Here is a 144179-nt window from a genome sequence, read left to right on the forward strand (position 1 = left end):
ATTAGTGAGATTAAGAAAAAGGCCGACGCAGCGAATGTGTTTGATTCCGGTGCTGTCATGATAACGTTTTACAGGCAAGGTGCCTGTAAAGCTGCCACGGTAACGCTTTACAGGCAGGGTGCGTGTAAAGACTAATTTCCCGAGTTAGTCCAGACGACAGTAAACGAGCTTTAACAAGACAAGAGGAAGTAAAAATCATTAACTGACGTTCAGTTAACGTTAGTTTTCTCATAATTTTCTTGGCGATGCGTAACATCGGTTGCGAGCCACTGGTCTGTCCTGGTCCATACGCAGCGCATAAATTTCAACTGGCTAGCCATATTTTTTTAGCCTTACACTACATCTATCCAAACTAATATACGTGTCCTTGTAAAAATGTTGATGACGTAATCACAATTTTTTTTTATAATTCTCCGCTACAAAAATGTAATGAGAAAAAAAAACATAACAGGCATGCCGTCGTCACGTTTCCGACAGCGAGGGAAGTACTGTCTAAACTCTTTAGACCAATTTTTTTAGCAGAGCAAAGTTTCACGGAAAAATCGCAATAGTATATTTAAAATTTGTGTTGAACTCTTTATGGATAGATAAACAAAAGTCCTTGCTTAGTCGTGACATCAATAAAATTGAATTTTTATCTAGAGTGTTCCATTAAAAAAACAAATTAGCAAAGGTGGTAAATTTAAATATCACCTTTGCTAATTTGTATATAGAACCAACTGCAGTGAAATTATTATATTTTTGTAAAAACTTATGATTTCGAGATCTTTTCGTATTCAAAAGACTTCAAAAACTGTCAAAATTTTCTAAATTTTGGAAAGATCAAATAATTTTAATTGTATCTTTTTTGCTGAGCTAATTCTTTTATTTAACAAAAGTATTATTTTTAATAAAAAAAAAAAAACGTTATCCTGAACCCCATTATTTCAGTATAGGACATTCGTTTCACTGAATTTTTGTACTCCCAAACCGAGTCATTTTGCACAAAATAAGGAAAAACATTTTTAATTATTAACAAAGCCCCTCAAAAAATAATGAATAACCAAGTATAGAGTACGGAGTACAGTGGGATAAATTTCACTTATTAGTTACACTTTTTTGGGTTAGGCGATCAGTTACATTACTTAAGCATTTATTTAAATTATTGCAGTAACATTAGTCGTAATTAAGTACATTACATCGTGATGAGTTTTTAAAAACGCTGAATTCTTTTTTTTTGCAATTTTTCAGCCAAAGACTTTTAATATTTTATTATACGCCAATTAAGCAATACAGTAATAACAAACAGCACAAATAATCTAACACTTTAAAATTAAATTTTGACATTCCTTTTTGAATGCGGTAAAAGAAACTCGAAAATAATTCAGGCTGTTATGTTTATTGGCAATTGCCAAAATTGTGTTCAAAGGAGAATGCAGTGCATAATTAAATTTATGAAAAGGTGTATGAAATGAACGTGTACCGCGAACATTACGAATAGGAACATTAATACCAACTTGACACAACAACTCAGGAGCATCAATTATCCCATTTAACAGTTTAAACAAAAAGCACAACTTATGATACGTTCTACGTGTTTCTAGTGATAGAATTGAAAGATAAGATGCTACAAGATCGATTTTGTATAACTCAACAGCAATTCAAAAGTTAAAATACTAGCAATGTTTTAATAAATCTAAAATTCTGAAATAAGTGTGGTGTATTTAAGTAATAAAAAAGTTTCTCATTAAATTTAAAAATTATTATCATTCACGACGACTTTTTCCCCTCGGAAGAAACAATGGAGTGTTATACTTTCACTCAAGAGAACACTTTTTCTTGAGTTGTATGTTGTATATATGTAATTATAAATAGTTTTGTGTTAGCAGAGTAAATAAACTACTCCTAAAAGAGCATTTGTTTGTAGCCTCTCTAATGTATTTAAGATCAGTCACCACGTCTTGCTCTTATGCGGTTTTCAATGCCATTGAATCGAACATAAAAATACAAATTGTAACTATACTGTTGTTGATGCAAAGACAGAATATTTTAGAAATTTATTTTTCAATAGATACAACTAGTAAAGCTAAAACCTCGTTATGGTAATGATGATGGATCTGTTTCTTATTTTGAAAGATATTATAATCTGTCGTCTGGTGCAGCAGGTAATATTTAAATAATACCACTGAGTCTTCCCAACTTATTTTCTCAGACCAGGTAATTTAATACCGTGAAAAGGGTTGTAAAATGCAAATTGTTGGCGATTTCAGCGATAACAATCAAATTAAATCTCGAGTACATCGTGCCTGCTGAGACTACTGCTTAATTTAATCACTATTTCCCAGTTTTTGAAGAAGGTCCCGATTTTCACAAGTTCTCGGAATTTCCAGGAAAGCTGGGTTTACTTGATGACGATTAGGAAGAAAAGGCGCGCAAATGAACATTTCCACCCTTTAGAAACCAACTTGACGCAACGATGAAATGCTATTCGTCAACATTTTCCATTATTTGACCTCTTTTTCACACCATTGAGAGGGAGATAGAGCTCGTAGCAACCAGTAGATTAAATGAAAATCTGAAGGGGCAGTGCATCCACTGTTGCACGCACTAAATGCAAAATGTGCGGTACATCATTGCACATGCTCTAAAGCTCTCGGGGATGGCATAATCTAACTTACAAAATAATTGGATTAGTTGTGTGGTGACTGAGTTAGAGAAAACTACACATTACTTGCGAAACCTATCGCTAATCAACCCTTAATAAACCGTTACAATCCGTAAATCTGAGCAGAGAGCTCTGAAAATGTTTGTTTTTTCCTAAAGTACAGGTGTTGCTTAGTCGTAGTTTGTCACTTTAAATAAATTTTTGTCTTTTGATGTCATATTACTGAAAGCTGCTGGAAGATTTGTCATCTTTTGCCTCGCATCAAGAGCGCAACAGGTCAAAGCTGTTGTGGAGAAAATCAAGTTCAAGGTAAATGAGGCATCGATTCGACTGGAGCCAAGGTAAAACTAACGGAAATTTTGTGGATAACTGCAGATGAAAATTGCATGAATATCTTCAAACAGAAAAAGTATTAATTTAACAAGTATTTCAATATTACATTACTGCATGAAATAAATGTCAAATATCAGTTAAAATATATTTCAAATCTTTATCAAACTACGTGTTTTGCATGATTCAAGATTTCCTCAACATTTAAAATATATATATAAAATTGTATTTGCATGCTTATGTGTTCATCGGGAAGACAAGTGGAGCAAGACTATGACAGAAGAATAAAATTTTGTCTCTACTACACACAATTGTATACCTATAAAAAAGTGTTTTGTTGCTCAAGTAAGATATTAAAATTCACTTATTAATGCAAAAGTTACCTTTGTTCTCATTTCTTTAAGTTTAGTTTTCTACTGTGAAATAAAAAAATGCTTTTTTTCAAACTTGCAGGAAATTCTTCGACTGAAGAGTATTATATTTTTAAGTGCTTTAAAAATAATTTTGTACAAATGGTACTTAATATTAAATAAAATTCTAAAAATGATATCTTGTTTAATCATTTATCTTTCCCTCGAAGTACCCTTTTTCATAACATTAATGCAAACATTATTAGTGCTAAAAAGTCTTACTACATTCGTTACATCAGAAACTTTTAATTAGACATTTTCGTTCAGTTACAATAGAAAGCAACAATTCCCTTGATTAGGAGAAAATTCCATGTCTATATAATAAAAACTTTCTTGTTTCTGTTCGGAAAATTGTAATAAGCGTATTAACTGTGATGGTTTTTTACAACGAGCGAGTGGACAGGTGCCTCTAGAAGAAAAAGACTGATAATATATAAATAACAATTTCATTTATAAAAAAAAAGTATGAAATCTAAATTTTCGCAACTCAAAATTTGTTTGTATAACTAAAGCAATAGACGATTCAAATAATACAGACATAATTATTACCGAGTAGAGTGGAAGAAAAGAATGCCCGACAAAAGCTGTAAGTTTTAATTTGCGCGGTGAAAATTCGAACCATTTGTCTGATGTCACATGGTTTTCTGTAATTTACAGTAGAGACGAGAAATGTGAACGTTGACTTTCTGTTTCCAAAAGTGTTTATTAGAAACACTTGTTTGTAAATTGTTCAAGGTTATAACAGCGATGATTTACAACACTTGGTTGTTAAAATATGTTCAAGCACGTCTGATTTAGAGAATTATCATTATGATAATAGTAACCGATTTATTAAGGACTCAGGGTGGATTTCTCCAACCTTAGTTAAAGTTAACCAACAGTTAAAAACAATCGTTATCATTAAAATAATCGTTTCTATGCATTTATTCTATCGTTAACTTTAACTGAGGTTGGTGAAATCCACCCTTATCAGTGTTCACTAATTCCTGGTTTCTACCTGAAGATTATTTTTGTACTTATTACTTGAGTAGTTTATTGCCTTAGCTGTACCTACACGCCCATTTTAAGTTACAATTTACAAGCCGTCAGATTTTCTCGTGAAGTCATTAACTTTTATGGAATGGTTGTTAGACTTTTCAAAATTTAATTCCCTAACAACTTTTAAATAGTTTTGTTTATTTTTACATTCGAGCGTTTCTTGGCCGCATCCTCCGCACCACCCTAAAACAAGACCTCGTCATGAAAAAGCAAAGTACATCGAAAACTTTAGTGCGTTTACGGCTTTGACTTCATACGAGTTTTATGCAAGAAATGGCTCATTACTAGGGATGTACCGACTAGTGGCCGACCGGTCGGATAAGCCGACTATTCGGCCGTTTTTCATCTTCGGCTGGCAGTCGGCGACTGGTCGGCTAAACAGCCGATCAGTCGGCTTTTTTTTATTAAAATTAAAATACTATATAAAACAATTAAACCCGGTTTACAGAAAATATTGTATAAACTGACCCTAAATTGTGTTATTCTTTGTTTTTGTACTGAGTTACTAAAAAAAATTAATAAATGTTAAAATTGTCCAAACAAATTTAACACATTTTTTGGGAAATAAAGGAACTTTGGTTATTCCTTTTATTAAAATAAAACAAATTTTTTAGGTAGTCAGAGAAATAGAAAAAAAACACTCTCTGTCGCATTTATAAACCGGTTTTAGCAAAGCCGAACAGTCGGCCGACTAGTCGGTTTTTACTGGCCGAACAATCGGCTAGTCGGTTAGTCGGCCAGACCTACAGTCGGTACATCTCTACTCATTACACAGACGGTTGAATAGGCCAAGTGCCGTATTAAAATAATTTTTAATAACAATGCTACCCTGCATTACGGTGGGGAAAAGTCTTCTCAAGCAAGCGGATTTATTGCACTATAAGAGGAAACGCTACAAGTTGAGTAGCAATTAAGCCATAGCAGCATTAAAACTTTGGACGAACTGAACATAAAATTTATTTTAGTAAAATTTTTTGTACAACAAAAGGCAATAAAAAATTGAACGCTTGATAGAATAGGAGCAAATTCTAAACTTAATTCCTTTTAAAAAGGAACTGATCGTGCTATCTGCATTTAATCTTTCGTACTTTTAATCCTATAATTATTGCAGTGATTCTCACTAAATCTTCATTATAGGATATCGACCGTTTACTGCTCATTTAACTTAATTTGAAAATTTGATGAAAGCTAAATTATTTTAAGTTTAACGTTTTACTACGATTTTTTAACGTTTGAAATAAAAAAAAAATGGGATACTATTATTAAAAATAACTTTTTGAAGCGTGTCATCATCAGCTACAACGTATAGGTACCGGTCCTTCGCATATACAGAATAAAGGGATAATTTTTGTTTGGTATAAGTTATCGTTCATCCAAGAGATAACTATCATTGATTTATATGTATTTAAAAGATCGAAAAATTCACTACTGAATGTTGGCAGAAAATTTAAATCCGTTCATAAAAACTTTCGTTAGAGCAGGTGTACCAGACGGAACACTGTTTCCAGGATGGATGGCAATAAAAATAACTATTTAAAAGTTAGTTTCCGAGGTCTACCCATTTAACCAATTATCTTGTAAGCAATTTTACAGTTTTGAAAGATTTTACTTTTCCAATATGTTCTAGCAATAAGGGTGCTTTACATCGAACGAACGATCGATTTATGTATTTCATTTCAACTTTAAACGCCAAAGTGCTACACAATTTATGGTTTATTTATTTTTTACTGTTAACAGTCGCCTGATCTAAAGTTATTAAACAACAAAACAAGTTGTATGATATTAATTTAGCGATACATTTTTCTGTTCAGCTAGAAATAGAAAGCCAATCAGATCAATTCTTGGTGATGTGTACGACTTAAGCAATCAAAGTAATAGAATGTCGTCACTGTAGCTAAGTCCCGCCTTCATAAATATATTAATTATTTTTAATAATTTGATAATCACTGTTTTATTAATAATTTATAAGTAACTTATACCTTCGAAATCCGTGATCGAATAGTAAGTATTGCAAAAAATATTTGTCAGTGAAACCCATGATTTATAAAAACCAAGCAACACCGAAAAAGTAATGATTTATTTTCTTAACTAGCTAGCACTACCACAAAATTTGTAAACTTAGCAAAATTTTGAAGAAAATTAGAAATAATTAAATGTAAAATGGTTTTTAAAGTGGTGAAACACCGAAACTGTTTGAAAGAATAACATTAATAAATTGGCAAAATGTTTATCTTCCAGGTTAAATTTCTCTAGTGACAGTTATAATCTACACTCATTTTTTTATTGTCAAGAGTTATAACAATATGATTATCAAAAACTTGTTTATTTGAGTTGTTCGTTATTTTAAATGCGGAATAGACAAATACAGGGTTATTCAGCCAAGATGACCCATTTATGTTTTTAAAATAAGCAATCCAAAATACCGATTCCACCTGAAACTGGATTGCAAAAAATGTTTCAAAATTGAATTGTATCAAAGTTCAATTTTGAAATATTTTTTGTAATCCAGGTTCAGGTGGAATCGGTATTTTGGGGTGCCTATTGTAAAAACATAAATTGGTCAGCTTAGCTGAATAACCCTGTATAACTGAATCAAATATGAAATAAGATTTTTGGTTTTTCAAAGTAGAAGTACCCAAAACGACTTTGAAACCTGCATTAAGATTATAAAGATAAGATGAAGAAACTGAAACCGAGTAGGTTACAGGTGCAAAAAAAAAATAGTAAACAGCAATATTAACAACTAACCCGGTAAAGAAAAATGAAAATTACATTTGGTCTTCGCAGAATTCCAATTATATTCTGTTTATCATGTCTGTAACATTTTTATTCGGAATCTGTATCTGCCATTGCAGTAAAACAGTTAGATATTCGAAAAATATACTCTCCACTGTTTGGGTACAGCATATCTCTTATTTAAGTACTAACTGAATGGTACTCGGCATTCGGCCCAAATTTGTGGCATCTATAAGCTGTGGTTAGGGGTTTATTAAGCGCTTGAGGCGTTCAGCTTATTGTTACGTCCCCATGCTTTTTGGTATTGAACAATAATAAAACTCCTTATACGCTAGTACCTGGGTTCATATAATAATTATTTGAATTTTTTATTGCCTACTTTACCAATTTTAACTTTACTTCAATAAAACTTTAAAATTGATACTACTAATGCTAGATTTTTTTTTCAGTGGGGATATATTTTCTGTATACCCGTTCATTTTTAAATATTTATTTTTTTCTTAACTGAGATTTATTAAAAATCAGAATCATATCTACCTGTAGATGTTTGCAAAAACAAAATTAATAAAAAATGGTCACAACTTCGTCGTGCTAAATATAATGAACCACCACTTTCTGCGTTTTGTAGGTTTTTTTTTAATTTGTTTTTGCTTATAATATGCTTGTATCATAGGAACATTATTTAAAATAAAACAAAATTGCTTAAATCGTTAAATTTAAAAATCGCATTAAACTGACTACTAAACTTGTTTACAAAAAAATTGTGTATCAACTATTTAAATATAGATACTGAATATGCACTTAAAATAGTTATTTTTGTAACAAGTTCGCGAGATGTACGTGCATATATTGCATCAGAATGAAGCTTTATTGGCAAACCGCTAACTGAGTTATTTGAATGCGTAAAAGAGCTTTCAGGAATGAGTTACACACGTTACACAAGCACAAATTATTATTATTTCTAAGGTACTAGTACTAGGACCGAAATTAAAAAAACAATCATTAAAATATCTTGTACTTTCGCATGTCTATTACTCCCTTTTTTGACTGCTGTTGAAAATAACTATAAGACATATCAATATGAATAAATTCAGTTTTTTTGCATAACAGAGTACCCAATCATGCCGTGTTAATGATATAGAGTAGTCAGTGACAATTTTCTATAGTGTACCTAATTTAAAAAAAGATCTATTTGATTTTTGATCAAAATGTATTTGCTCATCCCCCCCTAAAAAATTGATGACGTCACCCCATAATTTTGCTGAATAAATCCTATCTAAAATGTACAAAATATGACGAGTGTGTACTTGTTATTTATCATTCTACTCATATTTTTTCGATTTGCGTATACAGGCTGACTCAAAAAATTATCATTGTATTTCAGTAGTTAGGGAAGGAACTTTCGGCCAATTTTTTCTTGTTATTGTAGAATTCATAAATACATTACTCCCATATATATTATATAGATACCGCCAATAGAAATTGGTGCCCTAGTGAAAGTGCGAAAAATCTACGATTTACACTCATTTACTGTTTTACTACACCCTGGTGTGGTAAAATAATTCGAAATTTTTTAGTGTTCAGATGCCCTTATGGATATTTTTGTATTGGAGATATTATAAAGATGTTTATGCCCTTCCGAGGTCGACAAGTTTGTAGAGACAAGGGCTTCACTCGAACTTCAATCCTAGGGCATGTAACGCGCCCGAGGGCAATAAACATCAAGTAATACCGATATAGTTTGATTCAACTTAAATTAAAAATTTTAAATATGTAATGTCAAAATATCTATGACTTTGTCATTAAAATGTCATCATAAGCGGGCGATAAAAGACAGAAACTCTGGCATCGGGCGTAAAACTTAAAAAATGTACGCGGGCATTATGGTCCACCTAATATATCTCGTTTCTAAAATATTAACAGCAGAAATCTAATGATTAGGTGAAAGCAGTAAAAAGCGCGATCAAAGAGAGCCATTGATTTTTGAAAGTTTTTCTTTGATTGTTGCAGTTTCAACTCAATCGTTCAAATTAACAGTAATCAGACATGGTGAAAATTCTATCTTCGTTCTCAAAAATCTTCAAAAATCGATGGCTGTCTTTGATCGTGTTTTTTATTGCTCTACTAGTAATAAATACGTAAGTTTTTGTTCAACAGGACATTTGAAAAATAATGAAAATTAATATTTTTTATGACAGTGAGAATTATTTTGACGCAACGCTTACCACAAAATTGTTTAAAGCAACGCAGGTACTCGATGAATTACAATAATAACAAGCAAGGCTCGAATTTGTAAGATTAGTATAAAGTAAAAATACGTAGAACAACAAATTTAATACATATTACTTGTGCGTTCGGCATTTTACAGTGCTCGGTTTTGTTAAAACCATTGATTACGTACATATGTAAATATTTAATCAATGTTAAAGCACTCCGCTTCGCGTCGTGCTCCAAAATGAAAACCTCGCCTGTAAATAACCAATCAACCAAATAACCAACCTACCGCACTAATAATGTAAATATTATTGTAAATAACTATTGTGGTACCAGGACAGTAGTCGTATAGATGTTAACTTGGGACTGCAGGTAACCTATTTAGGTACAAATTGAGATAATGTAGACAGTAACAATTGAGTTATAAAAATGTATAAAAGTGTTTAATTATAATAATTATCTCAGTCATTATATCGCTATCAAAAAATGTCCAAAAATGTTTAGTTACAGTAGTATGGTAGTAGATATAGTAGTATAGTAGTATATTCCGGATATTGAGTAGCAATCAACCCAGCATTTTTTGCTGCAACAAGAGTTTACTGACTGGTGAGTTTATTATAAGGAGTATCACCTTTTACAAGGACGATGTTGTAAAAATGAAATAATAAGGGTTGGAAAAGTGTATTTAACAGGACACTTTTATTTCTAAGGGAAATAAATATCTCCGCAGGATTTTCAGTTTTTACGAAATGTTATAAATATGGATTTATTACTCTATAGTAATCCATCACACTTATCTTTAATTTTTTTCAGGTACTTATCCAATGTTTTTTTTATTTAAGCGCTATTAAGTACAGTACCGCTGTTTAAACAGTTTGAACAAACGCTCATTAGTTTTTCGTGTGAGTTATGCAAGCGTATAACCTCATTAAATCGCGTTCGTCGCGATCTTCCTTGTATGTAGGAATTTGAAATGAAATCAATCGAAAAGGAATCTGTGCGGAATTGGACAATTATAACGTACCTAAAAATTATGCAACCAACACAACACCAGCGTACTTTATTACGTGGCTGTTGCAGAAATGAATAATTACGCTCATATCGGTCATTTTTAAAACAATGATAATCGAAAAACCTCAAATCGCCCTACGATCGTCCCTTCGATGCAACTCAGCCCCAAAGGACCCCATCCAGACCGAAAAATAAATTTCTAGAAAGACAGTTTTTCATCTAACTGACATCAAAACAAATATAACAGTATCAGACAGTTTGCATGGCAGTGCAGGAGGTAGAAAATTGGGTGGCGTTGTAATGACAGAAACTGGGCAAAAAGGTAAGTTATCACCCCGAAACCCCAAACCGAAGCGAAATTTCGGAAAAGAGTGTTCGAAAAGGCGTATTTGTGCGTGCGGTCGCGAGGCGGGCGTTGTGTGGCGGCGATCGGGGGCATAATTCTCGCGAGAAAAGCCCAATAAAATCCACAATGGCGGTAAAAGGTGACAACGAACGTGGTTTTGTTGGCTTATTTGTGCGAACGCCATCAATCCCCATCACGCGGAGTAAAGCGTGATTGATGGGGCGGCGGGCACGCCGTTCGGGGGCGGCGGCCCCCGGGCGCGGGCCTAACTGTACTTCCCGCGAACGCGGTTCCAGGTCAGATAACACTACCCGCTAATAGAGCGCTTTGTAGGTAACTCGTAAGATGGACCAGCAATTCTGCCTGCGTTGGAATAATCACCCCACGAACCTCACAGATGTCCTGAGCAGTCTGCTTCGGAGGGAGGCCCTTTGCGATGTGACGCTGGCGTGCGATGGGGAAACCTTCAAGGCTCACCAGACGATCCTGTCGGCGTGCAGCCCCTATTTTGAGACGATATTCATCCAAAATGCTCACCCCCATCCCATCGTATTCCTCAAAGATGTCAATTACAACGAAATGAAAGCGCTGCTGGATTTTATGTATAAAGGTGAAGTGAACGTGTCACAGAACCTCTTACCGATGTTCCTAAAAACGGCCGAGGCCTTGCAAATTAGGGGCTTGACCGATAATAATTCGTTAAGTAGTAAAAATGATGATATAGCTGAAGTGCCAAGAAGAGAAAAAGAGAGAGAACGACTCATGGAGAGGGACTCGCCACCCATCGAGAAACGCAAAAGGAAATCGTCTTCAAACTGTGATAATATGACGTCAAACTCAATTTCTGAACGATATAATGACTCTCAGGTACCGGGATTGTGGTAGGGGGTTGATTATGTTTGCTAGTTTTGTCCTTGTAGGCATCATCTCAAAGCAACTATAAAGCAAGTCCAACGCTGCCAAAGTTAAATCCAATTTCACCTGTCGACAGAGAAAATCTGAGTGCCGAAGATATGAGGATGTCATCACCACATATTAAACAAGAACCTGGTCATGATTCGAGTCCGCATGTCGATTCTTTTCACTCGATGTCTGAAGCTTTACAAACAGTAAGTAATCACCACTCTATCAAATCTTAGACTACATAAGGTTTTCTAAAAGAAGAATACAACTCGTACACTGTCACGTCCAAAATTTGTTATGGTATCTCCGTAATGTCTTTTTTGTTAAAAAAAAAATAATAATAATTAGAAAGACTCATTTATGCTGTTGATTGAACAGATGATGCACAGTTTTGGGCCAGTAGGACACTAATGCAGTGAAAAGAATGTTAGTTTTTCTGTTGTTATTTTATTTAAATAAACCTATTTAGCCTGTTTATAAACGGACATTTAAAAAAGAGTAATGTTGCTTCATTATTTAAGATTTAAAAATCAAAATTGTATTTTAGATTGATAGTGCTTTTGTATTTGGCGTAAATTTGACTTATATTAATAATGTATCGGTATTTTTCGTATGTGAAAACAATAATTTTAAAGGTCCAAGTGATCATGAGACGGTTAGTGGTTGAAATTTGAACTGTATTTACCTCACTGAAAAACAAATTATCATGTGGAACATTCACTACAAATTGGCTTACCCTAATAAGTAAATTTGGTTTCATTTTTATAAGTTGTTAAGGCATTGCTTTTGTTTAATCAAATATTAGCACAGCGGGGCCTAACAGCAAAAATTCTACAAACTTGGCAAGGAGTTAGAGAAAAATCAAGTTCATATCACTGTGTTATTGTCCTGGGTCCTAAGTTCGTGAGTTATTTGTATACAGTTGTGGCTTGAAAGCAAGTGTAGAAATCCGTGGTGATTACAACGAATTTTAGACGTGAAATCTGAGATACTTCTAAATAACCACAGTGTTAAATTCTCCCAGTCTGTTTTTAAATAACAGGTTGTATTCACGTCTTTAATCGCATTTTACATTCGCAGTTGTGTCCTTGAGCTTGTCTATTTTATTACGGTTTTATTTGTAGTGAAATTATGTCGGTGCTGATTAATTATCTAAATAAACCTAAGAATTTAATCTTAGCATTGCTATCAAATCTCAGTACCTACATGTAATACTGTCGTGTAATTGTATATACTGAAGCAGATTGAAGCCGTAATAATTTTATCACGTTTTGTTGTACGACATTTTTATCAAAAGAAGATTGCTAAAAAAAAAAAACAATGTGATATTTACAACACTGAATAATTAAAATATGTTAATGGCTGGTTTGATACGGCACCAATTTTTCAATTAAAATTTTTCCAAGAGAAAAACGTGCAACTAATGCCATTGAAAACCGGAAAAATTGTTTAAAAAATATAAATAAATGTACATTTTTATTTATTTATTTTTTTCTATTTGAACAACTTACTTTATGATTTAATATATATTTTTTCATTTTATTATAGCATTTTGTTTCATAGTGTATTGTCACTTCATTTTTTTACTTGGATCAATATCTAATTTTACGTTTTCTTGGCGTTCCGCAATTTCTAGAATACAAAAATGTCAGTTTCTTGTTTCCGTTCGTTATCGATAGTTGACGAAATTCTTAGACAGCAAATAATCTGAGAACTACCGAAACGATTACTTTGATATTTTAGATCTACTTTTTTATCGTCGGTCAAATGCTACAATGCTAATCAAAATTTCTATATTCATCCCGTCGGATACATGATTGATTCTTAAAATACTGTGTAGTTCAAATCACTTTATCTTGTTTATGTTCGTTTATTGTTGTTTAAGCCGATTTTGATTTTCAATTTTACATATACAGGCTCATCAGATTTAGTCTTTACAGTGTTACAGTTTATCTTAAAGGTAATGTCACAGACTTCTTTAAAATTTTATTGTAACACTACCATTGATTTGGAAATTAGAAAATATAAACTAGACTTTATTTATTCATTCTAACGATTGTATCAAAAGCTGTCAACATAATTTCCATGTGCTTTTGGTAACACAGTACTGTTATTATTGTCGCATGTCGTTATATTGTTAAGTTGTATGTATATGGGGGGTATCAAGGTTCAAATATGTATCCCTATCAAAAAGTTAGTGATATCTCAAATAATATCTAATAAATCTTCATTGAAAGATACGTTTGAGATATGATATTGTGTGTGTTTCAGTGATGTTTTTATTGTTTAGAAATTCTAGGAACAGTTACGTTATCATTAGTGATGTACTATATGTATCATATATTTATCACTACCAAAAAAATTGATGACGTCACCTCAAAAAAATTATATACATTTTTTTTTAAGTCTGCCCGTAGTCACAGGCGGTATTGTTGCTGTATTGCGAGATGCGAAGTTGTTTGTTAAAAACAGATTTTTTATGCTCTCACCACTTCTGTAAATTTTTGGACAAAATTCCGGTTTAAGATTAGTGTTGTGGGAACAGTTGAATCATTTACAACTTGTTAAAACGTATTTTATAAAACAATTCTGAAACCTTTTACAAAAAATCTTGCATAATATAGATTTTCCAAAGTTAACAGATATAAAATAATAAAATCATGCACCTTTTTTAGATATTTATTATAGATTCAGACTTGTCGTTACATCTTAACGTAATGAATAAATCAATTACGAGACACATTTCAAACTGTGAAAACGACAATACTCAAATTGTGACAAATATCTTAAATTTTTTCGTTTGTTAACTTTGAGATATTTGAACACTGAAATTTTTTTTGTAACATGGAACAAATTGATTTAATTTTTTAAAACCGGAAAGTATGGGACCAGATTTTCATTTTGTACTGTTTGTCTAATTTTTTTGAGAGGTTAAAAAAGTTTCACAGTGGATTACCCTATGTCTTATACCGCGGGATCAGAAGTGACTGAGTCTGTTGGCAATCCTGAATTTTTAGTTGAAATTGGTATCATAATGTTTTGTATAATAGGGTTGTCAGCTGTCAAGATTGACAGATTGTTGACATTTTTAATTTGCAAAATGTAGAGTCCCTAGATATAGTATATCTAGGGATTCTAGCAAAATGTATTCAAAATTTAACCTAAATTTAACACATGTCACGACTGACATATTTGTCACACAATTACTTCCGTTATGCCAACATAAACGCAAGAAAAGTTCAAATTTTTGTTTAAAAAGTACTGCCAACAGAGTCATTAAGTTCTAATCACGCGGTAATATTATGGTAATTCTGATCCTTAATAAAAACATTTGACACATATTTGATCTAAATGACGCCTTGTTGTCAATATAATAGTTAAATTTAAAGATTTTGTTAACAAAGAAACTATTGTATTGAGTGTACCTAAGGTGAGTTAATTTATTTCATCACCTATGTGTGTGTATACTCGATTCAATTAAAACACATTTTCGTAAGTAAAAAAAAGACGGAAAAATGCCGGCACACGTTTGGAGATTTGATGGTAATAATATAAAAATTCAATGTTGCTTCAGTGACTTCACGCATTGATGGAATGATGACATTCAAAGACAAACTTTCCAACTGCAGTTTATAATCGTGGCCTACTCTAATTTCTTATTTATTGCGAAATATAATGTGAGTTCACTGTTCATGAAGAGATACATTATTGTCGAAAAAAAAAGATTGTTTTGAAGTGAAGTGAATTCAGTCCTACTACTAAACTGTGTGACTATTTGAGTTAAAAATTACGTACTAGCAAAAGCGCGCCAAATTTGGGGCAAATTATAATTAAATCTAAAGCAACTTCCAGATGTTATTTGCGTCAAGTGATTTCTTGTAAAAGACGTAAAAAATTAAAATATCAGAAACAGGTTCGAAAAATATGTGAATTCATTTTTACAAAGGCATAATTTTCGCAGCGTTTGATTCGTCTACATCTTTTTAGAATCCCTGTATTAGCCAGAGACTTATTTTCCAACTATAAATAGTTAAGGGAAGTATTATAATGGAGGTATTTTGATCTGCGACAAATGTTCTGCATCTTTTTTTTCAAAATTTCGAAAATGCAGGTCTGTCTGCCTGTCTTTTTTTTTTTAGTTTAAGTTGTTTCCTGAACCACTTTTTCTTTTACTCTTGAAATGTAAACATATTTTTATTTATCGTGAAGATACTGAAATGCCAACCAAAATTGGTAGATTCTTTCAAAAAAACTAATGACGCCAGCACAACATTGAGTTAAGTATATACATATATGAGTTCAAGTATGTAGCTCATCATGGTCTACGAAAATTTTTAACTTCATGTATGCGGCTTATTGTACGAAAAAATAAAAAATTGATACAAATAGTGTTAAAAGTCTTCAGTTGAAATGATGGGATACTGCTTGTGGTTGAGTAATATCTTTTCATTTTCCTATGATTTTTTCCAGAACCGTTTAAATAACACCAACAGACTGATTTATTGTATCTATTGTTTCGGAAATTTTTTTTAATTACCATGAAATTTTGAGAATACATTAATGTTGTGATTTGTCTGACGTTCAAACAAAAATTTATATTTCGTCTGCACTAAAAGATGATGACTGATGACACTTAAAACATTATTGATTCATATTTATTGAAAAATATGTGTCAAGATCCATCCTGTAGTTGTACTTCAAATCTAAGTACAGTTCTGTATCAATAACTATATATTTTTTATTTTAGTAGGTCGCGTATGATGTATAGTGTGCAACATGTTTTGTCTTGATCCAATGATCAAAAATTATTATTACATAAAAATTAAGGCAGACAGCTGCCCTGTTATGTTGATAAACAACATGTAGTTAAACTCTGTGTATATGAAATACATATTATATAAAATATAATTCAATAAAAACACTGTTTTAGAACTTCATAAAGTCGTTATTTTCAGTTTGCGGACAAATTTATCATGGAATTTAATTTGAGTCAAAGAAAAAAAAATATTGATCGAAAAACCTACACACAGATTCTAAATTCAACCCAAATACAATGAAGCCACCTATTTTGGTTTGTATTACAAAAAACATTAAATTTTGTTGTTATTAGATAGTTGGTGAAATTGGGGAACTTACAGCGTACCGCAGTCTCTTTATTTACATTAAGAAAAGTTTATCTGACAGCGGTATTATTCGGTTTTTTATACCTTCTTGTATGCCATTTTTGATGCTTTTTAGTAGAAATTTGACTTTAGGTTGAGAGTTCCGTAGTTTCACTAATTGTCTGTTAAAAATTTTTGTGGGTATTTTTTCAACTAGCAAATAAAAAAGAAACTTATTTGGTTGTTTGTAAAATTCGAATATTTTTATTGTCTCGTATTTTGTTATTTTCCGTCGTTAAAAAATTAATGCGGACTTGATTCTGCTCGTTGTGAAACATTTAAACCGCTTTTTAAAAATCGTTTTAAAAATAGTACCTTACGAGGAAAAAACAGTGTTAATATTTTCCTGTTCAGTATCTAATAAGTTTAAGGCAAGTTTAAATTATTTTGTATTTACAGAATCAGAGGAATCAACGAAAATTTCAAATTTAAATATTTTCAATTGTTACAAAGCTGAAATGTATACACCACGTATAATATATGAGTGCTATAAAGTTCGTAACGCGTAAAATTCTTCTTTTATTAAATATTCTCTATTTTAATATTTTTATTAACGTTAACATTAAAGTTAAATTTTTATAACAAGTTGCAATATGTGATTCTGCATTTTTCCTGTACCGTTTTTTAATTGTATTAAATTTAATTTTAAGTAATGCAGTAATTTTTCAATTTTACATTAATTTTTTTTATAACGAACATTTTGGTCATGTTATCAATGTGTCGGTTTTGCTTGCGTCCATTGTCAAAATAATATCGGCAATTTTGTCTTGCTGAGCATCAATGAAATTTTTTGCAGTAACGACCTTGACTGCACGTGTCAGTCTAGAGCATGAACTTCATTGTAGAAACCTCACTAATCAGCATTCTGAGTTTATGAATTTAATAATGAAAGACTTTAATGAAATTCCACTTAACAAAATCGGCAGGTGACTAAATTCGTTGCAAATTTGTGGTGATGCAGATTCATAGATGTTGCATTATAATGAGGTACAAGTGTTATTAAAACATAATTATACCCTCGATAAATGCATGAAAAGTGAATTACAATAATCGTATTTTATTAATTTGGAATTCAAACATTAAACTAGTATTAATTAAAATTATATTATGTTACTCCAGGATTGAATTATGTGTTTATTAAACGAAGCGATGCCTAATTATAATATGTTGTGTTATGGAGTGGCAGTTTAAAATTTGTTTTGTATCGTTTTACGACTTTTGTGTTTCGATGATGATGATGATGTAATAATCAAGTAAAATGAGCGAAATATTTACATGCCTTTGCTTTTACTCATTTGTTTTCAATTCACGTTTTTATGCAGAACCGGTGTAGTGAAACTTGTAGGAAATACAAATAATGCAAAAGTAATATTTTTTCGGTAACTTTTAATCTTCTGAACGTAACAGGATATGTGTTAATGCAAGTTCGTGGTGAGTGTTTGTGTTGACATGAGTGTTCCATTGATAGTATTCTCCCCTACTAAAGAAGGAAGGGATGCAGTTCTCTCATTCAAAATTCAATCTCGTACACTTCGTGGTAATTACATTGTCAAAAAATGCAATTTTCACGATGCGTGCTTTAAAAGATAGCTGTGAATTTGAGCATTCACACATATCCTTTCCTTCTTTGTTAACAGAGTAACAAGTGGGGGAGGGACGTGGTCCTCGAAATGTTGCCATCGAATACTACGTTAAGACAGTACTTGGAAGCACCGACGTCCACCATGCAGCAAACGACTCAAGAGGAACACGCAGACAGTTCCATCCACAGAGTCTGGACGGATAGAGATTTCCAACACATGCAACAGACTTGCGACAATATTAGTATCTCTCCAGTGAAGACCTCCACGTCGCAGGAGTGCTCCGTCATTCAGACAGCCCAAAAAACTACCAAATCCACCCCAGTGAAGCCCAACGTTGGCAGGAAGGGCAGTCGTTTCAGGACGACGTGGCTGGAGTCGTATTTCTGGCTGCAGTACGACGAACAGGAAAATTTGATGTATTGCAAATTTTGCAGGAAATGGAGCGCGGATATCCCGGATATTCGAACCTCCTTTGCGGAGGGAAGCACGAATTTTCGTCTGGAAATTGTTAACCACCACGATAAATGTAAAGCGCACAGGCTGTGCCTGGCCAGAGAATTTGATTGCGAAAGTAAAAGAAATCTGCCGAGTAACTTTGAGTTGTTAAACTAGAGCTGGTCTGTTTTCAACAGCGTCCTTGATTTTATGGTTGTCTTTGTTGTGCCGGTGTCTGTGTTCTTGTTGTGAAACAGATGTTGAACAAGTGCGACGATGTTGATGACAGACTTATTTTTAAAATAGGGAAGTTTGCAATTTCGGGCCTTAGGAGCGTTGTGATAGGTTGTGATTTGATCGGTTGTCCAAAGTAAATGAATACGACAGTTAAAAATTTTGTTATTAAAAAGGCTAGTGTTACTCGTTAAGGAGAAGTGTTTAATGTTTTCGACATACGTTATTTTTGTGAAAATTCAATGTTGAAGTTATAATATATCATGTCTATGCTTTTATAGATTTAATCGTATATTGTTTATAGATAGTTTACTGTTGTAACAAGTGATGAATAAAAAGCTTCGAAAACGGCAACCTTTTTATTTCCTGCAGTCGCGTAGTGAGAAATATTATCTGTTGACATGTATCCTTTTATTTATGATGTTTTTTCGCTAGGGTGGAAGTGTAAGCGTTCATCCAGAAGATATTAAATCACTGGGCCCACATTCGTTATCAGATCAAACTGAATCAGATGGTACTCCACCTATACCTCCTCCCGAAGCAACAGATACTATAGATGGTAAGTTGTGCAGAGCAGTACTAGCATGCTTAGCTTTTTGTAAAAATATCTCGATTTTTCTTGAAGAAATTAATTTTCAAGTGTAAAGGAAACTTGAAGGTTGGTTTATCGTTGGCATGTTTTATTCTTTGATTTTATGGGTATTAACATTTTCCGCTTTTTGTACATATTTACTGCTTTTATTCTTTATTACACTTTAATAACTAAAACCGAGCATATCACGACAAGTGACTTGTGACAAGTGAAGTGTTGTCACGTCGAAAATTGTAAATTATGTTTAAATATTTCACTTGGGATTCAAAATATAAGTTAAAATAAACGAATGTAAGTATAAATGATTATTGATAAAAGTTGTTTTCCTATTTTAGCTCAAGAGAGTTTTAAGATTTAAAATTTATTTGTGCAGGATGTTTCTGCAAGTTATGTGGGCAATTATTTGTAACTATAACTCTTTTTGCAGTCACTTTCAGCAACATTCTGCCCAATTGTTTTATTTTTTATTTAAGGCCGGAAAGTTGTAGTTTTTAAGATGATTGAAATAGTATAAAGCAAATACATATATAGAGTGCCATCACAGCTAACTATTTGAAATAAGAAATATAAAACATTCGGGTGCATAAATAGTAAACTATACATATTTTTAGCAAACATGTTTTATTAAAGTGTTAATATTTTTACAAGTGGTTAAAGTTGTTTCAATATATGCTGTCTTTCGAATCGTCAACCGAATGTCGCATCTCAGAGTTTGTTTTAAAGACAATATATTGCTTATTAGTGAATACTGGTATGTGATAGAAATTACGTTTAGTGACGCATTGAAATATGACAGTAATATCAAACATAGAACTGATAGACATATTGATTATGTATACATTATATATTTTTTGCAGCAGTGATTTTACATAATAAGTCAATTTGAATGTACATATATATTATTACTCTGTATATTTTCTTTTGTTTTAATTCTATATGAATAATTATGGTCGTGTGGCCACGTGTAACGCATATTGTGAATGGTTCGGTACATTTTGACTTTCAAGCAGTAGTTTTGTATGACCAATTTTCGAAATTTAACGAAAGAGATTTTCTTGTAGATTTCTACCTCTAGAACTTAATTTCCGACTCATTTCGTAGATAGCTCCTATCATTTTCCTAAAGTCGCCGATTGAAATATTGCATTTTTTAAATTTATACTTCAGTTAATTTTAAATTAGTTAAATATACAAAACATATCAATTACTAATAGTACAATTTCTACTACTACTGTATCGATATTTCATTCAAATAATTTGTCAAAGTGCTAAAAGTTTTATATTTATGTATCAGAAGTCAATATTACCATGCGTCTATTTTTTCAGCACAAGTTTATGAAGATAATTTAAGTTTTGTTATGTTTTTGTTCTGATAAATTTATAGATTGAAGGGATATTTTTTAATAACACGCCTTCCATAGAAATAGATACTTTTGTTAATTATAAAATAAAAACTTGAGTTCTAGAGGGCTAGATAAAAATTAAGCATAGAACTTTGAAACAGTTGCTAGTATTACACTCTTTATCTCAATCTTTGTACCTTTTATAAAACATATGTTTGTTGCCACTCGATGGTTTGAACCAAGAGTAGAATATTGGCTTAAAACAAGATTTGAGAAACCAGGTTGACCTATTTTTCCAATGACAAAGAAGCTTTTACATTTTAAAATATATAGTAGTATACGGTTCTAAAAATTCTACACTTCAGTTTATCAAGTTAGTTGGCAAGAAATGTTATTCCGGGGACGTATTTCATCAAATTTTCGTACTATTGTTTAGTTTTGTCCTGTTTTCTTAATTGTTTAACGTGAAATATTTTTTCGTATGTAAGGCAAGTCGCGATCGAAACCGTAAAGTGTTCTTAGCTATTTTTTTACCTCTTGCACTTTTCTGCTAGAAGCTGCCGTTTTCTTTTAAAAATAAAAATGACGAAGTCATTTGGCAAACAATTCGTCGTTGTTGAGCTTCGATTCGAATCACAATACGATTTATTTTCGCTCAGTTGGTTAACACAAACTTAAATAATAGGTAGTATGGGAGATTAGTACCAAGAAGTAACAATACAAATGTTTTTTAACAATTAACTCAAAAATTGAAGTCTTCCTGGTTGTTGGAAGAATCTTAATAAATTATTTTGTTTAATAAACAGTTTGTCGATTTACTAGAAACAGTAATTTTTAGCAAAAACGTCCAAGAGATGAAAACGCAAAATCAAAAGTCTTTATTATAATCTGTGATGTTAAATCCTTGTTTATTTCATTTACAAAACTTCTTGCATATTCAACATATAAGAAGTTAATCCTTTAGAATCTTTATGAATATTTCGTGAAGTATATGCCTTGCCACTAGCTACTTATCCAAATTAGGTATTAGTTTAAACCGTTTAAATGTTATTCAGGTTATTGCTTATCATTAGTTAGAGAACATACTTGACTTAATAAATGATTTTTATTCTAGGACATTAAAACCTTGTAGCACTGATATACTAGAGCATTTTTTTTTCGCACGTGAAACGTTTTAGTGTAGACTTACATTTCGTCTTAGCAGTCCAGTAAAAATTATTCTCGACAAAGTTATGTAACGAACTGTAATTTTCTTTAAAACTATTGGAAAACAAATTATTGCGTAAATGACGTACCAACTGTTATGTAGGTATGCATTACGTTTTAAACTTAACTGATTAATTTAACTATATTTAACCGCAACATACATAAGAAAATAATTTTAGTTGGTTTTCTTTGAAGAAAACGTAATGTTTAATAATCATTGTTTTTTGTTTAGAACGTCTCATTTATTGTTAATATACACAATACATGAACATTGTATACATTGTTTATTTTTTTATTATTTCCGCAGAATCACTGCGAGCATAAGGTTTAGATTTCTCCTCCAATTTTATACCTTATTTCACCTCAACTGTTATTTGCCCGTATTCAGTTAACAGTGAATGAAGTAGTCACGTGGATATATTGTAGGATAATGGTAACGATTCCCAAAGTTAGTGTCTAATTTAATTTCATGAGCAGAGAGCGGACTAAACCGGGTAACTTCAAGTGGTCCATAGGCTGCCACCGTAGCTGCATGTAGTAAGGTTCGATTGCAGTTCAAGTAACTAAATGTTTTTTTTTTTTTCCTAAATTGTCGTCTGTACAACTGTGTTTGTAATGTTGGGTTTTATATCTAATGTGTAAAATCGATGCCGCTGAATATGCGTCAATTTGAAGGAAAAACTAACCTTTCATTTAGCCATCTGAAAGTTAAACGGTCCGACGGGAGGTTTAGGTGCGTCATTGTACTGGTGGTTTGCCGGGTCACCCCCTGAAATCCGCTGTTTGTTCGTGACGTTTCGCGACCCTTGGGTATTCTCTGTTATGACGATTATAGTTCGTCTTTTTAGCCGCATTAATGCATTGCAGGTTTGAACGATTATCTTGTTCCTAAATTTCTCATTATTATTTATGATACTCTAATCTTTTGATTTTTTTTGTTTTTCGTTTTTTTTTATGATATCTTCATTGTCACTTTTTTAGTGAAAGTTCGTTGTTGAAACAACTAGATTTTATGTGACTTAAAAATAGGGCATTTCGATAAGTTATGTAAGTTATATTAGAGTTGTGCAGCTCTTGGTTTTGCACACTGGCGATCTTTTTGGTCATGAAGATATACATGTAATATATAAATACAATATTGATACTTAAAGTTGATGCATTGCATCTACAAGTACAAATATCATGCATTTACAAAGATTGGATTCAGTAAAAACTATATGCAGCTTTCAGTTGTTCACCTAGTTTGCCAGGCATAAAATGGTGACTTAACTATTGTTAGCATTTAAATCACTAGTTAATAAAAATAATTTAAACTTCTTATTCATTAGTTTTACTACTTTCAACATGCCTAAGCAAAAAATTAAAGTATTTATAATTTGTCGTTTCACGTTGTTTAATAAATTTTCCTAGTTGCACAAGAGTTTCATTGATTGATTTTTTTTAATAAAACTCTTGAATTATTTTGTATTGATTTTTTTAAGTTAAAACTTAATAAAGCTGTTATTTCAACGTCACCAAAATTGTAAAATTTTTAGGACCTTATTTAAGAGGCAGTATAAATATCGTTATAAATTTATTTCAGTCGTCACTTGATATATTTAACACACATTTCCAGAAACTGCTTTTACAAACTGTACACACATCATAAGAGTAATGTTTATTTATAACATAACGAAAAAATGTATGCGATAAATCTCGCAAAACACTAACCGCTTATGCATTGAATTTTTGCTTGCAGTCAGTTGCAATTGAAAAGACAATAGAATATTGCTGTGATATTGCTATTGTTTTGGTAGATGGTGATGATGGGTCCTCTCTCTGTTCCAGCTACGTGGCAGGAACAGGGACAGGCGTACCAACCATCATCTTTCTATCATCCAGAACAAATGAGCTACGAAACGAAAATACCGACGATCGTAGAGACTCGCGCGCCGGCCGCCGATTATTGCGAGATGTTCGACAAGATATCGGATTCGCCTAGTCTGTACAATTGTAAAATATGTGGAAAAACAGTGAGCAATCGTTGGCATCACTCTTCCATACATCGTCCGCAATCGAATCGGTGTCCATTGTGCCAGCAGTCGTTCACGAGAAAAGACAATATGAAAGCACACATCCGACTCAAACACGGACGCCCTCTGGTGCTTTTCGAAATGTTGGGCGAGACGAAGTCTGAAAGCAAAGACTATTATTAGTGTGGAAGTGATTGAGATTTGATTGAATGGAATCGGGAGTTTTGGCTGTGAATGTTAACGAATACGGCAATGGTAAAAGTTACTTTTTGTCAAGTTTGTTTCGTGAATATCAGTATTGTAACGAGTTTGATTAATATAATCGAATAGTATTGATATAAAGGCATTGGAAATACCATTTCCTCAATTCGTCGTGTAGGACATTTTTTATTTTGAAATTTATGTGTCTTTCAATTGTTTTGATTGAAAATTCGTGTATTTAGGACAGTTGAAAAGGTGCTATAGTTTTTCTCCATTTGAGATTTTTCTTCAAATAATACTCCATATTTGTGATTTATTTATGATTCAAGGTTACCTTTTTTAAATATACATATTTTTATTCGTTTACGGTAGTTAATTTTTGTGCGAAAATTAACTATCATTAGTGTAAAATGAAATGATGTATTTAGTAGAATATAATCAAACTGTAACTGTAAACTTTAATTTATATGACTGTAATAAAGAAAACATTTTGCCTATGAATCAATATATTTTTTTTAATTTTAAAATATCAGATTTGCGTAGAAGTCTGTATAACATTTTTAATCTGTTGGTATTATTATTAGTTTTTCTTTTTTCGCTTCAGTTGTGATAGTATATTTGATTTTCTAACACACTTGACGTCATAGTGCCAGTTGGAATTTTTCATTTCAAATACCAATATCCCCAACGTTAATTAAAATTTGAACTATTTTTTCAAGTGATGCAATTATTGAATGGTTTGAAAGAAAAGTGGAATGTGTTGGAATGGGCGAAAGGCTATATATAACACGGTTGAATAAACCTACTTACGCTAAGAGAGAGCATATTCGCAAAAGAGGTGAATATATACTGATATATATTGATTTCGAGTAACTGCTGTAGTTAATTACAATAATATAGCAAATGTTAAATTGCATACATCTTTGATTGATTCGTGTTCCATTATTTTTATTACAAATAGTCGTATTGAAAAAAATGATGCATCTACGAAAATGACAAGCTTCACTCGAAGTTTATGAAGTTTCTTTGCATAGGTAATTATGATTACTCGTCGCTGCTAAACACTACGACGTCACTGAAAGGTCTTTGAACGTTGATATTCGAGAACCGTTTTTATAGGAAGTTGCATTTTTGCCAAGAAATCTTTTTGTTCGGAAACATATTTTTGAGAATGTCATATTATCAAAATTTCAGTGAATATAGTCTTCAATAAGTTCTATCAAAAAGTGATTCACAAAAAATGTAAAATGTTGTTAATAGATCATCATTTCTATGAAATTAAAATATTAGTTGAGTCACAAACCCCCGCTACATAAAGATCAAAATTGCATTTGTTGTTGATTTGAAGAAAGAAGAAATTTACATTAACTGTTAAATAGACATGAATGAATGGTGACCGAAAATCCTAGCGAATCAATGATAAATTGACTTGCATTTTTTTAAATTGTTTCTTACATGTGTAATAATTTTGAAAGAAGGACAAATCAAATTTTATAGACCACAAAATTATTTACTATACGTATAATGAATTCTTAATTTAATGTTGTACTCGTATTTTAGATAATATTTAAACTTTTTTTTTTAAGGTACTAAATACATGTAGTAAATAATGTATAATCAAGCACTGATTAGTTTTTTCCTTGCTCATTATAAGCCATTAATTAACCAGTAATTATAAATCGATAACATTAGGTTGGTAAAACAATCCAAGTTGACATTCCTCAGCTAATGACTGTCATTAACGGGGAGAAATGATTAACTCAAAATGTGGGTTAATAAAAAAGTATATATGCTTATTCATTTCTGCATCTTAAATATTATTGTCAAGTGTCTATTTATATTTTTAATCATAATAGGGAATGCATCCCTTGTATCTAGAAAGGACGGATTAAAATTGTGTGATACTATTTGTAAGGATGTTTGTTCTTTATGGCGAATTCATTATTAACAGTGAAAAAAACTGTAATAATCTTGAAAAAATTGGCATATTACCAAAAAATCGTCTTGTTTATAAATTGTGTTTTACATTATGAAAGAGCTCAGTTCAGTTGTACTAAGTTTACTTTTTGCTTGTAGATTGGGGCTTCGATTGAAAAAATGAAATTGTCAAATCTTTAGCGTAAAGTAGAAAGAAGGCTGCTCATTGCGTGTTTCTGAAAGGGCCGAATGTGTCTAGGATAGTCGCGTGAAGGAAATGCCCGCGCTTTAATTCCACTTTTCAAATTAAGAGTGGAATTAAGGACAAATTCGTAGTCGAGTTTACGTAAGAGATTGTAGAATTAAAAAAGTGTGGAAATTTGTCAATACCAGAAGACTGCTTACTTCATTGATCTGCTTTCGGATAATTATAAAAAAAATACTGATTGATTAAAACAAATCTGAAAGTAATGGTGGCTGGACATTATTGTCATAAATTTATTTAATTAAAATTATGTAATTGATTAATAACTTCCAAAAATTCCATGTAGTTGTTTGATGTAGCGCAGGATACATCACTCCTGTGGTTTCCCATACAGTGTAATCATTATTATGTTATCATAAAATTTAAAAATAATTAGCAGTTAAGACATAACAAATGTTATACTTCTTTAACGTTTTGTTGGCTGCGCACAAATAAATCGGCGAATAACTAGTGAGATTAGTATGTTATAAGTTATGTTACATACATTGTGCAAGTAGTAGCTATGTAGATTTTTTTATACACGGAGAGTTAGAGGCAAAATCACGATTTCTAAAATTCATAATGATAACAGTAACACCACTAGTAGTGTATTTAGTATTGAATCAAAGATTATGGTAAGTGCTTTTCATCTGTATCAAAACTAATTATAATTTCCAAGTTTCATTTGAATTTTTGTTTTAAATCGACAATTTTTATGAAAAGTCAAATGCTAGTTCGAAGATTAGTCTGTATGAAGTTTTGTACTTTGCGAAAATAGTAATAAAACGTTCGTAAAACGAGTGTTTCTGGTTTTCTGCTTGCTGTTATTTTTACTAAGGTTAGGACTACAACAAATTCCCACTACTTTTTCGACAAAAAAATACAGAACTTGTTTTATTTTTGTAGCAAATAAATTTCCCTAAAGATTTGCATAGAAAGTCATTTAATCACACTGGGTGCCAACATTGATGGTGAAGCAGCAGATAGTTTATAGACACAATTATACAGTTTGTCAAAATTTCGCTGGGTGTTAAAGTCGAATGCAGAACGAAAGAGGCTAAAGGCGGGGCTTATGATGCGTGGCGTCTAGACCATAGTGGCGAGATGATTGTAGCATAAGAAGATTACGGAGTTACAAAAAATATTATACTCTATTCAAGTGAAAGAGTCAACAATAAACGCGTGATTAGCACGTGCTCAACTGCCCATTGGTAGACAAATTTGGGAATGGGTTTTACACTGTACCGTATTTCCTTGCCGATGCGTTTCATTCAGAACTCCCTTGTCTAAGAAAATCCCGTTTTTGTATTTTTCTCGTTTATAACATGTTGTGGGTTGCTGTCATTCTGCAGAAAACCGTCCATTTGTTGTGACGTAGTTCAGCACTGGATTTGAAAATCAGATCTTAAAAGTTGTCTACAGTGTAACACGGGCTAGGCGCAGTAATTTTATGCGCACTCCGCTCCAGGATGCATCACGCAGGTTTCACGTGATCACTGACTCTTTCACTTGAACAGAGTATATGTACCTTAAAAAAATTATAGTGAATTTCAAAGATTAAATAAAATTTAAATTTTTTAATCACATTCTTAAAACTATTAATATTATTTATTAAATGTGGCAGAAATAATATGTTCGGGCGAACAATGGACTCGACCTAAATAAATTGACACTATGCGCAGACCACGTGATGGTTTCTTTCGTTTTGCACTAAACTTTATAGGCTGTACAGAGTAATAATACTGTCATCGTCTTTAGATATTCCTTGCTTTAATTTTTATTTAGGCGCCTACATTACGCATATGGTGTTGTCCAACTCGAACACAGCAAAATCTAAATTAAATTAATTCTAATCATTTTCGCCGAACAGCTGTTTGCTACGTCTTACTTAGTACATTTAAGAAACGCCAGAATAGATTAAAGCAGTTTTTGAAGAGCGCACTTATTTATGCCGAGTTGTTCGTATAATAAAACGCACATTTGTTGATTATTTGAATTGGTTAAATGTGTTTGAATGAGTGATCGTGTGAAGTGTGGTTTCTCGTTAAGTAATATGCTTTAGCTAAGTAGTTATTTTTAGTGTTAGTATGACCTTCTTGTAAATAGCATTTAGTTGTAAGAATAAGAACAAATGAAGACGATATATTAGTCTTAAGGAATAGTGTTTTGAACGTGTGGATGTAAAAATCGAATTGGGCAGTGTTTCGCGTGATAATTTTTTGTAGACAGAAATGCAGCCTAAGCTCGTTTTTTCCCCGGCGTTGTATTAAAATAGGTTTTATTGTACATATAAATAACCAGATAATAAATGTGTAAATAAAAACTATCGATGGTGTTTTCATTGGTGCAGGTTCTGAACCTCTGTATTACTTTTAATTATTTAATTAGTTTCTTCACTTTGCATGTATTCAATTTCTGAATTTCCGCAAATAATCTTAAATAACTAAAATGGCTCGGCAGCTTCATTAGATTTTCAGTACTAGACCGTAACACGAGTCGGCGATTGTGCCAAGAACAAGATAAAAAGATGCGATTAAAAAAAAAAAGATTTGAACGGCGCGTTGTTACGTGCCATCTGGTACTGAAAAGCTTCACTTGCTCTGGGGTGCACCATTGTCACTATTCTGCTGTCACAATTAATATTAACACTTACCATTAACGTTGCGTTAAACTACTGTTTTCGTTTGCAGGTTCAAAAACCTGGCACATGCGGCTAACGTTTGACAAGCTGCCAGGTGGCTGCAACCTGCACCGGTGCAAATTGTGTGGGAAAATAGTGACGCACATTCGCAACCACTATCATGTGCACTTCCCGGGCAGGTTTGAGTGTCCCCTGTGTCGAGCCACGTATACACGCAGCGACAATCTGCGCACTCATTGCAAATTCAAACATCCGCGCTACAATCCCGACACCAGGAAGTTCGAAGCACCGTCGATTACCAATGATACAACGGCTGATTGATTTTGGCTCTACTATTACTTGTACTACAGGGCTTTGTGCTCCTCCTAGCTACCAACGTTCTATTCTAGCTAATTGTTGAAGTACCTTATTAAAACAAAAACGAAACAAACGCAGTGGCGAGACTGCTCCCTATGTATGTACTAAAGACTTGCACAGGATAATTTCCTTGGACCATTGTATTTCTAGTGTTAAACAATTTCATTTTGATGGAACATTCAAGCTACGACTGAAATCTCGGCAAGGTATTATTTAATGCAATTACTGTAAAATGGATATTCATGTAGGTAGTCTTTTTAAACATTTTGTACCATTTTCGTGCAAGCATGTTTTAATCTGTCACCTGGTTGAACCCCCACTTCTGCTATAAGCAAAACTGTGAAACAGTTAACTTTATTACAGTGTTTCTAGTCTGTTAGGTCCCGCTAAACGTACTTCCACTCTACCAATTGTTAGACAATTTAAAATGTGTTTGCATTCGAATGACGTCATCCTGCAAAATATTACGACCTAAGATTGTAAAGATATCTGTGATGTTATATATGATGTAATATACAGGGTTCCACCCAAGACTGACCTACTGTACTTACGAATCAAAAAATTTCTGCCCCATTACTGTGAATGTTATTCCTACTACGTTACGGTAGATTGGTTTTGTATGGAACATGGGTTGAAAAAAATTTACATAATTTTAGAAACTTTGTGCAATTTTTAAAGCTTTCATTTATCATCTTTAAAAAAGGTATAAGTTAAAGTACGTTCGTATAATATAATCTGCCCGGTATTTCGTGACGCCCCCTGTATATGTATAACTTAATTTAAAACAAAAAAGAGACTCACATATTATTAGTTAAAAACTCATGTATAATAGCTTAAAGCCCGTCCGTTAATAATGGGTTTGCATTAGAATTTCAATGTAGAGCGGTTACAAGTCAGATCTTTTTGTATTAAACTTTATTTATCTTATTTAAATATTGCCAAACTAACTAGTGTATAATTTAAGTGCAATTTAATTAAATAACTTTGATATTACCTCATATTCTCAACTCGTTTTTAACACTAAGATTTATTGTAGAGAATCTCTTTTAAAATTTTGTACCTACATTAAGGTATCGGCGGCCTTTGAATAGTTAATTATGTAAGTTTAAAGAACTAAATTTTAGGATTATTTGTCTGCGGAACAAATTGTGAAGCTTTTGGTTTAATGATCTGTCAGCTAAAAAAAACAACCATCTGTCCGTAATTTTTACAGGAATGGATCATTGTATTCAATTCATTGAATTGCGTGATATGGTACCTTAGTTTATATAAGTTGGTTCAATTTGGTGTTACAGGTGTGGTGTTTAATAAGGGTATTTGTTTTTTTTTAAGAAGATTTGCTTATAATATATTCACAAATGTTTATTTTATGATATAAACCTAGTGCATTAACTTAGGTAAGAGCATGTTTTTTTATCTTAAAAAAGCGATACATTTGTTGTTAGTTTTTATAATAATATACTATATACTAAAGATTTCTATAATATATTGGCATTAAGATATAAAGAAAAGTTGGGTGAGCAACTAGAATGATTGTGATAATATAGGTTTGGTGCTAACAACCTTCTACTATTTGAAATAAAATATGAAATGTGCAATATTTAGTTGTAACTGTTTTGTTGTTGTACTATCCTTGGATTTAGAAAAATGAAGTGAGGATCATGTACAGTTTGTAAAAGGCGTTGTATATTGAGATTTCATAAAAGATAATTTTGTTATTGTTGATTTTAGAATTACGATTCTTGCAACGAGTTATTTTTTATATAATTACAAAACAATTTAATAAGGTTGCGGTTAACTAGGAGAAAATATATTTACGTGTAAGTTTCTTTTGTAAAAACTCATCGACAAGAACCATACGTTTTTGTAAAAATCGGCTTAAATCATATTACTCAAAAAAAAACAGAAGTTTGCATTTTATTTTGTAAAATTTCATTGTCTAATATGCTCAATGATCAAATATTAAAATATCTTGCTTAATATCATTTTTCACCACCATTCAATGTTACTTAAAATCATTAGTATTTAAGTGATGTAAAACATTATTTAAGATTGATATGCATTCATTAAGGCATTTATTATGTATTTTATTAATTTTTATTAAAAATGGTGTGTTTTACTTGACGATATTATTTATTTCCCGTTCCATCGTTTTACGTATAGTGAAACTGTCAAAGTGTGCGATAACTTGCTAACTAATGTTTTTGATAAGTATCTAGTGTCATGCTTTTGTAACGTTGTAATGGCACTACTATAGACACTTTAGTGTCATAGAGCATGCTAGAAGTAGCTCATCATTTACGATGGAAACCCAGTATATTAAACCGGTAATACTAACACTTTAAAATTTTGTGCATTTATTAACCAACTTGTTTTTTGTTACAGATATAAAATGCTACAAGGTGTCGCAATTATTTGAAAGAGTCGGATCGATGGATGAACGAAGGAGATGTGTACTATGTGGAAAAATTGTGAGCAATACACGTAATCATTATTATGTACACTTCCCAGGACAGTATTCTTGTGCGCATTGTCCAGCAGTGTACACACGTAGTGATACTTTATTACTGCATATGAGGACAAAACATCCGACGGTTGCTTAGCTGATATTTGGTGATTAGAATGGTTTGATCGGACATAGTCAAGTGAGTCTTCATATTCATTTTGGTTGATACCAAACTGTGCAGACGGTTTAATTCTAGCGAGCCAAAAGTTAGATTAGTTAATACTCATAGTGGAACAATCGAAATCAATCGAGTATTTTTAAGCGATGCTCATGCATATTATAATGAAAATCAACTCAAGTTAGTACAGTCAGGAGAAAACTTTCTAGTCTTAATTTTTTAAAACGAAAACGTGATATAAGTATGCCAAACAAGAAGCAGTACACTCACTGTGTGAACCCCAGTAGCAATACTTGGTCCTGCTTATTAATGTAAATTTCTTTTTAAAGTTTAAAGAAATTTCTCTAAAGCGATCGTTTAGAAAGGATACTAGTCAAAACTAGACGTAACTTTTGCCAAAAATATGTCCAAATATTTTTAAAGAGTAGTGCAATTTCCATTATAATATCTAAAGAGCCATTAAAAGTACAATTTATTATTTAGAAGTAATGATTGAGTTAATTATTTAGTAAGAGTAATATATATTTCAACCTTTGTTGTGCCTTTAAGGTCACCATTAAATGATTTTTTGTTATCACTTTCAGTGCTGGTATTAACCAAAGACTTGTAGATGCATAGTAGTTAATTTATTCTATAGGTACAAAACTTCCATTGAAAATTTTATTTGTATCGGAAGTGCACAAGTGCGTTGGCGGTATCAAAATCTGGCTTCCAAATTGAACCGAAAGCCGTTAAGCCATTAATACTTTTTTTACTGCCGCATTCACCACATTTATTACCAATCGAGATTTCGTTGGAATGTCTTCCACTGTCTTCTTGTAGGTTATATACGTATTTTTAGTCGTTAACGCAACTTGGGGTGCTACATAGTCTTCCTACGTCACCTATTTTATTAATTTTTTTTATTGCAACGACAATTTCTTCGATACTCGACACACTTGTGCACCAGAGAAAGTATGAGTAAGAAAAAACGAACGGCGTAAGCTCTAAATTGATGAGCAAGTCTACCTGTAAATAAATGTTCTCAATTTTTCATACTTCAAACGTTATAAGTACAGCTAGGCATAATACTGTATAATAAAATTGTAAATTGTACAATTCATTATCCATGGTCTTGTCACTGTATAAATTAAAACAATTTGAAAATAATAAGTAATTTTGTGACTGAAATATAATTTTATATTAATATTACAAAAACGCAGCGGTTGTCAGCTTGACGTTTTTAAAGATTTATATTTTTAAGTAAATGGATGTATATATTATAGTAAAATTACAAAAAATCAGTTCGGAGGTTCAGTAGATATTTCGAAATCTTATTGTTTTCAAATTTTTTCAGAGTACCATAGTAATAATTGTCACTAGTCATAAGATAGCCAAAGCCAAATTGCCAAAATGTTAACTTAGCTTTTAATTTTGCTAGTCATAATTTAGTTTAGTAACATGTTTATTTTCAATAAACAATAAATCGTCAGCTATAGAGTGTAGATTTAAATTTTAAGTGAGTGTAAAAATTTCTATCTGGAACGGGCAATGTAAATTGTAGAATCGTGTTCAAGTGAACTTTGAGTTTTTCTTCGTTTGATTTTAGAAGAAGGGTGATGTTTGCTGCCATATTACGTTTAAAGAGCATTACTTTATCTGTTGGTTCCTCTGACGACTGCAGAAAACGTATTTTATGCTGTACATATTTTATCATTTTTCTTGAACATTCGTATGTAAATCGTTCGAGTTTTAGTCGTCAGCCGTAGAACCTACGATCAAAATAGCAAATCTGAATAATTTATTATTGTATAAAGTTAATATTTTATAAGCTGAATAAATTTATAAATATGATATTTGTAATTTGTCCATTTGTCGAGTCTAAATTTTCACATTACTCTTTTATATTCTCTGAATATAAATATGACACAATCGAGAACTTGTTGCTCAGGATGTTGTAATATGAAAGACTTATAACTTTCCGTTTTAGAATCACCGCTACAAATAATGTCTTGTATATTTTCAAAGACTGACAGTCACAGACTTACTATGAAAAGTAAAACACAACGAACTGAAAATACAAAGATTTTGAAACGGAGGGTACTGCATAAAGACGTGTATATAAACAATATAAATCTGCAGGTTCTCGTGGGTTTGCAAGTACTGTAAATACTAGTTTTGAAACAAGAAGACGCCAAATATTTTCAGTTGACATTAACCAAAGCATCCACCACTTTTATTTCACTGTCAAAATTATAGATAATCAGGGTATATATTCCATTGTTTGGTTTTTATATATAATTCTTGTATCTATTAATTGTTTCATTAAATTGTATATAAAATACAAATTTGTGTTTTACTTCTTTTTCTCAATCTTGTCAATTAATGTTATTACGCGTTTTTGCACGTTTTATTAACGAAAACCTGTTTCAGCAGAACAGAATGGAGGTCCCAGTCTCTCATACAATGAAATGTTTGAACCATCAGTTTCCAATCTTCTGTTATGGAAATGCAAGGCTTGTAGCAAGGAAGTGACAAACAGATGGCATCATTTTCACTCACACACCGCTCAAAGATCCTTTTGTCCTTATTGTCCTGCTACATACAGTCGTATCGACACTTTAAGGAGCCACATGAGAACCAAACACAGTTTTCTCATGAAATGTAACAATATGTAAAGCCCCTCTGTACCTAGACCAATGCAACAAATACGATATCATTTACTGTATTCATAACTTAAATAACAATTTGATATTGCTGTGATGTAGAACATACTGTACTTAATAATGTTTCATGCTGATGTATTACTAAGCGTTATGGAGTATGCTTTAAAATGACATGTGATCAAATGTGATTTATATTTTTTGTTTAGAGAAATTATTTAATATTATTTATATATTACAATACAATTACAGAATGATAAAGGTGTTTTTTTTACGTATAACCAGTCTGTACACAATAGAAACGATGGGAGTGCGAAAAAAAGTTAACACAATTTATTTGTTAATAATGAACTTAAAATAGTTTGTATGTGGCAATTACGTTGAATACCTAAAACTAATGCAAAAATTAATATTTCAATATAGTTCAAATTAAATTGTATATCATTTACTGTCTATATTTTTTATAACACTTTCATTACTTTTTTCATAAAAAAATATAAATTATTCTCTTTTCATCATATGGGGAGAAGGATTCAAATTTAAGTATCACTTTTCCAGAGTTTTATGGTTTTGTCATGCTCAAGAGCAGCTGACGCGATAATATTTTCGGTGGGATGACATGTTGTACAGAGAACCACATCTAGAAAAAAAAAAAAACATTAATAACGAATTAAAGATAAAGTGGAAGTTTACCAGTGTGTCCTTGTAACTTTTGTACTATTTCTTTTGTTTGTAAGTTCCAAATATACACCAAGTTGTCTTCGGAACCACTAACAATCCACTTGCCACCAGTTACAGAGAAATTGGCAAAGATACAATACTTTTCATTTTTGTGGCCTGAATATGTTTTCAAGCATTTGCCTTTTGCATAATCCCACAGTTTTAACGTATTGTCTAGAGTAGCAGCAAGGATGTACTTTCCATTGGGTGAAAATTTTACAAAAGAAACTGGGGGATTATCGTCATCAATGAGCGTTTTTAAACACTGGCCTGACGCTGTATCCCAAATACGACTGAAATTCGTAACTGTTAGAAATTTTCATTCATAATAGCACAGTTTCATACCATAGACCGTCATAACTACTACTAACAATAAGTGACCCGTCCCTGTTAAAATGTACTGCACTGACAGGGTCAGAGTGAGCAGGTAGAGTCTTCAAACATTTTCCTGTTCTGACATCCCATATCCTCACTGATTCATCAAAAGAACCAGAAACGATTAAATTTGACTGAGGATTAAAATTGCAGCAAAATACATAATTGCTGTGTCCTTTTAATGTTTTCAAACATTTTCCTGATGATAGTTCCCATATTTTTAAAGTTTTGTCATCACTAGCTGATACTAGAAGCCTACTATCACTTGACCATGCTACATCACTGATTCCTAACTTATGGCCAGATATTGTTTTTTCAAACTTGCCATCATAGGCACCCCATATTTTAATCAACTTGTCTGCAGCTAAAAACAGAAACATTATTATATAAAACACGTTTTTTTACAACAGGCATGCATACAAGAACTAGCCAGCCATTCTCCGTTAGGACTAAACTTCACTGAAGAAACAGCCTTTGTATGTCCTGCTAAAGTAAATTTGAGAGTGTAATTTGGTTTCTGGAAAAATATTATCAGTTTTAAGCATTTTATGATATAACATTCCTACTAAATTGCTGCTGCTTTTATTTGAACCTCCTGTTGGAGTCAGAGAAGTATTGGTTGCCGGAGCTGACGGCTGGACATTACTTGACGAATGTACAGGGGCTGTGCCCCCCAAAGGCATCATCTTGTATTCAATCTGTTTCAACAGAGCGCTGACGATAAAAAATAACAGCAATACAAAAAGGAAATGAACCATGTGAATATTAATATGCAACATTTACTTACCGGGAAAAACCCTATTTCGTCATAAAGAAAAGACTTCTTTTACTTTATTTACAAAGTCCAAATACAACAGTTTTGTCTAATTCTACAATTCCATCCGAATTATTATCAACTAGTAGCAGTTTAAACGCACTTTTCGCTAGTATTCGTTCTCCATTATGCCGCCATCAACACATGCGACATGTCATTACCAGTGTTGCCAACTTACACTCGAAATCGCAAAAACACCAGGAATTTAAACAGCGGTGGCAAATTAATGAATTCAGGTTAGTTTTCATTTATTATTTATTTACAACTTTCACCTTTCCGTATACATCTAATAATCCACCCTTTGTCTTCTTTCGCTTGCGATCAAACCCTTTCTTCTTGGCCGTGGACTTCCCTAACAAATTTTTACCCAACTGTTGAAATTGTGATTTCTGTTTTTCTTCGTCTTTTTGTTTAGCACGGTCTTCTTTCAAAAGTCGATAATTCTTGTATTTATTTTTAGGTGGTTTAGCCCCTTGAAAAATTTATAATTAAAAAATAAGTACATAACAAAGGCAACCTTACCTAATTTAATAGCTAACTGAATCTTAGCTTCTTCCTTTTTCTGTGGATCAAAACCTCCCATTCCAAATTTAACTACTTCATGTCTCGCTTTTTTAATATTGAATTCGCTGACTTTCGTTTGCTTAGACGTCTCTATCTGTGCTTTTGCTTCATGGTGTTTTTTTGCTTTGTAAGATTCGTATGTAACGGACTGAAAATTTGTTATACTTCCTGGTTTTTTGCTGGAACCTCTTGTAGGAATAAAATCTTCAGTCATTATGTTATAAATACAGACGATTAGATAAACTTAACAAAAATTTACAGAAACACTAACAATGAGGTTAGAAAACAAAATGACACGTGCTGCATGCTGTTACCAGCTGTTACTGTTGTGGTGCTGCCACAGGCGTGCTGCAGTGTCCCACAGTATAGTGGTCCAAGTCTCATTTCGTTTTTAATCTCGATTATCACAAGTATTGGGGACTCTATTGAAAATGTAAATAGCCGTGCCATAAATCATCTTAACGTGTACGCCCTTGTGTATATAGTATATAATGTCGACAATCGGTCTCTTGATGGTTTATGACCAATGGAATCACTGGATTACTTGTGGCAGAGGCTTGTGGAACACTAGGTATACTATCCTCAAACATATTTGGCGTTTATGACTTCACACCAATTTGACTCCCATTATAATTCAATAGGCCGTCACAACCGGATGTCTTAAACCCGCTCACCGATACCTACCTGAAAAGACCTTTTCGACGTGCCAGGGACGGTCGAGACGCGAAGGACCGGACTCAGAGTAATTTTGTTTGTTAAAATTTTCAAATTTCAAAATTTCCTTACAGAACATGTTTTATACTTTGAAGAAAATTACACAAAGACACAATTATTAGAAGTGTTACACACTCGAAAATTTGAGAAACAATATAAAATAGATGCTATGGCGCGAGATCGTGGATTTAGGGTGATTAGACTTCCGCCATACCATTGTATATTTAACCCCATCGAACTAATCTGGTCGCAAATGAAAAATAATATAAGAAGGAATGATACGGCACCAAAATTTAGTAGTGCAACAATTGACATAATTACGGTAGAAGCTTCCAAAATAACTGCCGAAATGTGGGCCAATTGTGTACGACATTCCACAAAAGAAGAAGACCAGTGCAGGGCACGGTTGATAACACCGTTAATTATTAATTTAGAAGAGTCGAGTGATGATGACAGTGACTATTTCGATCAATAAATAAGCAGTAGTAGTTAATAAGTAAATAGTTGTGCTCTAATAAAAAATGATTGAGTACAAAGTTACTTTGTTTTTACTTAAAATAAAAAACTCGAAAGGCGCAGTTGTCGGTAAATGCAAAACTCAGTCCTGCCCTGTGCTTTTACTAGAAAAGGTCTTTTCAGGTAGGTATCGGTGAGCGGGTTTAAGACATCCGGTTGTGACGGCCTATTGAATTATAATGGGAGTCAAATTGGTGTGAAGTCATAAACGCCAAATATGTTTGAGGATAGTATAACTCCTTCACAATAGGATGCAGGATGTAGCCGTAAAAAAGAACCAGCAGTTGGAACATTATAGATTATTTTATGTGTTCCGTAACAGAACATTCATCTTACGACAACGGCATTACTACGGCTACTTGCACCAGCTTTCACAAAGCTCAAATAATGGTATTTCAGTAACATTTATCATCATGATTTTCCATAACATTAATACACTGTACCAGAGATATGTAACATTTATTACATAATTTACATATCTTTGTGTGGTACACATTTTAATATAAATCTTGGCCAAGATTTTTCTGTCATTTTGAAAATTTTTGTGTAACGGGCCAATTCACAGGGCCATTTTCAAGTTATTGTGGTGCCCCAATTAAAAATTATTAAATTTCGAGATTAGACAAAAAAAAAAACTCGCGAAACCGCATTTGATAAGTATAAGAAAGAAAAAAAATAATTCAATAATGTAGGCAACCATGCCTGCTTAGCGGAATGCCACCCCTATAGAGTTTTGTAAGACAGTACAGACAGTTTTTAAAAAGGGTCTCTTGACCTGACTTTTTGTGGTGCAGTGCTAGTGTTAAAAATTGGTAAGTAGAATTGTGTTTGTAATTTCACCAATTGTTTAAACTAAATGAAATCGCATTCCGCACCCCCTTCAAAGAGTGTAATTTAATTAGTATAAGATCAGTTTATTAATGAGTTTCCAATATGAAATGTTATTACATTATTCATGCTTCATAACTTATATAACTTCTCATTCGAGAATCGAGATCTAAAATATCGGCACGAAAAACGGGCCACCCGTATTTTTTTTTTCAAAGATCCGAAAATGTGCGGAACAAAGTACGATTTCGGCTGCAATACTTTCATGTTGTTATGCAACGTTTATTGTATTTTTTTATCTAAAAAGAACTAAAAAATTAATGTTTCAATACAAAATGATAAAAATGCAATAATCAAAGTTGAAAAAAAAATTAAAGTTTCAAGGAAAAAGCAAAACCAATGACCATTGATACTCTTTAAGGACGTCAATAACGGGTACTTCCCCCACGAACCTGTAAGACTGCTGTCTTTCTCCAGGGCATCTCACGAAATAAATGATCTGTTTATTCTTGTTGGATATTCTCTCATTTTTTTAAAAGCACATTCTGAAGCTCATCTAAAGTGTGGGGTGCAGGTACACTCAATTAATATGTTGGTCAATAAGCGTAGTAAAAACGTTGAAGCACTGTACTCAGAAAAATATTAGCTGGCCCGTTTTTCATGCCGGTGAGTGAATTCATTTATGACAGTTAAGCACATCTTAAAGTTAATCCATTTTTGAGAGTACGACCTTGAAAATTATCATCAGTTAAATTAATCTTATCGTGAACTCGATATGGGAGGAGTATTTTACAATTATTTTGCCTTATATTAATTAGTGTGTTGTTTCCTTACATACAGATTATTTCCTTACAGCCTGAATTTGGCCATTTATTCTGGAATTATTACTTTGATTCTGGACATATTTAATTCATGCCTGTTGCATTTATTCCACATGTGCTTTCGTTTATGTGTAATGTGGGGGACGGTCAACGATGTAATTAATTTTGATACGCTCATGTTAATTTCATCGGTAACTTGAATTAAGGTACAATTTAAGATCAGGCAAATTATTTGTCGCATAAAATTGTTGACAGATCATGGCGTAATTAAATCTTGTTTGTTCCCTTCCTTGTAATGTTAGTACGCACTGTACTATCGTTAAAATTCAGGAGATTTTAACTTTAACGGAAATAAACGCACGACATCGCGTGCCGAAAGTAGAGTGATGGGTGCGCTCCCAAATGTGGAGTGTTTTTCTCTCACTGTCACTGTTCACGTGAATGTTTATCCGCTACAGCTTATTTTCGCTCCCCGAATCAGGTCGTTTAGTTGGCAGTCTCGTTTGCGAAGATGGAATTACTTACGCCTCAGGATGTATATTTAATTATTCTTATACTTATCAAATTTGTAAATTTTAATTTATTATTATAGAAATAACATATTGTTTCAATTAAAGTTGCTACTTACAGAAGAATGGAGTTTATCCTACATGAGGATATAATCGGATGGTTTAAGGTGATTTTTCATATGATACTTGACATTTGTGAAATTTGATTTGTTGACTTTTACAGGCATTTGAGCTAGCGGGAAGTTTTTTTTTTGAAATTTAAACGTAACTAATGTTCCTCTCATTTTATTTCTTACTGTTTTTGATAGTGGACTATAGTATATACTTAACGCAAAAATTCAAAACTGAAAACTGCTATTTTATTACAATATATTTATTTCATATTGCACAACATTATATGCTTTACATTTGGCAACAATGTTACTCTTCTAAATTTTATACAAAACCTATTATCAAATAATAAAAACAACAATCTTTTTTGCATAAAAACTCGATGTTCGCCAAGATTCGTCTGAGAGTATTTGTAGATATGTTAATATGTAAAGAAAATTTATACGCTATTACAGGTACACATTTCATCAATAACATTGAAAAAATTAATATCGCAATTTGGTTTAATAATACTCTCTTTTGGTTATCGAATCTTTTAATAATGAAAATGAGATGTCAAATAAAAATTTTCAATAAAGAAAAATAAAGTCATAGTAAAATACATTAACAATGTTTAGGTAAGGAATGATAGGACCATATTTTTACCTTAAACATGTCAATCTACATTTTAAAATTTCACATTTGATTATCATGGTTACAGGAACTTCTATAATATAAAAATAATTTTATAAAAAAGTCAGACTTTTTTTATAAATGTATACATCATACAAAATGCAGAGCTCGTCTAATTCAAATAAAATTAGCGAAAATAAAGGTGTTCAAATAACACTGCTGTTAGCGTCAATTCTAGTTTACAATAATATAGTTCACATAACATAGTACACATTTAGTCATCTACTAGATTACGTTTCACTCTAAACTTTATTATTGCTTTACACTAATTTTATTTGAACCTATTTATTAAACAAATATGGATATTCACGTTGCACCCCATGAAATATCCGATGGTTAGGAATGATCCGTGCAATATTTTGTCTATTTCACATTTACAATTTTCTAGTTCCATCTAGACATTTTTAAGTTACATTAAGCACATTATAACAGAATAAACTTGTATAGATGAAACCAACTGATTTGCCTGTAACCATGATCAGCTACAAACTACAAATATATAAATTTGATTTGAGCTTCCTCTATTTATTCCAACATTGTTGATGTTGGTGCCACTTCAAATATCATTTGCAAGAAGACAGTCACTCCGTCTGAAACAGAAATGAAATGATTTTGTCGTAGCGAACTCACTTCCAACTTACCCATAAATGGTATGCGCATTTTGTAATGTACAAACGGAACGTAAAAAATCATCCCACCCAAAATGAACAGAGCTGCATACAGGTACTCAATGGTAGGTTTGTCTATTATGGGACCTATTATCAGGTAGAACGAGATCACTAAGACCAAATAAGGAATGATGATTGGCACCTGCACATTAAAAAAAATAGTGATTGTTGAAGAAAATAGGCAACTGGTACCTTGTAGGGCCTTGGGTAGTTCGGTTTAGTGTATCGCATCACGATCAGAGCCACCATCGCACCCCCATAAAATATCCATGCCGTGAAACTAAAGAAATCTATGAGTGAGTCGATAGTACCGTAAAGTACCATAGCAGCCGCTATCAAAGACTGGAAGCAGTAGTTGTAGTCAGAAGTCAATTTGAACAATTTTACTCACGTGGAAAATTAGACCCGGAGCTGGTGTATATCTACGAATGTGGACGTACGACAGAATATCCAGTAGATGTCCTTCACGACTTGCAGCGAAACATAGCCGACCCGCGGCGAAAAGCGTACCATTAGCCGAGCCAAAAGTAGAAATAGTGACGGACAGAGGCATCAACCAAGCCATCACACCCAACAGTCTGTTCCCAAAGGTTACAGCAACTGCTTCACTTGTAATCATTTCCATCGGTGACATTACTGTTAAGTACGACACATTGATCAAGGCGTAACAGATTGTTACCAATGGAATTCCAATGATTATACTTCTTGGCAAGTTGCTGTAAATCGGTATTGTTAGACAGTTTTGAGTTAAATTTGGCTGAATAGTACCGTGAAGGATTCTTTATTTCTTCTGTTACGTAGTTTAGGTTGTTCCAGCCATCGTACGCCCATAGGCCCGTATAAAAGGCCGTTGCAATGTTCCCCACGGAGTACTGAGTGCCCCTGAAAGGCTCCCGTAGGTGCTGAGTATTACCTTCGAGCAAAAAAAGCCTTCTTACAATTGTATTCTAAAAGTGTAGTTCGCTGTGTAAGTTTGATCCAGAATTTTGAGAAAATTCAAAATTCCAGGAAATTATTTTCAACTAAAATAAAAATGGTTTTTCGGGTACTTCTTTTTATCTACGATACCTTCAAACATCTTGTAAGTCCCTCCTGCTATTACAATAAGTACTGCGACGAGCTTGGCTGCGGTGAAGACGTTTTGAACACTGGTGGCCAGATTGACGCTGTAGCAGTTCACGTATAAAATCACGACTAAAAAAATATGTATAGTTGACATTATAAACTTGTATAAGAAGTATGGATTTACCAACAGCCAGTAGAGCAACCATTTTCACGACAATTTCAGGAGGTTCGCATTCAGTCACGAAAGCTTCGACGGCATATTTTCCGAAACTTAGACAGATGATCGCCATTTGTGACGGTTTCAAAACTAGTGTGCTAGCCCAAGAGAATAAGAATGCAGGTGGTGCGCCGAAAGCGTCCATAAAATAGGCATATTCCGCCCCAGACGACGTGTTCATGGTGCCCAATTCGGCATAGGAAAGGGCGCCTGAAAAAAAATCGTCAGCTAAAATTTAGTCGAGTTTAATGATCACAAAATACAAATAACGGTCATTGCCTATTTCAATCAATTAATTACTATTTAAGAAGCAACATAAATGAAACGTTGACTTGTGGACTCATAATTAAGTCAATAAAAAAGAGAAGTCATATTTTCAGCTACAAATTTGTTAATATATTATACATCTAAAAACGTTTTCGGTTCGTAACGTAAAGAAATAAGCTTTAGGTTTTGCTGAAAAATACAGCAATTTCGTTAATTTTACAGGAGAGTAATTATTTTGAGGATGTTCATAATTATCTATATTTTACTTTTGCGCATACATCTTCACAGCATGCATCAGGGTACATTTTTCTAAGACGTCAATAACAAAAAGATATTTTATTGAATACAAATTTATTTTTAATAAGAGCAGACGTGGAATGACAAACATTTTATGAGAAATTGTACAGATTCGCGTACGGAATTCTTCATAAAATCGATACGTTTTTTATTAAAAACGTACTGACAACACTGACGCTAATTCTCTCATATAAAATGCATTGGTTGTGGGTTTTTATGCCGCCAACTCGAAGTGAAACGCCCGACAATTATTCGTCGAACGAAAGCTGTTATGTTTCCCTTAGCTATCGTTTGGAAAATAGAAATTATTTTGTTTGTGTAGCTTTTAGTTATATTATGTATAGTACTTAGTTTTTATTTTTGTTGCAAAACATTTACTGTTTAATACTTAAAAAAAAATGCGTGCTGATATAGTGTTGCATAAGATTGATATAATATTAAAGCTGTCGTTACACTGAAATGGGCAAGAAATAGCGTCGGTCTACTCTATATATAATTTGATCAGTGATAAAATAAGCTTGTAGTGAATACATTAACAATTGATGGCTCTTTTATTTTTCATTGTCATTCATGATGTAGTTTGATTTTGCCTTTTTACATATCATTTGACATACAATTTAAAATACGTAGTTGTTTTTTTCCCTAACCACTGCAAACAGTTACGGCTAGTGTTATTTTTATCTATTTCAGTGTAACAAGAACCTTAAATTAAACATGGAAAATACATTAATGAGTCTTTAGTTACTGGAAATTTTACTTTACCCTTATTAGATTTTTATTAAATATGTATTCATTAATATTTTAAACAATAGCATATGTAATAACAACAATGACAATAATCACAAAGATAGATAACAATACTTTTACTTTTTATTCTTTTTAACCACCAGTGTACAAACCATTTCGTTTTCAATTTAACGCTAAAACGAATGTCAATTTTGTAATAATTTGGTCAAAGAACTGAACCATTAACTATACTAGTCAATCTTATAATTGTGAAAAATAATAACTTTATATAGTCAGTGGCTCACTGACAATGGTTCTGCAACTGCAAAATCTTTGGACAGGTCTAATTAATGAAAAGTGAAGGTTATAATTTGTTTTATAGCCATTTTCGGTTTTATTTTATTATGTCATCAACACTAGATTGTTCTTTTAGTATTAATCTAACGGTTTCTCTTTTCACTTCCAGAACGTGGCTAGCCAGAATCGCAACAGAACCATTTTCATGTTTTTTTAATGTCTCAGAAGTTGTAGAATATAAAACTTTCTCGTTCCGTTCTATTCACTTATGCCGTGGTTTGTTGTTGCGCATAAATTACTATAAATTATAAAATCTCAGAATTGTACACAAACGTAAGAATTAAACAGGGTGCTCCAAAAATAGGGCACTATTTCAATGGTAAATTATTTATTAAGTTCACTAGCTTAGGTTCGGGAAAAATCATTAAAAAATTTCTTACATGAATTTGACGTTGACTTGCAAAAACAAAATATCCATTTAAATATTTAGATAGATCAAAACGGTCAAAAATTAGCCACTACTGTCGATTCATTCTGAACAATTTTTAAGTTTTTTGTAATATTGTAAAATGAAAAAACGAACGATAAAGACAACATACCTCAAAAAAAACATGGTTAACTATCAAAAATAAAAATTAAACTTTGAAGAGCCATATTTTTAAGATTTGGACCTAGTTATTTTTAAATTATTTTTTCTCTGCTCAATAAATAGATCGTGTCATAGAGTAAGTGCGCCAATTTTTGAGCACCTGTATAGTGGACAGAACACATCGAAATTTATATGGAAACTGTTAATAACTTATTCAATTACTGATTGAATATTAACTTCATGTTTGTATTTATTTACAGATGAAATTTAATTATTTACTTTGCAGAAAATTCATTTACATTTAACCTTATTGGCGGAAAAAAATAATATTTTTATATTTGTTACTGTAAACACGTATTAACTAGATAGTATAATTTTTTATACATCAATCAGTACAACTTTTAGGTTTTGTTAATGTTTCGCAACTTGTTATGGGCATTTTTAATTTTAGAAGGACATTTTTTTTAAAAACTTCTGAAAGAAGCACAAAGTATTCGGACATTTTAATTTATTTGCTAATTTTCCCTGAGAATTATAAAAAATCAAGAATATTATGCGTATAAAAAAACATTTAAAAGGCGTCTACCTGTAGCACATTATATTAGTAATACCCCGGCGCATCCACCAAATAAAAATCAATATATAAATTATATTCGCCAAGCATTGAAGATTTTGTTAAACATATAGACGTATTACACGGTACATTTATTTTTAACATTGTACATAAAAAATGTCTTTGTTTTTACATCTTTACAGCAATAAACTATTTATTACTGCAAACAGTTCTCCAAGGCAGTATTATTTTTCTCTACTGAAAACCACTTGTCGGTTGCGCTTTTTCAGAATCAAGTTTTTTCACGCCGTTTTTCAAAATTTCTAGATTTTATACGATTAGTATATTTTATTTAGGTTTTCCATTAATGAGGGGTTATTAATTTCCATCAAAACACATTTCACTCAACAGATGTTTGACGTTCACTTGAAAACTTTCAACATAAAAAAGTTACAAAAGTATTTAAGTGGTATGTAAGCGGAGAACTTTCAAGTATACTTTGAAGTGATAGATTTATTCAGTATTGGTAATGATCTTAAAACTGCGTAGGTGTGTCATGTGTTATATTGACGTCAGACTATCGTCATTTGTATAAATCTCAAGAAATATACTAATCCCGTGATCTTTAAATATAATTTCCGTCCACAAAACAAAACGTTATACGGTTTGCGCGAAATCCCTTTTTGTTTGTTATGGTTTCTATCATTGTGTATGAAACATTAAAAACAAACGCTACTTACCTAGCAGTGATAGCAACCCACACGCCATCCATATCACAAAGCTCATCCCGATTGATCCGGTTCTCTCCAACAGACCCGACGGGGAAACGAAAATTCCGGAACCTGAAATAACAAGAATTGCCAATTTTTTGCACACATTGTTTGGAAAACACTTTTTAATGTTATGGTTCTCTGGAAAAATTAGTATTAATCCCACATTGAAAAATTTAAACGGAGCTTAGGGATAAAAATCTATTGTTTTATAGCAATATGGTATTTTTTGTTTAGTTAAATGGTGAGAAATCACGAGCTTTTGAGCATTTGCAACTTAAACAGTAATCTACTTTTATAACGATACATAACATTTGAAAGGTATCATAAACTTTACATTGGGTGAACACATAAATATTCTTTTATATTTTCAAGGGATTATGTTAAAATTTCTTGTATAAAACTTTTACCAGATGAAAAGCTATTTTAAAATATAGTAATGAAAAACAGAATTACATTTCGAATTTAGTGACGACGTATTTTAACTGGTTTCTGACATTTATATTCGACCTTTTCTCAAACATTTTTCTACAGTTTATGTGCATGTTTCTAGGATTATTAATGTCATTATTATAAGGATGACTTTCGTTTGAACGTCGGACAAACGTAAAAATAACAACATAAAAACCAATAGTCTTAAAAAAATATTCCTTGCTGCTTACATTAGGAAAATAATTCTTACTAAATTTCTATTGGTAAAAATGAATAGCTCGAACAGTAAATCTGAATTTTACGTAGTATTGCGGCATTTGTTTTTTGACGTCTACATAATTATTAACATCTTAAATCTGTTTCCTGTCAAGTAACTCTTGAAAAGCCAAAATCTGGATTCACTAGGTTTATGATACCGAAATTTGATAAAAAAAAAACTCTCTGGAGCCAGAGTTTGAACATTTCCTCGGCATCTTCGTAACCGCGAAGCCTCGGAAAATCAGGCAATATACTACAAACATATATAAATCTCCCTTCCCAAGTTTTAGACCAACCACGTCAAAGTATTAACCGTATTAACCGTTGAATGTCTAAACTTGCGGTCTCATTTTCTTAATTGTGTGTAGTTTGGGTTTACCTAGAATGCCTCGGAAGCCTAAAATAACCACAACTTATTGAGATTTAGCGAGAAAACTAATAGATACGATAATTCTAAACTAAAGCTCTTAGAAAGTTGGAATTGCAAAACGGTTATTTTCCGGAATTTGAGGTGAGGTTGTCCCACTGTAAATGGGTAAAAAAATCACAACATAAAATTTAATCGATGACAGCTGACAACGGGGAAAAGTCTTATACACAACAGTTTGGATTCAAAAAACACATACGTTTTTCGTTACGTTTTCTTCCTTGATTTTCTTCTATTAAAAAAGCAACGCCAACTTGATGACTTTTTCAGTTGAACACCCTTTATATGTTTCATGGAAAAGTAAACGGGTTTTCATCTACAAATTGACTGTTGCCGGGGCGCTCTCCTGTGCTAAATATACGAGCGCTGGAAGCATCAGAAAACGTGCGGGAAAGAGCTCAAAATTACATTTTCTGCAACGCTGACTACCTACGCTAATGTTGAAGCCATTAGAACTTCGAAGTTTACCAAATTTATTTATTCTTTGATTCACAAGTTTGCAACACATTTTCTACGAAATAAGTTTCTCGTATTATGAGAAATTAAAAAAAAGTAAATACTCAGTGTTCCATATTTTGTTGATATTTTATGATGTTTCATTATTTGCCAATTCTATGTTTGTGATTTCTGCAATACTTCCCGAACATAAACTAGGGAAGTATTGCAGCTTGTAATATGTGTCCTCGACGTTTCGTGACCATTAGGCTATAAAAAATATGTCTCCCATTTCCGTCCGTCTGTCTGCTGTCTGTTTGTAGTCTACTATTTAAAGTCGAAGTTGTTATGTGTCCCATTGCCAGGAGAGTTTTACTTAGTACTTGGGTCTTGTTGCGTTATCCTTGTGAATTTTTTTACATTTGAAAATTTATTGGAACGGCTGTAGAAGTATAATGTCGTGTATCAAGTTGATGAAACTTGTTGAAACTAGGTAATCCGTTAAAGAAGCTTTTACGATAGTGTAATGTTTATCACATTTAACATTTCGATTTCGATTCCTTTGCTTCTATCACATGTGTCATTCTATTTTGACACTTAAATGTAGTTTCCATGGCCGACTAGTATAAAGATTATGGCCTGTCCAAAGGAATGTCAAAGGTACATTACGTGCTGCCATCTATTAATAATTCAAAAACGATAAAAGAATTATTAACACCTTTTGAAAGGCACAAAGGCATTCATACCGAAACAAACCACCATTACACGTTTTGAAGTCCCATAATGTCAAGTCAAATTAAAATTTTGCTAAATTATTAAGTGTAATTATTAATAGATGGCAACACGTATCGTACCTCTTGGACAGGCCATAATCTTTATACTAGTCGGCCATGGTAGTTTCTAAGGCTTCAAGTATTTCCATTGTTGAGAATCCATTTTGTCACTAACTTTTATCTACCACTTTAATCTTGGTATGACGTTAGTTGCTATAGAACGTCTTGAAAGTTTCTTTGTTGTTCGTTATAACGAGTGATAAAAAAATTTTCAGGTTAGCGTAGGCTATGGAAATAATTCCCATTAATTTTACGTGAATTACGAAAGTACGCGTCAACAATGAAGGTTTTTTGTTTCCAAGTGAATTTTGAAAATAAACTTATTTGAAATTTGATTTAACAAGTTTGAATTTAAACGAGTAAGGTTTAACCAAAGAAATATTTCCACGGCCTACTCTAATCTAAAATCTAACTGATCGCCCGTTATTTATATTTATCTAGTTCCGCTAAAGATATAATGCTCTTATAGCTTAATTGTTGCTCAACTTGCGTCATTTTTAGGAGTTCGTAACAATGAGGGCAGTAATCTGCTTGCTTGGCCAATAGCTTTCATATTGTAAGAATAATAAATACAAATTTTTTCAAAACAGGACGTAGTCTTATGTTTATTGCTTGTATTTACTCAATTTTATTATGGATCCGCTGTAATATACTTATACACAGTTGTAAACGCACTATATCTTTAGCTGAACTTTCCACTGAAACATTTGTATCTTGCAGTTGGACACTTGGATGTTATTAAACATATGAACTAGCCATATATTAGTATAATGGCCTAAAATTTAGCAAACAATTCGCTTATTTTTGAAGTGAAGACGGTTAGTAAGACGTCTAGATACCTTTCTTTTTTATCTATCCAGAGAAAAATGATCTAAAATGAACAAGGACATGTTTTATATATAGTTTTGATTAAATATATCTACATACCTTTAAAGCAAAATATTTGTATGAAGCTTCCAACGTAGTTAAAAAAATATTTTCCTTCCAAAAAAAAAGAGGAAAGAAACATAATATTAGAGTTCAAAAGATACCTCATTTTGTAAAATATTTGTCAAGAAAATGTTACGAGTTGTAATTCTTGTTTTTTTTCTGAAACTATGAAAATTCGATTCTAGGGACCCTAAAAACCACTTTGGGATTGTACTGAGGCGTCATACGAAAAAAAAAACAGAAAAATTCTTGCTAACGGAATCGTTCCTACTTCTCCAGAAATAGTGTATTTTTTGTCGTACGGCAAAAGTGGTAGTTCATTACAGTTCCAAATAGTGTTTTCGTTTTCTGAAACCTAATTTTCATACTTTCAGCAAAAACCGGGAGTTACAACTATGACATTTCTTTGCGAAATGTGAGGGAGACAATAAAAATAAATTTGCAAAAAGTCGGTCTGTCATTGATTTTGTTGGTCTATTTTTTTTTTCACTCACAATACTACGATCTCTAACTTAATGTACTAGTTCCTTAACAGAGGCGCCAAGAGCTTCATCAACAGTTTAAATTCAATTCAGTACAAATAACAAAAACACAATAAAAGAGAGCCATGGTGAAACTTTCTCTTTGATCGTTTTATTTTCAATTCTACCTTTCAAATTGAGGGTAGGTCATTTGATAAGACGAAAATTCGGTACATTTGTCAATTTTCTACTTATGCAATAATGAAAGTATAAAACTGACGTTTATTAGCGGCCAACTGTATACCGTTAAAGAATAACTAACTCGAAAGGCTAGACAATTCAAAGAAATGTTCTGTACTGATGGGACCAAAGAAAGTCGAAAGTGTAGTCTACAGCTTATTGAGACGCCTAACCTTTCGAGTTAGTAATTCTTTGGGATATAAACGAGTCGGAGGTTTCCCGTAAGAAAAGAGTGACGGCAGGTGTAATCCAGCGTCCAGCGGGGCTCTTGCCCGAGACGTAGCTGTTTCCGCTCATTGGTTTGGTACAGTTCAATAAATGCTAATCACTACCGACACCTTATAACTCATTAGTAGCACACGTGTTTTTAGATTAGTAGAAATAATTAATAATAATTACCTATCATCGTCCCGACAATTAAAGCCACCCCACTGACGAGTCCCACCCGTCTCTTGAGGTGAATAGTGTCATTCTCAATTGAGCCCGGCCCCTCCAGCTGGTCCGGCCCTGCTGCGGCTGAGTCTTCAGAGCCATTGAAGCCGCCGCCGTTTTCGGCGTCGCCCCCGAACCCATTGAACCGGAGGCCGCAGGTTGCTCCGTTACATTGGCCGTTGCTGGTCCTGTTGCCGCGCCACTGAACACCATCTTTTGGGGACGCATTATTGTTTCCTGCAACGAACGAAAACATTGTGAATGAGGAAACGGAGAGAATTAATTAGGTGTGATTTTGCTGATTTACGACAGAGGGATTGAGGAGTATTGGGCCCAGTGAAGCGAAGCACGTTACAGATTAGGAACAAATCTGGATGGAGACCTACAAATCTCGTTCTGTACTGATAAGTGATAAAGAAATCGAGAGTGTCAAATGGAATTAATTATTATTAAGTTAAGCCACGACAAAGTGTGTTTTACGCAAGAATTAAGTTATCATGAGGCGGTAGATCAGACAGGTAGATAATGAGTAATTTTGTTACAGTAAGGTTCGTGGAAAACGATAGAGAAGGAGTGGAGGGAACATGGCGATAACAGAATACGAATTGGGTTGTTATAGGTGAATAATTTATTTTGTGAGGAAGTTGGGAAGACTCATTTTCATATTTTCCTTTTGACCTCGGTCGACCCATTAGACCTTTTCGAAATGAGAACAACCATTAAGTTTCATTTAAAGATTGACGACTTTTGGCGCGCTGTTGTAACTTAAAAGAGATTCTGCTATAAGTACTTTCATTAAGGCTCCATTAAAAAATATGTCCATGTGTAAAAGCTACTGATATGTTGAAGCTTTGTTAATTTTTATTTTATTCTTTTATAATTATACAGGGTGATTTAAAGCACTACTCCATACATAATTTTGATGGCAAATTATATGAAAAAAAAAAAGTAAAAAATTCTAGTAAAACTATAATCATTTCACAGAATTAGAGAACGTGCAGAATATTTAAATTTGCTATGTTATCAAAACTACCTTCCACCATTCATCTTGCTTGAATATCTTACAACACACGGTTTTCTTGATTATTGCCTTGGAAACATTTTTACATTGTTTTCTATAATAATTAACCACGATGGAAAATAATTTTTAACATTCATGACATTTTAAGACTCGGAAAGCCGTATTTTAAAGAATTGACTGTGTCTAATAGTAGTATTTACTTATATATTTTTTGCCATATAATTCGCCATTAAAATTATGCAGCAGTGTTCTGAATCATCCTGTATATCAATACATGTATGATGTTTTTTACTATTAGCTGGACTGATTTGGAAATTTATGTTTCACATTTTGTTTATGTACTTTTATTCTTAAATTTGATAAGTGTTCAGTGTAATCTAGGACTATTAGAATTTAATAATCCTTATCAGTGCATTACTTGGTAAATTTTTGATGGAAACTGATAAAAGTTAACACCACCACCCAATATCATTGTTAGTGGGTGCAGTTTTTTACATTAAAGGCAAACATTTTTTAAAACTCTAGTGCGAATGTCGATAACAATACATATGTAAGAACCATCCCATTACACGTGCCCTACATGCACTTGCTATGTCTTAATATTACTCTGTTCATTATTAAATTGAATCTATTTTTGTACATCACTTAACTAGTATTTAAACTTATCTTTTACTCCGTATTGATATCAACTAATAACAAAATCTTGGACCGTTATAAAAAGGATATATGATGGTCCAAATTCATAAAGAATTTATCAGTCTTTAGCAATGTACAGTATGGACGCTCGTGTTGAAAATATTGATATTAAAACTGGAAGTAGTTAAAATTCAAATTTAGATATGAAAAAAAAAATCCTAGTATACTTATAAAATTTGAGAACAATCGGCCCGGTAGTTTCGGCGATTATCAGAAGGCCGACGACAGACGGCAGACCGACAGGTGGAATCTGGAGACCTATTTTTTCGCACTCTCGGGGTCATGAAATGCCGAGAACACAAGTAGCCATTCGTCGGAAGAACCCTATTTCAATACTTCCTTAGCATACGTTCAGGAAGGAAAAATTTTTTTTTAACTTTTGCAATAAGCTTTTTCAACAAATTTCTCATATTTATTTGGAATGGAATATGACTTACTTTGGTATAAAATAAGTGGTTGAGTTTCTATGTTCTGTCGTAAAACAATTCTCCACGTTATTACTTTATTGTATACTGTGCAAACTAAATTTAATCCTATAATTTTTACAAGCAATAACAATAATTGTTGTTTAGTTTCAATAAAAACAGACACAGTAGGTGTTATTGTATTGTATTGATTGTGAGTATCCGATTTTCATTAATATATGTTTGGTCAACAGAAGTATTATTTCACTCACCTGAAACAACTTTATAATAAAGTTGTAAATGTGTTTGTAATTAATGTTCGTGTTTTCAGTTTTCGATCAGTTATAATATAATAAGGTATTTTATTTAGTGAAACGCAAATGATCGCATTAGCAATCTAGTGACGTAAATGTGACATTTTTACCACTGCATTACTATACAGATACTGTGATTTGTTATTATACGTTCGACCTTTGTGTTGTATTGCTCTTTTCCAGAAGTCTGCTTTAGCAAAATGACTCAGATTTTACCTTTGTTTAATTGTGTTATTGTGTGAGTTAACCATCTTGTACAAAATTAAATTTCTATTGCATTTTAATTGGTTCTGTAGCAACTGTTTAGAACACCTAAATGACCAAACTACCTTCAATGTGTTGTATAATTGTAAAAAATAAGTTTCTTCATATTCCCAATACGAAGCAAAATGTTGAAGTCTTGAAATTTTGTCGCATCAGTGTCCAGTAGTCTTAAGGGCAAAATTATGTTGAAATTTCTTCAAAAGTGAAATTGAAAGACATGTACACGTCGTAAAAAGTTTAATGTAAAAAAAATTAAGTGTTGTGAAAAATGTCTTTTTGTTCAGGTGTTGAAACGAATTCTCTAAATGTTACCAGTCTTAAGACAATTATTGTGTGATGTCTAACTCACCGTAAATTCTCTAAAATCAACTCACTTTATTCCTTTTGGTTTAAAATCAATATCGAAACTTTTATCAGGTTATTTTTTCCATGTTGCGGAAGTGACAGTGTTAATCTCTTATATTTCAGTGGACGCCAGTTTGTGTGAAAAGTGTTTACGCTTTTATAATTTAATACCTGCCAGAACAGAGAGTCCGAAATGCTTCTGACAAAAAATATAAAAACTTTGAGTATCAGAAGATCGTAACAACTTTGGTTCAAGATCAGTTGTTAAAGGTTATAAGGATATATTTACTGATAAAAACAAAAACAAATCCAGGAAGGATGAGGCTACAGAAAAATGTTTGTTTAATAGCCATAACCAAAGAATTGGAGTGTGGGGAAAAAGTGTGATTTGGTATTTTAATGTAGTATACATACTGTCTTGGTATGGAATTATTTTCTTAAAATAAAAAAAAAGTTTCCAATAATGTTATGCTCTACACTTAAATATTCGCATGGTAGTTAATAAGAAAAACACTCAACCATGTATTTTTATTCTAAATAGCTCACTATAAAGTTACTTGTGATTGCAGAATGCGGTGTGCTCAAACTTTAGTATCGTCTATTGAAACAATCTTGTTGTTTCTGGTATGATTTTCAGATGTTTAATGGCAGTACCAATAATATCGTTTGAAGTCACAGGCCTATTACTACTAAGGAAAAAACTTGGTGAACTTAATGTGTGTCCTACCTCCAACTTCCTGGCACACTCGCCGGAAACTATTTTTTTTTTTTCAGATGGTTTAATTAGCTAATGAGTACAAGAAAAATTTTAACGTTAAATCATAGTTTACAGATTTTTTGTATGAATGGAAAGGTGTACCTTACCTTACCTAGCCTTGAAGATTTTCGACTGATCACACAGGTAGGGGTGACGTACCAAGTTTTTCTATTAATACTAAGAACGATATCACATTTCATGTACATATTATTATAGTGTAATTAAGCGTCTGAAAATCGTATCGGAAATAACCAGATTCTTCCAATGGCGTCCAGTAAAGTATATATAGGCATACCAAGTGACTTCTATATCTGTATCAGCGTACGTTCACTACACGTACGATTCTTTTTTGTGCTTGACAACGTTAAGTGCCCTGACTGTCGTCGCTTCTCCTTTTACTCGTATCACGTAGAATTGTGTATCATCATTGGAATTAAAAAAAGCAGGACAACCAATAAAGAATGGAGAATATAGGAGATTAATAAGCAAGTCGGCATGCGACGTTCGAATGTTTTGTTCGACTTCCAGCAAAAATTGCACTTTTCATTTGCATTGTAAAATATAAAATCGAAATTTATGAACATGTTTGTTAATTATTTAAATATGCACAGTTCAGAGTTTCCATTTTCATTTACAAGAGGGTTATGATGAACTTTATTTTTGAATTTGCTACGAGGCTTCCCAGGCCACTAAAGATTAAGTGTTCGCACTTATCTGTTTAACCTTTCCATTGTAACAACATTAAAGGTTAATGGTTTTGTGTAAAACCGATAAAATGGAATGCTAATTTAGAAAGAGCAAATGTAAACTAAGGGACGTTGTTGGTTAATAAACTGCAATAAGTAGATTTTGGAATTTTTGATTTAGGTTTCTTTTCTAATTCGCCCCATAATATTATTGCCTGGAATCTTGTTATACTTATCTATTTGTTCTAGCAAAAGCTTAACTGTTGAATTTCATATTACATCCAAGAATACCAGTAGAACTTATATTTTATTATAAAATAACTGCAGGTACACGAGCCTGTTATAACTACGTTCAAATCTCTGAATAAAATATGTTAAAAAAAGATACTTGAAAAATAATGACACGATATTATCAAATTTCTGTAGCAATTTACCATGTTTGCGACAAGTGTGTGTAAAATGTGAGAACAATCGGTTTTGTAGCTTCCAAGATAAATTGTAAAATTTTGTTGGGTAATTTTTTTTTTCTAAAAAACTACATGCGCATGGCTAAACATAATGGTTAAAAGCATTCTGTTTTGAGATGACGTCACTACATTTTTGGTGGGGATGAACAAACAAGTTTTGATCAACGTTTTACCGTTTATAAAAAATTTGAAAAAAGTTTGAAATTTCACAACAATTTGTTCAGTAGCTTTGGTAATTGCTTGTCTAATAATATCTCCGACGACAGGCGGACGATAGACAGAGCGAAACGGGAGACCTACTTTTTCGTCAAAATTACGTTTTTAGCTTATTACGCCCGAATATTTTTCTCGTTTTTGAAATTTTGACCACTTAATAATAAATTGTAGCGTGTCGTCTGTGCAAACTTTATGTGTAGTTTACAAGTAATGAATTTTATATGCCAAGCAAAATACATAAAGGTATTCGAATGACCTAAAATTATTTATTAAATGGAACTTCCACTTCTGCAGGAGAATAAATTTTGTATAAATCTAAAAAGATACATTTTACAATAAAAAGTTTTTATAAGTTTCAGAGTACTTTTCACTTGGTAATGTTTAGAAAGCTTAATGTTAACACGTGTAAGGTCAACTCAGTTGTCAGTATTTCTTTTTTCTGTTGACGGTTTCATCGATCTGGTCGTGAACACAAAAATAGCATAAATTGAAGTCCTTGAAAAATGTCATTTGTCACTACTACTAGTAATTATTTTAAAAATTGCATTTGTTTGAGTTTTTCGTCGCTTAAATCAACCTCTCGTAAGTTAAAAAAATTTGCGCTGAAAGCACTTCAAATCCTGTTGCAATATTAAATATTGATTGATTTCTACCTGTTAAATCGCTGGAAAACCTTCACATTTTTGCGTGCACCGTCTAAAGCTGCACATTTTCGCATAACTCAAGCGTGCAGTTATAGATTTATTTTGATCAATTGAATAATCCTTTATCGTGCTTCCACAGTTCATCAATAATTTATTTTAAATGGTATTAATATTCATTAATCAGGCGCTGTCCCATTGAATAAATTCACTCAAATTGATTGGTTTATACACCCCAGAGGAGCATGAGACCGACAAGTAAAATATTTTTAATAAATTTCAAAAATAAACAATGGGTAATACTAAAGTTACAAGAAAGCTTTTTCAATTATCGATTGTCTCGATTCAAGGGCACAATTATCTTTAGTGAAATTGTGTCATCAAATGCATTCAATATTTACCATGTTGATGACAGGCAGGTCGCGCTCGCTTAATTTAGATTTATTTTAATTTTAGAGGGTCAAAAATAGAACAGCGTGTTGCAGTTTTATGCATGATTGTATCAATTAAAAAAGCCACGATAGGTTGTCGTTTAATCTAAACATTTTGTGACGAACTTATCGACTATCTAATTTAGGCAACCGTGTAGGTATCTATTATTCTTTTAAATAATTAATTTCCGAAACACCTGTCGATGTTGGTTTAGATACGTTCGATTAAGATAATATAGGTTTAATGCTTTTCAGGTTAAGCTCAACTATAAATATGGTCGTTCCACTAACGTGTGTTGACTCTTAAATTTCTTCTAATATTTTTGGCAATATACGTGATGTGATTCAGAAAGAAAAATAGGGAAAAGTGTGGGTGTAGTAGTTTCCATTAATCCGAAGGAAAACAATAATATATCTCGGCGACATTTAATTATACAATTTTCACGGCAAGGTTCACGGGTCATGCCAAAAATGTCATCCAATAAAAATAGTTTTTTCAGCGGTCCAGGACCGGATTAACCCCGCATATTTTATGGAGTGAGGCGTCGAAAAAATTTTTATTATTTTATTTACAAATTCTATGTTAAGGTACAATTGCACCAAGCGTCTCTTCTGTATAAGTTAAGTTGTGTTAGTTTGTTAGGAGTGTGGTGCAAGATTAATACCTAACTTGACATAAACTTACTTTCCTAATTTTTGAAGTTACGTAATAGCCGGAACCTGTTTAAAATTTCCCGTGAAAAACGGAAAATACATTAAAGCAGAAAAAATATACCTTGTGTGTTGCACGTTGTTTGAGAAGACTGACTAAAAGCCTTTATAAACCTGCAGTCCAGGATTTCTTTGATGGTATCTAACATTATCTATCCAACTCACCAGCTCAGGCACTTTGCACTAACTGAGCGACTTGTCCTCAGTCACGGGGAAGCATGCCAACCACTTTGCCAACAGTATGCGAATTTTGTTGATGCTTTTTAATAGAAATCCCCCTCTTTTAGCTGGACTGCTCTATTTTTTCTACGTGTGAATTGGAGTGTTGGTGCATGTTAACAAATGATGAGTAATTGTACTATGAAAGAACAGGCATTGGCGGGAAACGCCAATTTGGAGATCATCAACACCACATCGTGTGACGAAACGTGTTGCGTGGCGTCTGGCACTCTTGCCAGTTGACATACCTTCCACCAATTCATGATTTATCGAAATTCCTGTCGTGGAAGATGCGTGATTTGTAAATCGTGAAATATTTGGTAGCGCAGTTGAAATTTACAAACACTTGCAACGCGTCTAAATAAATCACTTTGGCGGAGTGCAAGATTTTGAGAAATTTTCACTTCAACAATAAGAAATTGTCTTGTTTTTGTAGTTTCGTTTGCAAACGACGGCGCCTAAATTAAAATAGCCCCAGAAATAAATCCCCACGTGAATAGAATTAAAAATAAAACAATGCGACCTTCCTGTGGCATCATGCAATAAATTTGCAAAAATACTCGTCTTTGACCAAAATCACGTACGACTCTAGTGTGTATAAAAGCACGGAAGATCGACATTTATTGGGCATATGCGTGCCTTCGAAGACAAATATCATTTTAAATCGCGTTTTGCCGAGGTGTCTGAAAGATATCTGATATTTAAACTTGATTTATGTTCTTGGTTAAAATTAGAAGATAGGTGGAAGTCGATATAAAAACCTTGTTGAAATTTTAAAAGCTGCTGTTAAAGAAGTAGGAAAATAAACCTCCTGGGACGAAAAAAATTACATTTCAAATAGCGTCTGTTTAGACGTTGCCAAAAATCCGAGTTGAAGGTCATTAACAAAAAACAAAAAGTTGCATAAATCAGAAGCAGGAAATTTATAGCCGCCGTAGAAGTTGAATCAGTCCTTTTAGTTAACTTCAGTAGTTTACAAATAAAAACTTAATTGACAAAACTTACTAATTCATCCACTGTTAATAAGTTCATCTGAAATAAAATTAAATGCAGTTGAAAACGAAATCATAATAAAATTATAATATAAGTGTTTTCCTCCGTTTAAGTTTTTTGATTAACTGGAAAACATACAGTATTCTATATATATATTCAAGAGCTTTCTATAAATACATTTTTTTTTAGTCATCAAGGGTTATATCTACCTACTAATGTAGAACAATGACAGTCTAAAGGATGGTTTTTTCCGATGTAAACAATTTATGAACTCCTCGCTAAACAGATTGAGGACTATTCTTTTATTACCGATGACCCTGACATCTTATAAAATGTTAATGTGTTGTTTTTTGAATGTCTGCGGCAATAGCATATTTAAAGAAAAATTTTAGTAACATCCGTAAATAATTTTTGCAATAATTTTATTATATCAAATTTCTTCTTTTTTATGTTTGGAAGTGCTGGATCGGGTAATTATATGAAGATTGAAATAGTAAAACTGCGTAAAATATTTATGATTACACGTGCTATATTAATGAATAGAAAATTGATTTTAAGAACTGCTGAAGGAATCAAAATTCGTCAGCGCATGTCAGTTTTTCCAACGATTTAACTTTTTTTTTTAAATTATGAAATGTGAATTTACAAGAGGACACATTTTCTGAGGAATTACTGATGCTCTAAACTAAATATGTGTCATTGTTTCTTGCAGTTTACATTGTTACTGTAAATTATATATTTAGTTCTTTTGGCCACAAAAAAGGGTCGTTAAATAAAATTTAATAGAGAAAGGCTGGAAAAGACAGGGTACTTAAATTAAACTTTAACATTCATATATAAAAATAAATCCAGAGCTATACAAAAATAAAAACCATAAAATGCCATTTCACCAACTTTTTCTCACCGATGCCAAAGATGGGACACGTCATGGTTTTAGATTTACATAGGATAAGATGACTATTGTCTTACTAGTTTTGCTTATGGTCTTTATTTTCTTTGGAAAATATGTAATTTGCACCACAAAAGTTATTCAGGTCTCTATATATTTCCTAACCTATTTTCCTTGCACAATGGTTCAAACAGTATTTTGTAAACTTTCGGTATAAATAAAGAAAAAAAAAGATTATCCACCTTTGTGGCCAATATGCTGTCATACTTTAAATAATAATTGTTCTCAGACCCAAACTTAAAAATGGAACAGGCCTTTTTTTGTTACGGTTAATTTTAAAATTTTATATAGAATTAGTAATACTTACCTATTGGAAATAACCAGTTTAGTTCCATGCAGGGTAAAGAGTGAAATGCATGAGCTAATTACATTGTCTAAAATATCTTTAAATCTATTTCGTTTGATAAAAAAACTGCAAAATTACAGTAGTTTCAGATATTTTAACTTATGTTGGTTAAAGCTAGTGAATTAAAAACTGTAAAAATGTTGCTGAATCAATGGGAATGTTTTCTTGTTATTTGTGAATCAGTATAAGCTTGAACAGGTGCAAATGTGGCAAGCTAATGAATATATTGGACTATCGTTAGTAGGTTCAAATTACGAAATATTGTTGTATCCCGTCTCTCAGTGCACCATTTTGCCCCACTTTCCCCTAATACCTCCCAATAAAAACCATGGCTTAAAAATTATAGAAACATTAGTCTCGAGTCACTTAAAAAAAATTCTGTTATAGCTTTTAAATTGTCCCTCGCTTGTTAAGTGAATAGGCCAAATTAGTGTGAGACGGTATAAGATGATGTAATGGAATATTATTTTTGCAGTATGCAACCAACTATACACTGACTCCACTTTAGTCATCAGTTGGTGGCACTGCAAATTTATACATATTTGTACGTTTAATGCTTCATATTTTTAGAGTTTCATTAAAAGTTACTAAAATTTGTGAAAATTTCAAAATTTTAAACTGTGCTACATGATACCATAATCGTATATTACAATGACTAAGGAAAAGTCGAACTGAAAGATTCTTAGTTAAAGTCATTATTTATTTATTTATTTATTTATTTATTTAGATAAGGTAACGTTATATAAAATAATTATATAAACTTTATAAGTCTGATTTGATAAAATTTAAATTTTTGCTTTCTTGATTGAAATATAACTAAAGTTATTATAACTTTAAGAATCATATACATAAATCCCAATTTATGCAAATGAAGATCAGACAAAAATTGTTAACAGTGTCAGTTATTTCCAAGAAACAAAACTCCATTTTAAAACTATTGATATTTACAAACAAAAATATTACGAGAAGTTTAAAGCCACGATTAATAACGACACGCATACAATTAATTAATTATAAAGTGCTATCTTGCCAAATTCCCACACTGAATTACACAGCTATTTATTTCTGACATGCTTTATTCTGATGAACTGATGACTATTTGTCTTTGCAGAAACTCGGTACAAGAGATGCGAATAACTATAAAAACTCAGTTAATTAAATTCTGTATTAATACACGAGTATTGTTTAAGGAAAAAAGGTATTGTTTACGAATTAGATATAAAATGCTTGTTCAGTTGTTAAATGGTATCATGACACGAGGAAGTTGTGTCTGGAATGTTTTTACTTCATTATAGAATTTCATGTTTCACAATCATTATAAAATTTAATTGAGCGAAAAAAAAAATGCTTATTGTATCGCACAGTAACACTGAACAAGGTGTGGGTCTAAGAAAATTTACCATATTGAAATCGTCCAGATAATAGTTAGGTACGCTACAGTGGCGGCTCGTGAAGTTTTCTTCAGAGGAGGCTCAAATTTGAAAACCAATACTTTTTATATCCTTCATTATCTGAATAATTTTTTTGTCATGCTCACGAAAAGAACACTATAGATAAACTATTGCATCGATTAGTCTTTTCAAAATTGCCCTATTTTCACCAACTTTCTCGTTATAGTTCTCAATATCCCTCTTATGAGCGGAATCTAAAGTAGTAGAAGAAAATATGTGTTCCTGTGATTTTTCATGCCTTTACACTGCACATGAGACTGACTTATTTTCGTTGCTCATTCTCGTTAAGTATAAGTAATATTAATATGCCGATAATACCAGCTGTTTTTAACGATCAGAAATAAAACGCAAATAAATGATATAAAAAACACCTTAGGCTTTACGTAGGTACTAAAGCCTAAACACCATTCACCACTGAATAGGGAGCACGCGAAACCACCTCAATGTTTTTCCAATTTACACTCGATCGCGCGAGTTAATAAGAAAGAGATAAAATAATCCGTGCGACTTGATCTGAAAAGAGATGCACTAGCCGGAGGCTAGCGGCCTGAAGCGGCACCCCGATGAACATTTTAGCCAATGCAGTGCTGAATGACTATGCGTCAAGGTTGCGGTCTCAATAGTAAGATGCATTCTCGGCGGAGGCTAGCTTCTACGGCTGAAGCCAAACGCGGAGTGGTGTGAATTATGATTTAAGGGCGCAAATATAATTTTTTTCGATATTTTAACCTGATATATGATGAAAGTAAATTAAATCAAACAAAATATTCTGAATAGTAACAAATGTCTATAAAAATACAAATTCTTTCATCGAAAAAATTAGAGGAAGCTCAGCTCCAAAAAACAGAGGAGGCTCAGCCTCCCCTGCCTCCTCTGAGGAGCCGCCACTGGTACGCTATCATTTAACATTTTATCTCGGAAACATTAAAAGAAATACTGTGTTTTTGTTTATCTATGAACGTGGTTATATTACACAAAACGTTCGTAGTATTTCCCTGTCCTTCTTTGATGATAAGCATACACATGCTATTTATTACGACGAAAACCCAACGTGAGTACAAAGGTTACCCTAGTAAGTAAAAAATGTGTTTCACTGTATCTGTAGTCTCTTTTACAGTGCACGATTTGTAACAATGTGTTTTTATACTCGATCTTTTTAATCAAAATTTGGTTTACCAAGACTCGTGGGAACTTCAATATCCGTCGGGATTCGGTCGAGTTTTGAAGTTCATGTTCAATGAAACTCTCCGAATAGAATTCCTACTGATACATAGCTGCCAACTTTGGTTTTAGTTCGACAGTAAAAGTAAATTATTCAGCTTCCAAAATGTAAATTTGTCTTCGTGAATAGGGTCCACATATCTGTCTCTCGTAAAATTAATCAACATCTCGTTGTAAGAAGCACTGATTATTCAAATTTAAGGGTGAGAGGGAGAAATTCCGAATTGGTATTTTAATGGACAGTTTTATTGGATGGAAAATTTAACGCTTGTTTCATTCGCCGATTCAGCCCTGCCGTGCTACATTGATACAAATGAGATCTTTTGCTACAAACATTGTGTAATGTTAGTTATGTCGTGTATACATTTAATAAGAGAATTTATTATAAAGCAATTTTAATTTGGTATTTCTCTTGTTATGACATAATATTGTAGGTTTTTCGAAAAATTATAAAATTTGATTTTGAGAATTTTATTTTTTATAAGAACCGCTATAAGTTAATATAAAGATATGACAAATAGACGGACGGACCGAAACAGGAGACCAATTTTTTGTACTCTTGTGGTCATGACACGTCGAATAAATATATAAGTAGGCAGTAGCCCGATGGACTCGATTACAATAAACATATTTGTAGATTTTTATAAAACTATTGCATTTTCAAATATTTTACAGCATTAAAAAAGTAAATATACTAGTTATAAGTTACACGAGATCAATACAATAAAATGCAGTTGAATAATTGCACAACATATGTAATTACATAATACAAAATATTTGATCAATTTTATTTCCGCTTTGCACTTCACACTTTATCTAACATCCTACCATATGTGAGATGTTGTTGCGTAGTTATTGATTACATTTTATGTATAATCATAATAATAATCGTTGCCACAAAAAACGTAACTGCTGTAACCAACTGCAACTTCGTGAAACAAGAATGACAGTAATATTGATTTCATGTGACTTGTTTAAAGTGTTAAATTTTGATCTTTTAGTTGCCAATTTTCAACATTTTTAATCTTTGAAAAAGAAAGTTTTACTTTGGAAAGAAAGGCATTCAAAAACTTCCGTCAAATGCCCACAAATATTTCAAACTAACTTTAGAAACTGAACAAGACTTTATGCGCAGAAAACAGATTTCTTGAATCGACTTGTAATACAAGTCCATTAATGAACCACATACAGTAAGTAAATTAAGCTTTAATTAGAACAACACCACTGTGCATTATATTTTAAGACGTCTAGGAAAGAACTGGGTGTTTCAAAAATGCTTTCGATAATGTAGCTAGAAATCACTTTTGTCGACAAATGAGACAATCTTGAAACAAGGTTGTCCCGATCGACTGATGGTACAACATTACTTGTTTCCTGTGAAATATTGAAAGAATATGTTTAGTACAATTTGATACAATTCACTCGAGTTGATAACAAATTATTTGCAGCTATACGATACATTTTGGTTATACATACTTTACTTTAGAATTAGATAGGAAGTTTTGTTTTTGTTATATAAAACATCCTATTCATTTTTACTTATCTAAATTCTTTATAATAAGTAAGAGAGCAAAATTAATACTAAATAGCATTAGATACAGTTTTCGGAACAATAGTATTTTTTAAATAGCCATACCTAAAATCTCATTTTCCGATCATTTTTACAAACAAAAATTTTAGTATGCAAACTTGTTTATAAACCCCACCTTTAATTTCGAATTTGTTTTTAGAGTTTCTTTCAATACTAGTTTCTTTGGGGCTTGTTTCAGTAGTTTTTATGTATTTCAATGTGATTGTTATGAAGAGCTCGCGAGCAATTTACTTTGCATGTTTCAGTCTGTCTGTCGTCTGTGTAAATTTTTATTAGACAGATAATCTTTGAAACCACCGAACTGCTTCTTGCCAAATTTTTTATATGTATATTTTTAAATGTATATTATTATGAATATCTTGTAGATAGTGAAACGCTTGCTAAAAGTTTTTTGACCGTCCCCACCTACACTGTAACATCGTCGCCTTAAAATTCTGCTTAGTAAACGCTATTTCAAGTTTATAAAATAATATACTCTTGTACTTGTGCTTTATGAATCCGGCTTGGTTTCTTTGTTATTATTATTATAATTTTTATTGTTTGAACACCCAATTATAGATTTGTGAGGGGCGCTCTGCTTTGCAAACGAAAGGTCCGCTGTTCTAGTACCTAGCAGTTGGCAGAATGAGCATTTTTTATTCAGTATATATACGAGACTTCATCCACTGATTTTCATTACTACTAAAATATACATAGTAATTTGGTCGCTAGCTCTTACACTATTATATCCACATCAGTAAGTAAGAGTAATAATAGTAAGACTAGTAACAGACTTATATTTAATTTGTCTCATAGGACTATTTTTGCATATTGTCATTACTTTCCACAGTCATAATTTATTTTGTTCAAAGCGTTTTATTTCAAATGACGTCAGCACTTCTGTATGTACATTTTTAAAATTTTATTTGTCTTCCACCCCCTTATTCTGACGCCTCTCTACGATGCTAAGTTTGCACAATCGTTTGCGGTGGTTATTCAAAATTGAATTAAAAAGTATAATTCAGAAACTGTATTTAACATTAACACACAAAAACTGAAAATTAAGACAAACACTTTTATTACACTTCTTATGAATATGAAAACATAAGCTGTGTCAATTATTTAAATTTCCCAAAGCATGTGACCATTTACCAGACGTTGTGCCGGTCACGTTTCCCTCGACATTTGCTGTTTTTATTGACATAAATTAAAATATGTTTGTTCTTGCACAAAAACGGTATCTGCAAATGCGTCACGGTTTATCATGTGACAAAATCGCGCTTAACGCCAGTGCTGCGTGTCAATTAATTAACACGATTATCGTGTAAAAATCCCACGAAATCGTCCGCTTAATTGTCCCACCAGCGCAAAAATTCAGTACGTCAAGAGCGTGGGAAGTGGCATGCATGATCCCCTGAAACTGAAATCGATTCGATTCAGTTTCAGCCCGGAGCGAGTGCTGGCCGCCTCCGTCTTCTCCCGCCAAAAGTGCAAATAAACGCCGCTGCATGAATCCTACTTTTACTAGCGGAGCAATCCAAATTTGCAGCATGTTCACATTCGAGCCACTTATTAATAGATTCGTTATTTCCACTGTAAACATACAAAGGAAACAGATATGGATGCGTTTTCTTGAAAATAGCCGCTGATTGAAAATTGAGATAGTAAATAGTGTTGGTGACGTCATACTTTCACTAAAAATACGGCACGCATTCATTAAATGAATCGATTTACGTACTAGTAAATCTGCGACTTTTCAGTGTGTTACGCAACCGAGTGCTGAAAATTAACTGGCTGTCGGTCTGAATCTGTCTCTCTTATCTGATGTATCGTAAAGTTTTATTGCAATCCGGTTGAAAATATCGGGGAAATAAAAGAGGGAAAACATATTAAAATAAATTGGACGAACGGAAAGTCATTCACTACTGCGCAATTTGTGAATTGTTTTTTGAATACTTAATTATCATTGTAATGACATCACGGTGGCATTGTCCTGACCCTTATTAAAATCACTATGTCACTGGCCTCTGAATGTCTCAACCCTTGTTATTTGCGAAATTCTTGAAAGGATTCCTGAGACGAACAAGGACGTCCTTTATTTGACCTTGACGTTCCTGGAGAGGGGCGATTGTTTATAGTTACGCGTTAGGCAGATTCTGCTTACACAGCCAGAGCGACATCAATTTTTATTAAAATGCAACTTTGTCATGCAGAAGAGGTCAGTTTTTATTAATTGTGCAATATCAGGACGAAAGAAGATAAATCGAACAAAGCAAATGTTACGCAATATTTCATAATGGGACAACACCCCCAAATCCCACATGTAGTAAATATAAAATTTTGGGAGCATAGGGGACGAATTTATCAGCAAATTTTCCTGGAACTATGCATTACATTTAATGAGCACACCTAAAGTACACAATAGCAGGGCCCGTATTTACTTACAGATTGCAAAAAGCAGTCTCCTAAAAAATTTCGAGGGGAGCAACCAAACTTATTTTCTGGTTTAATGTGTGAGCGGAATAATAATGAGAGTGACGAATATTTTTGCCTTTTTCACATGAAAATGATGAAATATCGATCATTAAATTAATTGTAACAATTTATATTAAATAATGAATTACGTAAATAGATGTTATAAAAATTATCACCAACCAACATCTGCATTTATCGTTATAAACACGCACATTCGAAATTTGAACGTTTTTTCCAGTAAGTTAGTTATACTTGGTTCTCTTAGGTAAAATTTTATAGGCGGAGTAAACATACCAAATTGTGGGTGCATTCCAGGTTTTTACTTGTATAACTAAAAATGTGCTCGTATTCTTAGAGCAAAAATACAATCGTTCAAGGGGTCATACTTTTCGGATATGATGAATAAATAAGCTATAGTTAATATTTTGTAATCTGCTATTAGTGTTCTAACAATCGTAATTTTTACGACAGAATATAAAATTGATGTTTTGAATTGATCCTTTACATAACCTGCATAAACAAATAAATACAAGTAGAAGTAGCTTGTAAAATCACGGGTAAATGACTGTGTTATGCTACCCATTTAAATCAAATGTACTAAGCAGTATTTTGAGGTGACGTCATTGTTTTTTGTGTATTTTTCCAAGTAGACAAGTTTGGTTAGCGCTTAACCACATTGTCAATAAAGATACACAATTCGATTCGGTATTTTCGAAGATAATCTTTTTAAATTTTAGGCATTAAAACTTTAGACAGAAAATGGAAACTTTCATTTTTGTAATCTACAAGTTGTGAAACGCTAATAAACCACAGTATCAACATTTTAGTCGAAAATCATCTCAAAACAAGCTAAAGAAAAACAAGAAAAATTTAGGTTTAAGATATTAATAAGATATGTGTAGGATGACAAATTCCTGAACACAAAAAAATAGAAAAATATTATAGATTCACAGTTTAGTAGATTTTACCAGGATGTTTGTGACGTAATTTGATGGAAACATTATTTTAATATTAAAGGCAAAATAACAAAGTACTTTGAAACATATGGTCAATTGTTGGAAAATTATGTGTATACGTTAGGAGATTTTATTAAACCTTTGGATGATTTCTGAACGGACGACGAATGCGATTCCTTTATCTAATTGAAATTACAGCTCATTTATTTTCATAAACTCACGTCTCACCAATTCAGACCATAATTACTATTTGTACGCATACTCTGTAGTTTTGTACTGATCTAATTCGAAACTTACGTATGTTTAGCCTGTGTGCAACATTTGTGTTTATGATAATTCGGTATATTTTTACTTTTACGGCGTAAGCGAACGAAGCATTGTAATAGGGTTCATCGAATGAATGGCTACTTTCATGTTTTTTGATGTTTCATGAACCCTGGAGTACAAAAAAATTGGTCCAAAGTTATTTACACATAACTTCCCTCGCACTTGAAGTCAACGATTCAAACAAATTCAATGTCTTAGGAAAAAAAAAATGTAGACGAGGATGGAATTCGAACTTTCGCGCGCAGAAATCCAGTTGCGCAGGATCAACGCCCAAATCAACCGACCACGATCCAATTGTTTATTACGTGCGCGAGATATCCGTTGCGGAGCAAATGTTACACAAACATCTTTGTTGTGATTAAAATAAAGGCGGATTCATAAACCACAAGTGTAGGGGTATATATTTTATAAAATTTAAATAATGTTAAATGAAAAAAAATTTTAGGTGGCATCATGAAAGTGTTGGTGGGGATGATTAGACAAACTTTGGCTATTGGCATTGTCCTATCTACAGGATATTCGTAACATATATCTAGTCCAGTAGTGATAGCGATAGACAGATAATCTTCGAAACTAATGCACCGATTGTTTTCAAATTATATATGTAGGTTAGGAATATCGTGTAGATCGTAAAACCCTAACCAAAATTTGTTTAATCATCTCCGTCAACACTTTGATGGCGTCATCTCAAAATTGTGTATTGTAACTCTTACTGAAATTTTATAAAATAAAATAGTCAACAGTACTTATTACAACTATAGCACGAGAAACAAAAATTCTCTACGAGTAAATTTCCATACCACGGCAGGTTATGAAAGATCAACACATTATTCATACCTGGAGTATTCAATAATTTGCCTAGTTACATCTCAAAGGCCACATCTAGTAAGATCTTTAAAAAGGCAATTAAAGACTCTTTCTCAATTTTGTTTTTATTTATTGTCTGATATTTATATTTTTATGCAGTTTTACGTGATTTCGTTTTTCTTTTTCGATGAGTGCATACACTGTACTACTGTTTTTTACGCAAAATAAACGTTATTATTTTTGTACTTATGGTTTATGAATCCGTCTTGAATAATAATAATCTATTATACTGATATACCTACCGGTTAGCGTGTCCTGCTCGCAGCTGTTCGATTGCCTTATGTGGCATTTTTGTCTTACACTGTGACTGGTCTTATCTATATTTTTTTTAATTTATAGCGTCTAGCATAAAAACAAATCCAATTCTCCGAATTAAATTTTTATATTTTTTCAAAGAAGCGGGATTTGTTGTACTGTATTTCAGGGGCGAGAGAAGTTTTGTCTAAACATTAAGAATTTAAAGTTTATTCGCGTTATTCTATTAGAACCAGGTTGTGTTGTATTCTGTTCAAAAAAGAAAAAAAAATCGTGTACCGAGCAATAAATAAATTGTATTTAAAAATACAAAAATTGGAAAATAAACATTTTTCCGATTAAGATGTTATTTGAACGATAAATGAAATAGATTTTCACTTAGAAGTTTGAGAAAACGTTAACTTTGAATGAAATAAGTAAAAATAACTAAGAGGAAAATGTGGGAGAAAAAGTTCAGCCAACCATAAAGTGAGTTGACTACACAATGTATTAAATTTATAATTAACGATCTTATTGTAATCGTTCAGTTTCTTATCAGACTCGAAAATCTTTGGCAAATTGTCGGTCTCAACCCTCTGATTTTGTGTCATATTATAAAATGGGATATTCTTGCCCTTGTGGTTTATGAGTCCGTATTGAGTTTTTACCTTAGACGTCCAGATTTTTGGAAAAAAAAATCAAAACTGTGTAACATCTTGCAATTTAATTTTGATCTTGCAAACGTTTTCAGATTATTGTAAGCATGGTAAATCGTTAATCAAAATTCATCCGTTTATCCCCTCCCAAAAAATTGATAATGTCATCACGAAATTTTGCTGAGAATTCCAGAATGTGAGATTTATGAATCCGTTTTGAGTTCTGTTTACGGTATTAAGATTGCGTCCGTTATCAATTATTCGTATCTCAATATCTTCCTCCATAAAACTGACCTTGTAATGCGATGTACTTTGCATTTTATATGTAAAGCGTAGTATGAATGCCGTCGGATAGGTGTAAAAACTAACGCTTTTTTGTCACAGTCAATTAGCGATTTGAGGGTTAATCACTCCGACGCGAGATATGGGGGCATGGCGATTTGCCGCCTTACCTGCAAGCATGCGCTGTCTGGTTGAGCTAAATTATTGAGTACACAATTTTTTTAATAAAATAGTAATTAACATCCAATTTAACAGTTTTTGGTATCTTATTAGAATGACCAAGTCAAACTGATGCGAACACAAACGCATCATATGCTAGCGATAAGTACATGTTTAGATTTGAAATATAGTTCTGTTAAACTGACCGTACTATCTACAAAAATTTACGAATAAAAAAAAATCCCCGTTATTATTATTATTTACAAATTTTCTCCTAGTTGATAATTATTAAATAATGCAAATTCTTGTCACTTTGTTAACAGTTCCTTAAATCCCGAAAGAATTTGATTGAATTTCAGTTATTTTTAATAAATCTTCATAGTTTCAGTGTAAACAAAACACTTACAAGGATTCTTTAAATGTCCCAGACAATCCCAAACTAATGTTTGGCTCCAAAAATCACCATTATAAGGGAAAAAATACGGAACAGAATCGAGGAAGTTACCGCATAAACGCGTATCGGATCGAGGTAAATAGACACTAAACAGATGATGATAATTACTGAGTACAACAACTTTACAATAAGAATTTATTAAAAAAAAACATGTTAGCGTCGTCGAGCAGAATAGATGAAAATCTTTTACGAACACCAAATTTGTTACTTGGAAAAAATCAGCATTCAGGGGTAATATTGACCTCCGTGCTAGCTGCAACTGCCGTTTCCTTTGGCATTTTCAGATAATGAATCGCATTTTATTACTTATTTGCTGTGCTTGCTGTAAACTGTCGTTAAAGTTTCGCGTATCTAAATTTAAAATTCAATAGAGTGGACGTGAAATGTCTGAAACGTCCTTTTAAGCAGCGGTTGCAGTAAATTAAAAAACCATAACAAATTGACAATGTTTCTCTTACTTGTTATTTTAATTGTTTGTTGTTCTAAGTATTCATTTAGTTTTTTCTCAAAGTAAGAAAAAGTGTGGTAAATACTGAATTGTCGATAAATTAGTAATGTCGAGGGCAAATGAAAGTCATTTCGTTTTTACAGGCGGAATAAAATTTTAATTCAAACCGCTGGCTGTTATTAGATAAACACCGCAATGATCAAATAACTAAATAAATGAACAAATTTATGTTTGCACCTTCTGGCTTATGTAATTCGTGTGAGTACGTGACCGTCTCATTGTTGTTCAATGTTAAGGATTTCTATTAAAATCAGTGACTGTTCGCATATAAAAGTTTTCCCACTCAGAAATTTGCCGGTTTTGCGAAGCTTACAGATTGCCCTTTTCAGAACGGAGATTTAATGGGGCTTGAAAAAGGAGGAGTAAACGTGAGACTACATTACAAACTGTTAGCGGTTAATACCGTCGAAAAAATCTTATAACCTATTTAAAAGTATGGCGGGGATGTTACATCAACATATTTAACTGGGAATGTACAGAAATAATTTATTTACTGTGTAGTTAACCGCATATTTCCCAGAAGAATAGTGGTGCTGATTTTAGGAATTAAAGTGGTAATTTAATCTTGATTAATATGACAAAACTCATTGTTTAAAAATATTTACATTAATTACTGCAATAATAAGCGCACAGAAACACTTTCGAATATAAAAGACAATAATTTTTATGTATTTTTTATTAATTAATGATATTAAAAGGTTTAAAGCAGCAGTGGAGTTTAAATTTTGTCTTAAAAGGCCGCTAGTATACAATGAGATAAATTGTATGCTAGAGGCTTTTTCGGTACAAGCTTCCTTTTAATGAATTTCATTTCTGACAAAAAAAGTCGACAATGTTTCTTGGGCAACTTACAGAGTTTTGTAAACTCAAAATATGTAGTACTGAAATCTCCTGAAGTTTTGTAACTTGCATTTACTGTTCGTGCAAGTTACAAAATTTATTCGTTTATCCCTTCCCAAAAAATTGATGACGACATCTCAAAATTTTGTCAAATAAATTACATAAATACAAAATGTGCAAAATATGAGTTTATACTGTGATTTATCATCACATTCATATTTTTTAAATTTACTTATAAAAGTGGCTCAAAAAAATTAATGAATGAGTCAATTTATTTTATTGATTAAATCAGGAACGGCTCATTCCATTTTGCTGAAAATTTATGAATACAATACTGTTGTTATCAGTAATACACTGTACCAATCCAAGTTGATATATGTAGGTATCCTTGCAAAAAAATTGATGACGTTATCCATAAAGTTTTGTGGGGGAAAAACTCTTAACATTTACTTTAACATGTGTTTTTTTTCCACTTATAGGGGTTCTTATAAAAATAAATACAATTCAGAAAATCAAGTTTTACAATTTTTCGAAAATGCTGGATGTTTCATTCTACTTCAGGGGCGAGGAAAGTTCTGCCAAAACAACCTTCGACCAATTTTTTATGACCGCGTTAACATGAGAATTAAATCTTAAACAATCGTCTGCTATAAAACATAGTTATTTCACGCTGTTAGAAAGAGTTGATAGGTTATTGTTAACTTAAATTTTTAATAAAGTTTTTAAGGTATCGTAAAACATTTTTTGATAGCATTTAATTTCAGAAGTAGAACTAAATATGTACTGAACAGTGCTGTTTTTAAGTCACACCCTCCTTTATAACATTGAAATTAATGAAGGTACAGCTTTCAGATTTAAAACTTATAGGTATATTTGAAATGTCATGCTATATACTATAGGTAAAAAATTTTAAATGGCATGATGGATCGAGTGACGGAGTGAGTGAGTGAAGGATTGTGAGCTTATCGCAGTCTACCCATGATACCGAAATTTGAAAAAGAAAATTAAAAAGAGGTTCAAGAAATTCATATGGAACACTTGATGAGATAACATATTTTTTTAAGTATTGAATAAACTTTTTGTTGTTGATATAATGTGCAGAATGAAATACGCTCTCAAAAGATGAGTCACACGATTTCTATGTCATTTAAATTTTTTGTCAGAGTTTTGACATTTCAAAATCATATCACTATGAGTCTGATCACTGATCAGCATCACTTGATTAATTATTCATCTACACGCTTTAACTTTCAACGTTAGCTATAGGGGCTCCAAAGTTATAAGGGTGGGAATGGGGTGACTTTGAAACAACACTGTATATTCCTTCCAAATCAGAATTAAGTTTATGGGAAGCATCAACTACATCTCCTGAACTAAAACTGTTATAAAACTGAAAATCGTCGGTAAAAGCTCTTGGCGGTATAAATCGGAATAAAAGAGGCCATTGCTTAATATTACTTGTTGGTTATGATCATTAAATAGTTATTGAAGGAAGAGAGTGATTCTACATCAAAATCACAATCTATTGCGTTGGAAACGTTGGAAAACTTAATAAATAAGATTTTTTTTGATAATTGCAATGCGTAAGAATAAACAACATAATGTTTACCAATTATTTTACAAAGTATGCAAACTTTGATATTTACATATTCCTTGTAGTTTGCTACTCATGATGGGGTGAGAAAGACGGCCTGTTAATTCAACGTAAAATTGAGTAATTTTTTGATTGAAAACAACAAATTATAGCTCAACAGCACAACATGAAAAATATACGTTCAATTACATCTTCACTAATATTTATGTTAATTTTATCTGCAATATTTCTTCTATAGTGGAAGATTATAAGTATTTCAATGAGTCGAAAATAAAATCCTTTGCAAAACTTCCCCCTCCAAACAAAACCGGAATATCATTCAAAACATTTTGCGACCTATATTAAGGTCACGTTTATTTTAGACAGTTTGCAGTTGCCCCTTCTGCTAAGAATTAATCTCAATACTTACCACAAGGAACCCCACAATATTTTTTAGAAGTTAAAAAATGTAGTGGTGTAACAACTGTACACAATTAATTTTTATGTCCCTGTATTTGGTCAAAAATTCAGATATATTATGACTTAATTTTGTTAATAAGTGCTAACACTTTTATATATAAATCAAATATTGCTGGTCCTAATACAACTTGAACGACATTTTATTTAAACTCTCAAGGTCATGTTTATAAGGAGAATATACAATTTATAATTATATTTACTCATAACTTTTGAATTTCACATACCAGGCACGCCTAGCAGCTTTAGTAATTTTTTGCAATGCTACTGACGTCCAACTTATGTCGCCTTTGAAGTACACCCAGTACCACACACATTCTAGAAATCTAGCTTGTACACTGTCTTATTCTTATTACACAATCTTAATTACAGAAGTATAAGGAACTATTTAGAAATAATTAAATTATGTGTATCAGAACGGACAAATAATATAATGCATCAAATGAAAATTTATCAAAACAGCAAATTACAAAGAGTATCGCAAGGATTAGTAGCCGGTCCTTTTCTGTCTTTGGTGTGTATAAATTAACGTTTCATAAAGAAACTACGTTGTGATCCATGATGTAAACTATACTCCGTTTTGTATTTATCAGTACAGACAAAATATCATAGAATTGGAGTGTAACTGGTTTATTGCAAACCAAATTATTAAAAAAAAAACAGAAATCAATAACGATCCTGAAATAAACACAATACGAATACAAAAAAATTGAGATTATATTTAATCTCTATCTTGGATTGTCCACACGGAAAGTGTTTGTGGTAATTTAGCTCCCGCTGTCCACGCCGTTTTGTAGAACTGCAGTCATAATAAATGAGAAAGTTGATACGTTGGCTTATCATGTTATTCCACAGGATATTAAAGTACGGTGATGTTATCTCTAATGTGTAGCATTTACACAAACGAAAAAAAAATATCCTGCAGATCGTTATCTAAGAGATAGTCTTTTTAGGTTATGATATTAATCGCAAAAAACTTTTTTTGAAGAAAATATTATTTTCCATGATGTACTTAAAATCGGTTAGATATAAGTTTTCGAGTAAATTATGTTTTTAGGAATGATTTTCATGCACATACGACTTGTAGCAAGCCATTTTTGACTCCCGACGCAAAAAGAAGGGTGTTATCACTTTGAAGCCTGTCTGTCTATGGCAGTGTAGCTTCCAAACGGATGAACCGATTTCAATGCGTTTTTTTAAGCTGGTTTAATCGGGATGGTTTTTAGCTATCTTCGCAGCGATTCTTAACCAATTATATATTTTTTAAAGGGTTCATTGTTTTTTGTGGAGGGTTTTTATGGAATGTTTCTGTGCCCTATGACCTATTGTTGGTATTTCTAATCGTTAAATATTAGAAAAGTCAAATTATTACAAGAAATAAAAACCATAAGAGGAACAATTATTATTAGTGTTTTCATTGAAGCGTCAATAATGCTTTAATGTTATTATTTTAGTTGAAACACCTTGCTTTTAAACATCAAGTAAGGCTGCTCGTTAAACTGATAAAAAAGTATCGATCAGCGAATTTTTATGTTTAGTGTTTTTTATCATTTTAATTGCAACTGTGGTGTTATTTTTGTTTTAGTATTATAAGTTTATTTTCAGATAGTGGTTAAGGCATACAATTTTGATCAAACTTTTTCGATAAAAAAAAAAACTGAAACATTATTGGTTCAGAAAAAGATCTATATGACTTTTTTTTTTCATAACTTAGGAATTACCTGATTGGCTAATATTTCTTACGGGTTATAAATGTGAAAATATCTGTGCGGTCGAAACGTTCTAAGTGGAAGAATGATGACTGTCTTCGTAGAATTAAAAGACAGTGCCTAAAATAGGCACGTAGAAAAAAATTATGATGAAATTTTATTTTGATAACTTGAATTTCATTATTTGATAGTGATATTTTAAAATGAAATAATAAATGAGTAAGTCTTCCGCAATTTTCCCCTCTGTTAGCTGTCTCGTTTGACCGCCTATAGTTCTTTTACACTTCGCCAAATGAATGAAGGTAAGTTATGAACATATTGCATCATTTCTTTAGCTGACTGTAGACTTAGCAAAATATTTGCCAACGTATTATATTAACATTTTATAAAATGTTATGATGAAATTTCGTTTTTTACAGTTTAATCAATTTTATTAGTAACAATAATGTTCAAAACAAGCAATGACTGTTGGCTGGAATAAATATTCTGAGGAAATTTGAAACAATAATTTTCAGAATTGGAATCTATTACTCATTGATAACAATCGTGGAAAATAAACTTCGGAATATTGTACGGTTTGTAGCCCCTCAAATTAAAAAAATTGACGGGTAATTAACCTTAACCATTTTTACACCTTGGTAGTGATTGCATCATCTTCGACTATATTTATTAAAAAATAAAGCAATCATTATAACGAAGTTCGTTATCACAGTTTTAAATGTTGCAGACTTATTCATAAAATGCGACTTTTATTTCCCGCCATAAAACGAAACGACATACAATACAATAACTTATAAAATATTGTTTTTATTGCGATACACACTGAACCAAATTAAAAAAAGTTTACAGTTATTAGTTATTCACTCATACCCATTATTAGAATATCCTATTAAAATTGAATATTCAATCAATAGCAAAAATGTTACGGGGTAAAAGACCCTAGAATCAATTGTTGCAAGTACCATCTAAGAAAACTCACGTGATGCTACACATAGTCAATTAATCCAACTACTTACTCGATGTTAAATTAATTGATATCTTATACCCTCACGCAATACCGGAAAATTAGCTACCGCCCCCATTAAATGAGAAAAACAGACAATCCCAACCACCAATTTGTCGCAAGTAAATATTTAGTGGCACACTGTCCACAAACTACCTTTCATAAACCCCTATAATTACCCTACAACAGGTCAAGGAATCGTTTTTTAAAACGACTTCACCAACTTCCCACTTGGTAGTACGTCATCCCTCCACATGTCCCCATTTGCCCGCCTTTCATTCCTCGCTTTTCCCCATTCGTTCACTCAAACCCTTACTAAAATTTATTTCCCAGTGTTAGTCTCTTACCAAAAATATTCTGCTTGCTGTGGTGGTGTTCATCGTTATACATGTCTCTCCACGCGGATAGTTTTGGATACGAACCAGTGCTGATGATACCATGTCACTCACTGAATAAAGTGGCGTGGTCGACGATTATAAGCCTGCGCTTTCGAGCGCCGCGACGCTGACGCGGACGTCGCTACATGTAGATTCCCACGTTGAGAAAACGCGGTTGTGGTCTTTGGTTAGTTGATTCGAAGAAATTGAGATGGGAGTGGATTCGGTTATTTCATGCTGATAAATAGCGGGTTTTTGGTTGAATATTTATGTACACGCGTGAATTGTGGTTAAAGTAAGAAAGGTACAAGGGGATTTTTTGTTATTAATAAGAGTATTGCAACGAATTATGTGCTACAGGAAAATTTAAAGACAATCAAGTTGGAAAGTTCTAATTTCTCTGTTTTTCTTAATGCTGTACACATCTCAGACTAGATTTATTGATATTTTTTTAAATACATCTTGTAGTAGAATTCAGGTTCCAAAATATTTTATTCGTGGAACACTGTTAAAAATACTGAGTACCTTTATCAAACAATTGATCTCTGACTGAGGTTGTGACTGGTAAAATTTAGGATTGGGTATTACAATTTTATTAATTTTTGCCGCTACCGTTGAATCATAAACTTGCAGAATATCAGTCAATGTTTCGTTGATTATTAAGATCATAACATAAGTTACTTATTTACTTACTTAGTCCGAGATCTGTGTAACGGTGTTAGTGACTCCCTATCTCATACAATGCACAATTTTCCTCCATTCCTTCTGGTTTGTGGCTGTGGTTTTTGCCTTTCCCCAGCTCAGTCCTATCCGAGCCAATGATTGCCTCTGTCACATTGTTTAATTTTCCAGTAATTCCCATTTCCCACAATTTCCTAATTCATTAACTGTTTTGTGTCACCCTGCATAAGTAATATTAAAAACTCTAAATCTATTAATAAACCACAATTAAAGAGTGATAATATTTTGTGTAGGTATTTTAGACAGAATATAATCCTAAAGTTTTGAGATGACGTCTTCAATTTTTTTGGATAGGGGTAAACGGATAAATTTTGGTTACGGATTCACTATGCTTACAAAAACCGCAACATGTTTGCAAGATTTCAGAGCTTTCGGTTTTTCAATTTCAAAGTTAAATTGTAAAATGTTGTTATATAGTTGTGATTTTTTTCTCAAAAATCTGCATGTCTACAGGGTAATACCTCAACACGGATTCATAAATTACACATGCGGGAAGCAATATTAAAAAATACGAATGCACTGATAAATCACAAGTTTAGACTTGTCATATTTTGCACATTTTAGATAGAATTTATTCGGCAAAATTTTGAAATGACATAATCAATTTTTTGGTGGATAAATAGATATATTTAGATTAAAAATTGACGATGCTTAAGATAACTTAAAAACGTCTGCAAGATTTTAGAGCATTTGGTTTTGCAGTTTCAAAATTAGATTTTAGACTATTTTTCAAAAATGTGGTGGTCTCTGAAAAAATCTTAATACGGATTCATAAACTACACGTGTAGGAGTAGGTATGTTATTTTATGAAATTTAAAACTCATTTATTATATACAATCTTGAGGTGACGTCATCACATTCTTGGTAGGGATGATTAGCAGAGTTTGGTTAGTGTTTTACCATCCACACGATATTCATAAGACAACAATCGGTCTAGTAGTTTCAGAGATTATCCATCCAACAAAAATTGACATAGACGGCGGATAGCCAGACAGAGGGAACTATTTTTCCTACTTTAGGGGTCATGATCATGAGCATGACATACCGACAAAACATGAAAGTAGTCAGTCGCCAGATGGACTTGAATACAATACTTCCGTGGCTTACGTTTGGGAAGTAAAACGAAAAAAAATTGTCGAAGGGTACTTCAAGGAAACTTCCCTCGCCCCTGAAATACAATAAAACATATCCATTTTTTCCGAAAAATTATAAAATTTGATTCTGCGAATTTAATTTTTTTCACGAGAACTCCATGTTTCATAAGTTAAAAATACTCTACATAAATTTTTGCAGCCACAACCTGTGGCCGAAAAAAAAATCTGATGAAGATACGTACTGTGTATTGAAACACGTATGGCCGTATTCTACAGATAAAATATTTTGAAAGGTAAATTTTATTATGAAATTTATTTACATAATCGGTGATGGAGTTTCAATAAGTAAGAATCCGCCTAATCAGATTAAATCTTATATTTATTGAGATCAGGTCATAACATTTCGGCATATATTAATATCTGATGTAGCATGTAGCAATTCTACATTTCAATGCCTCTAGAAATGATGAGGCTATTAGTTTTCTGTATGTAATTAAAATATAAAATGAAATTTTTGAAATCATTTTATTTAAAAGTTTTGTTTTTGTAATCAGGTAAAGAATTATATCTCACTGTCTCGTTTAAGTAGATTTTACTTTAGCAAGCTTTTATAAATAGAAAAAATAGAAGGATTGATAATTGTTAAGACTATAGTATTCTGGGGATGGGTCAGTTGTGCGTCGTGGTCAAAACAATCTGAGGTGGTCCTAATCCCATAGGCCAGTTACGCGCAAACTACCTGGGAGTCAAGGCTTAGTTGCGTACTGTGTTCAGAAAGATTTTATAATTTTAAGGATTAATACCATAAAGTTATTACACAGTTCTAATAATAACTTCCATGGGTGTTGGTCATTAAAAAATAAATTAATAAATAATAAATAGCGCCTTTAAATTTCACATACATTTCCAAGATGAAATAGAATACACATTTAAATTCACTTTTGAAACAGGTTCTGGATGAAAACCAAATGATAGACATTCACTTCCACGCCAACGTTATTCTAAAAAAAAATTTAACACTTGTCGAAGTAATGAACTCTTATAAGTATTTTACCTAAATATCTACCAACTCTAGCTCTTTTGAAAAATTTCACACAATTATCTACTGTGCAGCTTTAGCTTGTATTCAAATCAATACATGCAAAGACAAAATAAATACTGACACCAATCATACGTACTCTGCTCTACATTGGGAAACAAGATCACATTACAAAATTAATAACATTAGAAAACAACCAGGTTAACTCACACAATACCTTACAGGAGTTAGAACACCACATATTACATGCATGTGTTCAGTATTGACCAAAAATAATTTTGACCTAACTCATTATAATACACAACTATTACAAATGCAAGACACTTTATTACAGAAACTTAGCTTATATAGCAAAATGCTTAAAAGATACAAATAAACACGTCGCAGAAAAATTCGCAACACAATTTTTTAACAATAAAAAAAATATTCTTTCGATTTAACTAATACAGAACAAATCCAATTAACTAGTGGACTTCCAAGCTCACAAGATTTAACAATTTTCTGGTCAAAACTTTGGTCTCAAGAATTAGAATTTAATAAATCTGCCCAATGTATTCCTCACATATCCAATAAACTATTCACAGTTACACCAATGAACGATAATCAAATAACACTTGACGAACTGATGAATGCCATGAATAGAACACAAAACTGGAAATCACCAAGACCAGACAAAATACATCATTTTTGATTCAAGAAATTCAGTTGTGAACAAACTTTATTTATTAAAACATTTAACCAATTCCTTTTTAACCCTTCCACATTGCCAACATTTTTCTATCATGGTGTAACATATCTAAAACCTAAAGATGATGACAGAACAAATTCATCAAAATACAGACCTATCTCATGTTTACTTACAATTGACAAAGTACTCACCTCATGCGTAATACAAAACATCTGTCAACACTGTTTCAAATCCGACATCATCAACGAAGAACAAATAGGATGTATTAAAGGATCCTTTGGTTGCAAAGAGCATTTAATCATAGATTCCATCATCTGTGAACAAACTAGGAAAGAAAGGAGAAATATCTATATTGCTTTTATTGGTCGCATTCGTGGCCACGCAAAATTCTGGAATTACACAAAGTTGATCCTAAAATACGTGCTCTTCTCCACTATTCAATGAAATTTTGGAAAACTACCCTGCAAATAACCTTAAATGATCAAACAATTCAATCAGATTCAATAATGATCAGACGAAGAATCTTTCAAGGCGATTCCCTCAGTCCTCGATGGTTCTGTTTGGCTATAAATCCTCTTTCCGACATCTTGCACAGCTGCAATTATGGTTTCATTATAAGAGTTAACACCAAAACAGAAAATAGGAAAATTCACTTGCTACAGGTATATGGATGATATAAAAATATCTGCAAGTACGAAAAATTAGTTGACAAATCTAATAAATCTAACAGACTAGTTTTCCGGTGAAATTATGAGTCAAGCAATCAGAAAAGGCGTTCAACAACAAATACCATATATATCCCAGAATAACGAAATAATCGAAGCCAAGAACGAAATGAAACATATAAATATCTGGGCTTTCCCATACTGATCATACCTAAACTAAAACAAAGCTCAAAGAAAAATATCCAGCAAGATTAAAATTAATTTTGAAGATACAGTTAAACGGAAAGAATTTAATGAAAGCAGTAACTACATTCTGTGTTCCATGCTAACATATTCTTTTGGAATAATTTAATGGTCAGAAACTGATTCGGAAAATTTAAACATCCCAACAAGAAAATCATTCACACAATATAGAAGACATAATTCGAAGTCATCAATTGAGATATTTTCATTACCAACACAGAACGGAGGAAAGGGATTCCAGAACTTAGAAAATTTATACAAGAGACAAGTTTCTTAATTGAAGAAATATTTCCTGAGAAGCGCAGAAAGATACTAACTGTTTCACGCCATAGGAAGGCAGATTTGAACCACACAGACTTAAATCTATCCAACCTGTCCAATACTGCAGAATACCTCATACCCCACAAACTAGACAACAGTGAGCTGAAACAAAAACAACTGGATGGAAAATTCTTCAAAGAACTAAACGAAACACGAAATTCACATCAACAGGAAAATATCATTGATTTGGTTCAAAAAATCAACTTTATATGCCGAAACAGAAAGGTTTTTGTTTGCTATTCAAGACCAAGTAGGTAGTTAATATCAAGAATTACAGAAAATATATAATCAAAAATCCAAATATAAGAAACGATTGTTGTCGACTTTGTAAAGAAAAACCCGAAACGATTCAGCACATAACTTCATCCTGTAGCATTACCGCACAAATAGACTATAAAGCTAGACACGACAACGCAGCCAAAGTCATTCACAAATATTTAGCAACGAATCTAAACTTAATCCAAGATACTACACCCTATTAGATATACATTCCATCTCCATTCCTTGAAAACACCACCGAGTACAAGCTATATTGGGATCGCACATTACTTATAGAGAGAAACATTACAGCTAACAGACCAGATATCATACTTATAAAGAAATACACCATTGCAGCCATTCCCATTGACATTGCTGTTCCAATAACACACAAGTTAATACGAACATACCACACCAAAATTTCAAAATATCTACAATTATCAATAGATATGAAGGCGATGCTAAATCTTGAAAAAATTTCAATTCTACCTTTAGTTATCTCCAACGTAGGTTTAGTACCAAATAGTTTAGTTGAGAATTTGAGATATTTAGACTTAAATGAATCAATAGTAATTATCAGAATGCAAAAAGCTGTTTTGTTAGGAATATGTCATATTGTTCTCGCACAGTGTGATCATGATCATCACCACCAGTAGGTCAGAGTAGTGTAAATCACTGTTCAAGTGATGCACGAATAAATGATCGGTACTTACGCTTGGTTTTTGGGGTTGTAGTGAGATTAGAAAATATTAGCAGACGAATTTGTATATTGTAATTCTGGGATCTCAGAAGTTTTTTATTAATCTGATCAATGCAAGCTACAGTCATGCTCACATAAATCGCGTATACAGATAACAATCTGAATTTATATCCATGCTGTTGATTTTGTATTGATTTTGACACAACGTAAAAGTGAGGTTGTACGGGATTTATGTGGACATGCCTGTACATTTCCCGTCTATCCCATCTGTCTGTAATTTATTAAACATGTATTAAATATTTTGGGAGACTACACCATTTTAGCCTTTGTGCGATAATAAAATATGGACAAATTTAGCCGCACATTTATATACTTAGCGTTAGAAGCAAATGGCGGAATTAGAACATTTACTCAATTTTACAATATGGCAGTTTCATTTCTAGCGAGTGTTTTCTGCGTTCACGTGCAGCAGTATTTTAAAATTTGCTAAATTTGTGTATATAGGTTATAAATGTTATAATGGTACTTTCGAAACAAGACAGCAAGAAATTTCCCAGAAGATAGTCTGTACATACGACGTAAGTTTTGGTTAGCATGCTAATCACTTTGTGGTTTCTTACAGTACACTAATAATTGTATCCTGTAGGTTAATAAATTTTTTATACATTTTTTTTACATAATTAGGATTTAGTATGTGCTACATCTCTCGAATATACGGCGTGACTCATCCAAGTAATAAATGTACTTGTTGGATGAAGGTTACAACAAACGTTACTTGCAAAATCTTGTTTTCTATTGGAAAACAGAATTATCAGTAAAAACTAGCAGAAATACAAACCTTAGTTTTACCTTGATAAAATGAATTCAAAACCACAAATAAAAAGTTATAATCAAATGATGTGCAAATATTATCTTAATACTTATTAGCCTTGGATTTCTCGGGAAAATTCGTTTTATTTTTAAATCTGAAAGCAAGCAATATTTGTGAAATTATTTACGGCAAGTTGGAATTAATTAGGACACATATATTAAATCAATAAACGTGACAATGTTTTCGTTTAAAGGATTGTACCATTTAGTGCAATATGAATCCACAAATTTTAAGATAAATAAATACATTGTTAGGTAATTCAAATACGTTATTTTTACTCGTATCTTCTGAACACTGTCAAAATGCTCTCGACGGCTCGACACATTTCAAAGTCAACACTGTCCTCTTCTCGGACTAATAAACGTCATAACTGCGTTGCTGATATTTTTCTCTTTTAAATAAGTTATTCCGATTAAAAAAAACATTTACGTTGTGAAATCTGTGATTCCACTTTCTGTAAGATCGAACAATGAATGTTGTATATACAGTCTACGTAGAACAAATTAACATTTTCGCTTATTTTTAAACAAAATACCCCCCTTGTTAAGCGTGAGAAAATAACTCTATTTTTAAATAAACTAACTCTTGTGTTTTAAAATATTAAAAATTATCACTATTTTTATCACAATTGTTCGTTAAATATTTATTAGATCAATATCTAATCCATACACCCCGATACCTAAGAATATTAGCCCATTATTCCAATAAACACCCTGTTTTAACAGTATTCTTGCCGTTAAATAAATTAATTATGTTGTGTTATAAATATTATAATAAACTATGCTTTTTCCTAATATGTCTAATACTTCGTACAATCTTAATTTGGCATTTCCAGTTGTAAATGCAGCTATAAATGCGGTGTCATTTATTTCTTTATCTTATCAGCCTATCATATGAAATCATAAAGTATTATTTCCCATGTTCTGTTTCTGACCAAATTTACCCTATGCGGGATTGAAACATATTATGCCAACAACTTTTCTCAAAGTTGTTTCTTATTTTACCTAATTCTCTTTTCAGTTTTTCTCTAACTACCTTTCTATGTCTATTCTTTTTCTCGTCTTGAGTTTTACTTTCATAAAAAACATTTACATACACTTTAAATTGATAAAATGGTTCATCGTCTCTCACTTGTTATTATTTTAAAATGTTCTTCTAAAATCATTGGTACTACATTTGTATACCACGTTTCTCTCATAATAATAATTGTTCGAAGGGAAGTATGATAGGAGTAATAATTACTAGATTTAGGCATAGCCGAAGTAATGGGGAATTAATCAGACAAATATTAAATATGACGGCGCGTCCGGCGATAAATTTGGCTGGCCGACTGGGCACTGTCATCCTCAGTGGCACAGTACAGTTCAGGGTTTATTTGATCAAGATCATCACGAAAATTGTGATGTTGAACAGTCATTTTTAATTTTTAAAGCAATTTTAACATCTAGGAGAACTCTTGTACCTGAGGAAAACCTAGAAAAAGTAGTAATTTTTATTAAAAATTCCCGCAGTTGTAGGCCACGACTGCAATAGCGCTGGCGATCGGACGGCAATGAGGATCACTTCCGCTACGCCGAAGACCGATAGTTACCTTGCTAATTAATTTTCCGCTAGAACTCAGTAATGAAAATGTCAATTTATATTTATTTGATTAATTTCTTACAGCTTATAATTAGGTGATAAAACAGTACCTTATATTTTCAATTATCCGCAGTTTTGTTGAGTTTATTCTATTTTCACTTCGCTAGTTTGTACATTTCTTAATACTGAAGTATATTAGAAATCCTATTTAACAAATTAAAAAACATCAGAAAAAACTTGTAAATAAAAAAAGAAATATATATACCAGAAGAGGAATGTATTAACAGTTCAACAGATTTCAGGACGTACTCATAAATGTTTACTTAAATGGTAACTGAAAATTTATATCATAAATTTGAGTGGAAAAAATATGGACACTCACAGTAACATTTACTTTATTTTTTTTTATATATTTTTTTATATATTTGTTTATATATTTACTTAACTGATTGATTTAAGTAATGCCAAGATTCTCCTCTGAATTAATTCTCCTATGTATCATCAATCAGTTATCAATCGTTTCAAACATATAATCATAATCATATTGATAAGAAGTTTAATGACAGAAAAATTAGAGAATCACACCAAACGGTATAATATTGAAGAAGTATTAATACCTTTTCAACAATCTGATGAATTACCTATCATTAAATGTGAGTATCAGATGGACTTTTGTAGTTTCAAATATTAAATACAAAAAAAATCTGAAATGATATCTTCATCAGATCAAACACAAAAAACTATTTCAACAGAAACTTCAAGCGAAATCTAACTTAGTTTATAAATATAACATGGTGAATGTGCACCAATCGTCCTATCAAATATAGACTCTAGTGACTGTACAACTCACAGAAATAGTTATCGTTGTTTGAAAGGTCAATGTAGTCATGATTTCGAAGGAAAGGAAAAATTTTAATGCATATGTTCTTTCCTACAAATCCTAATAATTGTAGAGAAGGAAGTACATCTAGAAAGCTCAGAAAAGTGAAATCCGGTAGATATATTTTAAGTTTGGCAAATTCTTCCTAAAGAGAATCGATTGTATTACTCGTTCGAAATGAACAATGTAGATATATGTGCTATTTTCTACTTATATTAGCTAAAATACCGTTTGTTTAATTAAAGATCTGGCCAAGAGAATCGTTTCCTGCTTTATTGTTGTTTTTTTCCCCCAGAGAGTAATGTTTGTAATTGTGTTCGAGACAGTTGTCATTTCGATGTCAAACTCTATTAAATTCACAACAGCCGATGTGACAAGCGGGTAACAGCTTTCAAAATTCATTTCGGAAACCACATACTGTAAAAAACGAAAGATGGTTACACCACATTCTTGACCAGATTTTTATTTAGGCACCCGATAGATTTATTAATGGAAACAAATATCTGTGAGTTCCAAAGACCATCTTTTTTTTTGTCTGGATGGTGGAATTGGAACGAATTGGAGATATATTTACAGAAGCAAAACAATTAATTATTGAACATTTTCCGTTTATTTTAATTTTAAGACAATATCGCATATTTATGGGAAGTTATTGTTAATAATAGAATTTTGGTTATAGAATATCCATCTTTTACAGCAAAATCTGGTTGATAGAAAAGAAAATTGATTGTATCTTTAAAGACTGTGGGAAAAACAGCATTACTAGGCGAGAACTAAGCTTTTGCGGAAACAAACGAGCGTTAACGAGTAAAACACCACCGTGGATTTCAGTTAGACATCTTGCATACACACATTGCCTCAACAAAGCACTAAAAAATTGGAGATCTGTTGAAAAAACTGAACAAAGATTAGAATGTCAATATTGCTAGGTATTTCTACCAAAAATAATAAACCAGTAAAAAATAGTGTGTTTAAAATAACCTACTTGTGACTATGATGAGTATTTTTCTATTTAATAAATATATAAATTTAATATTTACCTAAAGCTGTGTTTGCATGTAGTTAAATAACCATTACGTAAAGTAAAAGAACAAAAAATTAATTAAGATTATTCTGTGTGCTAAAAACAAACGCTTATGTGCATATGCAAAAGGCGAAGGTATTTTGTATCGAACAGAAATTAAGCGAATACTTATATAATTGTAGATGTACATTTTGCAGAACGGATTTGAAGAGAACTTTAAACAAGGTGAACTGGAAAATATGTCGAAAATGTATCAACACAATTTACATTACATTGTTGGTTGTTGGTGGTTGATATACGACTGTTACAGGCCAACATATGCTGCCGTTTAAAAGTAATGAGCGATGAGAATCGAAAAAAAATTGGGGTTTGTAACAAAATTTCTATTCTACAGTTTTTCTGTTTTACAAAGTGCATATAGGCTTTTGTAATGGGATGTTTTAGCAAATGAGTTTAAATCTAATATATAAAAATAAGTCGGGTTTTCCTTCCTGACGCTATAACTCCAGAACGCACGAACCGATTTCCACGGTTTTGCATTCGTTGGAAAGGTCTCGGGCTCCGTGAGGTTTGTAGCAAAGAAAATTCTGGAAAAATTCCAAGAGAAAAGCAGGAAAACAGGGAAAATCATTTTTTTTGCACGGGAATCGCTACTTCGAAAAAATTTGAATAGTTGGCCATTCCTGACGAACCTGTCGCCTGACTGACGTGTCACACAAAACTATTTCTTCGGTGCGATTGTGAAAAGTATTATTGCATTTCAAGTCGTTGTTTGTTTTTTCGTAACAAAAAACGTCGTTTATTTCAAGAAAAGTGTTCGTTAAAGTGAATTCAGTTACGCATTGCGAAAGTTTCTTATTAATTTTGATCTGCCATTCTATTTACCTATGTTCACTTTGTTGGTTTCGACAAAACCTCAAACTTTACCGTTATTCGAGGATTTGATTTGAAGTTTTCAGTATTTTAAAATTCTCAAGACAAAATTTACAGATTTGATTGACTGCGAAAATAATTCTGTGTCGTTTTATGAAGTTCATTACAACGCCGAGAAGACGACAAGCTGACATAGGTCCACGAAGTCAATGAAATGTGCGACGAACTACCTCAGGTACAAATCGCAATGATTTATTTCATGGGTAATTCGGATACGGAAGTTGATCAGCGTCGTGCTCATAATCAACATAACAGTCAAACATTGAAGCGAAACATTGGGTGGTATGAATAAAACTGAGTAGATACTCATATTCGAAGTACGAAGTACCTACTTTATTACTCTTATGTACCTGAGCATCTACTCTATGTACTGAGTACTACTTGGAAACATTGTATCTCCCCGGACACATATTGAACATCTACGCGTTTTGTGAGCATTTAATCTAAAAATGAGCATCGGCGTGGCAAATAACTGAGCTGTCTGTAAAGCAGCTTAGAAAACGAGCAGGATCGTTGTAAGAGTGAGTTTTGACTAAATATGGGGACTTTCATGAACGTGGAACGTCGCCAAAAGGTGTATTCAGTTTGAAAAACACATTAGCAGCGGGAATATCGAAAACTTTTCAGGTAATTAACTTTTATTTATGCATAAATTGTGCAGTACGTTTTTTCTAACACTGGCCATAGAGATTCCCATCTCAAGGTGTCTACCCCATACTGACTTATATTTTGGGGACCCGATTTTTGCCTTGATGGTTGAACACTGTCACTGTTTTCCTTTTTTGTTGTATCGAGATGCTACTTGAGCATCAAGTGTTACCTACTGAAGTATTAGCATCATCTAGAAAAACTAGAAATATTTTGATTTGATATTCGAGCATCTACTGAGTTTTATTTATATCAACCATTGTCAAACAACTCATCGAACGTTTTTTCGATAGAACTTCCTTCGCACCAAAAGTATAATGAAACATATTCAGCATTTTCGAGTTGCGTCTTTTCTTCACACAATTTTGTGATGACCAAATCAACATTTACAATCAACACGTATATCACCTTGGATTGGTGCAGTGTAACTAATACTAAAAATAACTGTATTGTATCTCCAAAATTATCTGCGAAAATCAAGTGAGCCGTCCCATCAATTTTTAATGATTAACAATTTACCATGCTTACAATAACTTTAAAACGTCTGCAAGATCTCAAAGTATTCATTTCTGCAACTCTTGAGTTATTCAATAAAATAAATTGACTGATCCATATATTTTTTAAGTCACTGTAAAAGCAAATCTAAAAAATTGGTCTAAAGAGTTTAGACAGTACTTTCCTCGCTGTCGGAAACGTGACGACTGCATGCCTATTATGTTTTTTTTTCGGAGTGGATTTCAAAGCATTCGGTTTTGTAGTTCCTGTGAATGGAATGATAAATTACAAGCACAGACTCTTCATATTTTGTATATTCTAGATAGGATTTATTCGGCAAACTTTTGAGCTGACGTGATCAGTTTTTTGGAGAAGATAACCACATATATTTTGACTAAAAATTTATTATGCTCTTTATAACCTTAAAACATTTGCAAGATTTCAAAGCATTCGGTTTTGTAGTTCCTGAGTAAATCAATAAAATAAATTTAGGCATTCATTAATTTTTTTGAGTCACCCTGTATATACAAATCCCAAAAATATAAATGGAGTGATAAATAACAAGTACAGACTCATCATATTTTGTACAGTTTAGATAGGATTTATTCGGCAAACTTTCGAGCTGACGTCATCAATTTTTTTGAGGGGATAAGCAAATATATTTTGACTAAACATTTATTATGCTCTTTACAACCTTAAAACATCTGCAAGATTTCAAAGCATTCGGTTTTGTTGTTCCTGATTAACTCAATAAAATAAATTTACGCATTCATTAAGGGAGACCTATTTCTTCGTCTTCTAGGGATCATGAAAGATCAAGATAAGGTAAAAGTAGAGAGTCGGCCGACGGACTCGATTACAATACTTCCTTTGCATACGCTCGGGAAATAAAAATATGAATGCAATGATAAATTACGAATATATACTGAAGATTTTTTGCACATTTTAGATAGGATTTATTCGGAAAAATTTTGAGATGACGTCATCAAATTTTTGGGTTTGATAAACAGATATATTTTGATTAAAAAGCTACCATGCTTACAGTAACTTCAAAACGTCTGCAATATTTCAAAATTTTCAGTTTTGCAATTCTTGATTCAGTCAATAAAATAAATTGACCTAGTGATTAATTGTTTTGGGACACCCCGTTTAAGCAAAACTAAAAAAATATTAATGCAGTGATAAATCACAAGTAAAAACTCATCATATTTTGCGCATTTCAGATAGGATTTATTCAGCAAAATTTTCAGGTGACGTCATCAATTTTTTAGGGGGAATGAACAAATACAGTTTAATCAAAAAATTACCATGCTTATGATAACATTAAAGTATCTCCAAGATTTCAGAACATTCGGTTTTGCAGTTCCTGATTAAATCAATAAAATTAATTCACCCATTCATTAATTTTTTTGAGTCACCCTATATAAGCAAATCTAAAAAATATGAATGGAATAATAAATCACAAGTATAGACTCATCCTATTTTGGATATTTTAGATAGGATTCATTTGACAAATTTTGGGCTGACGTCATCAATTTTTTGGAGAGGATAAGTAAATATATTTTGAATAAAAATTTATTATGCTTATCATATGTTTAAAACATCTGCAAGTTTTCAAAGCATTCGGTTTTGCAGATTCAAAATTAAATTGTAGGTGAAACGAAGTTAACCGGGTCAGCTAGTATTATAATAAATATAGTACTACATATAGAAATATATGCAACTAATTATACACGTAGTGTAACTCAGTGGCGGCTCCTCGGGATGGGCACGGTGGGCAATGCCGACCCTATTTTATTGTTTACGATGCAAAGTAAAACACTATTTTTTTTTCTTTTTTTAATTTTTTTATATGTATACACAAATTAATAATTATCGTCATAAACATCATTGAAACCGACCGATTTTCTTCATTACATCCCGTAGTTTCCGCAACTGAGAAATTTCAGTTGCAAAAAAGTGCGTCAGATCTCGCTGTTATACGGTTCACATAAGGATGGGCTAGTCCACCCTGGTGCACCCTCTTGATTGTAAGCAACGACATACGTTCGGTTTTCTATGTACGCGATTCAAGGATTCAATAACTTAATTTCTATTTTTATGCTCCTGTTGTATTGTAAAATTATATGGTAATTATTTATATTATTATGTTGAAATATGGGTAAGGTGGTAAGGAAAATAATGATTATGCGAAAATTCTTGAATACTATTGTTACAGAAAAGAACAACACCATAATAATTAATAAATACTTTTTCTTATTAAATGAAAATTCGTAATAACTATATTCTTGTATTATGACACAGTGTTAACTTTATAATGTATTATAAATTTAAATATCCGAACAACGAATGATGAAAATAAGTAGGAATGCATTTATTATTGAAGTACGTATGTGACATATGTGTATTTTTCTATTATTACTATTATTACATATGCATTTTTGTTTTACAAAGTGAATGCTTCGTTAACTGTAGAGAGTCAACAAAAGTTAAATATACTCTTACCAAACGGTTAGGCGGGTACCAAAGTAGGTAATTTTTAGTTATTTTTTTTAAATAGCAAGTCCGACTGTAAGCTGTGCAAATAATTAGAGAGGTGGTAAAGAAGTAAAAACATTGAGTTTTTTTAATTAATAAATAAATTCAGTAGCATGAAACATGAGGTTTATGAACTATTTGTTTATAAATTATGACCATGTCCCGAAATGAAACAATAAAATTAGTCATCACTAACTCTCGTGGCAGTAAGGGTTCAATCAAAATTGGAACAATAAATATTGACTGATCGGTAGTGAAACAACAAACAGAACTGTTGGAATTGTCTACTATTTAACGAACAATTACGAACACTTTGGAATTCCACAAGTAGAGAGATATAAAACATGATCAATCTGAAAAAATGAAAATTACATGGAAAACGAAGTATAGAAAATTTTCTTAAATTCGGCTTATTGTAAAAACATTTACAACACAATGAAACAGTTAAAAAAATAGATTCATTATTAAACGTTTATTCTATATGATAATTTTCTTGGCTACACAAAAACATAGATTTCGGATACCAGACGAATCACAAATTTCTCTTGATCAAAGTAATTTCAAAGAATTAGCAAATTTGTTATCAAAATTCCATGATTTAAAAAGTTTTTGGAGGAGTCTTTAGTATTTAGTGGTCTTTTTAAAACCAATCGAACAATTATTTTGGAATTATTTTTATTTTATTTGTTAGTGTTAATTTTGCTAGTATGTTGAGAATTTATTTTTGTTTCATTTGGCATTTTTAATTTTGCTTTTATAATAATTTTCCAAAATTGCTACTTTTTCTAAGTGTAGTTTATAGCAAAGATTTAAAATTTAAGGTTTTTTCTTCATGTTATTTCAAAATCTTTACATGTTGGGATAATTACTTCACTTAAAAAAAAACTATATATATAAACTCTTAACAAATCTATTTATGCGCTGAACCCTTTTTATTGCTTTCCTTTCCTCTTCTGGCAAGAGTCTTTGACGTTCTCGTTGGTTCTTGCTGAACAACATTGTAAGTAATATTTATAAAATAATTACTTATATGTAATATACATAAAATATTTGTTATATTATATTGGCTGACATGCAGCACTAAAACAAAAACACTTTCTCACAAAGATGATTATATATATATATTTTTTTTCAGACATGTTATAAATAACATGTATGAAATGCTTTGCCCACCCATCAAAAATTACCACGAGCCGCCACTGGTGTAACTACATGTGTGAAAATAATCTATGAACGAATTTTGTAAAAGTTTTCGTTCCGATTTATTTTCGTTCTACCGCATAGATTTTCTGATGTTGTTTCTCGATTATTTTTTGAAAATGTTCGTTTTAAGGCCACATTAAAAAAATTCATTTTTAGAGTTTTTTTTCTAGAAACGTATGTGTCCTCGTCTATAAATTTAATGATGAGCCCGGACTATTAGTGTGTTCCATTTAAATATATGTACTTTAATAATTATTTATTAATTCGTGACTAAATGTAAACATTTTTCACTTTTTTCGTGATTTATGGATATTCATTAAAGCGCCATATGTTTTTAAAATTATTTTGATAAACAAAATTTATCAATACCGTCTCAAATTGTCATTTGCAAATATTCTTGTGACTGTTGTTGGTTCTTTGTTCAATAATATGTATACAACTGACAAAATATTAAAACGCGTAACAGTTGCTACGCCAAAACGGCTGATCTTTAATATAAGTTAGAAATTTGCAAAAATTGTCATTTTATGCTTTGAATGATTTAGAAATCTAAGATTTTGTTGTGGGGAAAAGGTCTGAGTGTGGGAACTCTATAGGTTACTGTACTGTTTATGCATTATCCTTATTTTAATTTCTGGTATTTACGAGAGGAAAGTGAATGCAGTTTAGGGGAAAATTTACCGTTTTACAACATAGCAGTGTAAGATGTATTAGTTTGTGTATTGTCGTCAATATAGTATTCTAGTTTAGACGTATTTTGTTACATCGAATGTATATAATTTTCTTGCCTGTATTTTATAAAATCTTTAGTGATGTATTAATAAAATAATAATAATTTTAAATTAATAATCTAATCAATGCATATCATTACTTGGTCTTAGTATCCGTAATGATAGAAGTCTTGCCTGAATGCCGGTCATTTCGGGGTCAGTGGTGGGTCTTAAATAATAATATTCTCCGCTTAAACAATAATTGATTTTACAAGGTTTATTTATATGAATCCATTTTGCATCTAGCATTTTGAAGTACCATATTATATTGAGTAAATATACAGCGTGTTTCCTGGATATACGGTAACAATTCAAGGGGTTATTGCTTGGATTATTTTAAGATTTATTGTTTTTGCATGATTTCCGGAAAGACGCTGTGGTTCGAAGATACAAAAAAAAAAACAAAAACTTTATTAATTTATAATACAATACATGTAAAGATTCTTAATGTACAAAAACTGCTAAAAATGACTACTCTAGCTAGGATGCATGCATCCAAACTTCTTTTCATTGACTGACAAACTTTTTCAAAACTATCACAGTTGTTTCTTGTTGCATTTCATACCTCCGTTGTCCAGTTTCTAAAGTCTTCTTCATGTTCCACTGGATTAGTCTACATGAATGTTTTTCAAGCCCCCATAAATCCAAGTCACTATGGAAAAGATCACAAGTAAGTCACAATGGAAACATGTTTTTGGATATTTTTGTTGTATTCCAATAGGCCAGTGCAGTAAAACTACAGTACAAACCTATAGTTTTCTCCAAAAATTATTCAAACAAAAAAATCTTAAAATGGTCCAAAGCATGTAGTCCCTCCAATTTTTGCCCCATGTGTAGTAAATATTCTGCAGATTATTTGATAATGATGAGACATTCTTTTTTAGCAAATTATTTGACTCACGAAATCAAGTTAGAACTTCCTAAAACTTCGTTTCAACATCGATCAACTTTTTTTAGCAGCAAAACACTATTATTATTACCTGTACCCAGAAATGAAGGGTAAGCTCTAGTATAATTTTTGAGAGGAGGCAATAAAATAACACCATCACCACTGCTTACAAGGACGACTGTAATTGAGTGATCCTAATTACTATGCTTCCCGCTATGTTGTCATGACCGGTACCGGTGGAATCCGATTACTACACTCAGTTACAAATATGTATTTATAAAAGCTATGTACTTACCTGAAAAATATGTTTTCCAAAATTATTTTTTATAAACAGATACCTATACAGCGTGTTATTGAAAGGAACGTACAAAATAAAATCGGCAATTGGTCTCGAAGTATGGGTGCTAAAAGTTAAAAAAAGATCAGGTAAAAGTGTTCTCCTTTTGGAGATAAAAATTATTAAAATTTATGTCCAAATTCGTTGTGCGCCTCTGATAAAAGATGGTCTTTCGTTTCTATAGCACCATTTACTCTTGACAAAAGTTTTATTGTTACAGTTGCTAGGATTTACTAAAATAAATAAATTTTACCTATTGATCCTTCAGTAGCGTCTAAAAAGGTTGGATAAGGGTTAATTTTCCCGTTATAATTTTGATAACACAAATAAGTTTTTCAGACTTCTTAGACTTCTCGAAGGACTGTCCATTTTATTGTACGTACCTTTCAATAACACCCTGTATAATATCGAAGATAAATATCTCACGCATTTTATTATAGATAGACTGTGGAAAGGTAAAACTTAATTCTTTTTACGTTTGATAGAAAAAAATTCACGGTATGTCAAACGAACCCGCTTAGAATACATACATAACATTTGTTTCAGTCTTAGGGATGGTTCCATGTAAAAGCTCACAACAATGGCTAGATATCCTTACTTGGTATTTGTGTTTGTAGTGATATAAGTCTTGCCTGAATGCCGGTCAATTTTCCGGATCTGTAGTAGGCCTGACCAAAATAATAATATGTAACCGACCAATAATAATATAATAAATGTAAATAAAAATTATTTAAAAATTCATAGCAACTGTTTAACACATCAACAGCTATTATAGATTACTGCTGATCCCAGATAGGAGAGTTAAAACAATAGGTCAATAAACACAACAATAAATGTAAATAAACGTAATTTAAAAATTCATAGCAATTGTTTAACACATGAGCAGCTATTACAAATTACTACTGATCTCAGATAGGAGAGTTAAAACTCTAGGTCCATCGTGTCATTTCTACATTACGTCATTATTATAAATGTGTTGTACTTTTACAAGACCATCTATAATTAATGCAAGAGTTTATTTATTATTGCGTGTACGTTTTTCTTTCCCTTTCCCTCTGTGCTTTCAAAATATAATCCGGGTTTCTATTAACAAGAGATCTGCGTCTTCTAAGGTCCACTAACTCGGGAAGTACACAAATTTTATCAAACTTTTCAAGTTTTTGCACCATTGTTTTACACAAATTTTTATCGTAGTTGATTCTGTCGATTTTGATCCCTTTTTCTGTCCAAATGCCAAATACGTAATTTGTTTCCCGATAATATGTAGTTGTCCTTGTAATTAGTAAAAATAAAGGTGCTTTTTAATTGACATTTCACCCTTTTTGTCTTCGTCTGGTGTCATGTCACAAGTAGAATACGGGCATTTTACCTCTACTCTTCCATCGTCACCAATTAGGCCATCATGTGTAGTACATAAATATGGGTGATCCAGATCAATAAATAATCCACATTTGCTAATTTTTACACAAGTTCATTTTCTAGGGCGAAAATTGCTGGGGTAATAATTTTCTGGTATCGTACAACATTAACTTGTATAGGGTAACATATTACATATCTTTCCAAAAAAGGAAGATCCGATTCGTTCTCTTCTAAATTCGTTCCATTTAATTCAGTCACTTTGGGCTATGGTTTTTTCTTGTACCATTTCTTTCATTTTCAGATGTAGCTAAATTTATTAAAAATTCATCCAGTTTTTCTTTGAATAAATCAGGTTTCATATCAAGTTTTATGCATTTCGGCCCGTAATCTAGAGTGTCATCCATCGTCTGTTCTGCAAGATATTTTGTTTTCTGTGTTTTTCTGCAGACTGTACTTTTTCAAGAGCTAATTGAAGTTTTCGTTGTCGCCTCGTTTTTGCAGCTAATGTGTATATTGAAGGACTATTTTTGAGGTCTCGCGTTCGGGACTAAATTCGCCTTTTTGTATTCTAAGTAGGAGCTAATTCGCACCTCGACGATGAAAATAATTTATTCTTTTCACACTATTTTTTTGCCACTATAGAGTTAAATCATTCTACGAAATTATTTGTTAGATCATAGATTAAACTTTTAATATATCTACTTAAAATATTTACAGTATTCTTATGCTTCTTGTCATCTGAATTTTTTCTTCTACAAAAATAGTTGCTGCGGTTGATATGATCTCCAAAGACGTGAAATGGTCCATTTGAAATGTCTTGTGCCAATTTTTTTATCTATTTCTGAAGAGAGCAATTTTCTTTTTTTCTATATTGCATAGCCTTTGTTACAGAACCTCGTAAATGTAAAATATTTTCTTTTAAAACTTTTCGGTCGGTTACTGGAACCTCTGTCTTTCCAACCAAATGAGTTTGACATTCAATTTTTTTACACCGTAAAGGCGGCCACACACACAGAGGGAAGACTGTGCAGTTAAAAGTGTGCACGCTTGTCGTAAGTTAAACCCGTACTCTCTAATTGCACACACACACAGAGGGAAGATTGCGCAATCAAAAGTGTGCACGCTTGTCGTAAGTTATTACAGTGGCGTGCATTTGTATTATATAAAAAAAAACAATTGTAAAATAAGTCAGACGTCATTTAAAAATACGACGCTAATGAATTAAAACTCAAGCGTGCAGCGACTTGTCCCCACACACACTGAGTTTTCCCCGCGCAGTTATAACTGTGCACGCTTACAACAGACTTGACTGCACATGCCACATTCTTCCCCACACACTTGGAGTTTTAACTGTACCCCGTGGCACGTACATTCAAGTTTTGACTCTTCCCTGCTGATACGCCGTCTGCAATTAATTTAAAAAATCGAACACCATACACCTCTTCGCTTTGTCTAAAACCAGCAACTATTATAGTCGACTCCATACTGCTTCAACTTTTATTATAGGAATAATTTTTGTAGCAAATATGTTCTGTCTTGTCCTTTTTCGTTGAAGATGAGCAAATCAAACAATACTTGTTTCAAATACACAAATACAAAGATATCATCTAATGTATGGTAAAAATATGTTTTGTAGCAATGTCTAGGTAATATGTGAAATTTTATACAGTTGAAAGAAAGTACGTTGATGTAAATTTCGAATCAAATTCATTATAATAATTTTTTTAATTTTCGCGACATACAGATAACATTTACTAAATATTCAAATATTGCATTCTTGTTAACGTTTCCACCAAGTGTAAAAAAGGATCACTTATCTATGTTTTCTTTTGTCCTATTATTGTTAAGTATTAAGAAAACTAATAATAATGCAACATTAAAAAAAAGGAAGCGTGAAAATTCTCGCACTTATTGCAAATAATTTCCTGTCATTACGTTGCAGTAATTCAAGTTGTAAATGTTTATGGCATGGCTATAAAAGTTGTCTGATTTCTAATCATAATCGCAACGTCTATAATACTATCTAGAATCGCCATGGTTCTCACGTTGATAAGTCGTGATAAATAAATGTTTTTTAAGATTCATCCAAATCACTGGAAATTCTAATGTTTTTCATTGTTCATAATATTTCTTCGGTAGTTTTTTTATATAATGGTATTAAACCTTTTATACCACCACACGGGTGATTTATATAATTCATAAAAAAAAACTGACCATGTAAAAATATAATTTTTACAGGAAAAAGAGTATCAGATAAGATGCGAAAATATAAATTTCATTACAGGAAACTTTGCACCGTTCAGCTTAATAGCTTATCGACGTTTTGTCTAACAAAGAGTGTAAAAAATTACTTTATTTTTCACTCGTATATAATGTTTGTGTTATATCCATGATTTGATAAACGTAAAGCGACATCTTATATCCGGGGCACAATGAGCGGGCATAAAGAGTTTTTATGCCCTCTCATTATGCCCTATTTTGCTAAACCGAATTAAACAAAAATAAAAAAAAAATGTTTATTTTTAACTACTTATTTATTTTTTGACAATTTATTTAATAACGAAGATACAAATTACAATTTACACAATTTACAAACTTGCTATTCATACCAAACTATTCAGGTAAACTTAAACTTTTCGGAGGTGCCTCTGTTGGAATTATTTCTGCCTCTGCTTCCATTCTGCTAGCACCGAATAACGTATTATATAAAAATCTTGAGTTGTGTTCACTCATCCTCCAACTACCTTTACTGCATAAAACATTCGTATTTAAATTAATTACAATCATCAAAAAATAACTTAATTTACCTTCTCAAGTAAATATCTGTTGTCGGAAGCATCTTTTAGAAATTGCATGACTTGTTCGCCAGTCAAAACTTGGGATTTTATTGCCACATAACCTTTTGGGTTTTTTATAGAAATATGTCAAACGATGATAATTAGAAATGTCTATGTTGTCGTTTACTCTTAAAGTTGTCTTGACCATCGAGTATTTTCACCATAAGGAACTGGGTGAATATTTTTCTGACTAAAAATGAAGAACACAGTTAGATAATTATTTTATAAACCGAATAACTCACCAATTCTTGGAAGTAAGCCACTTCTTAATCTTCCAATTAAGGAAAATTTTGTATTCTTTTTCATATATGGATCCTGATGTTCCAGGTAACACATTTTCATTGGCTTTTTGCGCTTTCTTCACAAAGTTTTCTGGAATTTCACAATTTTCCTCATTCATTTCCGCGGTCGAAAATATACGTGTTGACACCGTGAATAGACGCCGTGTTTGCAATAAACATAGAATCTCCTTGACAACAAAATCAACGCCACGTAAATTTTTTTTTTACGAATTAATTATATAAATTAGTGTTTTTTTTTTTTTAGATTTTCTCGTGAAAAATAAAAGTTTGTATGCACCACGGGCACAACTTGATGTTTATAAATCTCGGGCAACTTACAAAATCTCGGGCCAGAGGCCCTCGATTTTGTAAACGTTGCCCTCGAATATAAACATCTTCTTTGTGCCCTTGGTACATAAATAACTATTGTGAAATTTTCAAGATAAGAATTTTCTTAGCGACTTTGAATAAAATTCAAATATTAAGGATTTGTACAGGTTTGTCTTCTTCACTTAATAAGTTCAAATGCAACTAATATTATACAATTATAAATTTGACTCTTAAATACTTTTCACTCATTTCAGTTTAAAGATACCAAGCGAATAATGTCATTTTCGGTTATGGTAGCACAGAAAATATTTTTTACACAATTATCAAAAGGTGAACTTCGCACTCCAGTTTTTGTTAGTAAAATGCAACCTAACTATTGTTAGTTTAGCAACTTTAAAAATCACCATCACGAATATCGTCGTCATCATCATCATCATCAATTCATCACCATCATCATTACTGAATAATTATATTGAGTGCATTGGTCAACAGGTGACTACTGAATTCTAGACCAACAAGTGGTATAAGAAAAAAAACTAGGGAATTAAATTCCGTCAATACACTTTTTATAACAGTCAAGACTATTGTTATACCCTGAAAGTAAGTTAGGCAGTTTCAAATATTTCATCAATGAAAAGCTACTAAATTCGAGAAAAAAATCATAAGACTTGGTTTAGGCAAAGTACTTTTTCGGCTCAAAGGAAACACATCCAGAGTATTATTTGTACTGAGAAACATGATTACCATCTGATGTAGGGGATACCTATTTTTTGCATTAATGACTGGATAATATATGAAACCTTTTATAGATGAAGAAATGCACTCTGATGTAAACTTTCAAGAACATGTATAGAGAATCAATAAATGTATCCTTGTCTGGAAGATTGATTTTAAAAACTTTACGCGTAATTAACTTAATAAAATATAGAGAGATATAAGGTGAAGCCAAGCGCATGGATCGTGTTTTGTGGTTCTCCGCTTTTACGCTGCTTTAACCATGTCGTTCGGTTTTCAGAACTAACATTTTTGCCCAAAGCTTGACCTAGTGCAAAAGGTAAACCGGAGCTTACAATTGGGTTTATCTCATTCATTCATATAAGTGTGCTCTAATTTACAATAATTTACAAATTGAAATTATTCACAAATCGACCCCGCTTATCTATCCGATTTCTTGCTTCTCCTTTTTGTCGTTACTCGCCAGGGAGTGATACTGATGGGCTGTCTCACCTATTCCGCGCCGCCTGGCAATTGAAAAACGATTGTCACATGTGCCGGATGCACAGGACACATCCACATGTCTTGTGCTGGGTTTTCCGATGAAGATGTTTAAGGGGTCAGTTAGAATAAGAATAAGACTAAAATGTGTTTGCAAGCATTGTAACAATGTCGATTTAAGTTCATTGTTGCTAAAATTAGTTACTCGAGTTGAATCCATCAAAAACAAATTAGACTTCCAAAAACAACAAAAATACAATGAGGAAATTTTTGAGGAAGCAACCGGTGAAGTGCTGGAATGTATGTAAAAATAAAAAATGTCCTTATCATGGGATTTCGGAAAAAATGGATTCTATTCAAAACCGCCAAGAATAAGACCTTCTGGTCGCTTATTAGTTATTTACATTACAAGCTGCGTAAGGAAACTTTTTTGTCGAGGTGGATTTGACGGGCCGAGGCAACACCGAGGCCCGGCAAACCTCCGAGACTTAAGAAAGGAGTTACGCAGCGTGTATTGTATTACGTTTTTTCTGCTACCGACACCAGTAACACTAAAAAGTAATAATTCTAGTAACTAAAAAATATTTAAGAAATTATCAGGAACTCATTGAACGTATTCATTTCCGTAGCAACAAGATAAAAAAATTTGTTTACAAGTGAAGTTTTCTAATAAAAAGTAGTTGTTCAAAGTGAAAAATGAGTGATTCAAGTCATTTACAGGCAATAGAAGAAGCTGCCAATATTGCTTGCGCATGTCTGTTACCTGAAAAATCGAAATTCCGTTATAATGAAACTTACAACGCATTTTCAATTTGGTATACATCACGAAACATTCAAGATGTTAATGAAACCGTAATGTTTGGTTATTTTAAGGAAAGATCCGGAGCCCGCAAGTCTCCTAGCAGTTTATGGTGTGAATATTCAATGCTGAAATTAACGTCGTGTCAGTTCTTCTGTTTGTTACCTCAATTATATAAGAAAATGTTGGAAGCTCATGCAGTTGATGAAAATGTGACAGTTACTAATTTTGAAATAACTTCAAATAATAATCCTTTAATAAATATTACTGAGTGTAGTGTTACAGTTAATATTAATAAATAATTATAAAAGAAACTATTGCTGTAAAATGAAATTATTGACATTTCTCTGACATTCTACTACTTTCATTACTTTTTTGTCCTGGCAGCGTAAGTAACACTTACGCCCTTAGTAACCTACTTACGGAGCTAGCAACGAGGTTGCCCTATTTACTTCACTTACGCTTACATCAGTGTCACTGGAGCAATAAGATTCATTTACGCTATCGGTAGCAGAAAAAAAATATTTAGTGATCTACATCACACCACTGAAGAAAATATTCCTCAAGAAAATGTCATCAACTAGGCCAGGCGGCATCCGATAAAACAGGTTACCAAAAATAGTAATTTTCCCTGATGACAAGAAGATGCGTTTAGTCCTCCAAAATAAGAAAAATTTGGTACCTAATATCAATATATCTGACAACAAAACTCTCCACCAATTAACTTATCTAAGGTCACTATGTACTACACGTCAAAATCGAACAGACAATCAAGAAACCAACGTTACCGTCAAATATGTTAAAGAAAAACTATTGTCACCGTTTCATTCAAAAAATAGAGAAATTTAATACTGCATGTTTATGCCAATGTCAACTCACTTTTCTCCAAAATAAACGAATTTACCGCGTTTGTTCAACTTAATCACCCAAAAATAATTATGCTTACAGAAACCTGGTTATCACCAAACTTCCTCGGTTCCTTGATATCTCTCCAAGAAAGGCTATTATAGTTGTACCGCCACGACCGTGCCAGTGGTAGAGGTGGAGGGGCTTGCACTTTCATGGGTAACGAATTAGCATCTAATTTCCAAATTTCAGCGACTCCTTTCAAACTACTTGCTGGCTGTGAGGCATTAGCTTTAAATATGTGTTCATCACAATTTAGTTTCTCTACCTATATATTGCATTTATCGACTCGTTTTACTTCCTGAGCGTAAGTTAAAGAAGTATAGTAATCGAGTCCATCGACTTTTCATGATCCCTACAATACGAAAAAAGTAGTCTCCCGTTTCCGTCCGTCCGTCTGTCTGTCTGTTTGTCTGGTGTCTGTATCCATTTTAATTAGACAAGTACCTAATCTCCGAAACTAGGGGGCCAATTGTCCTCAAACTTTGCATGTATATTAGAAATAGCATGTAGATGGTTAAATGCTAAGCAAACTTTTTCTAATCATCCCCACCAACAACGTGATGACATCCCCTCAAAATTTTTCATAATAAGTAGGGTTTAAATTTTATAAGATAACATATGTCCTTGTGCATTTGTTCTTTATGAATCTGTTTTCAAATTTTCTCCCAGGCATCCTAATTTTCGCAAGACAAATCGATATTGTACATCAAGCTTTTTTACGAGTATAAGAGCGAATTGCTTCAGAGGTGCAAAGGCTCAGGGCTCCTCGCGTCTGCTTTCCGACACGTAACGCACAAACGTATTATCTATACGTTTTGGACAAAAAAACCGAGTATACTTACTTAATGAGTTGGTATATTCTTCTGTGTTGAAGAGACAAAATCAATCAAATTTCAGTTTCTTTTAACACATATGCATACATTTAATGCCACCGTTATGTACTTCAACCCCGACGTGGTAATGGTCGAATTCTTTCGAAGTATAAACATAAACAGTTAAAAGTAAACAAGTACTAGGAATTAAGAATACATTGTTTTCCGCTGATTATCTGCTTTAAGTATATTTCATATTGTCCACATTTGTGTAGACCGTGCCCTCTTGGAATTTGCACCCTCGCGGCGCAGCAATTGAGGGGGTGTTATTTATACCACTGGAGCGAGGGAACTTCTGTCGAAATAATCTTAGACCAATTATTTAAACTCATTCCGGAAATTGATTTTTCTTTATTCAACAGTATTAAAAATATCTCCCTCTTTAACAAAAATGTCATCATTGCTGCCGACTTTAACATAATTTACCTTTCTTGGCCAATAATAACATTTTGGGTTCTATTCTGCAGGCAAATTTAAAACAACAAAACACATAATCAGTGAGAATTCGTCAAAATCATGCCTCTTCTCAAACAGACTTATTTTTTACAAACGATTCGGAATTACTGATAAACATAGAATAATTATGAAAAGAATTGACCACATAAAATACGACAAAGTGTGAAATGACCTTGCTTTTATTAAATGGAACTCTGGTCTTCGATTCACTCAACACTGGTCAAAGGTGGAACTTATTGGAAACGACACTATCCAGCTCCGTCAAAAAACATATTTATACTAATAGAGGAATTAAAATTCCCCTTTAGAAACCTTGGATAAATTATCATTTACTTGAGTTAATCAAAGACAAAAAACGTATTTGGGAAGCATACAAAAGAAAACAAATATCTAAAGCATAGACGATTTTCTAACCATGAAGCTTCAGGGTTGTAAAAAACAAGAAAAATTTTCGAAGATAATTTAGTAAAATCAGAAGCTCCTAAGTCATTTTACAAATATACGAAATCATCCCGCTCAACTAAAATTGAAATTCCGTTGTTATGGAAACACGATGGCAACCTTTGTCTATCTAACAAAGAAACAGCTGAGCTTTTTCTAGAAGAATTTCACTCCAACTGCAGCCTGGAAACTTACGGACCATTCTTCGAACAAAACTCCCTGTTGACAGTGACTATGACAGAAGCAACAATAAAGAAACTTTAAAAGAAATAGCTAAAAGACAAAGCGCTCCAGGTCCAGATAACATTACTTGTCAAATTATCAACGCTTACATTGATAAAATTGTCGGTCCAATATTTTGCCAAATCTTCATTTGAAGAAGCTGCACTTTGCTGCAACTGGTTGACAGCTATTGTAACACAAACTACATACAAAAAAGTGGACACATTTTCCTCTACAAATTATCTGCAAACAATTTCTACCATACAAGCTAGTGTCTGTCAACAATTGGACAGTAGCTATAAACTCGGAATAGCCATTGGACATGGTATATTTAGACTTCTCTAAGGAGATTGATCGGGTTTCCAAAGTGCGTCTTCTCTTTAAATTCCACTTTGTAGGCTTAAGGGGCTAACTTTTAAATTCAGTTCGGGCATTTCTTCACGACCGCCCATTCAAACTTACAGTGGGATCAGACTTTGCTTAAATCTGTCCTGTCCAAAGCGGAGTCCCCCAAGGTTCAATTCTTGCTCCTCTCTTCTTCTTACATCTTTCATCGGATATTCTCAAGTTCATCCGTCCTTTCTAGCCATGTTTACTGACAATATTAAGCTTTACAGCAATCTAATCAGAGATCCTGTTGGAATTTGGAGGTCCATTTTGCAACTGTAGTAGTGTGACCGATACGAAAACTAACAACTTCAGATCTCATTATCAACAGAATAATTAAAATGTTGTGTAGACCATTTGAAGAAAGATAACACCCACGAGGTTATTTTGTAAACTGAGGCAGTTTTCCAATGAGGCAATTCAGGAATCAATTTTAAATTATCTGCATGCAGTAAGTAATTTACCTCTAAATCAACAGTAAAATCAGGGGGCAAACAAAAAAGGATTTAAAAGTAAACCATGCAAGCATCCGTATATTACTCAAAAGATATATAAAATTTAAAACGTCTACCAAAAATCGGTCACTACGATGAAGATTCATTATCTCATAAAATCACCGAAAGACAGACGAAAACCTATTTCAATGTTTTAAACGTAGTGAAACGTCGAGCAAAGATAAATTAACGATTCATTAAGTGCGTTACCTTATAATACTTCTTTAGTTTACATTCGGGGAGTAAAAATAGTATGGAATGTAATGCTAAATCCTTTAATTAACACATAGCAATTAAAATAGTTCCACTGGACAGAAATAATAATTTTAACACAAACATTGTCTAATCAATTGTATCAATATCAGTAATGGATTTAATCGTAACATCGTAACACATAAATTGAAGATAAGATAGAGAAATTATCACAAGCGCGGTGGTATAAAGGTGTGGTAGGTAAATCAGTTGTGTATAGATTGTCATGATTTTGTTAATAATACTTTTTGTCTGTAAGTAGAATAAATACTATTTTTTTCTTGCATACGTTATTATCATGGTTGTGAATAGTATACAACTGAAAATACATATTTTGTGATGTAGATTGTTTCTCGAATGGCACTAACTGCCTAGACCTGGATCCTAGAATAATAGGAGGCACTGAAGTCAAAAACAGATCAGAATTTGCTTACCAGGTAAATTAACATTTAAGAGTAAAGGAAACGAAACATCGAAATATTCACTGATCCAATTATTTTTGTTTACATTTCAGGCTCTTCTTCTTTATAAAGACGTACCAATTTGCGGAGGAACGATAATAGATGAAAAACATGTAGTCACGGCAGCTCACTGCTGCTTGCCACAAAGCAACTTGCAAGTAAAGCCTTCCGAATTATCTATAGCTGTTGGCAATTCTTTGTTTAATGATAGAACTAATGTAAAAGAAGTAACTGCAATAATCACTCACGAGGAATATAGTCCGGATGAAATTATCAATGACATTGCTTTACTAAGAGTAATATAGTTCTTTTACGACCTTCATCGACTTAACATCTATTTTTGAATATAGATTTCAGGGGTTTTCGAAAATACGGAAAACGTCAGTTCAATAAGTTTAGCAAGCGGTAATGTCACCAGTGGTACTTTATGTAGGGTGTCCGGTTGGGGTACCACATCAGTTGTAAGATATATATGTTAACAATTTGCAGACATTTTTTTTAAAATAACGTAGTATGTTCAAGTGATGAGCTTAAAGTTACTGTATGCGGAGGTACCAGTTATTGATTGGAATATTTGCAATGATGCTTATACTCTTGCAAGTGCTCCTATTGGAAAAAATGTAATTTGCGCTGGAACTGTTGGAAAGGATTCGTGTTACGTATATTTTATTTTTATTTCTAATTTTGCAAAGTAATTTGAATCTATTTAACATTCCAGGGTGATTCTGGTGGTCCATTAGTATGTTCTGGTAAGCTTACAGGAATTGTATCTTATGGTATTGGATGTGCTCAACAAAATTATCCTGGAGTGTATACTGAGGTGGCGAAATATACAGAATGGATTGAAAGTTCTAAAGTTAAGTCATCTGCTGTCAAAAATAGCCTAGGGTTCTTTATAATTTGTACGTTGCTTATCAATATATGCAATGGCTTGTTATAAATTTTTAGAAATTTTTTTATGTTGAATACATGTTTTTCACTGGTTAAAAGAAAAGTTTAGAAGTCTGTGTTTCATTTTGTCAAGAGAAGTGTGTTTTTTATTTATTCATTTGTAACTACGCACATTGCCTTGTCTCACTGATACTGCGATTAAATATAAAATTACCGAACCAAAAATATTTCAAGATGTTCCTAAAACCTGTGTAAATGAAATGAACCTGCTTGGCAAAAATAAATTCCATGTTTGAATTTTTGGACTTTACGAAAATTGTGTAAGACTAGAATGTTAAGTAAAAAAAAAACTGATCTAATTGATTATTTAGACAAAATTTTCCCAACTTCTATAGCACAATCTATTCATAAAAAAATTATAAAATTTGATTCTGCAAATTGTTTTTTTTTACGATAATCGCTAAAAATGTAGAAACTACTTACGGAATAAATTTAGTAATTGCAAAACTAATGGTATTCGCCGAAAATGATGAAACAAGTCAGTCTGTATTTCTAATTACGCTCTTTGTAATTTTTGAGCTGTAATGATGACCAGTGTTATCACTGCATATTAAATACAATCATTATCAGAATATTCGGATCACCAACAAGAAATAAACTGTTTTTTCTTTAAATTTCAACAAAATTTTCAAGCATTTTGCTAACTAAATATATATATATAATGCACATCACAAAGGTACGTGTTAAAGCAGTGATAAAAAAACATGTAACATTAATAATAACAACATGCGTAAGTACATGATTCGATTTGAAATTCAAAAGCGATGTTAAATATCTGCGGAAAAAACAGATATAATGCAACATTATTAGTCAATTTATAGATTTGTTTGATCCTCATTTCCGTGAAATCGCAAGTAACAGATTGTGGGTTATTACGTAAAAAGGTGAGCAATTACTGGAAATAAAAATTTAACAATAATTAAATTTGCTGTATACAGGGTGTCTCAGAAATAAGTACATTAATTTTAACCGGTAACAGAACTCGTGAAACGGAACAACTTTTTTATCTAGCATTTTTTCGAAAACTCAAGTCGAATTTCGAATTTTCCCACCCATATATTCACGAGCCGTCTATGTTCACCTTAAATAATAACTTAAATAATAACAACACTACAACAATGAAGAAGGTACCCTAGCGATCGTTTTGACACTGACAATCATTTTTATGTCAATGTTTTTACTAAACGTTGTCTCTTTAAAATTTGTTTGGCACAGATTTCTAATTTATAAACGAAATGTGTTGAAATGGCTTTGTTTTCAAATGTGGAATGCACCGATATCGTTTTAACGTACGGTGAAGCTCGGGGAAACGGCACTCGCGCCCAACGAATTTTTTCAGAAAACCTCCCAAATCGTCGTCTGCCAAATGTGCGCAGTTTTAAGAACGTTGCAGCATTTTCGAGAGTACGGATCTTTTAAACCTGCACCTTAGGATCGGGGTAAGTTACGTAGTAATAGAATTGCTAATATTGAAGAGGCTGTTTTGAAGAGTGTCAAAGCTCGACCAGGCACTAGCACGTATCACTGTCTAGTGTGATGTATCGGAGAGTAGTATTTGGAGGATACTCAGAGAACAAATGTACCCCTTTCAGGACCAGAAAGTTCAGTTATTGAAACTATCAGACTTACCACGTAGGCAAAACTTTTGTGAGTGGGTTAATAGAAAAATAAACGAACAAGCAAATTTTGTATCTCTTATACCATCAACTGATGAGGTCGGTTACACGAGGGAAGATGTTCAACACCCACATTTGGGCCGATGAAATTCCGTACGCCATTAGGGAGCAGGATTTTCAATTTCTCTCTAAATGTTTGTCACATTAACAAGATTAGGAAAATACGTATCCTAGTAACTCTTTTTGTCCATAAATTATTAATTATAATAATTATTAGTGTCCATGGGTGACTGAGGATCCATGGGCGGGTAACCTTAATTGGGATATAACTTTAACAATTTTTAACTTGATAATTAAAAAGTTCTTGACAAAACTTTACTAAAAAAAGTTGTTGAGTTCAATGAGCTCTATAACTGATTAAAATTAATGTACTTATTTCTGAGACACCCTGTATATCCATGAAAACGTGAAAAAATCATGTCAAGTTTTCTATCAAATTTTGTCATATCTGCCCTTCTTTATCGTTTTCTCGGTCTTCTTCTCTTCCCTTTCTTCTGGTTGGCCCTAGTTTCTTCTTGACGGTTCCATCCTGTCGACAAGCCCAAGACATTGTTCTCTTAATCATTCTTCGATTCCATCTGCGTTTTTGTTCACTGTCAATGTTTTGCAGTCTTAGAATGCCATAGGTAGTAGAATTATTTTATGAAGGCTTAATTTGGTATTTCTTGGCGACTTCTTTGAACGCATTAAATGCTCTTTTTCAAATTCCATTTCCTCTTTTCCATGACTATTTGGAATCTAATAATACTTTGTTGCGTTCCGACCTTTCAATTCTTCTTCTGAAGTATTTCTAGACCCAGTTTCTTTCCTACTTCAACTTTCATGTTATCTCTTGTTTCATGTTCCTTGCAATCGGGATTATATTTGTCAAAGTCCAGTTTTAATGGCAACATTTTTCTGAAGGAATCATCTTATTTTGACTGTGCTTCTGGTATCTATTAAGGACGTCTTGATCAGTTGGATGAATTTTGATGGTATTTTTAAGTTGTTCGATGTTGCCACGAGAGCACTCCTCTTTATAGACTCATAAATTGCACTTGCGCTGGAACCTTAGGTATTCATAATCACATGTGATTAATAATCTCTGTCACAGTATCTAAACACTTGGTCAATCGTATTCCCCTTTTAAAATCAGCCTGATCCTCCCCCAGTTGTTTCTCTGTTGATGGTTCCAATCTTGTCTTAATTAGTGCAGCTAAGATTTTGTAAGCTACGGGGCAGTTTAAGGAATATTTTAAATGAGATTAAGGTAATCACGCATTTAATGAGGCGTTTAGCGACGTCTGATTGGCGTAAAATCGGTCACGTGGTATTTTAATGCCGCATTAAAAATTTAATTGGAATCAAATACTTATTTAATTGAGCTTCTGTAAATCAGTTCTTAACCAAGTAGTACCTATGCTCTACGTGAAAAATCATTTTATATTCAGTAAAATTAATATTATTTAGGTAAGATTTTTTTGGGTTTTCATTATCGTCAGTTCATCACGCTTAAAACCAGGTACCGATTATTCGGCTAATCTCGAAGACAGGTTTCCTTCTTCGTCAAACGAACATGTGAAGTTGTTCAAATGAATTTGTTTGAGAATTTTCTGCAATGGCATTACATAGTTCGTAGCGCTATCTGTCGATGAGAAGACCGTATTAGACAAAATGTATTGCTGCCAATACATAAAGTTTGTCATTTAGTAAATTGCAAGCTTTCTTCTTATACAAAGTTTCTACTGTCGTTTTTGGTAGCAGAGCGGCGATAGTAGAAATCCGTCTGTAATTCACAAACAATTTAAAAATTCCGTTATTTATAATAATTATAAATTATGTTTAACTGGGCTTCGGAATAACAAAATGTTTCTTTGCATACAATTTTTGTTATTAAAAAAAGTGTGTAAATCGTTTATTGGCGTTTCAGGATTTCTGGAGTCTTTTTATTTATTGTGTATAAACCTGCACAATTTTGTTTGTAACCGATTGTAGCTGTAATTATTTTAATTGAAGTCGACTCAAAATTATTTACAGTAAAAATCTGCCATCAGTATTGCAGTATGCACACCGTTATTTTATTTATTAATTAGAACACCAACTTAATGACATCTTGTTTCATTATATATTTACCATTTATTTAATAAAACGACGTTAATAAGAACAAACCATACACTTATTTAATCAGAGTAGATTTTAGTGTTATGATTGCGTTGAAGCAAGATGTAAAAATTTACATATATGTGTATAGACGAAAAGAAAGTCACAAACGACCCTGAACAGAAATAAAAAGTTTCAGTTTTCATTAATTAGGGTGACCCTGAAAAAAACCTAAAATTATGCACTAATTTGTACACATAAGTATATAGTTTATAACTCCAGTAAATATTTATTTACAAAGTGCATGGAAAAAAGTGACCAATCGTTCGATGGACCGTATTATACAATACTTCCCTTAGCTTACGCTAGGAACTAAAAATCAACTCTGCAAAAGTAGTGAATTTGATTGTGTTGTTTTTTACTGGTAACTTACATGTTTTCTGGATGTTTCATGACCTCTAGGGTACGAAAAAATAGGTCAGTCGTTTCCGCCTTTCTATCTGTCTTTCTGTCTGTCTGTCTGTCGTCTGTGTCAATTTTTATTAGACAGATAATTTTTGAAACATCGGACCGATTGTTCTTAAATTTTATATGTATTCGTATGTTAGAATAAATGGCGTGTAGATGGTGAAACATTACCCAAAATTTGTCTAATCATGACTAATCACTGTAGACAGCGGATTTCTGTCGGGCTACGTCACGATTATAGGTGGGGACGCGCTGCATCGCCGGGACTCAGTAGCGGGTGATAGGTAATCACTGAATTTAATTGTCACTTTATTCCATAAATACAATTAACGATTTATTAATCAAACGGCTAAGTAAATGAGAACTGGAATTAACAGCAGAGTGCAACGAAGCAGCGTTATTCTAATCTCAAATAAACGAAGTGCAGCCGGTAAATGCAATGAATTCCCATCCCGTACGAGCCGTACCGAGTTTGGCCTTGTCTAGCCCGACAGAAATCCGCTCTCTACTAATCAGTAATCACTCTATCATCTAACAGTGGGCTGACACCAATTTCAATTATTTATTTATTTATTTATTTATTTATTTATTTATTTATTTATTTATTTATTTATTTATTTATTTATTTATTTATTTATTTATTTATTTATTTATTTATTTATTTATTTATTTATTTATTTATTTATTTATTTTTGATTTATTTTAAAGGATAATAAGGTAGAGGATAAGCCCTATTGTGCCCATTGTATATATATTGCAAAACTATTATAATTTTTCAATAATGTGAATTACCAAAAACAAGCCGATGGTAACGTTAAACATTTTCATACATAGATGAGGCAAAAATATGGTCGGACGCCACTTTGAAGCCAATTGTGGTAGTGTAGAGAACCACCTCAGACGAGAGCGAATTCCATTTTTTTGCTATCCTGTTAGTGAGAAAGAACTGCGGAATCGTAAATGCCACTTAAATTTTATAAAACAAGATACTCCTACACCTGTGTTTTATGAATGCCCGTTGCGTTTTTACCCTTGACATCTAGATTATTTGGAAAAAAAATCAAAATTGTATAACAACCTTTTGCAGTTTCACTTTAAAATTTCAAAACTGAATGTTGTGAAATCCTGCAAACGTTTATGGTTATCGTAACATGGTAAATTTATTAATTAAAATGTATCCGTTTATGACTTACCAAAAATCGTTGACGTCAGTATACAATTTTGCCGAATTTTATAGAATAACATTGTCCTGCATGTGTTATTTATGAATCCGTGTGGAGTTTTTACCATAGAAATCTAAATTTTTGGAAACGTCGGATCGGAAACATGGTAAATCATTAATAAAAATTTTTTCGTTTATGTTTCCCCTCCTCAAAATGATGGCGTAATCTTACATTTTTGCCCAATAAATGTTCTTCAAAATTGTAAGAGTTTACGTTAGACATCTAGTTTTTTGGGAAAAAAGACTGAGTATTTTTAATTAATTAGTCCTCTCCTTTGTTTGAGAAGTCAAAATTTAATTTTCTTTTAACGCAAATGCATGATGCTTGTTATCTGAACTTGCTAATAGTCGAATCCTTTCGAAGTATAAACGTAAATAGTCAAAGTTCAGTTTTTTTCCACAGTAATTATAGTATTAATTTTTGTCTAAAAAGGCGACATTTTGTGATTTTGGGATAACGGTTCCAGAGAGCAGCCAACATTGCTGGTATAGAAAAAAGTGGCCTTTGCAACTTTTTAATAAGTCCGATTTCTCGTTATGTTTTTTAGGCTGTTTTTACTACTTCACTGTTTTCCCACCTATTTTCATTTTTCTCATTTTTTAAAACCACGCTTGATAAATGAACTTGCTAGTATTGACTAAGACAAGTCAATTCAAAATTTGGATCAATTAGTACTATCAATTAATGACTTTATTATTGGAAGATAAAAAATATATTACCAGGGATTACTGGTGTTAAGCGAAAATGATAACAGACTAATGTTTAATATGTCTATAAAACGTAGTTTTGTGAAAGTTTAAACTGAGATTATAGAAAACAACTTAAAAATTAATGGCTTACTGAATTATGAGTGAAGCTTAATCTTAAGAATAGTATTTTTGGAATATGATCACATGGTCTGCTACTAGCATGATTAAGTTGAGAACAGCTCAACAATGACTTTATAAAACGCGCCTTAAGTTATAAGGCAAACCTGAGAAAAACTGTCGCCATAATACGATTGTGAACTAAGTGAAGTTTACAGAAAAAAATATTTTCTCCATAAAAGAACTAAAACATAAATGAGACTATAATAAAAATAAAGATAAGATAAAAAATATTTATGCAGACGGATTCATCCAGAATTGATTACTACCATACTGACGGTCATAATGTTACGACCAATTTTGATCTTGAGTTGTAAGTATGCAAAGTATGTGTTTTTTTTCTACATTTCAGCTTTTCTAGGTATATTGTTTAGTAATGGAGCGGGACTTAGTACAACGAAAGGTCCAAGAATTATTGGTGGAACAGAAGTGACAGACAGATCTCAGTTTGCTTATCAGGTAAGTTTATGTTATGGTTGGATTGGAATACCTAAGTATGACTATAATATCCTTGGCGACATAAGATTGCATGTGTTGTAGGTCGTACTTTTCGTGGAAAATCTTCCTTCTTGTGGTGGTTCTATAATAAGCACTTTTCACGTTTTGACTGCTGCACATTGTTGTCTCCGTCCTGGAGGGGTTCAAATACCACCCTCCGATATCTTTGTTGCTGTTGGAAATATAGATTTATATGATCGCACAATACGACGAGATGTATACGATACTTATGTACACGAGGAGTTTAATGAAACGACATTTATTAACGACATAGCTGTGTTAAGCGTAGGTATTGCACATACCTTATTTAGGCTTATTAGTATAAGTACTGGCAGTCATTGTCTTAAATTATTATTAGACACTTATAAAGAACCAGTTCTGTTCGAGGAGATTGTATAATAAAAACCAATTGTAGATACTCGGTGGTTTTGCAGCTTGGACTGATACCGTGCGACTAATTAATTTAAAAACAGATGAAACACTTTTTGGAAACTGTGTTGTATCTGGATGGGGAACAACGTCTCCTGTGGGTATTTTTGTTTTATTTTTTTGTCACAATTACCATACCCTTTCGTTTTTAGGGAGGAAGTGCAATGAACTATAAACTTATGTACGTAGAAGTGCCTATAGTCAATTGGAATACTTGCAACGAATCATATTTCCTTGCAACAGGCATTCCCATAGGTGATAAAAATATTTGTGCGGGGATCGTTGGGAAAGATGCGTGTCAGGTATTCTTTTTTACACTTCATTTGGGAATATCTAATTGGCTTTAAATTAAAAAAGGGGGATTCTGGAGGTCCACTTGTTTGCGAGAGAAAGTTAGCAGGAATAGTATCTTCTGGTATTGGTTGTGCTCAAGAAAACTTTCCTGGAATGTATACCGAAGTAGCTAAATATGGCGACTGGATACAGAATATCATGACGCTTCCTACCATAAATACTACAACTACCACCACCACTACTACCACTACCAACCCAAACCCACCAACCCTACCACCGAATACTACACCCTCATCTGCTGTAAAAATTCAGACTTTATCTATGTTGGCTTTGTCAATGTTAACACTAGCTACTAGAATTTTTATACAAAATTTAAATTAGTTATAATTTTGAATTAGTATCTATAGATGTGGAAGTAACTGTAATCAAAATTAGAGTAAATATGTTATACTTATTATCTGTGTCATAAAATATTTCCACACAGTTCAGTGTAAGTAGCAGGGGCGGCTTGTCCTATGAGGGAGATGAGGCAGTGTCTCACCAATCAATTTTACGCCTTATTAGGATTTTTAATATTTTTTACCGACACATTTCGCCCAATAATTTGTCTTTTTTCTAAAATTTTAAAAACAAATATGGAAAATTATTTTCTTATTTTTATCTCGGTAGGTACTCGTTGCTCCCTTAATTAAACAGCGCGCTTCAATACTCCACACAACATGTATGTGTGACGCGAATGAGGCAGACTCGAACCTTGCCTCTACAGCAGATCCAGAAATGATGTCGTTAATAGGCAAGCAACCTGCAATACACTCATAAGCGGTATGAGTTGACAAAAGACAAAATTGAGGCTAGCCTCATTTCCGTGCTTGCAAAAGAGATGGACAACAATATTTGCGCGCGGAGGACGTGCGATTACAATGCAGTCTGCATTGGCAGAAATATTCAAAATTAGGCCGTTGATTGTTTTGCCACAAATCTGTGTGTGTATAAATTGATTCAAAATTTCGGTAACAGAATTTTGTCTTAAAAGTGCCTACGTTTGCGCGTGTCGCGTTAGTGCTTTGTGCTTGTCATAATTTGATTTCGGTAATCGTTATTTAAGATTACGAGTAAATCGGAATTTTTCTCTACCAACGTTAAGTGGCTTAAAAGTACAAGAAAACACTTCAAAAGTGACGTTTCTGAAGAATTTTAACAGTTTTCTTATGACAATGGCAGTTCTGTTTTTTCTACTCTCACGTATGATGATAAATTGTATGTAGTTAAGGAATTAAAACGGCCAGTTCCAGATTTGAGTAAATTGTTAATTGATCTATAAAAAAATTAAAAATAAATCCAGAGTATTTATATTTTATATTTTTTCGTTTTGCTTTTTGTTATAAATCAAATTAGATTTATTTTATGTTGTATTTGATTTTTTTCTGTATGTTTTCTTTAAAGTTTATTTTAATTTTGTTTTTTGTTAGAAGTTATATTAGTTTTTTTTGACCACGTTTCCCTTTCCTTTTGTCCTATCATTTCCATCCTTTCCTTGCAAGAGTTCCTTACACCTTCACGTTGGTTCTTGGTGGACAGTTAAATGAGTTTAGAAATTTGTTTATTTGACTAAGTAGAAAATATTTAAGTAATCTTGCATTATTTATATTTTGGAGGGTTTTGTCTTTGCCTCATCAACTTTTCAAGTCGTGAGCCGCCCCTGGTAAGTAGATATCATAAGCATGAAGTTATACCTAATCACAATATAATTTCTTTTATGTTAATATTTTTAATAAATTATTACGTATCCCTGCATGTTTTATAGTTCTAAATACGGTTGCTGGCTGCTGTTGTATAATAGTTTTCAGTAGGTGGGTTTTCTCAGCTTAAATCATTTTATTTTTTATTCTGTGGAATAAGATTCATATTCAATCTGTCACTGCCAACCTAACAAAAGCTAGAACAGGGCAAACAAGCCTACATGTGATGTTCAGCATTCATTAGTCCTCCATACTAAATAGACGTTCTTTTTCAGAGAGCTTTTCATGGTATTCGCAGAGCTCACGTTATAGATTTGATAAAATATTTATTTAATTTCATTTCTATGTCACAGGATGATAACTGATAAAAGAAACATAGTCTATGTCTTAGTAGTTTAGTAAATCAAACGGTTTTTAGTTATATAAATGCAACACATTCATCAGTTTTTGTTTAAACAATGGAAAACTAACTTTTTAGATTTGTAATTAGATTTGCTTTAGTTTAAGTATCGTTTTTTAGTTAACTATGGATAAGAATAGTATATTATAGAACGATCATTTAATGATAGCCATCAAGACACGAGTGTGAAAATTATGAATACCAGTGTCTTAATGGTCATTAAATAAGAATTGTATACACTATTTCTCCTACGATCAGTTGCAATAATGAAAGAGCTTTATTTTAAAAATGTATTACTCATAATGAAAAGTTACAACTAGAAATGTCAAGCGAAATAAACGAAGTAAACGAACTGAACTATCAAAATATTTGAGTTTAACAGTAACAAAGAAATGTTATTAATTTTGGTAAGTAATGAGGGATTATACAATTATTAAAGTGCATTGTGAGTGGATGTCGTTGACGTTGAAGGCTTGATGTTGACTTCGTTGGCAGCTTCGTTGTACTCAATTGAGTTCAAAATTTGATTTCTCACGTTTCTCATTTTGAACTGATTCGACAATGTATGTTTCAACGACTCCTGTGGATTTCCATTCGTCGTGACGTTTTAATGAAGCTATATTACCACCAGTCTCAATTAGTAATGTCGCAGAACTCTTTTTCCATGTTTCCAAATGTATTTACTCTTACGTTTTGACGTCCATTTGCCGTTGACATATTTGATAAAAACAGAAGGGGTTATGCAATTTTCTGGGCGAAGACTTATGTACCTCGTACATATTTCGTAATACTTTCTACCTCGTACATATTTCGTAATACTTTCTTGTAATGGAAAATTTGCGTGTTCTGGTTTTAGTATATTTAATTGTTACTAGAAGGGTTGATCCAAAATAATTTACATCTGTATATTTCAACTTATGCACCGTATTTATTTTCTTTTACAAGCTGACATATTACCGAAGATACATGTAAACTTGGATAATTAATATACATATTGTCAGGGGTTTCTCCAATAAATTGTTTTACCGCATTTGTTTAAAACGTTTTAGCTACATACCTAACAGATCTTTTTATTAAGGCGTGTATTTTGAGATATTTCGTCAAGTCTACTTTATGTTATAAGCCTGTTGACTTTTTTGGATAATTCATCGAAATACACGATTAAAACATTTTCTGAAAAGTTGCTGAACCTGTTTTTCTTTCTCCAATCCATAAACTGGGAATAAAACTTTTCGTATTCCGGGATTTGGACGGTCGCCCTGTTGGTCGCGTTCGGTAATTTCAGGTGGTGGTAAATTTTCACTATCGCTTTCATCAAAAGACATTTTCACTGATTTTAATTATTTTAATACAATAAATTGAGGGAAATGTTGCAAAAATGTTATCAAAACTGTTAGAATGATAAATTTTTTGTTTCCCGGTTGTACCTGGTAATGATTGATATTATATTGTTATGGGTGTAAGATGCATTTCTATTGCTTATGAACTTGTACAGGGAAAATCGATAATAATTGATTATAGGGTCGAAGTATGTCTTGGAAAGGTGCCGCCTCTCAGTTTTTAACTTTACTAAATGCCCAAGGATTCACGACAAGTACCATACGCTTCTGTATAACTGAATGCCTAAATGATTCACATTTTATTAAAAATAAAACTAATTTATTAAACAAATCTATTGCGGTTAAACATCACAATGAACAATGAAAATGTTCACCATTTTCTTCAAGGCACGTGTTTTTAATTTCAAAAATGTTCTGTAACACCTTTTCGTCAATGGTTTGGACCTATTGTTCAATTTCAGGTTGCAACAGGAACTCCTGACTGCTGAGGAAATCTTGTCAAAGATGTGTGCGGTTTCTGCTCAGGTTGCCTCAAATCATCAACAACTTCTTCAGATACTGAAGGTCTTCCAGCAGACTTCCCTTTGTCGGCACTGCCAGTTCGAAGAAATCTCTAATGTGAACCACTAACAATGTTTCTTGAATTATCAAATCACGGTATGCTTGCTTACAGGCGGTTACAGAATACACACACTTTCCTTTTACGAGTGTCCCATTACGATAATGAGACATAATAATGGAAGTGTCTTGTTCTACAGAATAAACCATTTTCACGGTCTTCTAGCATAAAAACAAATTTTCGTATGCACGCATCAAGAGTTTTGAAAACGACTATTTTGTTGTTTTAAGCTTGAATCAACGAGAACTACTGTAATTCACACTTGAAAAAAGTAAAACAATATAAACGATGACTTTAAATGACAGGTTACAAATGGCGTTAATGACAAGTGAGAACTGTCATAATGAGGCATAATTTCAGCGAAGCGGGATTTTTTAAATCCATGGACAACTACTCCCTTAGAATCATTTATAAAAACCCTGTGTCTTAATGAACCTTCTTAAAGTACACGTAGTGCACATGTAATGCATTAATTAAAGATGGTTCCACGTTGTTAGGATTTAAATTCATTTTTAAAAATAGAGGCTAGATCCTAGATCCCATAATTAGCTCTCTTCACTGTGTTCGAAGGAAACAGAGGTAACAAGGGAAGCCGTAGTAGTGTAGTATATAGGAAATAAATAGTATGTGGGTTAGATGAGTTTAAAAAAATTACAATGTTACATATTGAAACGTGCCGACAGTTTGTTGATATTTTCAGTGTAGATCATAATAAAATTTCAACAAAATTGCTCACACAACTTGTACGCAAATTTATTAAATAGACCTGTACCATAAACCTTAAAATATGATGAAAAAATATAGGGAAAAAGGAACACAAGAAAAAAACAACAAAGAAAAAGGATGTCAAAAAAACGGTTTACTTTTTTTCCCAATAGTAGCTCGAAATTTAAACGCTTGCAACTTTTTGTTTAAATTGACAAAATATGAAACAGTTTTAGTTTAAAAATAGACGTTTTCGTCGGTGCACATACACATAATTCGTTACTTCCTTTCATTGGCAACTTTGTATTCGCCATTAAATATAGTAAAGTTGCGGAGCGCCAATATTTCTGCCATCTTCTTTCCAATCTTATTTACCGAGTCCGCTCTGTCTGCAAGAGTAGCGAAGACATATGCACACAAGCGAATCTTTTTGCGATGAATGTTTGCATCAAGTTTATACGGAGTAATGCGCTTTTCGTAGCAGGATTTCGGAAGATATATGACAGCTTCGCTCCTGGTGCATTGTGCGAATTTCCGTTGAGCTTATGCACCAGCCCGCACCTCCTTGTTCTCTGCACATGGATCCGGAGATATATATTTAATATCGCATATCGCTTTGGTTGCTCCTTTTTCAGGTTTCAGCAGACGCTTTCAGCTCTAGATAAACTCAGCGCAAATCTTTCGACGCTCGAAGCTCGTCACGATCGTATTATGAAGCGACGCGACTGCAAATTGGATCGGGTTATTAAGACGTTTATTTATAATTTTTCACGAAAATTGTCTGGAAATATTTTTGCATGGAATGACAGAGAAGGCTTTTCACCACTAAGTCTAGGTTTTCAATTAAATAAATATTAAATATTAAATCTGTTATTAAGAAGTTAGTCGAATCTGCGTGACTAAAATTCTTAATTTACAAAGTGTTATATTTTTACATTTTAGTTTCGAAGAGAGAGTTGAGAAAAATTTTAATGTTTTGTAGCTAGCAGAAAACGACAATGCCGGTATTCGGTTTCGTCTATCTGGCTCCAAAATTTTCAAATCAATTTAAAATATACCTACGAGTACATATTCTGGGATACAAACCGTTAACGAACATTTGTCAGTTGATACGTGATCCAAAATTTTACAAAGTGAAATAAAAACATAATTAGAAGTATTGTTATTGCAATATTTGCTGAAATCCAAAAAATCTATGCACTTTTAGGGACGGTTTTACGGTAGTCTCAAAAAAAGAAGAAACAGGAAAGTTTCAAAGATTTGTGACGAGGGTGATGGGACATCATATACCTAATTTCAGCTTTATCTACTGCTGCTAAAAATACAAGAAATACGGTGGGTTTTCAGCAATGGACAGCGTCATGAAATTTCCCAATAAAATGCATCGCGTATCGGTTTTATACTTTGCCAAGATAACATAGTGCTGTACGAAGATTGTATGTAATTTAACTGGATTGTGTAGACCTTGAACAGGAAATAAATTAATAGTGTAATAAATGTATTAGGTTTATCACTACTGTTTCACGGAACACTGAAATCAAAATCGGAAAAAGTTATTTTTTTACAATTATCTAAAAAGTACATATCTCAAGAAAGTGATAGAAATTATTCGCATTTAGTATTTAATAAAAATATGTGGCAGCTCTGATTTTTTTTTATATTGCTCCTAAAGGAATTAAATTTGGTGTCCTGTGACTAAAAGCACACTTTTGTTGGCATTCGCTATAAATTAATCATTTCAGTAGAGTTCATTTGTACATCGATCAAACTTTCATATGCAACCACAGGGATTGTTTGTAATTCAAATTTCACAATATTGGTTATGTAAAAGCTGAGTTTTAAAAATGTTTTGGATACTTTTTTCATACATACTTAAAAGAGCTGAAATATAGTGCAATACTGTTACACACTAAAATTTTTGAAATCTGCATTGCGACCTTGTAAAAAAAGAAATGTGTCCGAAATTATGTTTTAAGAATTAAGATGTGCATTCACCTTCATCGTATATTATTACTTACACGTTTTTGATAGACTCTTTAACCGAAAACGTTTCATAGAATCATGCTGAGTTGAAGTGTCGTGTAAAGGAAGAATAATTTTAGAAAGTTAAAAATAAACCTTCTCTTAGTTGATGGATTCATCTTGAATGACCATAATTTTGAATAAATTGATCGTAACTGTCAAACGTTTTGTACAGGAATTTAAGAAAAAGTTTTATGTGTGTAAGCAATGCGTCAAGTGTACGAATGTGGATAAAAAAATCATCCAAAAGCACTAAACACGTTTCACAAATATAAAATGTTTTCAACAATTGCATTTACTGCTTTATAATGATCAATGATTTATTCACAACAAACGTGGTTCTTTACTCTATTTTACCGTATTGTGTTCTTTTCATAAATACAAATCGTTAATTCTTAACAAATTCCTGGATTTTCATTTTGGTGTCTTAATAATTGAATCATAAGTTAAAATACAGATATCTATGTTTGTTAAAGTAGAGGTAAAGAAGCATTCTATAGAGTGACGTAAATAACATCCCCGCAACCCCTAAGTCAAGGGGGTGTAGTGCGCAGAGGTACGGACAATATGAAATATGTTTAAAACAGCTAACCAACGAGAAAAAATATAAGATCAGTACACGCTTAACTTAGGCATCGAAAGAGTTTGACTATTAAGCACGTACAGATATGTTGGTTGAGCAGAACAAGCGGCAGCAGAAAAAAAATGCAATTGTGAAAAAAATTGATTTTGTCTCCTCAAAATATAAATATAGATTGATACATACAAAAAATTGGAAATGCCAGATCGAAATCAAACTCTCTCACATGCAAAGCGAGTGCTCGTACCACAACTCTATGCGCCACGCTTACGAGGTTTCGTATTATAACTTATGAGTTTAAACAACAAGAAGGATAAGAAACAATACAAATATTAATAATAAACAAAATCAAGGCAGATTCTTAGACCACAAGTATAGGAGCATGCTACTTTATAAAATTTAAATAAAATTTACTAAACATGATTTTAAGATGAGGTCGACACATTGTTGGCGGGGATGATTAGACAAATTTTGGTTATCGTTTTATTATTAACATAATAAGCTCCACAGGTCGCGATCCAATTACGAAGCTTAAACCATAAGAACATGAATAGAAGAAAAAAACAACAAATAAATAATAATTGTTCATTTAAAAAAAGAAAAAAAAATTACTATCAGTTGTGTTTGTAACTGCTGAAAATTTAATTTTTTAACCAAAGAAAACCAAGCTCAATCTCAAAAAGACGGTCAGAAACCACTACAGATATCAAAGCCGTTTTTATTTAAAAAATTGTGCTTGACCACTGACCAAGTGAATATCAATATCTATATATTTTTATGGTCTACACGATATCTCTAAAATACAAACAGGGTGATTCAAAAATGGAACGTTGTTAAGGACTGTTAAAATAATTTTAAAAAGATTTGGACCCAAATGTAGAAGACATTCCTTCAAAGTTTGTTTTAGATATTTGACCATATTTTAAATCAATACTTAGTGTTGGATACATGAAAATGATCGGATTTCCATTATTCAAAATAATTTTGGAAGTGTATACACAGTTTTCTTTATTTTATAGTTAATATTACAAAAAAAATAAAAATTGTTTAGAATGAATGTAACAATATTGGCCAATTTTTCACCTTTTTTAATAGATCTATCTAAATTGATATATTGTTTTTGTAAGTGAACGTCAAAAATTTCGTAATGATTTTTCTAGAATTTTTAGATAGACATGTGCACCGTTGATTTGATGTGATATTTTTGAATCATTCTGTATAGAATGCAACAATCGATTCAGTAGAAAGATTATTTGTCTAATAAAAATCGACATAGATGAAAGTCGACATACAACAGATGACGACAGATGACAGACGGCAGACAGTAGACAGTAGACGCCATACAGATATACAAGGTGATTCTTAAATTCGTCAAATTTTTTTTACCGGTAATAGATCTCATTAAATGCAATATTTTTTCTAAATACCATTTTTTCAGAACCGTCCTTCTTATGGAATTAAAATTAAAAATATTATTAGGTGTACTGATTGTTGCATTGGTATTGTCTTGGATATTAAATTGATATGTTTAAAGTGACAGCTAAATGTCATTTATCACAAAAATATACACTTTTTCATTTCTGTGAGTTAAAATGTAGAAAACCTACAAGGCAAGATATTCTATGTTTTAAATAGTTTTAGTTCTGTAAAGAAAACTCGTTGTTTCAATGACTGCTGGCAACGTCAAGTAATGGCGCTAGAGAAAGTCACTAATGACAATTAGTAAGCAAATGTGAATGTTAAAGAGTTGATAAACAGTCTTCTTTAGAACAAAAAAGATAGAGGCTGTAGAAAACTTTTGGTTTTAATAATCTTCAATTTCCCCTGGAATCCATGAAAAACTGAAACGTGCTAAATGTGTAGCTGCTTCAGAAGTTTTTAGGGAAAATTAACTTCAAAATTAATAAAGTGAAATTCTTAAACACCATTTTTAATGACCATGCCATTTTTACATATTTCCAATGCCCTTGTAATAAAAACTTATTTGAAAAATAATACTCCTAAATTTTATTTTGTTAACCTTCAAACTAATTGTTCAAAAATGAAGACCCCCATTTTCTATGCAAGCTTCCGCCCTGCGTAGCAGAGATGATATTGCTCGTCTAATCATTACAGGATTGTTACAAATTGTTTCCGCTGCTTCAGTCACTCGTGCTAATAATTCTTCGCTGGTCTTAATAGGGCTTGAATAAATTAGTTGTTTCATATGCCCCCGTTAAAAAATAATCTCACGGATTTAAATCCAGCGACCGTGGAGGCCAAGCAACTGGACCACCAACTGTTTAACCATCGACGCACGATATTTGCGTAATGTGGAGGTGCTCCATCTTCTAAAAACCAAATATTGAGACGCACTGCCAACGGTACGTTCTCTAGCAAAACATTTAAAACGTTGCTCAAAAAACCTAAATAGTCTTGGCTGTTAAGTTAAGACGATTAGGCAAAACATGAGGTCCTACCAATTTCCCGCTCATAAGTTCTGTTTATTGTTCCTGTGGTCAGTGTTCATGAACAGCATGAGGGTTTTCATCTGCCCACACTTGAGTATTATGAGAGTTAAAAACTCCATCGTGTGTGAACCCTACCTCGTCAGTGCATAAGACATGACCCAGAAAAACAGGCGCTTGAGGTATTTTATCTAACAATCATCTGTAAAATGCTGTTCTATTTGGTGGATCTGTTGGATGCAGAGTTTGTACCAGTTTTAAATGGTACGGATACAATCCTTCCCTGTGCAGTACACGTCAGACTGTAGACTGTGATGCGTGAATCTTATGTATGACCAATCTTCTTGTACTGATTTGAGGTTCGTTTTCAACTGCCTCCAAAATTTCTGGTTCCAGATCTAAAATGCGATCCGTTCTTTGCCGTCCACGATCTAGGGTGCAGAGCGCAAAAGAACCAGGTTCCCGAAGATGCTGGGTGACATTTGCGAAAGTCTGTGCACACGGTAGAATACGTCCGGGAAAAAGTTCTTCATATAAATGCAGCGGTTGCATTCCCGTAAGCTTTTCCATATAGCAGCACCATGTCGGTCATTTGTGCAGCGGTGAACATTTTAAACCGGACATAAGTTAGGAATTAATGAACTTGTCAGTTTTGTGACAAACCGGAATAATATTGACTGTTGAAATTTTTTGTTGTTGTTGCGATGGCGAGTAAATATCCATGTTACGAACAAATTATAGCTACTTTTTAGAATAAACGACTCGTTGAGGATGGAATGCAGATTTTTATTTCCTACAAATTTCGGCAAAATACCATATAGCAAAATGTTTACATTTGATGAGATCTATTACCGGTTAAAATATTCTGATGAATTTAAGAATCACCTTGTATTTTTGGTAAATATTTGTTTCTTAAATTTTGGGAAGTCTTCATGAACTTTATATAGAGGAGGATTGAACAAATATAATTATTAGGTAAAGCTCAGATAAATCATCTTAAATAAAACAGTTTAGAGGTTTATTAAAGTCTTTGAAACTTAGGTCCGTTAAGTACGTGGGTTCTAAAACTTCAGTTTACAAATTACAGAAAAATGAATACACCAAGTCTTAATATATAACATATAATAACTTTAACTATATGGGAAAGTGATGTATGCAAAATTCATATTCATTTGTATTTTTACATCTGTTGTATTCAAATAGGCGACATAATATTTAATAATTTGATATTTAAACTGAAAAATAAAAAAATCAGAAAACTGAATTATTTAATTATTTAAATTTCATACTTCAGGTCATTGTGACATATTTTAAGGTCATATGGTGCCTGGAAATCAAGTTTTCGATAGCCGTATCCTGAACCTGTAACGATAATAATAATTAATGTTGTATAACCATAAGGATGTATGAACCATGGGATCATTTACATAATCATTTAATAACCATATGTGCATGTCCTGTCGTTATAATACTTATATTTTCTGAATTAAGGTGGTAGATTATATTATACTTAACAGAGTGACTTTGGACAAAAGTCTAATTTCGAATTTTCTTATCTCACAGGAAACGAAAAGCAAGTTTCCGGTTCCAGATCTCTGATCGTCTGTCGTCAGTTGAGGGTTTTATTAGATAGATAATTTACAAAATTGCCGAATCGATTACTCGGAAATTTTAGGTGTTCTTAGAATGAGTGCACTAAAATGCTAATAAAAATAATGTATGTGAAACTCTCAAAAAAATCTGATGACATCATCTCAAATTATTTTTAGTGAACATTTTGGCTGAAATGTGGATACTGTTCGTGACTAATAAGTAATACTAATAATCTTGGTAATAACCCATTGTTAATCTGTCGATTATAGTTTATCTCAGAATTTAAATAACAGACTTCTCTGAAATTTCGAAAGAACGCCAACTTTGTTGTACGAATTGCCAAACAATATTTAAAATTTATTTATTAGGTTATTTCTAGAAAACTGATGATGCCACTATTAGATAGTGATTTGGGAAGTATTGCTAACATGTATGATAAACATTGACCGGTAAAAACCAGTCACCCTGAAATACGGATTTCGCAAAACCAGTTTAAAAATTATTAATTTGACTAGAGGTTGTTATTTTATTAAAGAATCATTCGCTTTTGACACAGGATGTACAAATTAGCTAAAAAAAGATAAAAACAAATACAGAATTAGTTTTAAGAATGTAACAGAAAAATTTGTAAATAAATTGTATTGATATTTGAGCTGCGAAAAAAGTCTAAATTATACTCCCCTATTTAACACCATAAAAATAAGACAGATAGTCCTGATGAGAACTATATATATACAACAACTCAAAATGTTTTCGGAAATTTAAATAGATTGAAATTTTTCAGATTTCTATAAAAAATTATCTTTGAAAAATTAGATTACAATTTACTGTAAATTAAAAACCTTATTACAAATATTCTCTCTAGACTTTAGAAAATTATTTCTATCGCGGTAACATTTAAGTTAAAATAATCTGATAGAAGTTAGTTTGCAAGTTTCTGTTTAGCGTTGTTACGAAAAACGAAGCAGTTATGTTATCTTGTTTGGCAACATTCTTCCACTTTAGTTATACGTGTAACTGCATAGATCCTACACGTGTTCGAAATTATTATTGAGGGTTTAAAAATAATGATGCCAATGAGTATGTACATCAAGGAAGTAGAATATGCCTGATTGTTGAGCATTAGTTAAATTTATGAAGTTTACAAATAGTTGGGAGCAAAGTTTCAAGTTGTTACAATCAAGAGACGAAGTTCAAATACATAAAATTTACGAGATTGTCCGATAAAACTTATAATAATAAAGGAGAATGTACTTTTATGGATTTCTATTTGCTATTATAACTACCGTGTTTACTTTGAAACTGCAACCGATGACTTATACACTCACAAAGGAAAGATGAAGTGTATTCTGAACGGTGCTGATAAAATGCCAACATATTCGGGTTAGATTGCAGTCATTGCAATATACATATTTTATCACATTTAATTTATCACGTATACAATTACACAAGTTAGTAAATTACACAAGTTTATTGATTTTTTAATTCGATCACATGGGAATACTTTATTTTACTTTTCTTTGTTTACAGGTAAATGTGCTCTTGGATTACTAAGTCACCAACTTTATGTGACGTTCTTTAGAAAAACACATTAAACTACAAGAATTATCGATTGTTGACTTAAAAATTTTGTAATCTTTGTGTATCTTTGTTAAAACAAAAGTTGTGGTTTTTATTGACGATATAACCGGAAGAAAGGTAAAACATTGATCTTATCTAACTTACGAGACAGAACTTCCTTCACTCTTGATGTACCAGTTATTTATAAAAAAAACAATATACAGAATACCAATCGCAGTGCAAGAAAAAAACTTGTGGAGCTTGTTTTCCCGAATTCATTAATGTATCACACTTTAATAGGCAATACTCCACCACTACCTTAGTTTGAATGGATTATGATACGAAAACACACTCTGTTGACTTGTACATATATATTTGGTCTGGTGCGAAGTATCTGTTCGTACTTCTCTACATATGATAGGAAACGGAAACTCGGTTAACAATGGCTCCAAAAATATGAATTCATTGACAAACCACAAGGCTCTGCCTGTGTTTCTAGTGAATGTTCCCATTGACAAATTTTCCGACCGACATTTCAGCAAGGACACGTATGTCAATTCCGATACGTGCACTGTAATATTATTAATTAAAAAAAAAAAAAAATAGGGGGCAAAGCAGCACGGTCTTCCATAGGCCTAGAAGTCAGGTTTAAAGAATTAGGTTTATGTAGCAATAATAATAATAATAATAATAACAATAAATAGGAAGAAGGCGAATTCATAAAGCATAACAACACAAATATATTTTTTATAAAATTGAAATGGGGTTTGCTGAGCAAAATTTTAAGCAATCGTTATTACAATGTGGATGGAGATTTTACCATCTACACGATATTCCTAACGCAGGTATAAAATTTGACAACATTCGTTCTGGCAGTTTAACAGCGACGATAGAGAGACAGCAAACGGCAGACAGATAGATAGACGGACGAAAACGGGAGTTCTATTTTTTCGTACTCTTGAGATTATGAAACGTCGAGAAGACATGAAAGCCATTCGGCGGATGGACCCTATTACAGTACTTCCTTACGCTCAGAAAGTAAAAATGGCAAGTGGAAGGTTGTGAAAGTCCATGAGCTATTTTAAAATTTATAATAACAACGACAAAGAACGGTCTGTTTTGCAGGAAATTGTACCTTGTCTTTCATGCCTTAATGAGTCTTGATTTGTTTGACAGGTCAGGTCAGGTACTTTCATGTTTTCTCGACGTTTTATGGTCACCAGAGCATCAAAAATTAGGCCTCCTTTTCTGTTTCTCTGTCTGCCGTCTGCCAACTTCCCTTTGTCGTCTGTGCCGACTTTTATTAGATGAATAATCTTCGATACTACCGGACCGATTGTTGTCAAATTTTAAATGTATGTTAAACATATCGTGGAGATGGTAAAAGGCTTTGTCTAATCGTCCTCACCAGCAATGTGTTGAGTCCCCTCGAATTGTTTCATAGTAAATATTTCTGTTTAAATTGTATACCTACAATAATAAAGTCCTGTACTTGTGCTTTATAGATCGGTTTTGATTTTTATCACATGTTGCCAACAGGAAAAAAAAACACAAACAACAACATGTGGAGTTCAGAATCATTTACCTGTGACTTTCATCTATATTTCAAAAGATTTTTATAATAATACTGTTTGTGATTGTTAGGAATTACTTCGAAGGACCAAAATGAACAGTGCGACCGTTGTACTTGGGATTTATTCCAGAACTGTGAGCTACAAATTGTGTGTACCGGTACCGACTAAAATGGGGTGGGTGGGACACACCCCCACCTCTCACAACCCCAGGTACCTGCTTAAGGTGATTGGTAATGGGAATTTCCAACAAATACATTATTTTTTGAAGAATATGAGCTACACGTTGAGTTTATAAAAATTAAAACATTAATATGCATTATTTCGAAATTTAATAAATTCTGACACCAGTTGTGCCATTTAATCCATGGTTGTCTCAGAGCATCTAATATCTTAAAATTAAAAATACAGAATTATTAAAAAACTTTTCAACATACTCGTATTTTGCAAGCAAAACATAGCCATAAAACTTAGTTACGGAAATTAAAATTTTATTATTTGACAGCGGAGTGTCGTTCAGAAGGATTTAATTTTAACCATTCTAGGTAAAATTAGAAACGTATTAAATAATTATAAGCAACACGAGATTGCTTCGAGTTTAATTACGTTAGCTTGATTTAATGCTTTCAGGAATGTCCTCGTTTGGAATAATCAATAAAGTGCACACAGCACACAAAATTGTTTTTTTTTCAGCTCATTCTTGTAGTGGCGCTGAAATACGCATGTGATCTATAGAGCTTTCATAAGCAAACAAATCTCGGTTCTCATTTTGCTTGTCGATAGTTGATTACACAATACACGTTAAAGAATATTGTTAATGGTGAATAATTTTAAACCGAAATTTGTTAAAAAATAAAACTATACTAACTTGTTAAAAAAAATCCAGTTGCGAGTATTGTATTTGATCTTATCTTGCTCATAATTGCCTATTAATGAAGTGGATTGTGAGATAATTGCTCTACTAATTTTAATTACCGGAAAATTATTTCGATGAAAGTTTAATAAGTGAGTCATTTTCTGGATGCGATAAAATTAGCGACAGAGCCATCGCTCAGGCACGTCCGGATTCTATCTGCCTGGAACTAACCCTTGATAAAAGCGAGCCGAGAATCAAACCTGTCAAACTAATATTAGAAATATTTGAAAACTTACAATTAGCTGATTTTATAAGTTAATACCTGCTTGAAATAAATCGGTCGCGTTTATACGGTGGAGACCATTCCGGAAATCTTATCGAAATAACAATAAATTGAAAAGGGTAGTGAGTTGAGAGTATTTGTAAAGCAGCCAATAATAAATTTCGTTTCACGGTGTTCAAAAAAACTAGGTCAGTTCTATGTAAACTGCAAAGGAAGCACTATGTTTTAGAAAACTGTCACACATTTGTTAACTATTCGCTTGAAAAATAATATAATTAGTATTCCATTCGTGAGCACACTTACTTGCAAAATTATCTCTTAAAATGCCGTAAGAAGTTGGAAAAAATCTCTAAGGGACACATTATGCAGAAATAACGAGTGCATTAACGAAATTTTATTAGCTTTTACCAAGTTTCTTACACACAGCAGTCTCCTATGTATAACAAAGACGTTTCTCGTGAAAATTATTTATTGCTTCTGGGTCAGTGTGCGATATCTCATACAATTCTTGAACAGAAATAGAATTGAAAAATAAAGCAAATAAGCACGGAACAATTTCTTCATGTCTGAAATTGAAATGTTGGTCAGCAGTTTCCAAATATTTTTTATTGGTTTCTTCTCCACCCTAATAAATTTTTCGATAAAAAGCTCTCGAATTTATAGGAAATGCGTGTAAAGGAAGTAGGTAATTATCCTTGGAAGGGTAGCGCTTCCTGAAATAACAAATTCATTCTTAATGTTGTTTTGATGCGAATACGCCAGAATTAATCTTTGACCATTGCAGGCTTCGAGCTAAACAGACACTTGAATTTTAATTTATCTTGTTTAGGAATCGGATAAAGGATTCTTGGCTTCATATTTATCACAAATAAGTCGTAGCAATGCAAGGAAAAAGGAAGTTTTATGTTTCGAAGTAATTTAAAGATGCTTGTTTAGTTTGAGAGACATGAAATATATTAATGTAACAGAAATTCGTTTACGTAAATTGTGGTCTTAAAATACGCCTCTATCCTGATTTATGTTTGTCATAAATATCACACCAACACAGCTCAATACATGAACTTGAAAAAGTATATCTTTGATTTCGGTTTAGAAAAAGCATTGCTTTGATGAATTACAGTGTACTATGGCAAGGTCTCTACCAGAAGTCTTTTAAATATTTGATTGTAAATTTAAATAAATAAGGTGATTATAGAAATCGTATATCATTGGTTCTGAAACATCTGTCACTGCATTTTTAGTAAGAATTTGCCGTTTTATCGAGATAGGTAGTAAATATATACATATGCGTCATAATTACAATGTACGAAATTAAGCTTCCCCCTTCAAGCTAAAAACAATTACGTTTACGAAATTTTAATATTTATACCCGTTCTCAAGATATAACTCCGCGAATTTTTATATGGGATATCGGTATTTCCGGCTACAGTGTAATTAGTTGATTAAATCCGGCTTTTCAGCAGTAATCTGGCTCTTTTTCTCTGTTCAAGAAACATCCACATAATAGCTAACAACCAATCAATAATTAATTTTGTTTTATCTCTAGAATTAACTCTATTATTTGCGTTACAACTTTCCATTAACAGTCTTTCGCCTGCATTAGCAATTCGAAAATTACGTTCGAAGGTATTTTCCAGTGGGTTTTAAATAAATGAATCTGGGAAAAGTCCAATCAAAACTGAAACCCCTTTTATTTCCGGAATAAATTAAATCGTGATAACTCTAGTTACATCTCCCTTTAAAAATAGCAAAATCTTCTAGTTTAAGAGTTTTATTAAACCTCGGAAGAATAAAAAGCAACGTAAATCCTGCGCTTTGGCGTCGGTGCGCTAATTAAGCTGTGGGTGGCTTTCAATCAAAGTGCTCCTGAGGATTAAGTTGCAAGTTGCATTCATTCAAAGAAAGATGCGACTGTGGCCAGGGTGGGGTTTGAGTTTTTGTGTTGCGCCGGTCGGGGCCACGTGGGACTGCAAGAGCTTTATGCCGACATGAAAGCTCAGTTTCGCAGCATCCGCGGACAAACGCGCTTTCGGATATTGAGCTTTCGAGTCGCGCTTTCTCTACGCAACAGGCGGCAGTTGTGCACGAGAGACCGCGATTATGAATATTCTCAAAAAATATATACTTGTTATGATGTTGTTATTACTGCCGCGTTAGACATTAATTTTTTCTATAATAAATAGGTTCCATAATGTACTAGTCGAGGATTAAGTTTTGGATAATATTTAATTATTAATGTAAACTTTACACGTGTTTTTAAGTGAAATTTTTTCTCGACAAGGTAAGCTGCCAGAGAAAACTTTATGTGTAGTTTTAAAATAGGCTGAATCGTTGTCTGCACCTCATGTTGTTATCAAGTCTGCATTTTTTACCCAAGCAAAAATAATACTAATATCAGAAATGATAATAATATTACTCTGCAGCCTCAACTCGTGCTCAACATTACTAATTAATTTTTATTGCCTCATTCAATTTCACTTAGAGCTGAATAGACCAATAAAAGCACACTCATTTTGTAGAATGATGTAAAAAGAATATTTCGAACTGCAGTAAAATAAAATTGGAATCAATTTAGATTTTAATTCGTCCTGTTACCAACTCAGCGGAAAAGTTTACAACTATGACATAGATGCTGTGACACAAAACAGAAAATTTCATTCCGAATTTAAGTTTTCTCAGTTTGTTGTTGAAATTGGTTCGAATGAGATCAAACTGTAATTTGCTTAAAAGTCCAAGTTCTTTTTGCTGGTATAAATGTAGGTGAAACTTTTATGTTGAGTTTAGGAGTGCTTTTGAAATTTTATTTATAACTAAGCCTTTTTACTGGCGTTTTAAGTCAAGGGATTGAAGGGGCACTGCTGAGCCTATTTATTCTAAGCCTATTTTAGGCCAACTTCCCGACAGTTGAGTTGGGTAATGGTCGGTATTGCTTTATTTGTTTTAGCAATAACGCTGCTTTTGTTTTTGGAAGCTTCGTAGCGAAAAGGTACATCGTTTAGATTGAGATAAACGATAACAAAATTATACCAATTTGTTAAAATCCACTCCTGAACCCATGAATTTACAATCGATACCGGTTTGAATCGTATAACATCATCAAGTAAATTTTGTGCCGTAAGTGATTATGAACTAGTTAAAAATAAGTGTAAATAATTAATTTTTGATTTTTTTCTCGCCGGCTGACTTAATTTAGCACGGTTTTTACAATTGTTCTTTATCTATTGATTTGTTAATCGTGTATAATTGAAATTAATAACGAAGAGTACTTGCATTATATTTAATAATAAATGGGGACTATATTATTGATATTAAGTACATACACATTAAAAAAATATTAAATAATCTCGTTTTGAAGTTTCTTTTTTTTTATTTCTCTTTAGTTTTGGTAGATATACAATAATCATCTAAAATAATAGTAGTTCTAATAAGCGACGCGGTTTGATCGTTGTCCTTTTTCTATGTGGTGCCTAATTACTATACATATAGCAGTTTTTTTGTTTGGGAAAATTAAGCGTTTTATTGAATATGTTCCACCCGAAAAAAATTGGTTGTATTTGCTATCTATTTTTAACATTTTGCTTAAGATTTTAATGTACTGCTGTATATAAAAATACAAACTATCAAGATATCATAAAATTTTTCTTTGCTTCAAGTATTTTTCTCCAACGATAACCACCGAGATTTTTTCGCCATAAATCATCGCAAGCACAAAACTTCTTATCTCATTCGTGTTCATTTTTTGCAGCAACTTTGAAAAATTCTAATTGAATGTGTAAGTCAGTTTTACTATGTTTACAGTTCCAGACGATATTAAGACTTCTATAACTAAGACAGAAACGGCGACATCAAACTAATAAGAATAAAGCAGGAACTTTTAGCCTCAAACTAATTTAGCACCATACTTAAAACTTTATAAAGTGGTCTTTCCATCATGCACTCGCAAAAACGTACACATCAAGTTGAAATTTCTTGAATTATTTAGTTATTGCAGGCGTTGTTAGTTTGCAAAACTTTGCTTCAGTAACTTAACGTCAATTAACTGGAATCTATGAAGGAAATAATTACGATTCCTAAGCAAAAGTTTAGTTTTATTGCTGTTTCGCTGAGATTTTATGCCTCTCTTTGTGATGCAAGAGGTTTATTTTTTGCAGATGTAGTAAATAGATTTTCATTATGCAGATTTCATTCTCTAGTACATTAGTCTGGAAATCTTAAAGCACTGTTGTTAATTTGTCTGCGTTACGTAAGTCATGCAATTAAGGGTGTCGTGGAAAATTTGACCACTGCTGGAATTTCTAATAATGTCCTGAAAGTCCATTCTCAGCTTGAAACGTCTGTTTCAGGTCCCTCTTTCGTAAATTATGCAATGGGTTGCGACCATAGAGGTAACAAATGGAGAATGAAATCGCAGAAAGACGTTTTCTACATGAAGTATCCAACCAACTCATTTTGTTACGAAGAGTAATTTCAGATGACTGTTTTAATATGCATCCAGTATTTGCAATTCTCAGCAGTGGTCCACTTCTAACCATTGTTGCAATATCCACGATAGAGTTGTTAGCAGCTGCTGCTCCATTTTTCTGGCACGTCTGTGCCACGGGGTCTGCCCTCTTCAATTTTTAATGTGGAAGATTTATCCGTGTTTGCCCCCTATTTAGCGACGAAATTGAGATCACCGAGTGAATTTCCTTGGGAAAAAAAAATCGGTGATTGAATACCGAGCTACCACTTTGTTCCAATTTCTACTGGATGTAGTTTACTGAGAAATATTTATAACTTCTTTACGTCTAAATTGTTGGCCTCGAAGAAATAAAATGAAGCCGACACTTATATTATTTCGCTCATAAATCTCAGCTGGAACGAATTTCAAATATCGTTCAAGTATCAGAGCTTCTCGAGGCGGTTTGAAATGAAATTTTTTCTGAGTTGCTTAAATTATTTATATTTATTAAACAAGTCTTGTTTGCGTTTCCTGCAAGCATAAACTATCTATCGATCACAGTTTGGACAGGAATTAAGCTTCTCGCAACTATTAAGCTGATATCTATCCCTACTAGAAACATCGAGTTTCAAAGCTTGGATAAGATGTATTGTAGTTCAAAGTGGTTCATCAAATATGCTACAATTACAACGGCGTGACCCTTTTGCTAAGACAAAAATGTTTTTATTTACGATATCCTCCGGAATTTCGTTTTCTGGGTCAGAAGCAAAGTTTTTTCTACAATTTATCTAGGGCTTTCCGGTCTCATCCTCTTTTAACCCTCGTATTACCGAAGTTTCATGCTGTTTTCATCATTCGGAGTGGGAAATAAAGAGTTTTCTCTGATGTATTTACAAGTCGTGTTATGATAGATTCATCAAAATATATTCATTTTGTTGTTTCTTGCATACAGATTTAAATGTTTTCAAGTTTAATGGGCCAGAGTGTAGAATATGAACTTCCTAGTTAGTAATTCAGAGTCTATACTTTTAACTTATTCTTGAAGCTGTTTTCAGATATATACATTATTTAAAACTGAAACTTATAGGTGATCTATTTTCAAACAAATGTGGACAAACAAAATTGTTAGAAGAAAAAAATCTGGATGAAGAACATGTTTCATATTTCAACTGAAAATTATATGAAAATTATAGGTATATCTGTTAAACGTTTGCGTGCTAGCCCTCTCTTATTTTACGTTTACGACACGGAATAAGATACAAAATAATTCAAAAAACAAAATGAATTCAAAAAATTGCTCCAATTTTATTCCAACAGAACTTCTCTCCCCCCTGAAGTATAGTCCAACAAATTCCGCTTCTTTGAAAAATTATAAACTTTGGTTTTGGAATTTTTATTTTATAATAGCTTCTATAAAGTGAAAACCATACTCTCGTAGTGGTTGCGTAACATATAAAATATATTTAAGGTAGATAATATAATTAACGTGCAAAATCTCCTCTGAGTAATAATAACATGCTTAACTTCGTGTGTTTATGTTTATACTTGGGTGAGCTATTATTATATAAAGAATTATTTTATTAGTATTAAATATACGACGTGATAAAAAAATAGAAAAATTGTTAACTATTCATCTTCAAACCATCTTAATAATAATTACAATAAAATAATAAACAAAAACAGGCGAATTTATAAGCACAAGTGTAGGGGTATACTATTTTATGAAATTTAAGTTATGTTTATTGTACAAAATTTTGAGGGGATGTTATCTGTTTATCCTCTCTCAAAAAAATCATATCATTGGTGTCTTCTCAAAATTTTGCCGAATAAATATAAAATATGCAAAACATTATGAGTCTCTACTTGTTTATTCATATTTTTTAAAATTACTTATACAGGTGACTCAAAAATATTAATGGATGGAACAATTTATTTTACTGATTCAATCAAAAACGGTTGACCCCATTTTCCGGAAAATTAGTAAGAAAGAAGAGAAATAAAATTCCCAGAATGAAATCTTATAATTTTTTGAAGAAGGTGTATTTTTTCAGGGGAGAGGGAACGTCTCTCAATAACCTTAAAAATTAATTTTTATCGGTTTCTGTCACCACAAGTTCGCTATGACTTAACTCATGGGATATGTAAGATTAATTTTCACTTATATTTAGTCAACAACGTTGAGATCAATTAGGTATATTTTATTGATATATAAGACGTGGTAAAAGAGTTTCGTTAATTTTGATACAAAGTACAACCTAACTTTGAAAATTTTCCAAAATCGCTTTGTTTTACCACACTTTTCAAATAGTTTCTGTTTCCATCATTGCTATTTATGTTTATGACCTTGTTTTATCAACTATTTACTTAAACTAAAATGAAAATAAACACGCAAACTCTTTGATGTAAACCATCAGTTCAAGCATAGCTGATATAACATGCTGCCAATATCCCCAAAACTATTAATTTTAATCTGAAAAGGAAGTACTATTTTATATCCTGCAACCATAAATCACAAATTATGATTTTTCACCAAAAAAAGGTCTTTTCTGGAAACCTTCCCTTGTTAACACCTAGTCAGCCATAAATTGCTAACAAAAGTGCACCCAGCATACAACAAATTTTAATTAGAGACAAAACGTGCAATTACACGTGCAATGTGTAAAGATTACCACTCCCTCGTCCACTATCCCTCCACTTCATATTTCAGACAACCCATAACCAACATCCGCTGCACAACAGATAATCCTTTATGTCTTTGCTAATAAGTGCAAAAAATAGTGTCGTTTCCCCGCTATTCAACACACTGTGCAGCTTGAACGTGCAGAAGCGCCAGTCTGGTATAATAAAGCATTGTGGGCTTAAATGGCATTTAAATAAATTGAAGCATGGCAGGCCAAATAGTACGAAGCAGTGGAGCTTTTATGTCAGGATCTAAGCGCGGCAGGAACAGATCAATGCACTTGAATGACATAGACTGCAAATTGTAGATGAGGGAGGTTGAAGTCATAATTAATTAATTATTAGTTATCTAGTTATGTCAGTAATACAGTTATAGCTGTATCATGTTTAATATTTATGATTTATGAATTTACAAGGGTATGTTTATGGCTTGTGCCTAAGCTGTATAAGAATTTGTTCGCAACCGCAGAGCAGTTTTATGTGCGTTCGTGATGATTTTTTATTTCAAAATAGATTGACGTTTAGGGTGTTTGTCGTTTTTCGTAAATAACTTTATAGTCATTAAAATTTAGGCATTATTAGAAACCGTTCTTGGCGATAACTTGTTTAGTTTGTTTTATGGTGTCATTATCGGAAGAAGTCCTTTAATTATACCGGAAGCTTTCTTTGTGTCAACACTTTTTACTCTAGAAAATTTTAATTTGAAATACAAGCTATTTAGTAACTTACTCATATTGTATAAAAAACAATTAGCATGCTTATGCAGGTATACAAATAGGTTAAGTTCAGAATTCAAAGAATTTTAAATAGCTCCGTTTATATAGAAAAATAGGGACAAATGCTTACTAGAAGAAATGTTTAAAAAGTTGATTACAAAACGATTAAACTTGAAACTTAACAGTTTCATGAAACTGAAACAAATGTTCGATCAACAAAAATCGTTCAATAGTTGGCAATGGGCGATTAGCTGTTTTTATCATCTCCCGTTGTGGCTAGGAGACGACGAAAAAGACAGATTGTTCATCCAGCGCTAACTATTGTACGTCTTTTACTAACCGCATCTTGGACTCATTTCTCCTGTAGTTACGGTCAGAACATTTTAATATTTCAGATTCCTTTTAAAAATTAATTACATTTTTTAAGTGAAGTTATGACTCATAATGCTCAAAATTTTTAGCGCATGTGTTTTATTTTTTTTTAATTGACAACCAGGAACATGTTTAAAATGTACCTTAATAGAACATTACGGATACAAAATAACAATGTGCGAAGCGATAATTAACGAAATATTGTAGTGAGATCATTTTGAAGAATCTCTAATTTCATGCTTTCTTGTGGTTATATTACTTGTAGAATATTATGAAGATGGTATAAGGCTAAGCAAATTTTTCCAAATTAATTATACTTTAACGCGTGATCCCTAATGTTATTTAAAAAAGTATATTTGTGCAACCAAATTTTACAACACATAGATTTCAAAAATTGTACCAGGGAGTACCCAGAAATGTTGGTAAAACTAAACATTGCTTTACGAATTATGGCACATTCTTTAATTTTTTTTCCTTTTCAAAAAGTTGATGACGTGTCGCTTATTTAGTGTTTTTAAATAACATTGTCCCATTGTCGGAAATCTTTTCGAGGATGTGCCATTAGATATAAGACATGACATGTGGTATTTCCACGAAGAGGAAAATTAAAATTGTGTCCATAAAGTGATGCAGTTGATGTATCAAGTTCTGTTGAGTAGCTGAGAAATCGCATTGAGGAAGTTGTGGCAGACCAGGAGCGGCCGGTGCCGATGGGTACAACGGCACGTGCCCCCCCCCCCGTCAAAATTAACAACGTCTACAAACACACTGGATATATATACTGTGTCATAATTATCAAAACTAATTTTTTTCTCTCGCTCCACTTGTATAAAATGTGTTAGAACTTACATCCACTTACATCTATGTGTGCCTTGGATATATGATATGTTATTGCTGATGAAAGCCGGGCATAGAGACCGAATCATTATTTAGATGTTTTGTTTACACCATTACCATGGAAACTACACGCCCTAGCCGCCTGATTCAACTGGACTGGGGTTCCGTTCCGACAGTGCTCGGCAGGATTGAGTTACTATCGCGGGTTTTAATTTTCATTCTGCGCGAACACGTATGATAAATATTTTTGGATAATCTTCTCGGTAATACATTTGGGAACAACTACACACCGCCTGTATTTATAATATTCGGGAACATAACGTAAGGGTCGACAAAAATCACGCCGATTGATAATGTGCATAAAATTTTGTGGAGTGTTTGAACTTGCTTTACGTGGACATGACGAAAGTAGGGAATCACAAAATCCAGGTATATTTCGCGGTCTGAATGATTTTACGGCTGAATTGGACTCTGCTTTATCAGATCATTTGAAAGAAGCAACGGTTTTTAAAGGAACGCCCAAAACTGTCCAAAATGAACAGAAAAGATGCCGTGAACGTAAAATTTTAATCGAAGGCAAAAAGGTATGTGAAGAAATTTTTTTAAATTTTATTGAATGTATTTTTGTATTTATTTCCGTCACACAATTTCGTCTATTAACTGGTAATAATAACCTGTTTTATTTCTTCATATTTAACTCATCAATTAATCCCCCCATTTCCAAAGGTCACGAGCCGCCACTGCGGCAGACATAGAATTAATCCTGATACGATTACAATAGAAAATGTCAGTTTTACTTTGCAAGTTTTAATTTTTTGAAAATTAAAAAAAATTCTTTTTAAAAAAGTCGGGTTATTTACAAATTTTCAATTTCCAGAAAATAGAATTAAATAAGATCAGCTTCTGTCATTTTAAAAATCATCATTGTAAATTACCCCTTGTTGTTATTCTGACAAACGTTTGTAAATAAATTTCAAATTTTGGAAATTTGAATTTATTTTGTCAAAATGCCGGCAGTGTCTCGTATTGTGAACAAATTCCGGATCAGTTTTTAAGTTATGCCTCAATGGTCGTCTTAGGGTTTACAGACCAAGAAGATGAGATACAATGAAATTTACGTTGACTTATTCAAACGTACTGCACGTTTTTCTGTGTGGGCGTGGATTTCGGTGGTCAGCCCTGGGGTAATTCTGCATGTTCAGGAAAGATTAAACACTAGCGTTTATATTTGGGTACTTGAAAACGTGATGCTGCCTTCTGTGGGATTACATCATTTTCCTAGAAACAATTTCATCTTTTAACAAGACAATTGTCCAGTTCACACAGCCCACAGGGTAACAGCGTTGTTTCGACCGCACAATATAAACGTTCTTGATTGGTGCGGTCGAAGTCTCGATTTAAACTTAATCGAAAATATGTGGGGTTTGTTGGTAAAAAATATACAAAGGATGGTGTTTGAAAATAGACAACAACTTTTGACTGCTATTTTTAGAACTATCGCAGTCACTACCAGCAGATTATCATCAAAATCTGTGCCTCTCTATCCCTAGAAGACTGGCACAAGTTATACAGCTAAATGAATATATGACAAAATATTAATTTTTCAAACTTTTTTTTAATTTTGGTCTGTTTCAAGATTTCTTTAATTAAGTTATTAACATAAGTATTTCAATTGTTATCATTTTATACTTTTTGCATTTAAATTCAATATTTCGTAAAAATTTATTGGACTGTTAAAATCATTTTAGTTTAAAAGGATACCCCTATTAAATTTAAAATTATGACTATGAGCAACTTAAAAAATATAGTTATTTTATTAAACTCACAAATAGGTGCAAGAATTTCGTTAGTCATTGCGGCAGTATCAAAAATAAAACACATTTATCTAAAAACATTAAAGCAGGGTAAGTTTGAAAACAATGCTCAGCTCGTGTAAATCCAAGAATAGGATCCTCATTCGTGTGTTCATGATTGCAAAGTAAGTATTAATGTTTTGCCCAATTTCGTGAAAATAATTCTTGTAATTTGAACAGTCTCACTGATAAATTAATAAAACAGCAAAATGTTATTTCAATGTTTTTACCTGACACTCCTGACAGTCTTCAAATTAGAAGTAAGTAGGTGTTCGTAAAGCCACATTTACACTTTAATGTCAATGTAATGTGAAGTCGACTGAAATTTTGAACAATAATCGTTTCCGAAGGTGGCCTCTATTTAAAGCCATACTTCCTTTCTAGAAATTCTGCAGTCAGGGTCTTTCTGGACTGCTCATCGCGACTTTCGGTTTCAAACTTTTCTCTAGTGAACGCCGTCCGGCCGCCGTCATAGACGATGAGTCATCATCGCCGTACATATTAGAACTCACAGGCGTATGGGTTTCTTTCGTAACAATATAATGAAGACAGTTTAAATGGCTTTCCGAGATGGCCGGATTTACCAAATTTTTTTGCCTTTCAAACGCACCCTGTATTGATTTTATACTCCTTCAATATTTTTGTTATATTATCTTTCAACAATCATGTCTATTTTGTTTTATTTTAGTTAAAGGCAGTATTCAGGTAAATTATACATACTGAATTTGGTAAAAAAGCTAAATTTTCTAAAAATATTTGGTTGGCAAAAGCGATAATGAATCTCGAGTAATTAATGTCGTTCAGGACTTGACAGTGACGTCGTAGCGGGCATTTTTATGGCAACGATTGCCTCTACAAAGAAACTTCACAAGTAATATCAAATGCTGCTCCTCAGTTATGTTATATTTCTTGTTCTGATTGTTCTGAACGCAAACAGAAACCAAAAGTTATATAAGATACACTTAATTAACTCGTACCTAATAATTTTTCAAAATTATAATAGTTTTAATAAAGTGGTGTTGATGGCTGAGAAAAGTACACATATACAAAATTTTTGCGTACTTCTTGAGTGTTAGGGAGAAGATAGAAATCGTGCACTCTAAGGTCAACACAGCTGTAAAACTACGTAGAACCATAAACTCGGTCAGGCCAAGTCCACTTTCAAATTTAAGGGTGGACGCATCTTCAGAGGCGTCCGTCATCGTTTTTCTGTCATAGTGAACTTTTCTAGTACCTGTTTAGATTAGCGCCTAATAGATTCATTCGCATTCGTGCTAGCGTGTTGACCAGTTCATTTAAGTTTATGTTTCCGGGTGTTATTGTTTAAGATTTAAAAAAATTGGTCTAAAGAGTTTAGATAGTACTTCCCTCGCTGTCGGAAACGTGACGACTACATGTCTATTATGTTTTTTTTTTCGCAGTAGATTTCAAAGCATTCGGTTTTGTAGTTCCTGAGTAAATCAATAAAATAAATTTACGCATTCATTAATTTTTTTGAGTCACTCTGTATATGCAAATCCAAAAAATATGAATGGAGTGATAAATTACAAGTACAGACTCATTATATTTTGTACAGTTTAGATAGGATTTATTCGGCAAACTTTCGAGCTGACGTCATCAATTTTTTGGAGAGGATAACTAAATATATTTTGACTAAACATTTATTATGCTCTTTATAACCTTAAAACATCTGCAAGATTTCAAAGCGTCCGGTTGTGTAGTTCCTGATTAACTCAATAAAATAAATTCACGCATTCATTATTTTTTTTGAGTCACCCTATATATGGAAATCGAAAAAATTTGAATGGAATGATAAATCACAAGAAGAGACTCACCATATTTTGTACATTTTAGATAGAATTTTTCAACAAAATTTTGTGGTGAC

The 144179-nt window shown here is 32.4% G+C and overlaps 5 protein-coding genes and 2 long non-coding RNA genes across 15 annotated transcripts; 3 read left to right on the forward strand and 4 right to left on the reverse strand.

Moving 5' to 3' along the window:
- The first annotated feature begins 10406 nt into the window (after positions 1 to 10406).
- Positions 10407 to 35085, forward strand: LOC135126728 (sex determination protein fruitless). Of its 7 annotated transcripts, XM_064052844.1 has the most exons (6): positions 10453 to 10705; positions 11063 to 11596; positions 11650 to 11838; positions 19482 to 19605; positions 31944 to 32203; positions 34598 to 34669. In XM_064052844.1, exons 2-5 carry the CDS (start codon positions 11075 to 11077, stop codon positions 32159 to 32161), a joined length of 1053 nt encoding a protein of 350 aa, XP_063908914.1. In that variant the 5' UTR covers positions 10453 to 10705; positions 11063 to 11074; the 3' UTR covers positions 32162 to 32203; positions 34598 to 34669. The 7 variants fall into 7 exon arrangements, 6 of the variants coding, with proteins under 6 accessions (XP_063908908.1, XP_063908910.1, XP_063908911.1 ...); XR_010280124.1 differs by lacking the exons at positions 31944 to 32203; positions 34598 to 34669 and adding an exon at positions 18432 to 19425 and having other exon boundaries at positions 10407 to 10705; positions 19482 to 19570; XM_064052838.1 differs by lacking the exons at positions 31944 to 32203; positions 34598 to 34669 and adding an exon at positions 24014 to 24718 and having other exon boundaries at positions 10446 to 10705.
- Positions 21109 to 29304, reverse strand: LOC135126732 (uncharacterized). The gene is made up of 3 exons (XR_010280125.1): positions 29214 to 29304; positions 23675 to 24358; positions 21109 to 23637 (listed from the first exon to the last, which is right to left on the reverse strand). It is a non-coding gene; the product is annotated as an uncharacterized LOC135126732 (long non-coding RNA).
- A 162-nt stretch (positions 35086 to 35247) lies between the features above and the next one.
- LOC135126729 (WD repeat-containing protein 5) lies at positions 35248 to 36904 on the reverse strand. Of its 2 annotated transcripts, none has more exons than XM_064052846.1 (6): positions 36707 to 36904; positions 36486 to 36617; positions 36340 to 36436; positions 35890 to 36283; positions 35518 to 35837; positions 35248 to 35464 (listed from the first exon to the last, which is right to left on the reverse strand). In XM_064052846.1, exons 2-6 carry the CDS (start codon positions 36603 to 36605, stop codon positions 35364 to 35366), a joined length of 1032 nt encoding a protein of 343 aa, XP_063908916.1. In that variant the 5' UTR covers positions 36606 to 36617; positions 36707 to 36904; the 3' UTR covers positions 35248 to 35363. The 2 variants fall into 2 exon arrangements, with proteins under 2 accessions (XP_063908916.1, XP_063908915.1); XM_064052845.1 differs by having other exon boundaries at positions 36486 to 36633.
- A 66-nt stretch (positions 36905 to 36970) lies between these two features.
- LOC135126731 (uncharacterized protein C1orf131 homolog) lies at positions 36971 to 37615 on the reverse strand. Its single transcript, XM_064052847.1, has 2 exons — positions 37256 to 37615; positions 36971 to 37205 (listed from the first exon to the last, which is right to left on the reverse strand). Exons 1-2 carry the CDS (start codon positions 37509 to 37511, stop codon positions 36985 to 36987), a joined length of 477 nt encoding a protein of 158 aa, XP_063908917.1. The 5' UTR covers positions 37512 to 37615; the 3' UTR covers positions 36971 to 36984.
- Positions 37616 to 41698: 4083 nt separating this feature from the next.
- On the reverse strand, positions 41699 to 78024 carry LOC135126733 (b(0,+)-type amino acid transporter 1). Of its 2 annotated transcripts, none has more exons than XM_064052849.1 (10): positions 77935 to 78024; positions 51333 to 51602; positions 46888 to 46989; positions 43386 to 43628; positions 43205 to 43330; positions 42905 to 43049; positions 42528 to 42852; positions 42329 to 42478; positions 42110 to 42278; positions 41699 to 42058 (listed from the first exon to the last, which is right to left on the reverse strand). In XM_064052849.1, the coding sequence occupies exons 1-10, from the start codon at positions 77975 to 77977 to the stop codon at positions 41994 to 41996; spliced, it is 1638 nt and encodes a 545-aa protein (XP_063908919.1). In that variant the 5' UTR covers positions 77978 to 78024; the 3' UTR covers positions 41699 to 41993. The 2 variants fall into 2 exon arrangements, with proteins under 2 accessions (XP_063908919.1, XP_063908918.1); XM_064052848.1 differs by lacking the exon at positions 77935 to 78024 and adding an exon at positions 58383 to 58525.
- Positions 78025 to 106908: 28884 nt separating this feature from the next.
- LOC135127314 (transmembrane protease serine 9-like) lies at positions 106909 to 116135 on the forward strand. Its single transcript, XM_064053757.1, has 12 exons — positions 106909 to 106990; positions 107082 to 107173; positions 107251 to 107493; positions 107548 to 107658; positions 107710 to 107856; positions 107916 to 108134; positions 114683 to 114773; positions 114822 to 114919; positions 115001 to 115243; positions 115374 to 115484; positions 115540 to 115689; positions 115745 to 116135. The coding sequence occupies exons 1-12, from the start codon at positions 106963 to 106965 to the stop codon at positions 116060 to 116062; spliced, it is 1851 nt and encodes a 616-aa protein (XP_063909827.1). The 5' UTR covers positions 106909 to 106962; the 3' UTR covers positions 116063 to 116135.
- On the forward strand, positions 108815 to 109832 carry LOC135126735 (uncharacterized). Its single transcript, XR_010280126.1, has 2 exons — positions 108815 to 109587; positions 109638 to 109832. It is a non-coding gene; the product is annotated as an uncharacterized LOC135126735 (long non-coding RNA).
- Positions 116136 to 144179: the final 28044 nt, after the last annotated feature.

This window comes from Zophobas morio, unplaced genomic scaffold, assembly GCF_036711695.1.
Source record: "Zophobas morio isolate AGI-343-1 ecotype UQ-CSIRO unplaced genomic scaffold, CSIRO_AGI_Zmor_V1 ptg000011l, whole genome shotgun sequence".
Classification (NCBI taxonomy): domain Eukaryota; kingdom Metazoa; phylum Arthropoda; class Insecta; order Coleoptera; family Tenebrionidae; genus Zophobas; species Zophobas morio.

What these genes read in the sequence shown, in the direction of transcription:
- LOC135126728 (XM_064052838.1), top strand. Translation starts at nt 11,075, where the DNA reads ATGGACCAGCAATTCTGCCTGCGTTGGAATAATCACCCCACGAACCTC. An exon ending in AACGATATAATGACTCTCAG is followed by an intron (nt 11,597 to 11,649) that starts GTACCGGGATTG and finishes TTGTCCTTGTAG; the next exon opens with GCATCATCTCAAAGCAACTA. An exon ending in AGCAACAGATACTATAGATG is followed by an intron (nt 19,606 to 24,013) that starts GTAAGTTGTGCA and finishes TCTCTGTTCCAG; the next exon opens with CTACGTGGCAGGAACAGGGA.
- LOC135126729 (XM_064052846.1), bottom strand. Translation starts at nt 36,605, where the DNA reads ATGATGCCTTTGGGGGGCACAGCCCCTGTACATTCGTCAAGTAATGTC. An exon ending in ATAAAAGCAGCAGCAATTTA is followed by an intron (nt 36,437 to 36,485) that starts GTAGGAATGTTA and finishes ATATTTTTCCAG; the next exon opens with AAACCAAATTACACTCTCAA. An exon ending in AGTAGTTATGACGGTCTATG is followed by an intron (nt 35,838 to 35,889) that starts GTATGAAACTGT and finishes TACGAATTTCAG; the next exon opens with TCGTATTTGGGATACAGCGT.
- LOC135126731 (XM_064052847.1), bottom strand. Translation starts at nt 37,511, where the DNA reads ATGACTGAAGATTTTATTCCTACAAGAGGTTCCAGCAAAAAACCAGGA. An exon ending in TCAGTTAGCTATTAAATTAG is followed by an intron (nt 37,206 to 37,255) that starts GTAAGGTTGCCT and finishes AAATTTTTCAAG; the next exon opens with GGGCTAAACCACCTAAAAAT.
- LOC135126733 (XM_064052848.1), bottom strand. Translation starts at nt 58,467, where the DNA reads ATGTTAGATACCATCAAAGAAATCCTGGACTGCAGGTTTATAAAGGCT. An exon ending in GGTTGCTCTACTGGCTGTTG is followed by an intron (nt 43,331 to 43,385) that starts GTAAATCCATAC and finishes ATATTTTTTTAG; the next exon opens with TCGTGATTTTATACGTGAAC. An exon ending in GAAATAAAGAATCCTTCACG is followed by an intron (nt 42,853 to 42,904) that starts GTACTATTCAGC and finishes ACCGATTTACAG; the next exon opens with CAACTTGCCAAGAAGTATAA.
- LOC135127314 (XM_064053757.1), top strand. Translation starts at nt 106,963, where the DNA reads ATGATTTTGTTAATAATACTTTTTGTCT. An exon ending in GATCAGAATTTGCTTACCAG is followed by an intron (nt 107,174 to 107,250) that starts GTAAATTAACAT and finishes TTTACATTTCAG; the next exon opens with GCTCTTCTTCTTTATAAAGA. An exon ending in ACGACATAGCTGTGTTAAGC is followed by an intron (nt 115,244 to 115,373) that starts GTAGGTATTGCA and finishes AACCAATTGTAG; the next exon opens with ATACTCGGTGGTTTTGCAGC.